The 134,700-nt window shown below is 47.9% G+C and overlaps 3 protein-coding genes and 1 non-coding gene across 12 annotated transcripts; 1 reads left to right on the top strand and 3 right to left on the bottom strand.

Moving 5' to 3' along the window:
* Positions 1-12,943: 12,943 nt before the first annotated feature.
* Positions 12,944-34,989, bottom strand: TMBIM6 (transmembrane BAX inhibitor motif containing 6). The gene is made up of 10 exons (XM_060024737.1): positions 34,897-34,989; positions 22,439-22,526; positions 21,713-21,821; positions 19,207-19,327; positions 17,933-17,981; positions 17,733-17,830; positions 17,451-17,530; positions 16,872-16,972; positions 16,105-16,180; positions 12,944-14,966 (listed from the first exon to the last, which is right to left on the bottom strand). Exons 2-10 carry the CDS (start codon positions 22,492-22,494, stop codon positions 14,943-14,945), a joined length of 714 nt encoding a protein of 237 aa, XP_059880720.1. The 5' UTR covers positions 22,495-22,526; positions 34,897-34,989; the 3' UTR covers positions 12,944-14,942.
* A 23,464-nt stretch (positions 34,990-58,453) lies between these two features.
* On the top strand, positions 58,454-113,619 carry FMNL3 (formin like 3). Of its 3 annotated transcripts, XM_060024734.1 has the most exons (27): positions 58,454-58,792; positions 91,843-91,926; positions 93,916-93,996; positions 94,265-94,341; positions 97,496-97,579; positions 100,337-100,489; positions 101,703-101,811; positions 101,992-102,068; positions 102,421-102,514; positions 103,608-103,682; positions 104,264-104,374; positions 104,674-104,823; positions 105,258-105,359; positions 106,351-106,630; positions 107,085-107,153; positions 107,243-107,367; positions 107,567-107,769; positions 108,785-109,019; positions 109,158-109,226; positions 109,355-109,435; positions 109,540-109,669; positions 110,305-110,465; positions 110,781-110,882; positions 111,244-111,336; positions 111,631-111,754; positions 111,889-112,005; positions 112,701-113,619. In XM_060024734.1, the coding sequence occupies exons 1-26, from the start codon at positions 58,667-58,669 to the stop codon at positions 111,978-111,980; spliced, it is 3,087 nt and encodes a 1,028-aa protein (XP_059880717.1). In that variant the 5' UTR covers positions 58,454-58,666; the 3' UTR covers positions 111,981-112,005; positions 112,701-113,619. The 3 variants fall into 3 exon arrangements, with proteins under 3 accessions (XP_059880717.1, XP_059880718.1, XP_059880719.1); XM_060024735.1 differs by lacking the exon at positions 111,889-112,005; XM_060024736.1 differs by lacking the exons at positions 100,337-100,489; positions 111,889-112,005.
* On the bottom strand, positions 64,879-64,985 carry LOC132434670 (U6 spliceosomal RNA). The gene has a single exon (XR_009521386.1). It is a non-coding gene; the product is annotated as a U6 spliceosomal RNA (small nuclear RNA).
* A 296-nt stretch (positions 113,620-113,915) lies between the features above and the next one.
* PRPF40B (pre-mRNA processing factor 40 homolog B) lies at positions 113,916-134,270 on the bottom strand. Of its 7 annotated transcripts, none has more exons than XM_060024728.1 (26): positions 134,212-134,270; positions 128,147-128,227; positions 127,101-127,244; positions 126,725-126,790; positions 126,007-126,034; positions 125,757-125,782; positions 125,510-125,620; positions 125,101-125,221; positions 124,995-125,019; positions 124,563-124,763; positions 124,205-124,334; positions 124,057-124,121; positions 123,362-123,526; positions 123,156-123,264; positions 122,633-122,783; positions 121,782-121,915; positions 120,998-121,112; positions 120,758-120,849; positions 116,505-116,621; positions 116,140-116,277; positions 115,837-115,932; positions 115,515-115,601; positions 115,121-115,298; positions 114,808-114,869; positions 114,551-114,694; positions 113,916-114,449 (listed from the first exon to the last, which is right to left on the bottom strand). In XM_060024728.1, the coding sequence occupies exons 1-26, from the start codon at positions 134,212-134,214 to the stop codon at positions 114,357-114,359; spliced, it is 2,682 nt and encodes an 893-aa protein (XP_059880711.1). In that variant the 5' UTR covers positions 134,215-134,270; the 3' UTR covers positions 113,916-114,356. The 7 variants fall into 7 exon arrangements, with proteins under 7 accessions (XP_059880711.1, XP_059880710.1, XP_059880716.1 ...); XM_060024727.1 differs by lacking the exon at positions 134,212-134,270 and adding an exon at positions 129,109-129,558; XM_060024733.1 differs by lacking the exon at positions 128,147-128,227 and having other exon boundaries at positions 134,212-134,226.
* Positions 134,271-134,700: the final 430 nt, after the last annotated feature.

Here is a 134,700-nt window from a genome sequence, read left to right as displayed (position 1 = left end):
CTCTGTCCTGCAGTGTTTGCAAATGCAAGGTGGCCTCTTAGGCCCCAGGGCAACGTGGGCCACCTGAGAAGAAGCTCACTGCCAGTCACCAGGGCAGAGTAGCATCAGCCATACTTGGTACCTGGAGCCAGCCCTTCCCTACCAACCATTCCAAGGTGGGCAGCTCTCGTCCCTAGGTCCCCCAGTGTGCTACCAAGGGGTGCTGGGCCCAGACAAGCCACCCCCGGTGCACATGACTGTGTGTGCCCTCCACACAAACAGAATATTCCATCTGAAATAATTCTGTGGCAGGGGACACACAGGTGAGTTCAAGACACTCCCGGGAAACCAATTTCTCTTTGTACTTCAGGGAAGGGTTTGGCTAAAAGACCACTTGATCCTCACTATGGCAGGACACTTCATATCTCAGTTTGCAACATCTGCTTGCACAGTTAAGGTGACCTCACTTTTTTCTCCATGAACAATGGGTGAATGTTTGCCTTACCATTGTGTATGACCCTTTCTGCTGGATTTCCCAGACAAAAGAAGCCCAAACTTTCAGACCCCCCTTCTTTGTCCCCCACAAATGGCATCAAGTCATCAGCAAAAGACTATAAAAAGGTTCCAGATTCCACCTTAATGGGTACCCTGTCTCTTGCAGGAAATGTCCCAAAATGTTAACTGAGGTTTTCTGTGGGTTGCCAGTGGTTTTTATTTTCTTCTTCACCCTCTTCTAGATTTTCTACAAATAGTGTTTTGTTTCCTTTATCAAAAAGTTTTTAAAGGAAACAGTCATTCTCTGCAGCAAATTCTAGGTATGTATCCCCTTCTATAGTCCTGGGTGAGTTAATTCAAGCATATAAGTAATTTTTTTTAAGACATATGTTTGTTTTTTTTTTTTTTTTTGCGGTACGCGGGCCTCTCACTGTTGTGGCCTCTCCCGTTGCGGAGCACAGGCTCCGGACGCGCAGGCCCAGCGGCCATGGCTCACGGACCCAGCCACTCCGCGGCATCTTGCCGGACCGGGGCACGAACCCACGTCCCCCGCATCGGCAGGCAGACCCCCAACCACTGCGCCACCAGGGAAGCCCGACATATGAATTTAAAGTAAGTATAGGTGAGCATTTCTTTGATCTTGGGGTAAGGAAGATCTTTTTTAAAAACCTTCTTTTGTAATTATTAAAGACATAGATTATAAAAGTGCATGTTCATGGTCTAAAAACTAATTGAGATTGAATAGAATATTCATATAAGGAAGAGGAAGTCTCTCATATTCCAACTCCCAGTCTTACTCCCCAGACATAACCCAAGTTGATTGGAATTCCTTTCAAATCACTTTTTTTTTTCCTTTGAGAATTATGTTTTATTCGGTGGACATTCTGAGGACTTCAAGCCCAGGAGACAGTCTCTCAGATAGCTCTAAGGGATAGCTCCCTCAAATTGCTTTTTAAATGCACACACACACAAACACACAGAGTATGTTTATGTTGACCTTTTATTAGACAATGAGATTATTCTATAATTACTGATCTGCTTCTTTCAGCACTTACTAATGTATCTTGGAGATCTTTCCAAAGCCCATGAATATCCATTATCCTACACGGTCTTCCATTGTATGGGTGTGCAATGTTTACGTGTTTTCCCATGACAAACAATGCTGCAGTGAACGTTGCATATGTGTCTTTGGCCACTCTTGTGTATTTCCATAAGGTAAATTCCTATAAATGGAATTGCTGCATTATAGAATATGCTTAATTTAAAAACTTTTATAGGTATTAACAAATTGCGCTTCGTCAACAATGTATAAGTGAGACTATCTTCTATATCATTGAGTAGTATCAAATTTTTTTTTTTAATTTATTTTTGGCTGTGTTGGGTCTTCATTTCTGTGCGAGGGCTTTCTCTAATTGCAGAAAGCGGGGCCACTCTTCATCACGGTGCGCAGGCCTCTCACTATCACAGCCTCTCTTGTTGCAGAGCACAGGTTCCAGACGCGCAGCCTCAGTAGTTCTGGCTCACGGGCCTAGTTGCTCCGCAGCATGTGGGATCTTCCCAGACCAGGGCTCGAACCCATGTCCCCTGCATTGGCAGGCAGATTCTCAACCACTGCGCCACCAGGGAAGCCCAGTATCAAACTTTTTATTCTTAGCCAGTTTGGTAGGATTTAGTGATCATGTCTTGGAGTCTTGGAGCCCAGTGTAGGGACTTTGGCTTTTACTCAGAGTGAAATAGGGAGCAATTAGAGAGTGATAAGAATAAACCATAGAGGGCAAGTATGGAAGCAGACCAGTAAGAAAGCCTCTTGGGCAATTCCAGTGAGAGATGGGGGCCTGTTCCAGGGCAGAGGCACTATAAACAACAAGATTTGCTAATGTAATTGATGTGGGGAAGAGAGGAGAGTCAAGGATAACTCCGACATACAGATGGCCAATAGGCACATGAAAAGATGCTCAACATCCCTAATTATTAGAGAAATGCAAAGCAAAACTACATTGAGGGGGGCTCCCCTGGTGGCGCGGTGGTTAAGAATCTGCCTGCCAATGCAGGGGACACGGGTTCGTGCCCTGGTCCGGGAAAATCCCACATGCTGCAGAACAATGAAGAGTAGCCCCCGGCTCACCGCAACTATAGAAAGCCTGCACGCAGCAATGAAGACACAAAGCAGCCAAAAATAAATGAATAAACAAATAAATTTTTTTAATAAAGGATAACTCTAAGGTTTTTGGAGCAATTGGTAGGAAGAAGTTGCCATTAACTGATATGGAAAAGACTGTGGACAGAGCAGACTTGAGGGAGGGAAGCTCAGGAGTTAAGTACTGGATGTGTTAAGTTTGAGATGTCTGTTGGACAATATCCAATGGAAAATGTGGAGTAAGCAGTGGGTTATAGAAGTCTAGAGTTCAGAAGAGAAGCCCGGGCTGGAGATATAAATTGGTAAGTCATCAGCATATGGATGTTATTTAAAACCAGGGGACTGTATGAGATCACCAAGAGAGTAGAAGAGGAAAGGTCTGAGTCCTAAGCCCTGGGATACTCCATCTCTTTAGAGGTCAGAGGAAATGAAGCAGAAACAGCACAGAACATAGTGGGAAGGTACTTTGAAACTATGTAAATATTTCACTTTCATCAAACTTTCTATTTATGCATTTATTTATATCAGTATGGACTCACGGTGTCCTGTTTTATTCAATGGTTTATAATCCATTACTACCATTATTTACTTTGGTGCTCAAATTGTCCATGATTTGGCCAGTAGGATCCCTTTAAAACTGGCTTTTGTTTTGTTTTGTCTTTTGACAAATCTCCATCATTCTTTTTGAGTGCATACTTTCTGGTGTAACATGTTCAAGATTCATCTTCGCAAACCCAACCCTGAAATCAGCCATTTTTCCAAAGAGCCCTGGTTTCTTTCAGTGGGGAACAATCTCTAGAAACCAAGATCTGGGGGCTGGGTGTGCTCATTATTATGGGGGAGTTGCTGTTCCCAGACTCTAAGAGAGGGTTTCTTAAAGATAGAAGTTAAAGCATTTTCTTATACTTATGGGGATGACAAAATAGAGAAAATTTGATGATGCAGGAGAGAAAAGAGGAAATTGTTGGGCTTCAGTGCACAAGTGTACTTAAGCAGCATCCACAGGTACAGGAAGGCAGGTAGGTGAGTGTATGTGGTGGTGTCTACTTATAGAAAAACTTTATTTATTTATTATTTTTTCGCTGCGTTGGGTCTTCGTTGCTGCGTGCGGACTTTCTCTAGTTGTGGCGAGTGGGGGCTACTCTTTGTTGCAGTGCGCATGCTTCTCATTGCAGTGGTTTCCCTTGTTGCAGAGCACCAGCTCTAGGCGCGCAGGCTTCAGTAGTTGTGGCGCATGGGCTCAGTAGTTGCGGTGCACGGGCTTAGTTGCTCCACGGCAAGTGGGATCTTCCAGGACCAGAGCTCGAACCCATGTCCCCTGCATTGGCAGGTGGATTCTTAACCACTGCGCCACCAGGGAAGTCCCAGAAGAACTTTTCTGATTGCTTTTATTTTCTCAAGGAAATAATCACGGTCATTGGCCAAGAGGAAGGATGGGAGAAAGAGTTGTTGGAGGTTTGAGAAGAGAGGAGATAGAATGAGTAGTCATCTAGGAGCTCAAAAGTTAGTGAATAGGCTAGAGAATATAGCAGGATTACCAGGCAGCGTGAAGGGTCCACTTTAGGTGATTAGGAATTAAAAGTGAGACTTACTAATATGAATGTGCTGGGGGGGGTTTCTCCTGCCATATTAGGTACAGAATAGGGAGCAAGTTGGATTAGCCAGGGCTGCCAATTTGCCAAATAAGTGCAACAAAGAGAGAGAGGCAAGGGAATCGAAGATACATGCATGGAAGCAATTCTATTAACTGGCTGTGGGCTTTACACTGGTTAAAGAGGGAAGAGAGAGCAATAAAGGAGAGAGGCATGAAGGGAGGTAGAATCAGTAGATTGAAGGTCCTGGTGGAATCAAAAGAGTTTTGGAGATAAAGTACTAGGGGGAATGAGTTGGAAAGACGTTGGGAAGAAAAGAGGTGATAGTCAGAGGATGGGATGTGTGAAACTGAGATTATGGGAGAATGGGAGATGTTATGGGTTGAATTGTGTCTCTCCCCTCCTTAAAAAATATTGAAGTCCTAAACCCCAGTACCTTGGGAAATGCCCTTACAGAAGTAATCAAGTTAAAATGAGGTCATCTGAGTGGACCCTAATCCAAAATGACTGATGTCCTTATAAAAAAGGGGAAAATTGGACACAGGGAGAATGCCACGTGAACATGATGGCAGAGATCAGGGTGAGGCATCTGCAAGCCAAGGAATGCCAGCGATTGCCAGCAAACCACCAGAAGCTAGGGGAGAGGGCTGAGAGGAACAGATTCTTCTTTGACAGCCCTCAGAAGGAAGCAGCCCTGCTAACTAACACCTTGATCAGACTTCTAGCCTCCAGAACTGTGAGCAAGTTAATTTCTGGTTTTTGAGCCACCCAATCTGTGACACTTTGTTACGGAAGCCCTGGGACACTAATACAGAAGGGTTGCGGTTATGGGTAATGAGAAGGACCAGGGGATGACCATGGGAGTGAGTGGCTCAGATAGGGTAGAGGGCAAGGTCATTGGAAAAGAGGTCATGGAATGCAGAGGCCAAAGTACTGGGAGGATTACCTCTGTAGATATTGAGAGCTCTCAGAATTAGAACAGAATTAGCATCAGAGGGGGTGACAGTGAGGCAGGAGCCAAAACCTCAAGAAATAAGAGGAAGTAACCCAGAGATTGATAGATAAGTGGAAAAGAGGGGCATGATGGGTGGAATAGTCCGTTGACATGAGATTCAAAGCTGAGGGACTTTAGGGAAGAAAAACGGTCTGAAAGCACTGAGGAGTACAGAGGGTGCCTACACACCCGCTGGCCTTATGGCACAGGGGCTGAGGGAGAGACAGCAGTGCCCACTTGAGAGGTCTGCAGGGAGGGCATCCTCAGGGAGAGCCAGGAGGTCAAAGGGAACATTCGAAGAGGCTGTGTCCATGAGAAGTTTGCTGATGAAGAGCCATGAGCTTGAGAGGACCCAGTGGAAGGGTTTCGGGAGACGGGAACAGAGCAGGGAATGTGCAGGGCTGTGAGGATCAGAGTGTGGGAGACAAAGGGTCATCCCGCGTCAAGAGGATAGACTACAAAATATGGTGGCATGTTTATCAAGTTACCACAGAGGGACTCTTTTTTCACTGTAACCTTTTATACCTTTTGAATTTCATACCATGTGCCTGGGGAAAGTGGTGACGATGTGGAATGGTCACTGCAGACAGAGCAGAGGGACCAGGGTAAGGACAAGTCAAGGATTTTTCAAAGGAGGCTGGAGCCCAACGGAGGCTGAGAAGCAGAAACGTCCAGTGGCACAATCTGCAGGAAAGTGGGATTTCTGTGGTTCCTGTTTCTTCTCTTAGCAGGTGCAGAGGCCTGGTTCTAGGACTAGAAAAGGAAGATGGTGGGCTTAGTGCAAGGACGGGCTTCGTTGAGGTGGCTGGCGATGTCATCCACCATAGGCTCCAGCCTGAGCAATAATAATAACATATAAGAACAAACACACACACAGCATTTACAGTGTGCCAGGCACTGTTCTAAGTGCTCACACATATTAATTCAGTTCATCCTCACCACAACCTTTTTAGGTAGGTATTTATCCCCATTTTAATATGAGAGTGAGGCTCAGAGAGCTTACGTAAGCTGCCCAAGGTCAAAGCTTGTCTGTGGAAGACCTGTGATTCAAACCCAGGCAGTCCAGCTCCAGAGTCTGCATTAAACAAAGACAGAGGTTATGCCTGAGGGGCCTTGAAAGGAGCAGGATAGAGTGGAGGGGTTAAGGGGCAGGACTGGAGTTTCAGTGCACCCAGAATGCAAGGGAGAGAGCATGTGAGAGCTGGGACGTTGTGGGCTGTGGGCTGAGAGTGGAAGAGTAGACTTCTATACTCTGAGGCTAGCTGAAATGAGCCAGAAGTGAAAGCCCTGGGAGGCGTGAAGATCGAGGAACCGGGCAGTGGGTGGCGGAGGGCCACGCACAGGAGCACAGGAGTTGAACACGGGTCTCTGGTAAGCGCCGCGGATGATTCCTGCGGGAGGGTGAGCGGGCAGGGAAGAGTCCGAGCAGAGGGCAGCTGGGGCCTAAGGTGGCGGAAGCCACCAGAAAATCGGGTTTCCGTCGTTAACTCGTAGGGTAGCTAACAGGGTAGCACTGGGGGCCTTCTCTAAGGCAGAAGCGATCCAAGGAGTTATTTAAAAGCCTCAAAGTCAAGTATGCCGCATATGTTCTTTGTTTGAGATTCTTCAACTTGAAAAGAAAAAAATCATTTCCTACGGAACAGTCGGAAAATACATGGCCACCAGGTGGCGCAATAGCGGCAGCGCCCGCCTAAGAGGTTTGCAGGCCTGAAGTGCCACTCTGTGGCGAGAAGACGAGATGCAGGGTCCCCTCCCTTCACCCCTGGTGACCATCACACCGCATCCTGGCTACTCTCTCCCCACACCCAATACACGCGTTGCACAAAGTACAGAGAACATGAATATGTGGACTTGGACGGACATAAACTGTCCCTGTCAGAGTCTGTTTCACCTGGAACCTCCCTCGCCAGTCCAGCCCCAGCGGGACCTCAGGGTGGGCACTTTTCCCACAGCCAGTCCCAAGGCAGGCAGCGTTGGCAAGGGAGCAGAAGGGACTCTGGGCCTGGTTTGCCTCTCTCTTCCTGCCCCTTCTGAAGTCAGGACACTCTGCAGGGGCCCTTGCGCCCCACGCCGGGCCTCCCCTTTCATTCCTTCATTTCCTCATGCACCCACACTGTTGTTCACACAAGGAACATTCACTGGGCACCTAGTAGGTGTGAACACTGAGCTAACTAAACCAGGGACCCAGGGATAAATGCGGCATGTCCCAGCCCTTGGGACTCACAGTTCTAGTGGGTGATGCCAGTCACTGGGTGATGGATCGTAGGAGAGCGCAGGTAGTGCTCTGATGGAGGGTGCCCGGGTGCGGTGGAGACCCCAGAAGGGGCTAAAACCCAGTCTTGGGGGCTCAGAGAAGGCTTCCTAGATGAGGTGGTATCAAAACTAAGAACTGCAGGGTGGGTATGATGAGTGAGGCCAAGTGGGTGTGGGTGAGAGTTCTAGGCAGAAAAATAAAAATACCAAGGCCTAGCAGTGAGGGATCAAATGGAACATTCTAGCATAAATATGAGTGTATTATGGCTGGAGGACTAAAAGATAAGAGGACAGAGGTAAGCAGGAGACTTGAATGTATGATGGGAAGTTTGGACTTTATCCTGACAGCAAAAATAAACCATTGAAAAGTTCAATGCTCGCCATCAGAAAGATTCGTCTAGAAATAGTGTGCAGAGTGCACGGGAGAGACCCAAGGCTGGGTACTCGGAGGCCGGTGAGGAGGCTGGAGCAATATTCCAGGCAAGATTCAGTAGGGCCTGCACCTAGGCAGCAGGAGTTGAGTTTGAGGGTAGTGCACAGATTTAAAAGATTTCCATATGCTCCTTAAATGGTGAGGTTCCTGGAATTCCACTGGGCTCACTCAATCTTCATAAAATAATGCCTTTGAGATGCACCTGAGTTGTCTGTATCTATAGCTTTTCCTTTTTATTGCAGAGTAGCATTCCATCGCTACTCTGCATGTATTTACATGCATGTATTAGTTAGTTTGTACATTCCCCTGTTGAAGGATGTTTGGATCGTTTCCAGTTTTTGGCTATTACAAATAAAGCTTCTCTGAACATTCTGTTCAGATTTTTGCGTGGATACAAATTTTTATTTCTCTAGGATAAATACCCAGTAGTGCAATTGCTACGTTGTATGGTTAATACATGTTTAATTTTAGAAGAAACTGCCAGTTGTTTTCCAGAGGTTGTACCATTTTACCTCACCGCTTGGCAGTGTGAGGGATCCAGCGGCTCCACATTCTCATCAGTACTTGGTTTTATCACAATTAACAAAAAAAATTTTAGCCATCCTCATCAGTGTATAGTGGTATTTCATGGTTGACTTCATTTGCATTTGCCTAACACCTAATGACGTTTAAGAGCTTTTCATGTGCTTATTTGCTATTTGTGTATCTGTTTTGGTGAAGTGTCTGTTCAAGGAGCTGACTCGTTCGTATGGGTTTAAAATGTGCCGAATCATCCACATGTCTGTCCCTGACTTCTCCCCTGAGCTTCAGATTTATATGCAAAGGCCTCCTGGCACCTTTGTGGAAATCCCTGATGGTGGCCTCCCCAGCATGTTCAAAACCAAAAGTGCCATCCCACCCCCAGTCCTGGGCTTCCCCAGGGGAAGAGCTAACGCTTGGAGGATTTACTACGTGCCAGACACCGTACTAAGTGCTTTCTTTACATGTTTTAATTAACTTAATCCTCACAATCATCCTATGAGGTAAGTGTGTTTTTACCTCCATTTTACACATGGGAAAATGAGACACAGAAAGGCTGACTGATTCTCCCAAGTTTGCAGAGCTGGCAAGTGGCTGGTAGGACCGTCCGGACACCTGAGAGTTACCCTAGATTCTTCTCTCTCTCCTCTCTGCATCTATTCATTCACTAAGGCCTGGACATTTCACCTCCTGAATATTTTATTTCATTGTCTACCTTCCTATCCTTATAACAACTGTTCTATTTCAGACCATCTTTTCTCTTGCCTGGACCATTGCTAAGTACCTTTTTTTAAAAAACTATTATAGAAAATTTCAACCGTACAAAAAGGTGAGACAATAATACAGCGAATATGTCCATTGCCCAGCTACGACCAATATAAACTCATGACCATTCACTTCACCTATACCCTCCACTCCCTGCTGCCACCTAACCTCATTATTTATTTATTTTTGGCTGCGTTGGGTCTTCGTTGCTGCATGCAGGCTTTCTCTAGTTGCAGCGAGCAGGGGCTACTCTTTGTTGCGGTGCACGGGCTTCTCATTGCAGCGGCTTCTCTTTTTGCGAAGCCCAGGCTCTAGGTGCGCGGGCTTCAGCAGTTGTGGCACGAGGCCTCAGTAGTTGTGGCGCACGGGCTTAGCTGCTCCACGGCATGTGGGATCTTCCGGGACCAGGGCTCGAACCCGTGTCCCCTGCATTGGCAGGCGGATTCTTAACCACTGCGCCACCAGGGAAGTCCCTAACTGTATTATTTTGAAGCGAATCTCAGCATATTAATACATCTGTAGATATTTCAGTATGCACCTCTAGAAGATAACTTTTAAAGAACATCATCACAATTACATGATTAGCAGTATTTATATTAATTATATTATATACTTAGCATTAGCAATACTTTAAATCCTCAACTATCGAGTCCGTGTTGGTATTAGTTATCTATTGCTGTGTAACTTAGTAGTTTAAAATAACAATAAACATTTATTGTCACTCAGTTTCTGTGGGTCAGGAATTCAGGAGCAGCTTAGCTAGTTCCGGCTCAGTGTCTCCTGAGATTGCAGTCACTTGAAAGCTTGACAGTTCCTGGAGGATCCGCTTCCCAGGTGGCCAATCACACTGGCTGGCAATTCAGTGCTGGCTGTGGCTTGGGTCCCCTCTGCAAGCACTCTCCACGGGGCAGCTTGAACGGCCCTGATCCCATGCCTGGTTTCCCTCAGAGCAAGTGCACCAGAGAGCCAAGGAGGAAGCTGCAATGCCCTTCATGACCAAGCTGCGTAAATCACACAGTTCTGCAGTATTCGTCCCGTTATAAGTACCAGCCTGCTTCCACGTAGAGGGTATGAATACCAGGAGGCCAGGATTCTTGAGGGGTGGTGGGCATCCTGGAGAATGGTTACCACAGGTTCAAGTCGCCCCAGTTCTCCCTCTCTCTCCTTCTCTCTCCTTTACAGTTGGTTTATTTGAATCAGGATCCAATTCAGGTCTACATCATTGCCATTTTCTTGATATGGCTCGTAAGTCTTAACCTCTAGGTTCCTTTCCCTCTATTGTTGTTGTTGTTTTTTAATTGCGTTCTTCCTTCTTCGCCTTTTCTTTTTCTTAAAAAAGAATCTAGGTTTGTCCTTACAGTTTTACTAGATTTTGTGGCTTGCATCCCCATTATGTCATTTAACATGGTCCTCTGACCCGTCTTCCCTGTAAACTGGTACTTGATCTAGAATGTAATATGCCTGAGATTCAACTTTTTGGACGTGTTGCTTACTTCCATCAGGAGGCATATGTCAGCTTGTCTCTTAATATGATGTTGTTGGCTATTGATTATCATCTCCTAGCTTCATTATTTCGTCAGTTAAAATAGTGATACTAATCCTATAATTCCTTCATGTAATAGCTGGAGTACTTCTATAGAGAGAAACATATTTTTTAAAGATGTTGGGGGTAAGAGTTTATTAATTGATTTATTTATTTTTGCTGTGTTGGGTCTTAGTTTCTGTGCGAGGGCTTTCTCTAGCTGTGGCAAGCGGGGGCCACTCTTCATCGCGGTGCGCGGGCCTCTCACCGTCGCAGTCTCTCTTGTTGCGGAGCACAGGCTCCAGACGCGCAGGCTCAGTAGTTGTGGCTCACGGGCCTAGTTGCTCCGCGGCATGTGGGATCCTCCCAGACCAGGGCTCGAACCCGTGTCCCCCGCATTAGCAGGCAGATTCTCAACCACTGCGCCACCAGGGAAGCCCCTATAGAGAGAAACTTTTACTGACTTTTTGATTACCCTGAAGTACAGTTTATACAGAAAAGAAAGGATAAATGCTGCTGTTTATTGACGAAGTGACTGGTTTCTAGCATCCACCAAAGCTGACCAATATTTTAAAAATATCATGAACTTTTGAGTTTACTGATGCTCAAATTATCCCATCTTTGGCCAGGAGGAGCCTCTTTAGATTAGCCCCCGAGTCCTTCTGAATGATACTACAGTAGTCACCTTTGACAGCTCCTTTGCTTTCTGGCAGAACATTATGTTCCAGGTTCATCTTGTACATTTCCTGGGCCATTTCTCCAAGGAGCTCTGCTTCCTTTTCGTGAGACAGGAGAGAGATCACATCTGGGCAGTAGTGTATAATTGCCTTTCAACTAGCCCCTTTCCCCCAGTCTACTCTCTAGTCACCTGAGATGTGAGGACATAAATCTGACCATTCCCTTGCTCAAGAAGCCCTTCAGTGCTCTCTGCTGCCGTCAGGACAAGGCCAGCTCCTTAGCACCAAACAGCAGGCCCTCAGTTATCGTTTACCCCCCTCTTCTCATTTCCTACTGGTCCGCTCCGTAAAATTTACAACCCAGCAATCGCACTCCCAGCACTCCCCATGCTGAATCACACTCCTGTGCCTTTTCTCATACTAATCCCTTGACCTGAAAACACCCACTCCTACCACTGCCTTTCTAACCTCATCCCTTGTCTCACTTGACTCAATCTTCGAGATTTCACCTTAGTTCAGGTTATCATCTCCAACACACTTTTCCCTGAACCAGGAGCAGGGCTCTCTCTGTTATCCATGGCCCTGTGTTTACCTGTAAGAACTTAATGTCTGCATGTAGCTCTCCTGCACTGCTCCGCCATGATGACTGAAAAGCAGTAACTATATCCACCTCTAGCCCCAGCATGGAGCACATTACCTGACACCAAGTGGACGCCCCCATCTGATCCCCTGCTTCACAGAACAGACCGTCTATTCTCCCAGCACAGACATCCTTCCACTTCTGCTGCCCACCGATGCCTTCCCCGCTCTAGCTCAGCCTGCAGGTCTGCTAGGCGTGGAACAAGCGGTGTGTTAACCTCTTCTGTTTAACTTGTGACTGATGGGCTAGTTGGGAGACTAAAAGGGAGCTCACTGCCCTGCTCTGGTTACAAAGATTGAGGGTGCAAAGATAGTACCTGAAACACCTCACATTTCCTGCTCCACCTCAGCTGGGGCCTCAGCCAGGAGTCAGAGTAACAGGAAGCTGTTTACAATGAGGGTGACAACCAGAGGGCAAGTGTGACAAAATGGAGTAACCTGACTGTAATGCAAATTTTGGTTTATAATCACATATATAAACTCTACGAGGACAAGGATTTTTATATTTTCACTGATGATTTCTACCGTCGGGAATAGAGCCAGGCCCAGTGGGTGACCACAGATATTGCAGACCACGGTACTTGCAAAATGAGTGAATTGTCATGCTTTTTCCATTATGCATCCCCAAATGGCAAAGCTTGGCTGTATACTGGAACCAACTACACGTGCTGCTACCGTGAACCCCCTATGATAAAGGCTGGGTAGGAGGAGGACCAGAAAAAGGCCTGGGCTGTGTATGGAACAGAGAATATCCCCAACATCTGTGGCAAGCTGGGGCTACAGACTGAGAGGCCCAAGTGGGGGGTCTCTTTATTTCTATTCATACCTAGAGCAAACTTAATCCTGTCCTACTCCCAGCCCCAAGAACAAGAAGTCAGACAGCACCCCAAACCTCCCATTCAGCTGTGGCCTTGGATTTCACACACACTTACACAAGGAAAGGTTAAGGAATTTTCTTTATTTTTTACAAATTAAGACTATGTAGATTCCATATATTTCTGAATCAAAAACACCTTTGTCTTCACAGTATGAGTTAGAGAATGCAGCCTGAGCTGGAAACCAAAGAACTCGAAAAGAAAGTGATAATTACAGTGCTTACTGTATTAAAAACCTGTTAGGCATTTTCTTTAAAAGTAGTTTTTTATATCTTGTCATTCTTGGCACTGTTTCTAAAGAAAAACTCCTCATCCCAAGCAAAAAAAGCACAAGAGGTGGAGTTTGGCTTCAGGAGATGTAACTCAGATTCTCAGGCCTAGCAGAGAATCAACAAATGTAGGAAGAGTTGCTACTGGGGGCTGAACGGGAAGGAAATCCCTTTTAGTAAAGTCTCAAGCCACAGGCTGGAGACAGCAGTTAAATCAGAGGGCAGCATCCTCTGCAGCAGCGAGCCATTCCGAGTGGCATGCCACTCCAGGAATCACACAGCCTGGGAACAAAACTGTTTCACGGGATGGCACAGTGACGTGGTGCGCTGTGAACCAGTAGCCACTGGGTCAAACTGTGTACTGGTTGTGAACAGGGAAAGCCAAAATGGTGTCCTACTAGCAATGAGTTTTCGATGGCTCAGTTCCCCTTACGTTGAAGCCCTGTGAGTAGCCAGAGCTGCAAATGCTCCCAAGGCTGCCTGACCTTCTGTGCCAGCTGTGGCTGTGGCAGCTCACAGGGAAGGAGCTGGTGACCCCGTTAGTACTGCCCCCCCCCCACACACACTTGCAAACACAGAGCTGTAGGAAAGCAGAAGTCTTGCAGGTTTGGTCGCCCAGCCCCTGCCTAAAGAAGGCTGCAGATTTCCAGAAACAGGTGAACAGACCAAAACCTGAAGTGCATCTGTAAAATGGACATGTATCTACTGCCCCAAATCTCTGGCTGACACTACCTATTAGTGCCCAAGATAAGACAAAAACGCACCTAAGGACTGTTATGAACGCTGCCTCCCAAGCCGTCACGGCCCGTGCCACTGGTGTGAACAAAGACCCACTCAGTTAAGGGGGAGATACTACTCTCCCCTGCCCCAAACAGGCCCTCATCTGGGTCTGGCAGGATTAGTCACAATTACCTCAGAGGCTCAGCCATGCCCCTTCTCTATCCTTCCTCTCCCGGGACCTTTAATCACAGCCACCTGGTAGAGGCCACTCAGTAACCAAGGTAGTGATCAACTAAACAAAAAAAAAGGGCAAGTCTGGGCACTCTACATTATATCTTGCCATACATAATCAGCCACTTCATAGATGCTGACAAGAATTTCCCTTTGTGCTGAAACCCTCCCACCCCACGGATGGAAGGCAGGCAGATTCCAAGGGCCAGACAAGGGAGTGGAAAAGGAACCCACACAAATCCACACTCCTTCCGTGACGGCAAGGCAGGAAGGCACGTCTGCCAGAGCAGCAGTGACTCCGGCAGCTCAGGGGAAGCGAAGCACCCACCAGAAGAGGCTTTTCATGTTCTCTGCAGGGGTCGGCGGCTCAGACATAATAAGCCTGAGTAGCAATGGGACCAGCAAACGTCTTTCCAATGGAAAACACACTGCCTAGTCCCATAGGAAACGCGCATAAAGCAAACAACGCTGCGGGAAGAAGGGCCGAGCAAGGCGTCTCTACCGAACAGTTCAGGTCCACTGGGTGAAGCGCAGTCGCGAGGCGGACTCTGCAGATCCCGCTCATCACGGCGGACTGGCTGCCTGAGCAGAGGAAGAGGCTAGGGGTGGGGGATGACAGAAAAGGGAGCGGGGAAGAACCCCAAAAATATGAAGCCAAACTCCAAACTATAATTTGCTAATCAGTTTTTTGATCAAAAAATTCAAAACAGAGAAAACCACAAAGTACAAAAGCTTTTCTGATGCTTTTCATTATCACAGAACACGCCACCTGTAATGTGTGCAAAGAGGAAATGAGGGGCAGAGGGAGAGGAAGTCAAACTGGGGAAAGCTGGATGGTCATTTCACTTCTTCTCCTTCTTCTTATCCTAGAAATGGAGGAAAATTACCCAATTAACTTCTGGCATTGACATTTAAGCTAAAACTCTTGAGTCAGCCGATACCTCACTGCCTTTGGTTAGTGATTGGAAGGGATCCGGACAGTAAAAAGGGAGGAGAGATGCTCCTTCAGTATAGGAGGAACTAAATCTTAACCATCTTCTGCTGGTGGTCTCCCAAGTTGCTACAGACTTGACAAGAATAAAGGTTAAGCAGCTGTTCCCGTTGCTACCCCATGAGTAGCTAGGTGGGCTGCCTACCCACTCCTGGCTACTCACAACCACGACAGCTCAGATCCCAACCACTGAAGGCTGCAGACCAGCGGTGTACCCTAAAATAACTAAACGAGAGGCCAAGACCAAGCCAAGATCAACTTTCCATTAGGCCTGAGAAGAAAGCATAAATCCTCAGCATAAATCAGCATTCGAAATAATACAGTCCAGTTGAACTCTTCATTGCACTGGGGGAAGCCCAGAGTATCACTACATGGATGAAAAGGATGTTGTTTTGACTGAAACTGGAGGACCTGCTTGGTCCTCAGTCCAATCGCGGTACAGACCAGACAGAGGACCACCAATCCCATCTGGTCAACTGCTTCCATCACCACTGTACCGACTCACATTCCACCTTAAGTTCTGTAAAGAAAGGCCTGTGCTTTCATTTGTTCCCCTACTACTGGAATGGATGATGTCTGCCACTTACTAACCCTATATAGAATGCCTCTCTTGAAAAAAATTAAGACTAACAAATGGGTAAAACTGGCCTATTTCTAAAATATATATACAAAAGCTGGTGGTATTATATAAATCCTCTAGGATATCTTTTTGAGTCACAACTATCTTTACAGCCTTTAAATTCCTCATATAGTAGATTGTTTCTTGTTGCCACTAAAGCTCTTTTCCTTTTGATACTAATCTCAGGGATTCATTTAAAAAAGAAAAAAAAAAAAAAGGATGATTTTTACTTGTTCCTTTTTCTCCGACAGCTAAAGACTTCTAGTTGAACTCTTACTCAGCGGCCTGCCTTACAGTTACCCTGGACCCACACAGTGTGAGCAAGTTCTCAAGCTTTAAGTACACATAGATGCTGAGCTCAGGAGCCAGTCTTTCATCTTTAGGTGGTGCTAACCTTCTCATTCATAGCCAGGATCATCATGAGTTTTCTGAAGAGAGTAACGAAATCTAAGAAGAGGTCAACGCAGTGCCTGAAAGAGAAGAACCAGGTCACAAACTGCACTTCCCACTTTCCTTTATCCACAAGCCCACAAAGGTGCAGAACACAGAAACCCTGCCCCAACCCCAAGAGTCAACTTCACCAGCACTCCACCACCAACTAAGTAAAACTCTAGTGTCTGAGATCCTCTTCAACTCAGCGAAGCCATGGAGCACAGAGAAAAGAAAATTTAGACTCTGCAGAGGCCTAAGTCTGAACCCTGGAACTACCATTAACTAGTTGAGATTCTGAGAGGATTACTACATTAAAAAAATTATATGCATATCTTCTTCTCATTGTTAAAGGTTTAAAGAATACAACAGTATTAAGAGTAAAAGGTGAAAGATTCCTTTCCCTCTCCTCTGCCTAGAGGTAACCACTATTCAAAGTATGGATAATTAAATACATATTATTAGTCCAACTTTTAAAAATCTGATGTCTTTCAGGAATTGAGGGAAACGACGCTTTTTAGTGCACAGTTCCAAAGCCATGGCTATCCGACCACGTATGCCCCTGCGGCCACAGAGGTCAGCCAGTGCCATCTGGGCCACTCTTATTCCTACCGATGTGGAAAGAAAGGGGAGTCAAGCAAAAGATCATCCCAGAGAATGAGAAAAGAGTCGGCAAATGGAAGAGTATGCCTCTCCACTTCATACGCATTAAAGACCAGGTTTCACACTCACCAGATATAATCTTTATCTCCATTTTCAGCCTTTTCAATAATGAGCTGAGTATCAAAAAGGACAAAGCCACACATGACCACCAGTCCCACATACAGGTTTGCCTAACAAAAGAAGAATGAGATGAGGTTACCATGTGGTAGATATTGTAGAGAAAAAACAGCCATACCTCTTTCTGGCCCTTGGCCACCTGAAAGTACATCGAATGCTAACCCTACTGACATTAACATTCGTGGGAACTGAAGCCCACAGTGAAGACCATATTACTTCCCTAGGTACAATTCTGCACTTATTTTTTCAGGTCACTGGAAGAGCTTCCATCATTTTAACAAGGAGCCACTGCTGGACTGGCTTTAGAAAAATGATCTCTGAGCAAACCATCTCCACTGCAATGTCCAACCCCTGTTCAGTTTGTATTTCCACCTGTAGCAGAAGGCTCCGTCCTGGGAGGGTGAGTGGCGGGTCTTCAGGAGCACTGCCCCACAAAGATGAGAATTCTTAGTCTATCTTGGCTATAGGGGGTTAAGCAAGAAAAAGAAATGCAAGGTAAATGGCTGCTGCAAAGGTATATGCAAATCTCACCTGGAAAAGCCAAAAGGATCCGAAGAAAAGATTCCCCAGGGAAGACAAGAGCATCAGGCTCATGGCCGACATCAAGACACCTGTAAGAGAAGACGAAAAGCCATCTTGAGAAAAGCCAAAGCGAAGCAAAGCAATCCCATTAAGGCCATTCTTTACTTGCCCCCCAAAATGAAGGCTTTCAATTTCAACCCAACAGTCACAAGTTGGAGGCGAGGGGAAAGGTCCTAGTGAGAATTCTGGCTAAAGTGGAGACTCTCTCCCTATTTTCCAGTCCACACATACCTCCCAGAAAGAGGTAGCTACGGCGCCTGGCATAGAGTGCACTCAGGGTGAAGCAGGTGAAGATCATTGCTGTGCCCAGGAAGGCGGTGGGAAGGATGCTGTTAAGGGAAAAGACCATTATATCAAGGGCTACAGGTATATAACCTATACTTAGAAGGTATATTTAGAAGGTATATTCATAAGACACTAGTAATAGTTACCTGGGGTTGATGGCAATGCACAAGTCCAGAGCAGGGCCCAGGCCAACTCCTAGAAAACAAAAAGCCGCAGAACACAGCATTAACACCAATTTCTGAAGAGGATTCTCATCCCAAAGCTGATCATCAATAGCATGGGCATGCCTACAGTCCTAGAAAACAACAAAACAAGTGGACTAACGTAATTAAATCTTTCTCTCTTCCATCCTTAACTGTTTTCCAGAGAACAAATACTCGACTGAGTTATTTATGGACAGACCTGCACAACTGTCCCCTTGGCTGAAAATCATAGATGACCCAGTAGGAATAGACATTAGGAAAAATGAAGCAGGCATGTCAAACATTTTCCAGCTAAATTATAAGGCTGCAAAACTCTGAAGAGCAGTGATGTGAGACTGTAATGTAGGCCAGATCAGGAATTAGATGAAAAGGATAAAGAGCAAAGCAGTGCCTTGTGGCCAACAACCTGTAGTCATGAAGGCTGACTCCCTCTGTAGAAGAAAAGGCCAGACCGGTTCTGCATGGACACCTGCCAACAGGAGGGTGCAGCGGCAACCTGTGCCAGCTCCAACATCTCCTCTACTCTGGCTTTTCTCTCCTTCTGATAATCCCACCCCTTTAATACCTTCAAAAACTAGCTTTCCCTGATCTAAAAATCTTAATCTCTAAATCCCTTCCTTTCTACAATTTCTTCAACACTGTATAGATTAGACGCACTCAGAACGAGTTGTACTAACTCAAATGTTGCTTTGCAAATATTTTTACTATGTACTTTGAGACCTGTTTTCCTTAATGACAATTCTAGAAGATCTGCACTTTTAATTCTTTTCTTGAGAATCAGCAAAGTGCCCTGTAGGATGGATCTCAATGTATGACTTTAATTAACTGTCCACAAGATTCAGAACAGATGCTCCTATGATAGTTGCCAGTGTGAGTTCAACTAAGTCAGATCCTTGGCCTAGTTTAGTCCCATGTCCACCATTAACAAGCTATGCTACCTAAGCTCTTAAACCTCATTCATTCAAGCACACAAATGCTTATTTTTGGATACAAAAGTAGAAGTCACAGACACTAGTCACAAAGAGCCCTCTAGATGGGGAAGCAAGATGCACCTATATGAAATAAGAAAGCAATACAAGGCACACTCAAATACAAGACAGGATGGTACAGTGTGCCAGTTGGGGTGCATCTGAATAAATATATATCTTGGGCCTTAATCTAAAGAGATACTAAAAATAGTGTCCCTCCCTCAAAATTCAACCAATCCCTTAACGTACCTGTAAGGAAAGCAAATCCAGCAAGAAGTCCCAGTCTTTTTTGCTCAGTTTCATGGCTATGAGGTGTTGCCATCAGCCAAATCATCAACCCCAGGGAGCCCAAGGCAGAGAGCAGGCCAGCCTGTCAGATCCAGTCAATAATTAAACACTTGAAAGTATCAAATTTATTTTGCAAGAGACCTTATTGGGTTCAAATATTCACCTGGACTTCCTAATATTTGCTTCTAACCTGGAGGCAGCAGAAAAGGCAGTGAGGGCTGAGGAGAAAAACCAGAAGCTTGAAGGACAAGGTCAGGACCATGGTGGATGCTGGAGGCAGTCCATCAACTGTAACTGCCCAAGTCAAATTATGAGTCTGACCCAAGAAACAGAAAAGATGAATCGAAGTGACAAGTGCTTGAAGCATATTCCAATCTGCAGAACAAGTAGGAATGACCTCTCTTTGATCACTTTAAAACACACACACACACACAAATGTATATACACACACACAGAAAAAACTGAATCATTGTGCTCCCCCCTCAAATTCATGTTTAAATCCTAACCCTCAATTTAATGGTATTTGGAGGTGGGGTCTTTGGAAGGTGATTAGATCATAAGGGTGGAGCCTTCACAAAGGGAGATTAGTGACCTTATAAAAGAGATCCCAGAGAGCTCCCCTGCCCCTTCTACCATGTGATGACACGGGAGAAGCTGGCCCTCACCACAGAACAAATCTGCCAGCACCTATCATGATCTTGGACTTCCCAGCCTCCCAAACTCTGAGAAACGTTTGTTGTTTAAGCCACCCAGTTTATGGTATTCTGTTATAGCAGCCAGAATGAACTAAGACAGAGAGTAAGAACCAAAATGTTAAGTTAATTTAGGATAATGGGATTATGGAGTTTTATATTTCCTTCTTATCACTAGTCTGTTTTCTAAATTCTCTACAATGAACATGCATTAGTTTTATAAGAAAAAAAATTTTGTTTTAAAGCAAGTGGGAAAAGTTACAAGCATTAGAAAGAGAGGAAAATCATCAAGGATGTATGTAGACACCAAAGTTTCTTCCTTCTTTTAAAGGTAGAATCAATCCTCAGTTTTCACAGTAGTTCTGCTCTATACAGCCACTGTAAGCAATGAATCAGTGATACTGAACAAATGCTCCTGGAGGAAGTAAAGGTTTAAGCTCTTTCGAGCCTCCTGTCACATTTTTATCAACTGGTCAATACAAAACCTTGTCGTATATGTCTTTTCTGTTTAAAGACACTTGGATATATACTGTCGACTCATCAACATAGAACTCGTGCCCAGCCGCACTGTAATTCATGCCTGAACAAAGCTTATCTAACACACGTATTTTCTCTACAAGGCACATCACAGTCTTGCACTTAGTAATACTACTCAGCACTTTTTAGCACTATGCCTGAGGCCATTTTAAACATCAAAATCACCAAGAAAAATTATAAAAATGCCGAAAATGTGGCACTAAATAGACTATGAAAAAGACACTTGTTTACAGTATGAGAGCTTGAAAGAAGGCAGTGTTGCCACATTCAACCTCAACTAGAACATGGTGCAATGGACAGCTCGAATTTTTTGCCAATCTGTGTATGGCTGCAAAGGTCCATAAAAACACCATTAGAACTGATTTTAGGGTTACAAATGAATTTTGCTGAGTAGGTAGATCACAAATACGGAATCCATGAATAATGAGGATGACTATATTTCACTATATTACTTTAAAAAACAAACAAAACACAACCAGAAACCAAAAGGGCCACTTTTGCCTAAAAGGTAGAATATGTTTTAGTCTGAACTCGAGGGATCAAAGCCCTATCTCTGAGTGTCTAGAGCAATTTTTCACACAGCCTGTGCCAGGAGGTGCCTGAGCGTGGGGATGCCTGATCATGCCACTCCTCAGCAGTGCCAAATGCCAACAAAGCTGCACCCCTGTACTTACACTAAAAAGGCCACTCCAAAAGGGACAGGTCTTGGTTAGTGAGCTTCAAACTTTTCGAGTATTCCTCAACCATCCCTTTTATTGCTTCTAGCCAAACTCAAACTCTCACTCAACAAAGGAAAATGAGTTTCTCAAAGAATAAAATGGGCCAAATCCTTAAAGGTCTCAACCCTGTCTCTCCTGATAATCATACAATCAGTGTTTTGTACCCCAGTACTACACAGTCATTCAGGCAAAAAAAGAGGAAGAAAAGATAAAAAGGTTACTGTGCAAAACCACCCCAGCACGCAGACCTCTCCCCAGTGGGTGGGGGTCTTGTGTGTCAGCAGCATACCATTCAGTGTCAGGGTCAAAACATCCTGTTTTCAGCATCTAGAGAGGGCAGAGTTGGCAGAAAAATTAAATGGTTCTGCATGTCCTGATTTACAACTGGCTCTGGCTGGGTTCAGATCCCAAACTACTGAGAAGTATTAAGGAAGGACATAGGCTTGTACTACCCTGCTGAGCTAGTGTCTTCCTAATGCGATTTGGGCCACAGCAACTAGAGGAGAAAACTGCTCTTACCTGAATGAAATGGGTGACCACATGGACATAGGCCCCGGCAGCCGCCACAAACATACAGAGGGCAAAACTGGCATAGACCTTCTTCAGGTGCTGCTGCGTCGAGGGGGTTCTAGGAAACAATGTTAATAATGGCCATTACTCCAGGACCAATCTCATCTCTAAGCTAAGAATAATTTTCCTTCTTCTTCCCAGGGAATATGTGAAAGTTTTGGTACAATAAAAAAAGAACGCTTTGGGGGCTTCCCTGGTGGCGCAGTGGTTGAGAGTCCACCTGCCGATGCAGGGGACACGGGTTCATGCCCCGGTCCGGGAAGATCCCACATGCCGCAGAGGGGCTGGGCCCATGGGCCATGGCCGCTGAGCCTGCGCTCCGCAACGGGAGAGGCCACAACAGTGAGAGGCCCACGTACCACAAAACAAAACAAAACAAAACAAAAAAAAGAATGCTTTGAAAACTAGGTTAACAAACAGAAAATCTTAAATGCTGAGGAAAGCCCCAATGCCCAAACTATGAACAATCATTACCCAAACTAAAATAACTAAATGGCTTTCCAGCGACCACACCGCAGCCCTTAGACTTTGGGTGCTTTTATCAGATCCTCTGGATTCTAGCAAAGTTAGTATGTTAGTTTACACGTACAAAAGTTAATACACCAGGAAAAGGAAAAGAAACAAGATATAAAGGGAAATGTAATAAGAAAGTACAGTTAAGGTCAAAGCACTTACATGTGGGAAAATTTAAGGAGTGCATCAAAGTTGATCTTCCGATCAAATATGTTCATGATGCTAGATTCTGTGGGACACAGCCTCCACTCTGTGGAATCAAGGAAATAAGAAAAGTAATTTTAAAGATACAAGGACACACAAAATAACAAACAACTTTCTTATGAAAAACAGCAACATACAAGTTTGGAAAAATGAAAGTTATATCTAAAATCTCACTGCCCTAACACCACCATTTGCATTTTTATATATTTCCTTCTAGAATACATTTGCAATCATACACAACCATTTTAAAGGGGACAGAGGAACCCATCTTCTTCTCCCCAAACTGTTTCATTACTAGCATTTGATTTCTATTCTTTCAGAAGATAACCTGCCCCTTTAACATCTTTTTGTTTTTTCCTTCGGTACGCGGGCCTCTCACTGTTGTGGCCTCTCCTGTTGTGGAGCCCAGGCTCTGGACACACAGGCTCAGAGGTCATGGCTCACGGGCCCAGCCGCTCCGTGGCATGTGGGATCTTCCCAGACCGGGGCACGAACCCGTGTCCCCTGCATCGGCAGGCAGACGCTCAACCGCTGCACCACCAGGGAAGCCCCATCCTGCCCCTTTAAAAGACAGTTTGTTTCTTTGAGAAATTCTCTATTAGCAAGCTAGTTAAAGGGACCCAGTCTTACTGGAACATAAGGCAACTTGTCATTTTTTCAAGATGCCAGAGAATTCCCTCAGCAAAGGCACAGAAGTTTAAAGATAAAGAAGAAAAATTATAAAGCTGGATCTGACACTAGGGCTTGCATTTTTTAAATATACATTTAGAAACTTCCCACCCAATGCAATTTAGAACTGAACTGTAAGGGAGCCACAGTTTTAAAAAGAGGAAAGTTCCTCCATGAAAAAGAAATTTGTGCAGAGAGAATTTTTTAAAACACAATCTCAGAACCTTTCTTACAGAAGAGTGGGAATAGTACAAGGAACTTCTGCACACTTCACCCAGATTTCCTAAATGTTAGTGTGTCACCATACCTGCTTTATCCCCCCCCTCTATATAGCAATATATGGAGACCTTTTCCTAACTATGCAAGACAGAATGCCTCTTTACATCTAAACACTTCAGTATGTATATCCTGAAAACAATGATCAAAATCAGTAAATTAACAATACAATACCATTACCTAATCTACAGACCTTATTCAGATCTTGTCAACTGTCCCAAGTGTCAGAAAGGGCATTTTAAAACTGAACTACAACCAGGTTACCATAAAGTCAGGATCTTAAGTTTTGCTCTCTCCCCTATCTCACATGCAATCCTAAATAAACACATTTAACCTACAGAACTAAAAATCTAATCAAGAGCTTTCATCCTTCCTAAATATCAATCCTCCAGATTCTTATTAGACCCATAATACCCATTCATTTCAAATCAGCCAAAAACAGTGGAGAGGAGGGGATTAAAGCTAAGTTGTTTCAAAGACAGGCCTACTACTCACACCCATTCTATCGGCACCTAGCCCAAAACTCAGCAAAATTAATCCAGGCAATAAAAGTAACAATCCCCAAAATGACTTCCCGAGGAATTCTGGGCCAGTGGAAAGATGCCATTCTTAGAGTTCACAAGCATCACTACCGCGTGTTTCCTGAGGCTCTCTCTCATATATGGAACAATTACAATGGCTGGCTTGCTTTCTCTGATTTCGTCTTTCCTTTCTCACCAACATCCCTACTCACCTCAATTGTATTGTTAGTTTTGTTCTTAAGGATAGATACAGTGAGAAGCTGCAGAACCTACTAAAGCTGTTCCTCTCACCTCTAAGTCACGGGGTTCTGGGCCCTCTTGATCTAGATGGTGCAATGGTTGCAGGCTTTTGCACGGCCAACCAAAGCCTTCCATAACCATGATGAATCCATCCTCTAGAGAACACACTTACAGGATGGCAGAATCCAGCACCTGGAAAGTGTCTTTGTTTAAAGCTTCCATTAACCGCCTTAATGACATCCCTAGACAGAACTTGCAACAGCACTGAAGCAACCTTCAGAGCCAAGTTTCTCAGTATTCACAACAAAGCTAGAGTGCCTCTTGCTTCCAATTTCAAGAGTTGAAGTGTGTGTGGGGGGGTGTGTGTGTGTTAAATCCGCAAATACCCTGGGGATTATTAGTCAGAAAGGGGCAACACACTGTAACCAGACCCCAATGAATGGAAACTGTGCGAGGGGAGAATGTCAGTTTGCTCTCTGGCATTTCCAAGGGGGTACTGACTGTCTCTCTTACAACTGCTGATGGAAAAACCAAAACCATCAAAGGTTGTGAGGGTAGGGACAGAGGTATCAAATATGAATTTCTCCATGATTTAGTGCCTTGCAATTTAAAATCATTAAAAAATTAATTAAAACCAGTTTTCCAACATTACTACCAACTCTAAAATTTAAGTGAAATATGTAATCACCAAATTTTCTAGATGCAAAGGTACACAGCAATTTTAGTAGCAGCAGCTTCATGGGGAAAAATGCAATAAAATATACATTTAATAAATATGATATGATGTATATATGACATAATTTCAGAACTGTTAAAATTAGAGGAGAAAAAAGTTAGGTCTTAGAATCAAGGAAATATATGACAGTTTGCTCTCGGTCTGTTCTAGACAGACAAGAACTAACATACAGGTAAGTAATGAGTTAAAACTGTTCTTAGGGCTTCCCTGGTGGCTCAGTGGTTGAGAGTCCGCCTACCGATGCAGGGGACACAGGTTCGTGCCCTGGTCCGGGAAGATCCCACATGCCGCGCAGCGGCTGGGCCCGTGAGCCATGGCCGCTGAGCCTGCGCGTCCGGAGCCTGTGCTCCGCAACGGGAGAGGCCACAACAGTGAGAGGCCCGCGTAACACAAAAAAACCAAACCAAAACAAAAAAAACTGTTCTTATAACTTTTGCCAGATAGACTAAACTTACCAGTTTTCTATCTTAGCCTCAACTACTTGTGCTCAGAAGCTGTAGAGAAAAGGTATCTACGTTTCAATGGTTCATATGCAAACTCAGCTGAACAAGATTAAATTGCATTCATAACTCAAAAATAGCAGCTCCCATACCAAAAGTATTTTCAGTCCCAGGGACAGACAGCTCTCAACAGGGCCTGAAGTATTCAAAACCATTAACCAAGTAACTCGGCTAACATTCCAGAGGGGCCCCCCTAGTTAAGCGAAAATCTCGGTTTTAAAAAAAAGTACAGGGAATTCCCTGGCAGTCCAGTGGTTGGGACTCCGCATTTTCACTGCCAAGTGCCCAGGTTCAGTCCCTGGTCAAGGAACTAGGATCCTGCAAGCCATGCAGCTCGGCCAAAAAAATAAACAAAATAAAAAATAAAAATAAATGTAAAAGTACATTAAAATGATAAATTTTATGTTATATATATTTTACCAAAATAAAGGGAAAACGTATACTACAAGTTACTCAAAAATTATTCATTATAGGACTCCCCCTAACATACACTGAAGCCCATTACGGAACGGATACCAGCAATAGTCTGTCTCACCCTGGACCCCAACTCATACAGAGTTCTATACTCAAATCTAAAAGAGGGAGGTGGACAGTGCCTCAGAGACCCATGGGAAATTTGCCTGCACTGCATTTGTAAATGAGAAGTAAATGTTCAGGTGTTTCATAACCAAATTCCTTTAATTTAGTTTAGAGACTCATTTTATGCCTTCATCCTTTGAAAGGCAGGATACCAAAACTTGTCAAACTTTGTCATGCATATATTGCTCAAGCTTTGTTGGAAGTGTCACCATCCGTGGTTCCCCAGGCCAGCCTCTCTGCCAGAGCCACCCGAAAACAAAACAAAAAACTTATTGCACAATAGGACTTCCCTGGTGGCGAAGTGGATAAGAATCCCCCTGTCAATGCAGGGGCCACAGGTTCGAGCACTGGTCTGGGAAGATCCCACATGCCATGGAGCAACTAAGCCCATGCGCCACAGCCACTGAGCCTGTGCTCTAGAACCCGCGCGCCACAACTACTGGAGCCCATGCACCTAGTGCCCGTGCTCCACAACAAGAGAAGCCACCACAAGAAGCACACACACCGCAACAAGGAGTAGCCCCAGCTAGCCACAACTAGACGCAACGAAGATCCAATGCTGCCAAAAAAAACAAAAACAAAAAAACCCTTACTGCATAGGTTTATCAAGATAGAAAAACTCAAGTAAACACACTGTCCTGAGTTACGTATTCCTGGAGTCTGCTTTTGTTTGAGGAGGGAAGGGCAGCAGGGGCAGGTAGGAGGAGACAGATATTCTTATCAATTAACATCTTTGTCTTCTTACATATTGTTAAATCTCTTGTTGTTTTCTAAGAATCTTCCTTACCCATGTCCTAAAACAAAATATTATCAACAGCCAAGCCTTAAATTAAAAAAAAAAAATTCTTCTCAATCTTATTCCAACAACTACTAAGTACAATGCATATGAAACATGGCCAAGTGGCCAAAAGCTATGCAAAACAATCATGCATTTAGTATTCATTTTTAAAAAATCCTTGCCTTTAACAAAGAAAAGCTTGCTGACTCCTGGCTCCAGCCGAGAAGCTGCCTCAGTGTATACAATTTACCAACATTAAACCAACCAAAGAAACATTGTTCACACATTTAATTAAACATTCAGTGCACGAATTATATGATTCTTCATTCCTGTTGTAGTAATTCAACCATCTTGAATCCTGTTCCCACACCCCCAAAAGGGACCAAATTGATACTTGAGAGAAGAAAAATCTCATGTGGTTAAACAAAAAAAGGTGGTGGTGGTGGGGGGGGAATTGTAATTTTTTTTTAGTAGTTCTTTCTACTGAATAGTTTGTAGACTCTACAACCATGTCCCTAGCATAGTGGTTAAGAGCACAGCCTGCTGTGTTGGAATCTTGGCTACTTCCTTAGCTGTGTGATGGAGCAAGTTTCTGGCACTTAACCTCACTGTGCTTCAGTTTCCTCATTTGTAAAATAGTAACACTTAATATTCCCTACTTCTTACGGATGAGGACTAAGTGAGATAATACAACGTGCTAAGACTAGTGCTTCGTGCTAAGAATAGTGCTTTATGCTAAGAACAGTGCTTCGTACATAAGACCAGCTCAATATATTAACCATTGTTTTTACTAGTGTAATTCATTACTCTCATGTCCTCAGTGCACGATTTTCCCCCTTTTCTTAAATTTTTGTTGTTGTCTATAATCATTTAATGAATGTTCCAAACACACCCTTCACAGGCTACAGGTGATGATTTTCCCTTTTAGAAGTCTAGTTTTAGGGACTTCCCTGGCAGTCCAGTGGTTAAGACTTCACCTTCCACTTCCAATGGAGGGGGTAAGGGTTCAATCCCTAGTCTGGGAGCTAAGATCCCACATGCCTAGTGGCCAAAAAACCAAAACATAAAACAGAAGCAATATTGTAACAAATTCAATAAAGACTTTAAAAATGGTCCACATTTAAAAAAAAATCTAGTTTTAGAAGACATTTATCATAGGCCTAATTTACATATGCTCTGTATTTTAATTTTTTATATGTATTATTCAAGAATTAGAAATGAAAAAGGAGGGGCTTCCCTGGTGGCGCAGTGGTTGAGAGTCCGCCTGCCGATGCAGGGGACACGGGTTCGTGCCCTGGTCCGGGAAGATTCCACATGCCGCGGAGCGGCTAGGCCCGTGAGCCATGGCTGCTGAGCCTGCGCTGCGCAACAGGAGAGGCCGCAACAGTGAGAGGCCCGCCCCCCCCAAAAAAAAGAAAAAGGAGAAGTAACAACTGACACTGCAGAAATACAAAGGATCATGAGAGATTACTACAAGCAGCTATATGTCAATAAAATGGACAACCTGGAAGAAATGGACAAATTCTTAGAAAAGCACAACCTCTGAGACTGAACCAGGAAGAAACAGAAAATATAAACAGACCAATCACAAGCACTGAAACTGATTAAAAATCTTCCAACAAACAAAAGCCCAGGACCAGATGGCTTCACAAGCAAATTCTAACAAACATTTACAGAAGAGCTAACACCTATCCTTCTCAAACTCTTCCAAAATACAGCAGAGTAAGGAACACTCCCAAACTCATCCTACAAGGCCACCGTCACCCTGATACCAAAACCAGAAAAAGATGTCACAAAGAAAAGAAACTACAGGCCAATATCACTGATGAACATAGATGCAAAAATCCTCAACAAAATACTACCAAACAGAATCCAACGGCACATTAAAAGGATCATACACCATGAGCAACTGGGGTTTATCCCAAGAATGCAAGGATTCTTCAGTATACACAAATCAATCAAGGTGATACACCACATTAACAAAGTGAAGGAGAAAAACCATATGATCATCTCAATAGATGCAGAAAAAGCTTTTGACAAAATTCAACACCCACTTATGATAAAAACCCTCCAGAAAGTAGGCATAGAGGGAACTTACCTCTACATAATAAAGGCCATATATGACAAACCTACAGCCAACACCGTTCTCAATGGTGAGAAACGGAAACCATTTCCTCTAAGAGCAGGAACAAGACAAGGTTGGCAACTCTCACCACTATTATTCAACACAGTTTTGGAAGTTTTAGCCACAGCAATCAGAGAAGAAAATGAAATAAAAGGAATCCAAATTGGAAAAGAAGGAGTAACGGTGCCACTGTTTGCAGATGACAAGATACTATACATAGAGAATCCTAAAGATGCTACCAGAAAACTACCAGAGCTAATCAATGAATTTGGTAAAGTAGCAGGATACAAAATTAATGCACAGAGATCTCGTGCATTCCTGTACAATAATGATGAAAAATCTGAAAGAGAAATTAAGGAAACACTCCCATTTACCACTGCAACAAAAAGAATAAAATAACTTGGAATAAACCTACCTAAGGAGACAAAAGACCTGGATGCAGAAAACTGTAAGACACTGATGAAAAAAATTAAAGATGATACAAACAGATGGAGAGACATACCATGTTCTTGGATTGGAAGAATCAACACTGAAAATGACTATACTACCCAAAACAATCTACAGATTCAATGCAATCCCTATCAAACTACCAATGGCATTTTTCACAGAACTAGAACAAAACATTTCACCATTTGTATGGAAACACAAAAGACCCCGAATAGCCAAAGCAATCTTGAGAAAGAAAAACAGAGCTGGAGGAATCAGGCTCCCGGACTTTGGACTATACTACAAAGCTACAGTAATCAAGACAGTATGGTACTGGAACAAAAACAGAAATATAGATCAATGGAACAGGATAGAAAGCCCAGAGATAAACCCATGCACATATGGTCACCTTATTTTTGATAAAGGAGGCAAGAATATACAATGGAGAAAAGACAGCCTCTTCAATAAGTGGTGCTGGGAAAACTGGACAGCTACATTTATGAATGAAATTAGAACACTCCCTAACACCATACACAAAAATAAACTCAAAATGGATTAAAGACCTAAATGTAAGGCCAGACATTATAAAACTCTTAGAGGAAATCATACGCAGAACGCTCTATGACATAAATCACAGCAAGATCCTTTTTGACCCACCTCCTAGAGAAATGGAAATAAAAACAAAGACAAATGGGACCTAATGAAACTTCAAAGCTTTTGCAGAGCAAAGGAAACCATAAACAAGACGAAAAGACAACCCTCAGAATGGGAAAAAATATTTACAAATGAAGCAACTGACAAAGGATTAATCTCCAAAATTTACAAGCAGCTCATGCAGCTCAATATCAAAAAAACAAACAACCCAATCCAAAAATGGGCAGAAGACCTAAATAGACATTTCTCCAAAGAAGATATACAAATTGCCAACAAACACATGAAAGGATGCTCAACATCAGTAATCATTAGAGTAATGCAAATCAAAACTACAGTGAGGTATCACCTCACACCAGCCGGAATGGCCATCAAAAAATCTACAAACAATAAATGCTGGAGAGGGTGTGGAGAAAAGGGAACCTGATTGCACTGTTGGTGGGAATGTAAACTGATACAGCCACTATGGAAAATAGTATGGACGTTCCTTAAAAAACTAAAAATAGAACTACCATATGACCCAGCAACCCCACTACTGGGCATATACCCAGAGAAAACCATAATTCAAAAAGAGTCATGTACCATAATGTTCACTGCAGCACTATTTACAATGGCTGGGACATGGAAGCAACCTAAGTGTCCATCGATGGATGAATGGATAAAGAAGTTGTGGCACATTTATACAATGGAATATTACTCAGCCATAAAAAAGAAACGAAATTGAGTTATTTGTAGTGAGGTGGATAGGCCTAGAGTCTGTCACACAGAGTGAAGTAAGTCAGAAAGAGAAAAACAAATACTGTATGCTAACACATGTAAATGGAACTAAAAAAAAAAACTGGTTCTGAAGAACCTAGGGGCAGGACAGGAATAAAGACGCAGATGTTGAAAATGGACTTGAGGACACAGGGAGGGGGAAGGGTAAGCTGGGACAAAGTGAGAGAGTGGCATGGACATATATACACTACCAAATGTAAAACAGATAGCTACTGCGAAGCAGCCACATAGCAGAGGGAGATCAGCTCAGTGCTCTGTGACCACCTAGAGGGGTGGGATAGGGAGGGTGGGAAGGAGATGCAAGAGGGAGGAGATATGGGGATATATGTGTATGTATAGCTGATTCACTTTGTTATAAAACAGAAACTAACAAACCATTGTAAAGCAATTATACTCCAATAAAGATGTTAAAAAAAAAATATATATATATATATAATTGAATCACTAACTCACAGCTAGCTACATCCTGAAGGCATAATATTTACCCAAATGAGAGAGTAAAATTAAATGGGGGGGGAGGGGGAGTCTAAGAAAATTATAAACCGGAATTTGAAGGAACCTGGTAAATCTTACTACTGATTAAAATGACTTTTGTTTAAATGGCATGCCTCTCCTCTGGCACATTTACACGGTACCTCCTGTCCCCCAGGACCACAAAGGTGTTTTGAGACAGCCTAATGACCACTAAGTGATAATGTGATGTGGTAGAGAATTTGATGAAGTAAATGTTTATTAGCTTGATGCTTTCCTTGCAACCCCTAGGAGGTAGGTCAGTTTGATTTCAGGAAATCCAAGAAATTCTGTCTCGACTAGGGCTGGGCTTTGATTGTCCTAGATTTGGACTCTAGATGTCCCAGCCCATCCCTTAACTTGAACCAAAATCCCTGGATTAGGTAACCCTGAATCTCTAGGAGGCTGCCTCAGAACCAAACCAGTAACTGGAGATGGAATGCCTACTTCCTTCAATAAATTATTATTATTTTTTGCATCAAACTGACACGCTTTGCTGAATCTCCCTCTCTATAAGCACAACTGTTTGACAGACACTGAATCGCAGAACGGTCCCAATGTCCTAAATACATAATCATCCTCCAGTATAAACCAGCAATCCCTGCCCAATAAAACCATATTTAGCCCAAATGAGAGTAGACATAGATTAGGACAAACAGCACACCCACTCAGCCCTCATCCTTGAAGCCCTTTTTTTCCCAAGTGTTCTGGATTCCAGTTAATTGTTCAGGAACTTTTCTCACACTTTTCCCTGTAAGCACCCCCCCACACTTAAGTCTCTAGAGTAAATCTAGACCCCCATCATCTAATCAAGTGTTGCGACCACAAATCAACATTCCCCCGCTGGCTCAGAGAGGAGCCTACCTTAATAGAGGGCCACTGAAGTGGCCCTAAAAACCAGTCTCTACAGTTTTTCTCTCCTTGGTTTGAATACTGGTTTTGAAAACAAAAATGAGTATGTATAATATAAAAGCTACTTCATGAAATTTGGTTAGAAACTCTAGAGGAAAACAAGGTGGAGTAAAAGACACTTCTAGCGGATTCTACAGCCAAGTCAAAGTAGCAAAGGAAAATTTAGCAGGATAGTGCCTCAAGAGAATATTCAGTGTCTTCCCAGAGGAGACTCATACCCTTGGGTAGTTTATGAAATAAAGTGAAACTCTTCAGGCTAGCAATAGTACCTTTTATAACAATACCACTGACTGCATTTATATGAAATTAAACAAATTTCAAAGTGTTTTATTATATACACTATTCCCTTTGACCATCACACACATGAAGAAAGGGCAAGAATGATTAGTCCCACTTTAAAGTTTAAAAAGTAAGTTCAAAAAGGCAGCATAATAGTGGCACGAGCACTCGATTTGGAGTCACAAGTCCTGCCATATTCTACCACATAACTTTGGGGAAATCATTTTACCTAAGGTCATCTAGGCTTCCTCATCTGGAAGGATGATTAGCTAACACCTGCTCTACTAAGCTCAATGAATGCCGATAAGAAAATCTGTGTGAAATTATTGTAAAGTGCTAAACACTTTACAATGGACATTAAATGGACATTAGTACTGACCAACATCAGAAAGTTGAAATAGTAGAGCCACGGACTTCCCTGATGGCGCAGTGGTTAGGAATCCGCCTGCCAATGCAGGGGACACGGATTCGAGCCCTGGTCCGGGAAGATCCAACATGACGCGGAGCAACTACTGAAGCCCGCGCGCCTAGAGCCCGTGCTCCGCAACAAGAGAAGCCACCGCAAGGAGAAGCCCGCACACCGCAACGAAGAATAGCCCCCGCTCGCCGCGACTAGAGAAAGCCCACGCGCAGCAACGAACACCCCTAATGCAGCCAAAAATAAATAAATAAATAATTATTATTTTTTTAAATAGTAGAGCCAGAATCAGGTTAGGGGTCTTCTGACCTCTCAACCCTAGTGCTCTTTCTACTATTACACCCTACAGCTGAAAAGCAAGTTTTCCTATAGTTTCAGCTATAGGTCAAGAGAAATTGTAAAACAACAAACATATGTTGATTCCTATTATACTTTTCTGCATTTTTCAGCATTTCTACAGTAAGTACGAACCATATGCATAAATCAAGAAAAGACGTGGAAATGCTGACCAAATATCTGGATTAATTTTACCTTTCCTATTCTTTAGGAGAGTGAGACTTCACTGGATCAATACTGGGGAAGGGAGAGAAGGGAAGAAAGAGGGTACTAAGCCAGGTTTCCACAACAAAATGAATAATGGAAGAAGGAAACTCTGAATCCAAATTACAGACTGCATTTCTGAAGGATTCAACCATTCTGACCCCACTGGAGGAAAATGGCAGAGAATCTAAATGTCAACATACTCTTGAAGCCAGGCCAAAAAAAAAATTAGACAAGGAGGAATAATAAAACACCAAAGAGGGTAAATCAAATAATTACGGAAATGTGTTTGCAGAAGCTGTAAGAAATGTAGTTATGAAACTTTTATCTTTCTTGAACTTAATTCTTAAACTACACATACAACCAAAAGATAAACTTGAAATAAATAAGTAACTAGAAAAGCCCATTCGCCACTAACCTTTAACCTTGAAATTTTTGTCTATGTTTCAGGCACAGTCAGCTCTTCTACGTGATTACACATTCACAAGTTAACTATTACTGGAACAGAGACTCAAGTTCAGAAAGGTTTTTGTTGTTGTTTGGTCAATGAAAGGCTCATGCGGCAGGCAATGCAACCTGGGCTGGCACCGGGCTGCAATTCCTCACTTAATAAACACACAAAAATACCACAGCTCCAGCAAGTACGTCCAAGAAAAAAAGAAAAACAACCGCCCAACGACGCCTTTCCTGAGCGGACTTTGAGAAAGACGCCCACAAGGCCCAGGACCAAGCAAAGCTAAAGCCACCTCACCTGTCCAAAGGTAACCAATCAGACCAGAGCGGGGCCGCCCTGGGGGCCTGGCAAGCCAGGCCTGGCCCGGGTCTCTCCTCACCTCCCGCCTCTGCTGTTGGCTTCCAAGTAACTAAGGAGCCTCGCGGGTCACAGAGGAGTGTGACATCACCCGCCCCGCCGTGACAGGGCAGCCTGCCGGACCAGGCCCTCCTGAGTCCCAGCCCCCGCCGCTCACCCAAATGGGGCCCGGCCAAGAGGACCCCCAGGAGGCCAGGGATCTGTCGGGTGGGGCGGCGATGACCACAAACCCGTAAGGTTTCGCTTTCATTCTCCTCGGAAGGAAGGTGCGGGGGACGTGCCCTGAATTCAAGGGATCGAGGTTGGGCCTGGGCCGTCTACACCGGGCGGAGGAGGAGGAGGGACGCGCAATGCGGGGGGGGGGGGGGGGGGGGGGAGAAAGAAGGCCAAGAAGGAGCCTTCGCTAGCGCTAGCATGCAGAATCCGCGCCTTGGACTCGTCCCCGCCCCTCCCCCGCTCCGGTACGGTTGCGCAGGCGCGGTAGTAGTTCTCGTTTTCCTCCCCTCCCCGCCTAGCTTTCCGGAGTCCAGTTGTCGACCAGGGCCCACTTTCCCCAGGATGCAGTCAGTCCGAAAACGGAGACTACTCCCACTCTTGCTCAAGCAACAACTGCTAACCCTCTTTCCATTTCTCACTCCCGGCTTGCGCAGTCCTAGCTTCAGACGTACCTTCTGACCCGCCGCTCAGCAGCCCAGACAGCTCTCCTACCACCGGATGTGCTTCTGACTCTCCCAGGGTCCGCTCCGGACTCTTTACCTCGCGTCCGCCCCTCGAGGGAAGCCCCGCCCCCGCGTTCCGCTTAAGGCAAGTCCTCATTGGCCGTTGGTTGCATTTCTGCCTTTCCATTGGCTGTACGTGCATAAACAATGGCTGCTTACTTCCGAGCCATTTGCTTGACGCCCGTGTCGATCAAGACTCTAGCCGCCAACCAGCGTCGTAGCGAAAGATATCCGCCCTCTTCCCTCATAGTAAGAAAGGGTCGCGGTCCAAAGCCGCCTCTAGTGGACAAAAAGAAGAGGGGCAGGCCCCACCCAAGACACAGGGCAAGTAATTCAGCCTCCGATACGCGCGGTGGGATAGCACCGCGAAGTCCCGGGATTCTGGTCATGGACTGTTAAAGGGGGAAAGAGATTCAGAGAACACCTATAAAAGCGCTCTCACAAGGGCCAATTTACCGTGAATCTAGTGAAGCCGGGCTCAGCGCATTCTCCAGGAACTCGAGGAGGAATTAGCAGCCCCATTCTTGCATCGGACGCACGGACCTCACCCTGGAAATCACACTCTAAGCCTAAGTGGTGGCCCTGGGGTCTTGGGCGGGGCCAGCGGGTTGCAAGGACCACCTCCCCATCCACCTTGCTTGGGGGAGGTGGGTATTAGTGCAGTGGGTGGGAGGGGAACGAGTGTGGCTATCTGGCTGAGCTGCTCTGGCAGCCCTGAAGAAACTAAGCCAAGGAAAATCAAAGGACTGGAGCTCCCCGAGGACAAGAAGCAAGAACTTATAGTAAGGAGTTCTGAGACAGATTTAAAAAAAAAAAGTTTCTGCACTATCAATTTTTTTCAAAAACTTTTTTTTTGCTAATTTATCTGTCTAGTATCGCTTAATATCTTATAAAAATAATACAACATGGTCATACGAAGAGGCAAAGAGTATGCAGCCAAAAAAAGTAGAAAAAGATAAAAAAGCGTATAGTGGTTGACAGGCAATTTAGTAATAATAATGTGGGTTTTTTGAATTGTGTTATGTTTGTGGTTTTGTCAGCATTTTAAAATCTGTAATGGTTTCTTATTCTAAATAAATATTGACTTTATTACATAATTTTGTGTTCTTTTTCTTAAATACAGCCTTATAATTGTAGATGTTTGGGACTGCACAAAACATAGATCCACCCCTGCCCCTCATTTTACAAATAAGGAAACAGGCCCATGGACAGAAAATGTTCTGGCAAAATAAGAGAACAAATTTAGATTAAGCATTTGATCAGTGAAGATCAAATCAGAATGCAGGATTTAGGAAACTGCTTTCTAGAAGGATAGAATAGCTTTTTTTTTGGCCGCATCTCCCCGACCAGGGATGGAACCCAGAACCCGGGCCCTCAGCAGTGAAAGCGTGCAGTCCTAACCACTGGACCGCCAGGGAAATCCCTAGAAGGCTAGAATAACTATCTTTTCAGTAAAGAATACAAATAGACAGGGTATGATTCTCAGTACACAAATGCAGATATGCAATAAACATTTTATTTTCTATAGTGCAACCTAATGTTTACTCTGAACCTTATTCCACTGGAGTGGGAGAAAATACATTAAGTCTTCCTTGAGGTTTCTCTCCCTACCCCACCCTAATTTCTGCCACATTTCTGGGGCTAAAGTGCTTGGGAACAGGGCCTATCTGGTTCCTGGTCATCAATTCACACAGGTTGCTGCAGAAGTTTTTACCTTTGTACTGATGTGGCCCTTTCAGGTACAGCAGTAGCTATTTCCTTGCCATACTTAAGCCACAAGAAATCTTTTGTCAAGCTAATATTGAATTCTCCACCTAGAACAAGAGGTTGCTAAGAGTTTGTCCTGTACAGTGTTGACTGACATAGTTTATTCATTCATTGATGACATAGATTATTCCCTCCATTTCTGACTCGGGGTCTCTCATGAGGTTGCAATCAGATGTCAGCCAAGGATGCAGTTATCCAAAGGCTTGACTGGACCTAGAGGAATTACTTCCAAGGTATGGGTGACAAGTTGGTGCTGGCTATTGGTAGGAGACCTTAGATGCTCTCCAAATGGGCTCCTCCACAGGGCTGTTTGAGTGTCCTCACAGCATGAGGGCTGGCTTCTCCCAGAGTGAGCAATCCCAGTGACAGAACTAGGTGGAAGCTCTTTTTACAACTTATCTTTACAAGTTGCAATCACTTATAATAATACACTTATTCCCAGACCCCTGTCCTGGGTCTTGTGCCTCAGAGGGCCTCATGGTTTGGAAGGCCTTCCTGGAAATTTTCTAAGTCTCCCTCATGTGCCTGGGACCAACCTGGGCCAGTAGTGCCATCAAGGCTCAGCCCAGACCAGGTCCTGCTGAGCCCTTTTCCCAATTTCTCCCTTCATGGGGTTCTCCAATTCCAGGATGCCCGAGGAGCTCTGAAACTCATGCCTGTGGCATTATCCCAAGGCCCTGTGATCAGGTCTCAACTCCAAGAGGGCATCCTGGTGAGCTGATCACTCGTGCTAGCCAGCACAGTATTTCTTTTGTGGAATCGCATGAGATTGGGTCTCCAGGATCATGCTGACATGCCTACTTGGGGGTCAGACAGAAGAAGAGCTCAGGCCTCTGGGCTACCAACAGTTTTCTACTAACCTTTGGGCTTGAGTTGTATGTATGGGTCCCTGTATTGATCCTCTCCTGTCAGTGTTCTGACTGTGGAGCTGTGTGTGGTCCACAGCACCAGAGGACAACAGAATGACAGCAGGCATCTTTTATCCTGTACATCACTACACTCAAGCCACTCCCACCCCCACCCCCTGCCCACGCCACCACTGGCACCCAGGGTAGTCACTCCATCTCCTCCAAAGACTCTGGGACGTATGTCAGGCAGTCCTCTGGGAGTAGCCCCCCCTTCCTCCTCCAAGATCACTTCTGGCTGCTTTTGAGACTGTCGCTCCACAGTGCCAACAGGCCCTTCCCAACTAATGTCCTCTTTTTCTTCTGAATGCTGTGGTGATACAATGTTCTTACCCATGTCAGTCTTAAGTCATGCCAAAGGAGACATGTACAAATGATATCATTCCTCTTGCTCTATCCATGATGTGTGGAAGGTAAGGATGTCATTAACATTGAAAGAGATCACAGTCTGGGAATGCTGTGATTATGGTTTAAAGAGTATAAGAGAAGATATGATTAGAAGAGGTGTTTTTCTATGCTTATGGTATAAAATTCTGAATGAAAATTTAACATGACCGTAAAACAAATTGTTGTTCAAATTTTCTTGCATATTCTGGGTAAGACTTGCATTTGTGGTCACCATAAACAAAGCACAGTAATAATTTTTGAGAGAGTCATGGGTGACATGTGGATAACGTGGTGTCATGGGTAATGATATAATCTGGAGAAAACAAATAGTATAAGGGAACTACAGGAACAAGAATATCTATATTGTTTCACTATAAACAGAGTACAAAGACCTTGGCATTGCATTAACAGTGTTACTAAACAACCCAATCAAAAAATGGGCAGAAGATCTAAAGAGACATTTCTCTAAAGACATACAGGTAGCCAAAAAGCACATGAAAAGATGCTCAACAATTTTAATTACTAGAGAAATGCAAATCAAGACTATGATGAGGTATCACCTCATGCTGGTCAAAATGGCCATCATCAAAAAGTCTACAAACAGGGCTTCCCTGGTGGTGCAGTGGTTAAGAATCAGCCTACCAATGCAGAGGATACGAGTTCAATCACTGGTCCGGGAAGATCCCACAGGCCGCGGAGCAACTAAGCCTGTGCTCCACAGCAAGAGAAGCCACCTTAATGAGAAGCCAGTGCACTGCAACGAAGAGTAACCCCTGCTTGCTGCAACTAGAGAAAGCCCGTGTGCAGCAGCGAAGACCCAATGCAGCCAAAAATTAAAAAATAAAAAAAATAAGGTTTAGAAAAAAAATGTCTACAAACAATACATCCTGGAGAGGATGTGGAGAAAAGGGAACCCTCCTATACTGTTGGTGGGAATGTAAATTGGTACAGCCACTATGGAGAACAGTATGGAGGTTCCTTAAACAACTAAAAATAGAATTACCATATGACCCAGCAATCCCACTACTGAGCATATACCCAGAGAAAACCATAATTTAAAAAGACACATGCACCCCAATGTTCATTGCAGCACTATTTACAATAGCCAGGTCATGGAAGCAACCTAAATGTCCACCGACAGTGGAATGGATAAAGAAGATGTGGTACATATATACAGTGGAATATTACTCAGCCATAAAAAAGAATGAAATAATGCCATTTGTAGCAACATGATTGGACCTAGAGATTATCATACCAAGTGAAGTAAGTCAGATAAAGACAAATATCATATGATATCACATATATGTAGAATCTAAAAAATGATACAAATGAACTTATTTACAAAACAGAAACAGACTCACAGACTTAGAAAACAAACTTATGGTTACCAAAGGGGAAAGGGAGGGGGGGATGGATAAATTAGGAGTATGGGATCAACACACTACTATATATAGAATAAATAAGCAATAAGGATTTACTGTATAACACAGGGAACTATATTTAATATCTTGTAATAAACTATAATGTAAAACAATCTGAAAAAATATATATATAATTGAATCACTTTGCTGTACACATGAAACTAACACAATATTATAAATCAACTATACTTCAATTTTTAAAAAAGTGTTACTATTACTTTTCTCCTTGTAGGAGATATGAAATTAGACAGCAATGACACATTTGACAGTAAAGAACATGATTTCTGAACCTGAACAAGAAGAGATGAAAAAAAAAAAAAAAAAAAAGAAGAGATGATACCTGGACACTGAAGAACCATCACCTCCTCTGATGTGTACAATAAACTGATTGCTATCCATTAGTCTAAATCTTCATCAATAAGTCATTATACCTCGTATAGGCTCATAAATTTGGTAATCCATTTTAAACATGAGATATAATTCACATACTATAAAATTCCTCCTTTTGGAGCTTGTACAATTCAGTATTTTTTTTTTTAGTATATTAACAAGGTTGCACAACCATCACCACTACCTAATTCTAGAACATTTTTGTTACCGCCAAAAGAAACCCTGTAGCCGTGAGCAGTCCTCCCCATTCCCCTTTCTCCACAGTGTTGGCGACCATTAACTTCCTTTCTCTATGAATCTGCCTATTCTGGACATTTCATGTATTAGAATCATACAATATGTGGCCTTTTGTGTCTAACTTCTTTAACTTAGCATAATATATTCAAGGTTCATTCAAGTTGTAGCATGTATCAGTAATTCATACCTTTTCATGGCTGAATTACATTTCATTGCATGGCAACACCACATTTTGTTTGTCCATTCATCCATTGACATTTGGGTTGTTTCCACTTTTTGGCTATTATGAATAATGCTGCTGTGAACATTCATGTACAAGCTTTTGTGGGAACACATGTTTTAATTTCTCTTCGGTCTATTCCTAGGAGTGGAATTGCTGGATCTGGAGCCATAATTGGGGTGGTTTTTCTAAAATGGCCTTGAATGCTTGACACTTATCAAGAGATTAAGTGTATTTCCTCTCCCCTGGATCTGGACAAGCTTATAACTGCTTCCCATAATAGACTACAGAAGAAGTAGTGCCGTATAACGGCCAGGACTAGCTCATAAATGCCGTGCAGCTTCTGCCTGTTTCTCTTGGAGCACTTCTACTTGGAATACTCTCTGGAGACTCTCTTAGAACCCAGCTGCTAGCTTGTGAGTCTAAGCTATTTGAAGAGACCACGTAAAGGTTCTCCCACCAACAGTTGCAACTGAATCCAACGTCTGAGTCATCCTAGCCCAGATGTTACACATGTGAGCAACGGAGGCTTCAGACGATTCCAGGCTCCAGACGATTCTAGCAAGTCAAGTCTTCCCAGCTGATACCCTACTGTGCCGTATCCAAATTCCTATCTCATAGACTCCACAGGCCTAATCAAATAATTGTTGGTTTATGCCAAGTTCGGGGTGGCGTGGATAAATGTGTTCTTTCTACAAATCAGTAAGAAAAAGACCAAACCAACAAAAAAATGGGCAAAGGGTATAAACAGGCAGTTCACCCAAGAGAAAACCCAAATGGCCAATAAACACTGAAAGTATATGTTCATTCTCACTAGTAACTAGAAAAACGCAAATTGAAACAATGGTATACCATTTTACACAAGATTGACAAAATCAAAAAGTCTGACAACTCCAGTATTGGTGAAGAAGTGGAAAAACAGGAAATCATACACTATTGGTGTAATGAAAAACTAGCATAAACATTTTGGAGAACAATTTGACAAGATCCAGCAAAGCTGAAATGAACATACCTCATATCTTCTAGGTATATATTTTAAGGCGTATGTATAAAGATACAAAACTAAGGCTATTTATTGCAACATTTCTTGAAAGAAAAAAATTAGAAACACGGTATATTTATACCATGCATTCTCAACTGGGGCAATATCACCCTGAAAGGGGTGAAAATTGGTTCTTAGGGATGCCGAAAATTAGACGTGGTTTGTGGTAGTGACTCTTCAAAGTTCAATCCTATCCAACAAAAATCTTATTCCTTAGTATTTAATTTCTGTTGTTGGGAGAAATTAAAATTAAATGTTATTCATTTAAGAACTCATAATTAATGAAATTTTCCCTTTGGGGGAAAATACAAAAGAAAGGTTGAAAAACAGCTTAATACAGTGAAAAACCGTGCTGCTGCTACAACAAATGTAGTACATTTATATGTATCAACACGGACTCCTCCTGAACACAATGTGAATAAAAACAAATTACATAATGTTACACGCAAAATGGTGCGATTGACTTATGTAAAATAACACCCAGAACAATAATATGTATTGCTTAAATATATACATAGCAAAGGTTTAAAAAAGAAAACGGACTGTATAAACATTAGATTCGTGACCATAGGAGTCTCAGAGGAGAGCGCTTGGTGAATGAAATTAGGGAAAGGAAGTTTCAACATATTTATAATATCCTATCTTTTTTAAAAATAAATTTATTTATTTTATTTATTTATTTTTGGCTGTGTTGGGTCTTCATTGCTGCGTGCGGGCTTTCTCTAGTTGCAGCGATTGGGGGCTACTGTTCATTGCAGTGCGTGGGCTTCTCATTGCGGTGGCTTCTCTTGTTGCAGAGCATGGGCTCTAGGAATACGGGCTCAGTAGTTGCGGCACACAGGCTTAGTTGCTCTGTGGCATGTGCGATCTTCCCGCGCCAGGGCTTGAACCCGTGTCCCCTGCATTGGCAGGCGGATTCTTAACCACTGTGCCACCAGGGAAGCCGTATAATATCCTATCCTTATGAGAAATTATCTGAAGAAAAAGTTATGAAATCTTAACATTCATTAATTCTAACCAATGGGAATGTGGGCATTTATTTTTATTCTCTGCGTTTTTCTGGGGTTTTTTTCTCCCAAACTTTTCAAGTTGAAAGAAAATGAAAATTTAAATATTAAAAAATCCTTTTTGTTTTAGGTGTATGTGCAGTGCATCTGTTTTGAGTGGGTCTGCGTCAATGAAATCCAATTTAGCAAGATAGAATACGAATGGATGAAGCAGACAAGGTTTGCATATAAAACAAATAGTTTTTAAAAACCCTGCCTGCTTCACCCTCTGCTCTCAGGCCCCTACAGACCTCCCCTCCATCCTATCTCTAATCCAAGGGAGGGAAATTCTTCATGGTTTGGTGAAATGAAGATCCTTCTCCTTTCTTATCTGGCCAAGACACTATACCCACACCCTTGAGTATTTTCCAATGAGCGAAACGTTTGGCAGGCATTATTTGTACACCAACCCTGTCCTACTTGCCATATTTTCCCCCAAGGCAATAAGCATAAAGCAAACTAACTGCTTGATAGGGGAAAATAGGGGGAAAATAAAGGGGAACATCTTAAAATGTGATTTAAGGCACTCAGCCATAGCTGCCATGTTTGGAGTACTTACTATCTGATAGGCACTGTACCCTAGATCCTTTTACAACATTGTGAACAAAGTTTTTAATATTTATTTATTTATTTGGTTGCACCGGGTCTTTGTTGTGGCAGTTGGGCTCCTTAGTTGTGGCATGCGAACTCTTAGTTGTGGCATGCATGTGGAAGGAGCACGGAGACTTAACCACTGCACCACCAGGGAAGTCCCACAACATTGTGAAATTTAAACTGACAAGATTCCTAAATTAGACTTTGTTTTTCTCCCCCTTGCTTCTTTATTTGTCCACATCACTGTCTACCCTTTGGTTCCCATTCTACCCACCAACGCCAAGCTCAGTTACATAAAAGGCACCTCCCAGGAGAGCCTGGAACTTGGCTTTTAGAAAGCATAGAAATATTCTTAGGAAATGGCTCAAGGAGACTGTTTCTATATAGGACAGAGGCCCAGGGAAATGGCCATCACCCAGTTCACCTGATGATCCTCAGTGTGTATATGTCCAACCTAAAGTTGAGGGAGCATTTACCTGGGTCTGAGAGGTTTCCCAGGATGCAGGACTTTCAGTGCTAAAAGTAGGACAGGCAAATTGGGATGATTGCCAGCCCTAAACCTGGGACAGAATTGGGGTGTAGGATGGAGGGCTAGGCAGGGAATATGGCAGAAGAGAAAGATAAGTGACCTCCTCCCACAGAAATAAATTTGAAGGAAAATTCTGTTGGGTTTCCAATTATTTCAAAGAGCATATATGCAAATAATAACCAAGAAGCAAAAGACCTCAGGAAGATCTCTTAAACCCTGTAACTTCCTCATATTTGTAACGTTATTGTTTGTCTGTTTTTATTAGTGAGCAGAAGCAAAACGTGTAATTATAGGTTAATTTTTTTCTTTTTACTTTGCTTTCTGTAATAATACTAGTTAATATGTGTTGTGTGCTGCTTTTTGTATGCTAGACAGTGTTTAAGATGCTTTATATTATAAACTAATTTAATCCTTGCAATCACCCTACAAGGCAGGAGCAAGTATTACATTTAGGATGAGGAAACTAAGACTCAGTTCACCCAAGGTCACAGAGCTCAAATTTGAGCTCTGGGTACCTCATTCTGAAGCCCATACTTTTTTTTTTTTTTTAATTTGGCTGTGCTGGGTCTTAGTTTTGGCACTCGGGATCTTTAGTTGCGGCATGCAGGCTCTTAGTCATGGCATACGGGATCTAGTTCCCTGACCAGGGATTGAACTTGGGTCCCCTGCATTGGGAGCACGGAATCTTAACCACTGGACCACCAGGGAAGTCCCTCAATCATTTTTTTCCCATGTGTTTATTTATTTATTATACAGCAGGTTCTTATTAGTTATCTGTTTTATACATATTAGTGTATACATGTCAATCTCAATCTCCCAATTCATCCCACCACCGCCACACCCCTACCCCCACCCCCCTCTTTCCCCCCTTGGTGTCCATACATTTGTTCTCTACATCTGTGTCTCTATTTCTGCCTTGCTAAGCAGTTCATCTGTACCATTTTTCTGGATTCCACATATATGTGTTAATATATGATATTTGTTTTTCTCTTTCTGACTTACTTCACTATGTATGACAATCTCTAAATCCATCCATGTCTCTACAAATGACCCAATTTCATTCCTTTTTATGGCTGAGTAATGTTCCACTGTATATGTGTACCACATTGAAGCCCGTACTTTTAATCATTAAGCTATACTGCCTCTCACTGTAAAATTGGCATGTATTTGCATGTTAATGCAATTTTGTAAAGTTTTGTCTTTTTTTTTTTGAATAAAATCTTTGAAAGAAAATAGCAGTTATACTTGACTTTAAGGGCTGAGGGAGATTAAGAAATGGTGGGGAGGATGTGGGAAGACAGCAACAGATTCTTCATCCCAGAAGTTAGGGAGGAGGTGAAAAGCAGGCTGAATTCCTCAGCCTAGGGCAAGGATGGAGAGGAGCAGAAGCAGGACAACTTGGAACGACTGGAGGCCCTACTCTCAACTTAACTGTAGGGAGGCTGAGTAGTTCCCCAACAAATGGCGATAAACATGGCTTCCCTGAGGTCACGTCTTCTGAATCTTACACCTTTCTTTGTCTACTTTTATAATGCCACTGCCTTCTTCAAACTCACTGACCTTGTTCTGCTCTATGGTTATGAGAACAAGCAGCTAACAAGAAAAAAACACATTAGGGCTTCCCTGGTGGCTCAGTGGTTAAGAATCTGCCTGCCAATGCAGGGGAGATGGGTTCCAGCCCTGGTCCAGGAAGATCCCACATGCCGCGGAGCAACTAAGCCCGTGCGCCGCAACTACTGAGCCTGCGCTCTAGAGCCCATGAGCCACAACTACTGAGCCCACGTGCTGCAACTACTGAAGCCTGTGCGCCTAGAGCCTGTGCTCTGCAACAAGAGAAGCCACCGCAACGAGAAGCCTGCGCATCGCAGCGAAGAGTAGCCCCCGCTCGCCACAACTAGAGAAAGCCTGCGCGCAGCAACAAAAGACCCAATGCAGCCAAAATAAATGAATTAAAAAACAAACAAGCAATCAAAAAACACATTAAAATCCACATCATCACCTATAAATGTGTGAGTATTTAACATTCTGTTTAAGATCCAGGAGGAGCCCTTTCACTTCCAAGATCTCATTTGCATTTCCACTGACATCTGAAGGACAGGAGTGAAGAAAATTGAGCTTTCTTTTTCCAATTACAGTATTGTGGGCTATTACTACTGAAGACTGGCAGGAGAAAAAAACTAAAAAATATAGTTTGCAAGATTTTTTACTATCAGCTCAGTCCCTTTTAACTTTTCAGAGTGCAGTGATTAACAGTAACAAGAGTATTAGAAGAACACTTTACTCTTTTCAGAGTAATTTTCCATCTGTCATTTCACTTTATCTGTATAACAACTCAGTGGAGAAGGTAATGCAGATATTATTAGTCCCATTTTACAGATGAGGAATCTGAAACTCAATTAGATGAAGTTAATTTCTGTAAAGAGCTATGACAGATGCTTCATTCTTAGAAGTAATTAGCTCTCTCCCTTTTACTGTGGAGCTTCAGTCTGAGTTCCAGATCAATTACTTTAGTATCTCCCAGCACTCTAAAGTCTACACTCTTCTATCCCATCACCACTTCCAAGCCCCGAACACTTGGCCAACCTCTTCATCTGCTTTCCCTGGTCCTGCCTCTGTCATGTAGTGCAGGTAGTGAAACAGAGCAAAGGGCTCGTGTGCCCAAGGCGCAGAAAGCCAACCTCTGACAGCGGGAATTTGCAGCAAAGTAAGGATTTATTGCAGGGTGCCAAGTAAGGGAGTGCGAGACAAGCCTCAGATCCTTTCCCACTCGGTCTCTGAGTTAGGGGCTTTTTAAAGGGGAAGAGCAAAGAGGCTGGGATTAATCATCATCTTGTGACAGTTCTGTGACGTTTCTTAATCATAGTTTGGGAAGCCAGGGTATCTCTGGTTTATGAGTCTCTGGCCAGGTGGTCCATGGCTTGGGGGTCTGTTAGCTCATCTTGCCCTGGAGAAACAATCTGAGTTTGTACGGTAGCGATATTATCTACAACAGCAATTTTAGTCATTAACGCTGTTATTGACAACAGCAGTTTTAGCCATCTGACTCTGACTGATTAGCACTCAGTTAGTACAGGATTGAGGTCAGAGGGGCCCGGAAAGGGAATAAAGTTTTGGATAGAGAGGTTAATCATAAACTCCACAGGGAAACTCGGTTTTAGGGGGACTCGGTTTCAGTAGAAAGGCACTACATTTGTATAACCGTTGCTTACTGCACTGACTTCTTGAATCACTATTCACAACTAATCACACAAATCTTTTCTTCCGTAAGGCTTCAACATATCTTTTTTTCTTTGCCTTACTGTGATGGTTTTAAAATAGGTCCACAAGCTCCTTGACACTTCTCCCTTCAAGAGGTGGAGCTTAATTCTCCTCCCTTCAGGCACAAGCTGGACTTAATGAGTTGTTTCTAAGAAATAGAATATAGACCTTCCTCAACTTACAATGGGGCTATATCCCAAGAAACTCATCAAAAATTGAAAATATTTTAAGTAGACAATGCACTTAATATATCTAACCTACCCAGCATCATAGCCTGGCCTACCTTAAATGTGCTCAGAACACTTATATTATTAGCCTACAGTTGGGCAAAATCATCTAACACAAGGTCTATTTTATAATAAAATGTTGAATATCTCATGTAATTTATTGAATGCCATACTGAAAGTGAAAAATATAACAGTTGTATGGGTATAGAATGGTTGTAAGTGTATTAGTTGTTTATCCTCATGATCACATGACTGACAGGCAGCTGCAGCTCCCTGCTTCTGCCCAGCATCAGGAAAGAGTATGGTACTGCATATCAATAGCCTAGGAAAAGATTAAAATTCAAAATTCTAACTGCAGTTTCTAATGAATATGTATCACTTTCACACCCTCATAAAGTTGAAAAATTGTAAGTTTAACAATGGTAAGTTGGGGACTACCTATAAAGTAGAAGTGATGAAGATTAGGAAGACTAAGTCAGAAAAAGCACTGCACCTTCCTCTCTGCTCTCTCTCTGATCACTCATGACCAGCTGCCATGTCAGGAGGACACTCAAACAGCCCTGTGGAAAGGCCCAGGTGGTCAGGAACTGAGGTCTTTTGCCAACAACTAGCAAGGAACTGAGGCATCCTGCCAACAGCCATGTGAGTGAGGCATCTTAAAAGGAGTCCAGGGAATTCCCTGGCGGTCCAGTGGCTAAGAATTGTGCTTTCACTGCCAAGGGCGAGGGTCGGGGAACTAAGATCCCGCAAGCCATGCGGCGTAGCCAAAAAAGAAAAAAATAAAATACACCACTTCCCTGGTGGTGCAGTTAGGTTAAGAATATGCCTGCCAATGCAGGAGACACGGGTTCAAGCCCTGGTCCGGGAAGATCCCACATGCTGTGGAGCAACTAAGCCCGTGCACCACAACTACTGAGCCTGCGCTCTAGAGCCCATGAGCCACAACTACTGGGCCCGTGCAACTAGAGCCCATGCTCTGCAACAAGAGAAGCCACCGCAATGAGAAGCCCGCGCACCACAACCAAGAGCAGCCCCTGCTCACCGCAACTAGAGAAAGCCCGAGCGCAGCAACGAAGACCCAACACAGCCAAAAAAAAAAGGTAGTCAAGCCTTCAGATGACTGGAGCTCTAGTCGATAGCTTTATTGCAACCTCATGAGACACCCTGAGTCAGAAGCACCCAGCAAAGCCTCTCCCAGATTCCTGACTCTCAGAAACTGTAGGATAATAAACGTTGCTTTGGTTTCAAGCCTCAAAGTTTTGGGGTTATTTGTTAGGCAGAAATATATAACTAATACCCTTATTTAATTTCCTTTTTTTTTTTTTTTTTTTTTTGCAGTACGCAGGCCTCTCACTGTTGTGGCCTCTCCCATTGTGGAGTACAGGCTCCGGATGCACAGGCTCAGCGGCCATGGCTCACGGGCCCAGCCGCTCCGCGGCATGTGGGATCCTCCCAGACCGGGGCACGAACCCACGTCCCCTGCATCGGCAGGCGGACTCTCAACCACTGCGCCACCAGGGGAGCCCTAGTTTCCATTCTTGATTCCAGCTGATGATGTGACGTAGCTTGAGAGTTTCATAGCTTGAACACATTTGGGTGCCAGTTCTTGGGGTAAAGAGGGGAACTAAATGACAAGGAGATTCTGTGGAAGAACTAGGCACATGACCTGATTAGGGTTTTAAAACCAACATTCTAACAAAAGAGAACAAGAGTGGCATCCAAGAAAGGAGTTAAGCTATTGGAACAGGAAAAGTGAGAGAGAATGAGGGCCTGGACTAAAATGGCAACTTGTGAAGATGGAGGGAACCAAATGGATATTTTACTGTATAGGGAAGTTTTGTGTTTTGTGGTTGGGGAAGACTGGGGGAAGGAAAAACAACCTGGCTTCTGTCTGAAGTCACTTTCTTCGGGGAAGCCAATGCCTTCTAACTGCTGAATCCAAAAATCCAAAGGCCTTTTCCTAATTCTTCTCCTCCCTGAAACTCCGTGTTCCTTTGGCTTTGCTGGCACAGCGTTACCTGGCTCCCCTTCACCCTCTCAGACTGTACCATCTCTGCCCTTCCTCCTCATTCCTCCACATCTATCAACAACAACGCATTCTCTCTTTCACTCAGGGTTAAAACTTGGAGTTATTCTCAACTGTTCTCTCTCTCTTTTCTTTCTTCAACAAATATCTGTCAAATCCCTAACATGCACCAGATTCTATGTTAAACACTAGAGATGTAAATAGGCACGGCCCCAGTCGTTATGGAGTTTTCACTCTACTGGGGAAGACAGACATCAAACAATCACATAAGTGAGGGAAGTGAGGGAATTCCCTGGCGGTCCAGTGGCTAGGACTCCGCTCTTTCACTGCTGGGGCCGGAGGGAAGGGGTTGGGGGGCGGGAGGGCGGGTGGACTGGGCAGGTGGGCTTGATCCGTGGTTGGGGAACTAAGATCCCGCAAGCCACGTGGTGTGGCAAAAAACAACAACAAATCACGTAAGTGAATATACACAAGGAGTATAGGGTATTTTTCCCTAGTCCAAATGTCTCTGCTTTAATACTTAAATAACTTTATTTAGGTATAAGTGGTATATAATAAACTGCACACATTTAAAGTGTATAATTTTGTGAGTTTTTGACATGAAACCATCATTATAATCAAGATGATGAACATATCCATTATTCCCCCAAACTTCCTCACGCCCCCCCTTTTTTTTTTTTTTTTTTTTTTTTTTGCGGTACGCGGGCCTCTCACTGTTGTGGCCTCTCCCGTTGCGAAGCACAGGCTCCGGACGCGCAGGCTCAGCGGCCATGGCTCACGGGCCCAGCCGCTCCGCAACATGTGGGATCTTCCGGACCGGGGCACGAACCCGTGTCCCCTGCATTGGCAGGCGGACTCTCAACCACTGCGCCACCAGGGAAGCCCCCTCATGCCCCTTTGTAATCTCTCTTGCCTTCACCCTCCCCTATCCCCAGGCAACCACTTCTGCTTTCTATCACTATAGATTAGTTTGAATTTTATGTAAGTGGAATCATACAATATATACTTTATTTCTTTGGCCTCTTTTTTCTCAGCATAAATTCAAGATTCATTCATTGTGTGGTACCATAGTTCATTTCTTTTTATTCCTGAGAAGTATCCCATTGTATGAATTACCATGAATTGTTTATTCATTTACCTGGTGATGAATTCTGGGTTTGTTTCCAGTTTTTTTGTGGGTTTTTTTTTTTTGTCATTATAAATATGGTGCCAAGAATATTTGTGTACAAGTCTTTCTGTGCTCATCTGTTTCTTCTTCCCTGGGGTAAGTATCTGGGAGTAGAATGGTTGAATCATATGGTAGATATATGTTTAATTTTTTAAAAAATTGCCAAATTGTTTCCAAAGTGTTTGCACCATTCATTTTACACTCCCACCAGCAGCGTATGAGAAATCCAGTTTCTCCACACCCTCATCAACACTCAGATCAGACTTTTGAATTTTAGGTGTATGTATAGTGGTTTTATTTGCATTTCCCTAATGACTAATGATGTTGAATATCTTTTCATGTGTTTATTTGTCATCCATATATCTTCTTTGCTGAACAATCCTCTAAATCTTTTGCCCAATTTTTTTATTGGGCTGTTTGTTTTCTTATTATTGATTTTTTAAAAACATTTTTTGTTTTTTTAAAATTAATTAATTAATTTTATTTTGGCTGTGCTGGGTCTTCATTACAGCACGCGGGCTCTCTAGCTGTGGCCTACGGGCTTCTCTAGATGCAGTATGTGGGATCCTAGTTCCCCGACCACGGATCAAACCCAGGCCCCTTGCATTGGGAGTGCAGAGTCTTAACCACTGGACCATCAGGGAAGTCCCATTCTTATTATTGATTTTTGAGAGCTATTTCTATGTTCTGGATACAAGTCCTTTGTCAGATACGTGATTTGCAATAGTTTCTCCTAGTTTGTGCCTTATTTTTAGTTCTCTTAACAATGCCTTTCAAAGAGCATTAGTTTTTAGTTTTGACGAAGTCCAGTATATCCATTTGTCTTTTTAAGGATTGTGCTAAGGATAACTAAGAAATTTTGCCTCACCCAGGTCACAGAAAAGGGCAAACTGTAGCCTGAAGGAGAAGATTGAAGAGACAGGGCCAGAGACAGTCACCAGGGGGGGCCCTGGGCAAGGGGGGTGGGGGAGGAGGAAGAGACCCAGTTGCGGGTGATTAAGACATTGGGTGGATTTTCGCACAAGCAGAGTAGTGGATATAGTTTATTAGCATTCAGCATATATTCCCACATTCCCAGCATGTATTTTCCTTCTAGTGCGCTTTCTTATACTGCAGAGGCTGAAAAGATAAGGATTATATTTCTCAGAATACCCTGTAGCCAGTCAGATGTATGCGGGTGAGATTTAGAAGGCAGAAGTGAGACAAAGGCCATCATGCTGCTGCTTGGGCTGTTTCTCCAGGCAAGCAAGCCCATAGAGATATGATCTATTTCTACTGCGGTAATCCAATGATGTCTCAAGCTTTGCAAATATTGAGAGGTGGTTGCATTAGAGTGTAGCAGCGGCAGTGTCCTGATCATAGATTCCAGATCCTTGGATCACAGTTGGCAACCACTTGTTCTCAAGCCCCATCATCAGTGGAAACCTCTAGGTGCCCCGCCCTCTCTGACTGTGGCAGAGGAGCACTTCTATCATGTTCTGGAGCTCATTGCTAGAGCTATCCTTGTACTACTTGGAGGGCTTTTTTGTTTCCTGCATTGAACCCTCAGTCATACAAGCAGTCAGACTGTATCTGAGAGGAATGATGAAGAGTAAAAGGGCTCAGTGGTGTGGGAAGAATGTCACAATGTATGCAATCATTCATTTGCTCAATGAGCATGTAACAGACACAAAGTGGGCGCTGTTGCTAGATACTAGGAATATCAGCCTGCCCTGAAGGAGCTTACACAATCTGATGATTCATGATCTGATGATAGAGATATATTAGGAAACTATGTGCTCATAGACGTGTTCTCATCAAATTTGGAGAAGTCATGAAAGACGTGACCTGTAAGCCTAGTTTTGATGGATGAATAAGAATTAGCCAGCCAAGAGGAAGGGGAAGATCCTTCTATCAATATCAGTTTATTATCAAAAGTTTTAAATGTCTATTCACATCCCCTCCACACACACACACACACACCTCCCCAGGAGAGAGAAGGAGAGCGCAGATGTGTGTCTCTAAAGACCTTAAAGGAGGCGGCTGGGGATAATGTAGGCGCCTCCTAGATGGGGAGGGAGCAGGCAGAGGTAGGAGTTTGAAAGCGTTTTGAGTAAGGGGGTGGAAGCAGTTGACCTAAGAGAGATTCTGGGCTTCCCTAGAGAATAAGGGTAAGGCAACCTCAAGCTGGCCTCAACTTTTCAGTCCTCTTTACCCCTCACTTCTCACAAGAGAATCAGAATGGCATGGGATTCCGAGTCCACAGCCAGGTTCTGTGCCAGGGTCTCTGCTTATGAGCTATAAGGTCTTGGACATATTATTTAACTTCTTTTAGTCTGTTTACTCATCTATGCAATGAGGATAATGACAGTATCTCCCTCCCACAGTGTTGTGAAGGTCAAACCAGATAGTGGATGTGAAAAAAAACGTTGTAAATTATAAAGCACTATAAAAATATTAGTCACTATTATCAAGTAGGTACCTAAGTCTTGTTGATTCTGTCGCAGGTATATCTCTGTTATAGACTGAATTGTGTCCTCCCCAAATTTGTACGTGGACAATGTGACTGTATTTGGTGACAGGGCCTTTAAAGAGGCAATTAAGGTTAAAGGAGGTCATAAAGGTGGGGTGCTAATCTGACAGGACGGTGTCCCTATTAAGAAGAGGAAGAGACACTAGAGCCCTCTCTCCATATGAGTACAGAGGAAAGCCCAGGTGAGGGCACAGCAAGAAGGCAGACATCTACAAGCCAGGAAGAGAGGTCTCACCAGAAACTAACCCTGAAGGCACCTTGATCTTGGATTTCTAGCCTCCAAGACTGTGAGAAAGTAAATCTCTGTCGTTTAAGACACCCAGTCTCTGGTATTTTACTACAGCAGCCTGAGCAGACTAATGCAATCTCCGCCTCCCCCCCGCCCCCCCAGCCTGTTTTACTTCTCTTCATCCCCCATCCTGATTCTGTTCAGGCCCTTGTCTTCTCCGTATCATCTCTGCAGACCTCTCTGTGTTCTCAAATGCTGCTAAAGGAATCCTTCCAAAGAGTATACTTAAAAACTGACTAGGACACAGGATATCTACAGCATAAAAGACTCAGCTGAGCATGAGACTCCTCTAAACTTGATTCCCATGCCTTTCTAGCTTTGTCTCCTGTCCTCCCACTATATACCCTATGCCCCAGCCTCACTGAAGTTCTTACCATTGCTCAGACATTCTGTGCTCTTTTCACAGTTCTCCACTTTCACCTGTATGGTTCCTCCTTCCTGAAATGCCTTTTCCCCTTCCTGATCACCCTTCCTTCCATCACCTTCTCATTCACACTGTCTCACTTTTTCCACTGGCACCTCTATTTATCCTTCAGCCCTGGATCAAATGTCATCTGCTCCCTGAAGGCTTAGGCAGCACTTTGCACAACCTTCTATTACAAAACTTACCACATTGTTTTGTAAACACTATTTTCAGAGTCTTTCCTACTAGATTCTGAGAACCTGAAAGAAAGACACTTATTCATCACTGAATCTTCTTTTGTACTTGAAACAAAGCAGGTACTGCATACGCATGTCTTACATAAACAAACCAAAAAAACCCACAGCCCAGACAAGACATACACAAAAAAATTAAGCAAAAAAGGCAGTAGAGGAACCACGAGTTATCAGGTATCCTCCATGACACCTAGCCCAGTGTCTTGCATGTAGTAGACTCTCAGTGATATCACTGAATTAAGTTCCAAAGGAAAAGTAGAGAAAATAAGAATTATGATCATTTAAATCTGGGAGAAATCCAGGATGGGATTTAAAAGCTGGTATCCACTAAAATAACACCAATTATCCTATCTGGTGCCTTCAAACTTCATCCATACTCCTCCTCTCTACCTTACCTCCTCTGCTCCAGACTCTGAGCTCTTTTGAAGTGCGGAGGGGCGAGTCTCTCACTCATCTTTGTACCTTGCCTTCTTTATCTACTGGTATTTAGCCAGATGCTTTGCATGTGATAAGCATCCAATAGAGTTTGTTGCATTTTGTTAAATACCAAAGATTATGCTGAACCTGGGGTGGGGGTGGATTTGAATAGGCTGCACAGAAGAAAGCAGAAATACAGATCAGGGACACAGCAGGAGTGTATGTGTTTCCTATTGCTGTTCTAACAAATTACCACAAACTTAGTGGGTTAAAACAATACAGATTTATTATCTTACAGTTCTAGAGGTTAGAAGTCTGAAAACAGATCCTACAGGGCTAAAATTAAAAAGTGTTAGGGCTATGTTCCTTCTAAAAGCTCTAGGGGAGAATCTGCTTCCTTACCTTTTCCAGTTTCTAGGGGCTGCTGCATTCTTTGGCTGGTGACCCTGCATCACTCTAACCTCTGCTTCTGTTGTCACATCTCCTTCTCTCATTCTGACCCTCCTGCCTCCCCCTTTAAGGACCCTTGTGGCTACCTTGAGCCCACCCAGATAATCCAGGATAACCTTCTCATCTCAAGATCCTTAACTTAATCTTATCTGCAAAGTCCCTTTTGCCACATAAAATAACATATTCACAGGTTCTGGGGATTAGGATGTGGTACTTTGGGGAGCCATTATTCCGTCTGAAGACATAAGAATGCACAGCTAATGTTAGGAGATGGACCTTTCCAGCTGAAGCAAAGGGTTTCTGAATAGTAGAGCCAGGTAAGATAGGAAAAGTAGATTGAAGAGGCATTGGGGTTTGGAGATGATACAGATCATTGAATACCAGATTAAGTTTCGGCTTTATCTGTATAAAGTAAGAAAGCTTTGAAGGTGGGTGAGCAGAGAGTTAACAATGAAAGACGTAATCTAGCAGACTCCAGAAGACCCTAGAGTATGTATATTTGGTGATCAAATAAAACCACAAATAAAAGGTTTGGGACCAAGAAACTGCACCAAAGTGAATACATTGCTGTTTACTGTCAAGTCTCTCCTTTCTGCTACATGTTCCTTGAGAATCCATAATAAATGACTGATGAGTTATTTCCTCTCTTGAATTCTAAATTTTTTGTCTAGTGGAAGTCTTCAGCTTTGCTATAACTGATCTGTCCTAGAAGAGTCTGCTACAGCAATTGGGAAAGTGTGTTTGGGGTGGGGGGAGGAGGAGAGGGGATAAGATGTGAGTTAATTGATTTGTCCAACTGACTGGAGGAGGCTGAGCTTTTCGGGAGTTTCAATGGTTTGCAAAGACAGGGACTTCAGTTTTTGGTTGTAAACAATAGAAACCTAACTCAGACTGACTTACAAAAAAGTAGAATCTACCAGCTTTAAATTGCATCAATATGCTGATGATTTTTATTTTTAAGCAATTTTTTTTGGGGGGGGTGGTGTGCTGGGTCTTAGTTGCGGCAGGCAGGCTCAGTTGTGGCATGCAAACTCTCAGTTGCTCCGCGGCATGTGGGATCTAGTTCCCTGACCAGGGATCGAACCCCGGGCCCACTGCATTGGGAACTCAGAGTCTTAACCACTGCGCCACCAAGGAAGTGTCCTGATAATTTTTTTTTTTTTTAGCGGTACGCGGGCCTCTCACTGTTGTGGCCTCTCCCACTGTGGAGCACAGGCTCCGGATGCGCAGGCTCAGCAGCCATGGCTCATGGGCCCAGCCGCTCCGCGGCGTATGGGATCCTCCCAGACCGGGGCACGAACCCATGTCCCCTGCATCGGCAGGCGGACTCCCAACCACTGCACCACCAGGGAAGCCCTCCTGATAGTTTTTATAAGTTTATTTATTTTTGGCTGCGTTGGGTCTTTGTTGCTGCATGCAGGCTTTCTCTAGTTGTGGTGAGCGAGGGCTACTCTTTGTTGTGGTGCGCAGGCTTCTCATTGCGGTGGCTTCTCTTGTTGAGGAGCATGGTCTCTAGGCTCATGGGCTTCAGTAGTTGTGGCTCACGGGCTTAGTTGCTCCGCAGCATGTGGGATCTTCCTGGACCAGGGATCGAACCCGTGCCCCTGCATTGGCAGGCAGATTCTTAACCACTGCGCCACCAGGGAAGTACCCCCTGATGATTTTTAAATTGACATTGCCAGCCTGGATCTCCAGTCTCATACATACCCAAATACCTAGTGGCTAACTCTACTTGGATGTCCAATCAGCAAATCAAGCTCAATATGGCCAAAACACTGTTCCTGATCTTCCCTTTCTGGCTGTCCCTCACCAAATCGACTCCTCCCACAATCTTTCTCAATTTCAGTTAATGAAAACTCCACTCTCCCAGTTGCTCAGGTCAAATGCTTTGGAGTTAACTTTCATTCGCCCGCCACATTCCAAACTGTCAAATAATTCTATTGGCTCTACTTTCAATCCATTGAAAATCTGACCATTTCTCTCTACCTGTACAGCTACTACCTCACTCCAAACCACCATCATCTCTCACCTAACTGGTCTTCCTGCCCATGCCTCTATTCAGTTTATTTTCCATGCAAGAGCCAGAAGATCCTTTAAAACATAAGTTAGATCATGTCACTCCTCTGCTCAAACTCTTCCAATGGCTACTGATCCTACTTAGAGAAAAACCAAAGTCATTGCAACAGCCTACAATGCCCCGCACAATATGGCTTCTAGTTACCTTTCTGACCTCATCTTTTACTACTCTTTCCCTTGCTCAATGCACTCCAGCCACATTGGCCTCCTTTCTGTTCCTCTAACACATCAGGCATAGTATGTACCTGTCATTCCCTCTGTTTGGATCATTCTTCCTCCAGATAGTCACATGGCTTAATTCCTCACTTTCTTCAGATCTTTATCCAAATGTTATCTTAATAGTGAGGTCTGCTCCGATCGTCCTATTTAAAATTGTAATCCCCTTCCACATCTATCCCCTTTCAATTTTATTTTTATTAACATGGATCACTAACATCTGTACGTTTTACTTATTTAGTTTATTGTTTATCTCTTCTCCTACCCAGAATGTAAATTCCAGGAGAGCAAGATGTATGCCTTTTTTTTTTTCTTTTCTTTTCTTTTTCCTTCGGCCGTGCAGCGCTGCTTGCAGGATCCTAGTTCCCCAACCAGGGGTCAACCCAGGCCTCCAGCATTGGAAGCACAGAGTCCCAACCACTGGGCCACCAGGGAATTCCCTCTATGCCTGTTTTTGTTCACAGCTGTATCTTCGATGCCTAAAACAGTATCTGACCTATAATGAACTTTTCGGTAAATATTTGTTGAATAAATGAATGAAAATGGTTGGAGTCAGGTTCTCAGCATGCTATTAGAACTCTCTTAGCTTCGCTTTCCTCTGCATTGACTTCATTCTCAAACAGGCTTGAGGTGTTACGGGTAATGGCATGCTGGCTACCAGCAGCTCCAGATTTACATTCTCACAATTCAGCAGCCTTAATGGGAAAAGAGTGCCTCTTTCCTGATTATTCCAGCGAAAGCCTTAGAAATGAGTTTTATATTCTGGCTTGGGTCAAGTGTCAATCCCTAAAACAGTCTCTAAAGGTAGAGCAAGAAAATGCTGTGACTGGCCAGGCCTGGGTCATGGGGCTTCCTGGGATGGGGGTGAAGTTCAGCTCTACGTAGACTGAGAACAGGGGAATGTAGTTCCCTAAAAGGAAATGGGGTGCTATCACTTGAAGAAGAGGGATGTAGATTTGGCCAGCAGAAACAACAGATGTCCATCACATCATAAATGATGACCCACCCAGCAGACCTAGTCCAGAACAACATTCTTCTCCTGCCCCTCCATTTTCACCTCCAACTAGATCAACCCCTGAACGTTGGTAAAGTCCTCTCCTCCTAAATGCCTTTTCACCTGTCTCTGTCAGTTAAGGTATTCCCCGTCCCTAAATGCCCAGTTCAAATATGATCTCCCTTACCATGACTCTTTAACAGATGTGGTCTCTCTCCCACTTCTGAGCATCCTAGTTGTTTCTACTTCTCTTGTCGTTATCTTTTCACACTGTACCCTATATCTCACTTATTTGTACACATTATGAGCTGTTGTGGAAAAGGGCCGTTTCCCGCGGCAGCAACTGCGGTGATTAGATACGCACCAAGGCCGCCAGGGCGCGCCAAGCGCCAGGCGCGAGGCAGCCGGGGGCTGGAGGCGCTGTGATTGGCAATTGCGGCAGTCAATCGGGCGCAGGCGGGGGCAGGGTGGGGCGGGCCGCCCTAGAGGTCCGTGGGCGAGAGGCGGGGCCTGCATGAATGGGGCGCGAGGCGCGCGGCTGCAGTCGGCGCTCGGGGGGGAAGCGGGAGTCCCGGCCGGGAGTGGGTGGGAGGAAGCGAGGTGGGGAGGGGAGGGAAAGAACGCGGGGGGCGGGGAGGGGCAGCGCCGGGGCGGCGCGCCGAGAGCGGCGAGGCGGCGGGTGTGAGCTAGAGCCGTGGCCGTGGTTCCTGTCGCTTCGGTGCCGCTGTCCTCTGCGCCGCCTCCTGCCGGACCCCGAGGAGCCCCCGACCCGGCGGAGGAGTCGGGACTGGGGTAGCCGGCGCTGAGGGAGGAGTCGGGTCCGAACGGCCGCGCCAAAGACCCACGGGCGTGGAGGTGGGGGGCTGAGGCCCCCGAGGGGGCCCCGCCGCTATGGGCAACCTGGAGAGCGCCGAGGGCGGCCAGGGCGAGCCTCCCTCTGTCTCGCTGCTGCCGCCGCCCGGCAAAATGCCGATGCCTGAGCCCTGTGAGCTGGAAGAGAGGTTCGCCTTGGTGCTGGTGAGAGCTGAGCCTGGTCCCTTCCCCCTCCTACCGCCCCGCAGGTCCCAGCGCCCCGGGTGGGTTCCTTGGTCCGGCCCACCCCTTTAGTCAGGGCCCCCGATGGGTCTCGGCCCCCAGCGCCTTCCCAGGAACCTCTGAGCAGCCCCGTCGGGGACCTCCCAACCGACGCCTCAACCGCTGGACACTTAGGAGGAGGGGTCCCCAACCCGGGACCGCCCCAGGATCCAGACTTCTTCCTCTTCCCTTCCCCTTCTGCCGCCCTTCGCACTTCTCCTCACTTCCCTGACAGTCTCCGCAGGTCCCTAGGATTCTCATTCCTAAACCTTTGGCTGGTGCGGGGGAATTCAGAAGCTCAGGGCCGGCCCACTCCCCAGCCTAAGTCCGGGTTCTCTGACTGAGGAGACCGCCTCTCGTGTTAACATGGAGGCTTTCCAGGGAGTGGGTCCTACTCCCAGCCCAGACCAGATGTTTGGGGGAGAGGAGGGGGAATGGAGGGGGACTGGCAGCTCGTGAAGGGGGTGGAATAAAGAGTGATGCCATTCTACTTATTTTCTGAACGGCCTGCAGGCATCCTGCAAAGTTACAGTGGGTTTGCCTAAAAGAGCTGAACATGTGGATAAGCCATTTCACTAGTGTATTTTTCCAATTGAAACAATACACAAACCATCCTGCCTCCCCCACCCCACCCCTTTTATGTTAAGCCCTAGTGGCTGGTTTGTGTTTTTTGCCTGTGCTTCTTTTTAGTCTTTCTGTAGGTTCCTAAATGATCTGTATGGATGAGTTTTTAGAGCTGACTTTGGGATTCTTCTTTGATGTGGGAACTGGACATTGATGTCGGTGGCTCTGTGGACAGAGAGCGTCTGAGCTGGTATCACTGAGATGGAGGCAGAGAATATGTCGGAGCTAAAAATGAAGTTTTGGAGAAAGAAAGTGAGCTAGGTGAAGGAACGTTTGCTAACAGAGGTAAATCTTAGAGAAACTTGGGGAAATAGTTCCCAGTTCCTCAAAGAACTCTCTAAGAGGCAGTGTTAATGCTGCCGTTATTGTTACTATGGCCTGAAGGGCTGACTTTGCCTTTGCCTGTGAGGAGGGTTAAGTTGTGACTTAGCAGCCTTATTGGATTTCATCTGCTTTGGAATAGGAAGATTAGATCTGTTGGCACCAGTGAAGCTGTCTAGAGATCCTGGCCTCTCCGATGGTGCAGAGCCTGACATCAGCCCACTGGCACCATAGCCAGATCAGAGAGGGTTCACGGGGTTCCGAGGGGAAGCTGGCACCTATCTGCCCATCAGCTCTGTGAAGGGCCAAAGGGATCTGGGCCACATGTCTTGTGGCCCTCTGCATTTCCCCCAGCATCCTCGGGGGATGGGGTGAGTCAGTGATTACTAATGTGCTGTGGCCATCTCAGAGGCTGAGGAGAGCCTGGGACTTGGTGCCCTTGCAAACAAGAGCTCAACTGTTGGGGGAAAAGAGTGGGAGGGAATCTGCCCTCCAGTGGGGGTGTGAAAACCCCCATGGAGTGGCATGAGGTAGCTACAGAAATTGGAGAAAAAGGGATGTAAAGGGATGTTCAGAGGTGGACTGGGTAGGGGGCTGCCTTAGGTAGGTGCTACCAGGCTGTTTGTTGTGAGAGCTCAGAACCAGAGTTGGTCATGTCCTCACTGGAGTTTGGTTGACACATTTGTTTAGTTGGCAGATTAATGGCTTAATATTTACAAAATGCATATGGTATCCTGATTACTAGCCAGAGAGCCTAGGTCAAACTGGGGACCGTACCACCCACTTGTAAGCCTAACTTTCAGCATAAAGTTTTGATTTGTTTCCTCGTGGCTTTTGTTTTCGTCTTGTTACTGTGTGCCTGAGCCGCTGCTAATGGGGAGTTGTAACAGGGCAGGCCAGGGCTAATTAGCTGTCTTAGGAAGGGAGGAGATTTTACCTCAGTTTTCTAACACAGGGAAATCATGCTTTCTTGGGGATTTGAGTTCTTCGCTAGGGACTCTTAAAGATCCCTCTTTCCTCTGTTTCTAAAACATGCCCTTTCCAGTATCCTTTGGGAACAGTACTGACTATTGGATGTTTGACCCTGGAACAGGCTCATGTATATTTCCTGACAGTCAGGAGAAGCATAGTACAGTAGAAAAAGCAGGAGCCGTGTCTTAGCGATCATCTTAACCTCTCTGAGCCTAGATTTGCTCATCTGTACAATGGGGCTAATGATTACCATCCTGGTGGGATTTTGAGAATTGAGGGGTGTATATAAGGTGCTTGGCACCCAGTAGGTACTCAATATAGATCAGTTTCTTTTCTTGATTGTGTAAAAGAGTAAGACAGGTTGCTCCTTTTATACCATTTTCTTCCCCAGATTGATTTGGTTTACGGACAAGCTATTTGTTGGTTTTGCTGAAGTGATGTACTGGTGTCCTGGTTAAGCATATGGATTTTCAAGTCAAAGTGGGCTCAAATACTGGCTCCTCACAGTCTCCAGTTAGAAAAGTGTTTGACCTTAATCAAGTTACTTAATCTTTTTGAGTCCCAGTTTCCTCTTATAAATGAGGATAATAATAGTATTTGCCACATGAGGTTATTGTGTGAATTTAATGAAACTAGAAGTTAAGTACTTAGTTAGCAGAGTCTGGCATCTACTATATGCTTGGTAAATGGTAGTTTTTAAATGTGTAACTCTCAGCAGTGACTCAGATCTGAGATCACTTGTATTCCCAAAACTGTATTTTAAGTTCAGTAATCTGATGAAACCAGTTACCCTGTTCTGTATTAGCCAGACTCAGGATATGCTGCTGCTGTTACATGGAGGGCTTCCCCAGTCCCACTGTATCTATGGAAACCCCCCCTGAAAAACACCCTGGCTGGGGAAGTTGTATCATTGCTGAGTCAAGACCACAGGCTCCCAGCTTTCTGGTGCAGACACATGATCTGACCCACAGCCTGTCAGCCGAGGTTGGGTAACTCGTCTGAAGCCATGAGGTGGTTTGTGCAGGACATAGTCCTACCCCAGCCCAGTGCCCTAATCCAGGGCTTTCCTGCTGGTATGCTGGGATACTGATCCCCTCAGCCCTGGCAGCAGCTCAGGTCCCAGATTGGTCCCGTCTGGCTGGATCAGCTTCCACCATTTACCCTGTGTACTGTGCAAATAGTATTTTCTAGGTGTGTCCTGGTATTAAAAAGGTTGTGAAGCTGCTGTGTTACACTGTTTTCTTGGGATCCTTCCTTACCCCCTGTCTTGGCAGCAGCCCCTATTCTGTTGAGGACTGAGAAGTTTAGGATGGTCAGTTATTGGAGCTCCTCTTTATTAATACCAGGATGAGATCTCTGGTCCGGTAAAGCCCCCTTCTGTGTTTTGGTCCTGACTAGTCTACTACCTTAGTTGCTCAGAAGCTAGTATACTGGCCAGTACTGGCCTTTCCTTAGATAGAGAGGGGAGGCAGAGGGCTTTAATGGCTTTAAAAGGATAGCTGTCTGCTTTTGCTGTGTTTGCACCCTGATTTTTCTGTTTACTGGGTTACTACAGATTTGAAACAAAGTCTAAAGGTTCTAATGCCAGAAAAAGCCCTGGATATCCCTCAAGAGGAGGCTCTCAGGGCATGAGGGTGGGGCTGTGTGACGGGCTGTCCCTGCCGTGGCCCCTCCTTTCACATATCCCTGGTGAAGACTGATGACTTGGGGTTTTGCTATAAGTGTAGCATTGATGTGGGAGCTAAGCTGGCCTGGGTGCTAGTTGTCAAGAGGCTTTGAGAGGCCTCCTTTGACATAGAAAGGGGCTGGGAAAAACTTGGACTAAATATCAAGTTCCAAATCGCCATGGTGGAAATGTTTTTCCCAGCCCTGGGGATTGTGGTGAATTAGTTCAGGCTGGGATAGAACTTGGGGGAGGGTAAGGGCCCTTGACAGCTGTCAGAGCAACCCCCTCGTTTAGAGACCCCACTGAGAAGACCCTAGGGCACAGAGAGAAACCTCATTCCTTGACTTTCCCATATGACCCTGCTTTAGATTGGGGAGGTGTAGGGGTAGGTGGGAGGGAGATGGAACTGATGCAGTGGACTCCTTGTGATTTGGGAATGTTTTCATGGCTCAAAGGGAAGCTCAGCTTTTTTCCTTTTTTCCCTTAAAGTAATACTCATTCTCTAAAAACAAGTTTGGGCAATTTAGAAAGAAGAAAAGATTGATGATTTAGGTTGAAGGAAAAAGTCCATATTTTCTCCATTCCTTTAGCAAATGGAGGCAATGTGTTTTATTTTTTTAATTTTTATTATTTTTTAAAATTTATTGTTTTATTTTTGGCGGTATTGGGTCTTCGTTGCTGCGTGCAGGCTCTTCTCTGGTTGTGGCGAGCAGGGGCTACTCTTCGTTGCAGTGCGTGGGCTTCACATTGTGGTGGCTTTTCTTGTCTCGGAGCACAGGCTCTAGGCGTGCAGGCTTCAGTAGTTGTGGCACACGGTCTCAGTAGTTGTGGCTCGCGGGCTCTATAGCTCAGGCTCAGTAGTTGTGGCTCACAGGCTTAGTTGCTCTGTGGCATGTGGGATCTTCCCGGACCAGGGCTCGAACCCGTGTTCCCTGCATTGACAGGCGGACTCTTAACCACTGAGCCAACAGGGAAGCCCGACAATGTGTGTTAAAACTTTCCATGTTTTTGTCTTTGCATAGGTTTTTTTTTTTTAATTAATTAATTTTATTTATTTATTTTTGACTGTGTTGGGTCTTTGTTGCTGCGTGCGAGCTTTCTCTAGTTGCGGAGAGCAGGGGCTACTCTTTGTTGCAGTGCGTGGGCTTCTCATTATGGTGGCTTCTCTTGTTGCAGAGCACAAGCTCTAGGCGCACGGGCTTCAGTAGTTGTGGCTTGCAGGCTCTAGAGCGCAGGCTCAGTAGTTGTGGTGCACGGGCTTAGCTGCTCCACGGCACGTGGGATCTTCCCAGGCCAGGGCTCGAACCTGTGTCCCCTGCATTGGTAGGCAGATTCTTAACCACTGCGCCATCAGGGAAGCCCTCTGCACAGGGTTTTGTACAATGTTGTGATAGTAATGTATGTGTGCGTGCGTGTGTGTGTACACACACATATATTTATCCAACATGGCTTTTTTTTTTTGCTTTTGTTATTTCGTTAGTTTTCCCAGGATAGTCACTGTAAACATTTTTAAATGCTTGTACAATGGTCCATCAAGTGAATGTACCATTGTTTACTTAACTCTCCTCCTCTTGTTGGACATTTAGGTTGTTTGCCTCTAGTTGCCATCATAAACAATGCTGTGATGAACATCTTGGTGTACCTTTTCAATAGTTAGAGTTTTCCTTGGGATAGAAACCCCAAATTGAACTTCCTAGATTGTAGGATATGTTTTTAAGGTCCTAAATACATATTTCCACATTTTTTTTAAAAAGAGAGTAATTCATGTGAGTGTCCTTAAAGGGAGGTTGCAGGATTGAGGATAGCTTCTTTTCTCCTGATTATGAAAATAAGACATATTTAGTAAGCAAATTTAGAAGTAAAAAGTGTGAAAAGTATAAAACATATGGAAAAGTATAAAGAAGAGCATTAAAATCACCTGTAATCTCTCCATTTACTATTAACATTTTGATATATATATTTTAACAATTAGAGTCATACTGTGCATATTGTTTTGTAAACTGATTTTTAATTTTACTATTTGAAGCATTTTCTCATTTGTCTAAATATTCTTCAGTCTTATGATTTCATGGCTAGTAAAGTATTCCATAATACAGTATTTTATTACTGCCTTATATTTCTCTCTCTCTCCGCTTTTTGCTACTATAATTAACACTGTGATGAATTTTCTGTGCATAAATATTTGGGTGCATGTCTGATTATTTCCTTGGGATAAATTGCTTTTAAAGGCCTTTGAGAAGTATGCCTTCTAAAAAAGTTGTTACCAGTTGTCTTTTCCACTGATAGTGTGTCTCCCTTTCTCCATAAGCTAACCATTACTGCATGGTTTAACTTTAAACACCTTTGCCAGTTTAATTAGTGAGCAATGGTATTTTGTTTTAATTTGTATTTCTTTTAACATTTCATCATAAGTGTTTTGGCCATCTTTTTTTTTTTAAACATCTTTAAAAATATGGAACACATCACGAATTTGCGTATTATCCTTGCGCAGGGGCCATGCTAATGTTCTCTGTATCGTTCCAATTTTAGTATATGTGCTGCCAAAGTGAGCACTTGGCCATCTTTTTTATGTGTTCTTAGCTCTCTGCTGGGGATTTATTATACATACATATTTCTATGTAATAAATGTATATGTTTCCACACTTGTTCATTATAAAATATTTTTCATATATGAAAGAGCATATATAACTATTATGTAAGATTAAAATAATAATGAAATGGTTAACAGTGTATCCACTGGAGAGTTCTTGGAATTGCTTCCTGCCCCTTAATTTCTTCTCTCTGCTATTTTATCTGGGATGAAAAAGCCCTTTAGCTCAGGACTTATTGGGTCTGTTTCTGCAGCTGGGACAGTCCAGGTGGCAGCCACACCAGTGCTTCATAGCTCTGTCTGTGGGGAAACAACCACTGCAGCTGGTGAGAACAGGAACTGGTTGTGGTGGAAATAGCTAATCTTCAATGAAGTGAAAAAAGAAGCCAAGGTGGAGAGGAAATGAGACCACAGATCCTCCCCTGCCCCTGGGGTTGCCTGGGAAGGCTGGTCGGAGCCAGGGCCGCAGTTCCGTGGTCGAGACCAAAGAATCTGCCCCAGAGCTGACTGTAGTCGGCCCAGGGGACAGCAGCGCTGGCGGCCTGAAGTCAGCGTGTTATCTGCTCAGCCAGGCTGGTCACCTCCATTCTGGGGAATGTTTCTCCTAAGTCTGCACTGAGCTGAAGCAGCGCCAGGGAAAGGCCAGGGGTTCATTCCAGTTCGGAAATGCACTTCAGAGAAGAGGAAGGACCTTTTTCTTAAAAGATAAGAGAGGATGCTGTCTCTACACAGCCCCTGCCCCCTGCTCCTTGCTGGGTACTCTAGGGCCCCCTCTTTTTGAATAGCACCACGTGGGAACTGAAGGGTTTCGAGGTTGTCATCCATGAAGAAGAGGTTTCCAGAATAGAGATGAACTAGGCAGCTAGAATCCCTGAGTTCCCATTTCCAGTCTCTCTGCCTCCCTCAGCAGAGCCACATTTTTCTATCTTGTTTTTCTTCCATGGGAGAATGAGTCCCCCAAGAAAGATATAAAGGTATTAGGCTGCCTCTCTGTCCTTAAAATACTCTGGTTGTCTGTGCCTCCCACACTCCTCTCTACTTCTTCTGTTTTCACCTTTCAGAATCCTCTTTCCAGAATCTCTTATGCTTTCTGTCTTCCATCACTTTACAACGAAGTTGTGGGTTGAAAGTTTGTGTGGTGGGTAGGGGAGGACCTGGATAGGGTTTTGGTGGAGCAGTTCCCCCGCCCTTTACTAATATGCATACTCTTCTCAGTTTATAAAGTACTTTGAGGTACTTGAAGGGTGTTCTAAACAATGTTCAGAACCACGAGGGGATATCAGAATTATTTACGTGACAAATTTTGCAAGTAGAGGAAGGATTTAGGCTGTTGTATGCTCGTGATAGTTCAATTCTTGTCCTCATCTCTTTCCTCGTTCCCTCCCCATCTCTTTTACCACCTTCTCACCCTCACCCGGGTTATTGACAGAGCTGGATGGGCTGGTGGTCCTGTCTCTGGGTCCCTAAAAGCATTAACGGGGAAGGAATATACTCTCTTCTTGCCCTGCTTGCTCATTTCTACTTAGATCTGGACTAGAGAGTGTCACAGCCCTCCTCCAATTGCTCATGCCATCTCTAAGTAAGAGCTGGGCATGAGCCTTGTGTTTGGGTACTTTTGGAGATGGTTATCTTGTTTTAAGGACTAGCTACAGTTTAGAGCAGAGTTAGTTTCCGCTCAGTTTTTACCAGCTTCCTTGCAGGGAGCTGGAGAGCCAGTCCCTAGATCTTCCCAGTATTTCCCGTGAAACCTTAAAAAAAATATGTCCTGGAAGGAAGTAGCTGGTTTGAGACTCTTGCAGGCTTAGGGTGTTTTGAAAGAAAAAACATCAGTTTTGGAATCAGAAGACTTGGGTTCTGGTCCAGCTTGATACCCTTTTTGTTTTTCTTTTCCCCCAGCTGATGACCTTAGGCAAAGTCTATAATTTTTCTGAGCCAATTTCATCCTTATGAAATTGGTGATGATCATGCCTACTTTACAGGGTTTTGAAGATGTTTAAAGTAGACAACATAATGAAAATAGTTTATAATCTATAAAGGTTCTACAATTAAATGTTTGTGGCATATACATTACCCAGTATATACCACCCCTATTCCCATCAGTTAAAGTGGTTTTCAGCTGGGGAAGGTACTGTCCCAGAAGGGAGCTTTTTTGGCAAGTGAGGATGTTTTGGTTATCACACTGACTTGGAGTGGGGAGGGGCGAGTTACTTCTGACATTTAGTGCCCGAGGGCTGGGGATGTTAACCATCCTACAGCACTTGGGTCAGTCCCACACAGTAAAGAATGATCTTACCCAAAATGCTGATAGCGCTTCTGCTGAGAATTATCTTCTACTAATCTGTACCTCTGTTGTCTTTTTTTTGGGGGGGGGGGGATAACTCTGTTTTTTTGTTTTTTTTTAAATTTATTTACTTATTTATTTTTGGCTGCATTGGGTCTTCGTTGCTGCGTGCGGGCTTTCTCTAGTTGCGGCGAGCAGGGGCTACTCTTCGTTGCAGTGCGCGGGCTTCTCATTGCAGTGGCTTCTCTTGTTGTGGAGCACAGGCTCTAGGCGTGCGGGCTTCAGTAGTTGTGGCACGTGGGCTCAGTAGTTGTGGCTCACGGGCTCTAGAGTGCAGGCTCAGTAGTTGTGGCGCACGGGCTTAGTTGCTCCGTGGCATGTGGGATCTTCCCAGACCAGGGCTCAAACCCGTGTGCCCTGCATTGGCAGGCGGACTCCTAACCACTGCGCCACCAGGGAAGTCAGGTGTTTCGTTTTTTTTTTTTTAATTTTTATTGGAGTATAGTTGATTTACAATGTTGTGTTAGTTTCTACTGTACAGCAAGGTGAGTCAGCTATACATATACATATATCCCTCTTTTTTGGATTTTCTTTTTTTTGTTTTATAAATGTATTTATTTTATTTATTTATTTTTGGCTGCGTTGGTTCTTTGTTGCTGTGTGCAGGCTTTCTCTAGTAGCGACAAGCGGGGGCTACTCTTTGTCGCGATGCACGGCCTTCTCATTGCAGTGGCTTCTCTTGTTGTGGAGCATGGGCTCTAGGCACGTGGGCTCAGTAGTTGTGGCTTGCAGGCTCTAGAGCACAGGCTCAGTAGTTGTGGTGCACGGGCTTAGCTGCTCCGCGGCATGTGGGATCTTCCCAGACCAGGGCTCGAACCCATGTCCCCTGCATTGGCAGGTGGGTTCTTAACCACTGCGCCACCAGGGAAGTCCCTGGATTTTCTTCTGTACCTCCGTTGTCTTGTGTCCCAGTTGGGGATGAAGCTTTAAGAGCAGTAAAAGTAAAGGCAGAATAACAGTTTTTGGTGCTTTCTTGGTTTTCCCATTTCCTATTACACCTTCAAGCAAGAGGTGGACATCCATCTTTTTATTACCTCTGTCTGTAGGTTTAAGGACTGATTCCCTGGTTCCTTCTGTACTGTGGGCTCTACCCTAAAACTTGTCAAGGAGCAGTTTGGGATATACATACTTCACTGCTGACCTTTACTAACCCCATTAGCTCCTCAAGCCAGGGTAAACGTTCTTTTAGGTTGGGAATATGTTTGAGAGCTTTTTGAACAGTGCTTCTGGATCTTTTGAGTAAAAGACTCTTTTGAAAATCTGATTAAACTTGTGACCCCTAATTCTGTGCACACATACAGTCCTTTGGGGGTTTAAAACCCATTCTTGGATCTGCTAGGGAATCCCTGACTTTGAACCTAGAGGAATGGGAAGGGAGAGCTGGGCGAGGAGAAGCCACTGCAAGAGCTCCTTGACACAAACAGTACTCAATATTTTTGTAAGGGGAATGGAGCCCTTACAAAAGGGCTGTCAGTTCAGATAAAATAATGCCTCTGTTGGTGGTTCCAAAAAAGAGAGCTTGTTGAAACTTGGTTGACTGTCATTCAGAGGGAGATACTCTGGCCCTTGGACATCTTAATTTAACTTAAAAAAATTTTTAATTTAATTTATTTTTTATACAGCAGCTTCTTATTAGTTATCTATTTTATACATATTGGTGTATATATGTTAATCCTAATCTCCCAATTCATCCCCCCCACCCTGCCCCGCTTCCCCCCTTGGTGTCCATACGTTTGTTCTCTACATCTGTGTCTCTATTTCTGCATTGCAAACCGGTTCATCTGTACCATTTTTCTATATTCCCCATATATGCGTTAATATACGATATTTGTTTTTGTTTCTGACTTACTTCACTCTGTATGACAGTCTCTAGATCCATCCACATTTCTACAAATGACCCAATTTCATTCCTTTTTATGGCTGAGTAATGTTCCATTGTATATATGTACCACATCTTCTTTATCCATTCGTCTGTCAACAGGCATTTAGGTTGCTTCCATGACCTGGCTATTGTAAACAGTGCTGCAGTGAACATTGGGGTGCATGTGTCTTTTTGAATTATGGTTTTCTCTGGGTATATGCCCAGTAAGTGGGATTGCTGGGTCATACGGTAATTCCAGTTTTAGTTTTTTAAGGAACCTGCATACTGTTCTCCATAGTGGCTGTATCAATTTACATTCCCACCAACAGTGCAAGAAGGTTCCCTTTTCTCCACACCCTCTCTAGCATTTGTTGTTTGTAGATTTTCTGATGATGCCTTAATTTAACTTTGACTAAGGATACTTTGTGGTGAGGTCTTCCCCTTTGAGCCAGACCCTCAACCTCCAGGAACATCCAGGTAGGGATGACAGGATGTACTTTGACAAGCCAGGGGAACCAGTGGCATCCTTGCAGTGAAGCCCAAAAGTTAGGTCATATCCTATGTTTTGAGGTACTGTCTGCCCGAAGCCACAACTCTCTCCAGCAGGCCTAAGGTCTCTGGGAAAATCCAGGCAGTTGTGGCTTCCCAGGGTGTGCCTTAAAGAGGACTTTGACATCCAGTCTCTAGCAGTTACTTCTATGCTTAAATCCTTTTGCTTTCTACCTTACAAACAAACAAACAGACAAAAATTACCTATACTTTTTTTGACTGCTCAGAATATTTCATACCAAAATTTTTGAAGAAAAATTCAGATCTTTTGGGGGCTTTATTATGAAAAAAAGTTTTTTTCAGAACAACATTAAAAATGTTGTTTTTTTCTGGGTGGAGTCTCCCATCTCATCCTTATAGGAATGGCTCAGTTTCTGGTCTCCACCAAATGCCTAGATTTAACTTGTATAGGTTAAGGAAAGAGAATTCAACATTTGTCGGGCATATGCCACATGCTTTTACATGTATTATCTCATTAAGCTTGACAACAGTACTGTAAGGCAGTTATTTCACTTCTTTTTTTATTAATTTTTATTGGAGTATAGTTGCTTTACAGTGTTGTGTTTCTGCTGTACAGCAAAGTGAATCAGTTATACATATACATATATCCCCTGTCTTTTAGATTTCCTTCCCTTTTTTTTTTTTTTTTTTTTGCAGTACACGGGCCTCTCACCTTTGTGGCCTCTCCCCCTGCGGAGCAGAGGCTCCGGACGCGCAGGCTCAGGGGCCATGGCTCAGGGGCCCAGCCGCTCCACGGCATGTGGGATCCTCCCGGTCTGGGGCACGAACCCATGTCCCCTGCATTGGCAGGCGGACTCTCAACCACTGCGCCACCAGGGAAGCCCTTCCTTCCCATTTTGGTAACCACAGAGCACTGAGTAGAGTTTCTTGTGCTATACAGTAGGTTCTCATTAGTTATCTATTTTATACGTACTAGTGTATATATGTAAATCCCAATCTCCCAATTCATCCCACTCCCCCTTACCCCCTTGGTATGCATAAGTTTGTTTTCTATATCTGTGTCTCTATTTCTGCTTTGCAATTGTTCATATGTACCATTTTTCTAGATTCCACATATAAGCGGTATTATACGATATTTTTCTCTTTCTGACTTATTTCGCTCTGTATGACAGTCTCTAGGTCTATTCACATCTCTTCAAATGGCACTATTTCGTTCCTTTCTATGGCTGAGAAGTATTCCATTGTATATATGTACCACATCTTCTTTATCCATTCCTCCGTTGATGGACATTTAGGGTGTTTCCATGCCTTGGCTATTGTAAATAGTGCTGCAATGAACATTGGGGTGCATATATCTTTTTGAATATGGTTTTTATTTCTGTTTTACAGGTGATGAAAACAGGGCTCAGAGGGGTTAAGTAACCTTGAGAAAGTCTCAGCTTAGATGTCACTTGGAGAGGCCTTAAGTAAAAATTTTTGGTTAGATTTTTTGTTAATGCTGAAAGGACTGCTAGAAATACAACTTTTTTTTTTTAGCTGTGTTGAGTCTTCGTTGCTATGTACAGGCTTTCTCTAGTTGTGGCGAGCGGGGGCTACTCTTAGTTGCAGTGCGTGGGCTTCTCACTGTGGTGGCTTCTTGTTGCGGAGCACGGGCTCTAGGCGTGCGGGCTTCAGTAGTTGCAGCTCGCAGGCTTAGCTGCTCCGCGGCATGTGGGATCTTCCTGGACCAGGGATCGAACCCATGTCCCCTGCATTGGCAGGTGGATTCTTAACCACTGTGCCACCAGGGAAGTCCACAACTTCTAAAAGATGCTTAATCCTTGATTCTATATATATATATTTTAAACTGCCTAGAAAAATTTCTGGAAGAATACAAGTAAATCTAATAACAATGATTACCTCTGAAATGTAGGGAGGGAATCATAATAAGAGGACCAGGAAAGTCAAAGGGAATTTAGCTTTATCTATAATGTTAACATTTCTACAAGGAGAATGTATTTATATGTCAGTTATATAATTAAAAGTTAAATAAAACATTCTTAACCTCCTTAGAAATCAAGGAAATGAACATTCCAATGCTACACTTTTTTTTTTTTTTTTTTTTTGCGGTACGCAGGCCTCTCACCGCCGCGGCCTCTCCCGCTGCGGAGCACAGGCTCCTGACGCGCAGGCTCAGCGGCCATGGCTCACAGGCCCAGCCGCTCCGCGGCACGTGGGATCTTCCCAGAACGGGGCACGAACCCGTGTCCCCTGCATCGGCAGGCGGACTCCCGACCACTGCGCCACCAGGAAAGCCCAATGATACACTTTTATACTAATCATCTGGGCAAAGTTTTAAAGATTGACAATGTCTATGGTTGTCATTAGTGGTACATTAATACACCATTAGTAGTAGTGTAATTTGGTACAGACATTTTAGAAGATGTTTTATAGGGTCTGCCAGTTTCAAATGTGCATACCCTTTAACTTGGTCATCTCACTTCCGGGAAACTGTCCTACAGAACTGTTTATACATGGCATGAAGGTGCATGGAAAGGATCCTCAGGGCTGCATTGTTTAACAGTAAACACCTGGGAGAAACCTGATTGTCCATTTCCTGTCCATATCTGTTTCTTTTCCACTCATCTGGTTACTCCAGGCAAATACTGGGAGTTATCCTTAATTTTTCCTTCTTCCTTCTCCATACTCAGTCTATTACTCTGCCAATTCCATCTTCAAAATATGTCTCAGATCTACCCATTCTCTCTATCTCTACTGCCACTGCCTCAGTCCAAGCCGATGTCAACTCTGGCTTGTATTACATCCAAACAATTGGCCTCCCAATTTCTTCTACTGCTCCTTTCTCCATCCTCCCAGCCATTCTCCACAAAACAGCCAAATTTAAAATATAAGTCAAATAGCATCATTTTCCTACCTAGAAATCTTTAATGGCTTCCTTTTGCACTAAAAAAAAAAAAGCAAACCCCTGGCCTTGGCCCTTAACACTGCATTATTTGGCTCCTGCTGACTTCTGTAACCTTACTGATTGCCGACCTCCACATTAGCCTTCCTTTAGTTCAGGACAAGTTCCTTTCTTGTCTCAGGGCCTTTGCACAAGCTGTTTCCTCTCCTGGAATGCCTTGTCCCTGGATCTTCAAATGGCTCAATCTAGTTTATGCTTCAGGGCTCAGTTTTAGTAATGCCACCTCTCAGAGAGGCCTCTCTTCTTTATTATTCTCTTAGCATCCTATTAACTTCTTTTGTATTATTTTCCATTTTAAAATTATTTGTTTAATTACTTGCTTATTATCTGTCTCCCCAGACTGTTGACTCCATGAGGGTGGAAACTTTCTGTATGCTTATCACTGTCCAGCCAAATACCTGGCACCGGCTAGGCACTCAATAAATGGTTGTGGCTGATGGAATCTCGAAGATATGTGTGTGTGTGTATGTATAAATAGAATCGTCTAAAAAGGGAATTAAAAGAAGAGTATATGTAATGCTTTATAAAGCCACATGTTTGTATGTAAATGTTTAGAGAAAAGGCCTGGAACAGTCAATACCAAGCTGTTAGTCCCTGTGGTGACCTACGGAGGGAAATGGATAGGGTTGGGGGCCGAACAGTGACTCCTTTTTTATTCTATAAGCTTTTGAGTTGATTAATTTTTTTAACAATATGTACCCATGTATTTGTTCCTCCTTTAAGGGAAAAGGAGGAATAAAAATAGGGGAGGATGACTCAACTTTTATTGCAAAAAAGAAAGCTCCTCTCTCTCACTCTCTGCGCTGACCCAAAAGAAGAGAGCAACAGGGAGAAAGGACACCAGTGAGGTCGTTCCCTGCCCTGTACTGAGCTTGGCACTAGTTTTCATAGTAGAAAGAATCCTAAGAGATGCCCTTATGCCCTGAGGCTATATTTTACATTCTTAAATGTAGGCCCAACCTTGGTCTCCCAGACACAGCCAAGTTGTATATTTTTAGCCTGTTTCATTTCTAGGCTAGTGAAAGCTGCACCTCCAGCCTCAGTTTAGCAGGTGAAGTCAGCAAAGAGAATAAACAAGCTCTGGGCTTCACTGCAGCTAAGCTTCTCAAAGTTAAGTCAGTTCAGCAGCCCCAACCCCCAAGGAAACTATGTTCTCTAGATTCTTGTCTCCCAGAAATGTGGATAGCTAATCATTTTCACAGCTAATGTTCATTGCATGCTAATGGTATGCCAAGCATCTGGCAAAGCTCTTTATACGCATTATCTCATTTAATCACCATAACTATGAAGTAGTTATAATTATCTCCATTTTATAGATGAGGAAATGGAGGGCCAGGATGGTTAAATAGCTCATCTGGGATCACGCAGCTAGTAGGTGGTGACGTCAGAATTTGAATCCAAGCAGTTTCACTCCAAAACCCACATCCTTAACCACAATCTCCTTCTCTTTCCAGGGTCACCACCCCGCCCCCGCCTTCAGTACGGCTTTGGTGGGGATTGTGTACATTACGGCAGAACACAGGGAAAGTAGAACAAGTCTTCCTTTGCTGAGAGGTGTGGTGGGAAGATTTGGGCTTTGGAGTCAGCCAGACTTGGGTTTGAATCCCAGCTATCCCACTAGGACTTTCACTATTCAACAAGTATTTCCTTTTTTATTTACTGTGTGCCAGTGATAGCACTGGGTATACAGTGGTGAAAAACAAATATCACCTCTGCCTTCATGGAGTTTATGGGAATGCAGATATTAAACAAATAAATGCTTAACTACAAGTTATATGTCCTCGGGAGACAAAGAACAGGTTGTTACGAGAGAGTATAACCAAAGCTTCCCTCTAAATGAAGGCCAGAGGCAGCCTTGGAATCTCTGAGAGACTTTCTACTTTCATTTCATTTTCCTTCCTTTCTTGATTTATTAAGGAAACAGGTCTTAGGTGCCTACTGCATATACAGCACTTTCTCGAGTGCTTTGGAGAATAACAAAGAAATAGAAGATAATGCAAGTTGGAGAGACAAAATAGAACTGTACTTTGAACAACTAGAGAATTAAAACAAGTGCGTTTCCTCAGATTATCCGTGAGGCTCCCTATGTGCCTCAGTTATTTTATCCATAACATGGGGATATTTGTCTTGCCCAATCACATGTTTTTGTGAAGACCAAGTGAGATCATGAAGTGATGAGGTGCCACACAGCTCCAAGCATAGAAGGACTAGAGGGTTAGGGAAGGATTAGCGTGGCATGGGATTGCTAATCAGGCAGTGCTCTCAGGAAGACATGGACTTTGTCAGGTCTTACAGGGGACAGGTGTGGTTCAGGAGAGAGGAGACTGAAGGCCAGAGCAGTGTGGGAGGGGATTAAAGAGGAAGAATTAGCCAGATATATGAAGGGCAGCCAGGAGCCCCACCTGCTGGGGTAGAGGATCCTCATCTCTTGCCTGGTCCATTGTAGTAGACTCCTTAGTTGTCTCTCTACTGCAGTCTTGCAGACCCAGCTCCACCTTCCTGCCCCCCACCCCCCATTCATCCTTATAGCCATGTGTAAAGATCTGGGTGAGAGGTTTTCTAGGAAGAGAGAGTAAACCTTGGGCTGGGAAAGAACTTTGCACATTTCGAGGAACTGAAGAGATGCCAGATTGGTCAGCAAGGATGCTAAAGAGACATCAGGGAAGGCAGAAGAAAGGTGAGCAGGGCTTAGGTCATGGAACCTTATCAGCCTTGATAAGGAGTTTGGGAAGTGACCGGGCTCCTCAGTCAACTCTGCCCAGCAGAGTGATCGTGCCTTCTGCTCTTTCAGGTTTGACTGGTGTTCAACCCTCCTTCCTACACCCTCCTCAGGCCAGAAAGGGCAGTGCCTCTGCTAGGCTGGCCCCAGTGTTTAGTGTGCCTGTCCATGGTCTGAGCCTATAATTTGGTGGGTTGGCTGGTTACAAAAATAAAAAGTGTGACCTATAACTAAAGCTGAGTGGATTCAGTAAAGAGGGAGCTTTTAATTTGCAGGGGTCCTGGGCTGTATTTAACTGGAGGAGAAATGTGTCTCCTCCCTAAGCGCTGCTGCATTTTCTCCCTTGAGTACCTGCTCTGCAGTGAGTTAGGGTTTTTGGGCCTGGGGGTGAGCTTTAGGGAGATATTTCGAAGGGAATTTAGGGTCCAACAGCAGGTTTGATGGTGCTTCCTGGGAGGTTGGCATTATTCAGTCTTGCCTCTCATATAACCCACTTGGAGGGAAGTAGAGTTTTTAAATGTTTGATTGAGTGATCACTCATTTATTCATTCAACACAAATGTATTGAGTGTTTACTGTGTATTTTAGACATTAGGGATCCCATAGTGAACAAAAGAGACAAAGGGACTTGCCCCACAGAGTTCACGTTTTTGTTGGGGACAACAATAAACACATACTCATGTCTGTCATAGAATGTTGAGCAGGGATAAGTGCCATGAAGAAAAAGAAGGTAAAGGGGTGGCGAGTAAGAGGGGCACTATTTTAATGAAGTGGCAGTTTGAGGGGTTGAAGTACAGGAGAAAAGTGGAATAGTGAAGACAACTTTCTGTGGACTCTGGACCCCAGCTCCCGAGAGCCCCCCAGGACAGGGGCTCCCTGAGCAGGGCAGGGTTAGGTCCGTGCTCAGCGAGGGGCCTGGCTGCTTCCTAGCCCAGGTGGGCCCAGTCGGAGCCTGTGGTTGCCTCTTCCCGGCTCCACTGGTCAGAACTGTCTGCAGGGCTGGGCAGGGTGCTGGTTGACTGTAAATAGATACTTGTCTTTCCAGGGCTCCTCAAGCCTGGTCCTCTCAAGATTTCCTGAAGTCACCGTGTGTTCTTGGCTAGAGGAGGACTAAGAAATCTGGCCTGGGAAGCTGCAAGGAGTGCAGGGCTTCCTTCTGCCTGTGCCTGCTGCTCACCAGGCCTTTTTCAGGGGCTTTGGGGCTCAGTGGATTTGGATTTGAATCCCAGCTCTGCCATTTATTAGCTCTGTGACCTTGGGCCAGTGCTGTAGCTTCCTCAAGCCTTGTTTTCTTTATCTATATAATCAGGATAGGAATATTGACTTCTAGGGATTTGGTGAGCATTGAATAACATATATAAAAGATCCAGGACAGTGTCTGGCATAGTGGGTGCTCAATAAATTTTAAGTTGAAATATTCTAAGACCACTAACCTCTTAAAGTCAGGGGTCTGGTATTAAGGAGCCCAGTGAAAATATTCAAGAAATATGGATTATTATTGATGGGTAAGAGACTGGTTCTGTGTACCTCAAAGTTGTGAAATCACTGAATTGCACACCACATATTAGTCACCTGGCTTTCCTACTCCATGTTGGCCTTGTCATGGCCTCTGCACGGGCCTTAGGATCTCCAGGAACTAACGTGGCCCTTGGCCTATCCTTTAGCACATTTCATCTCTAGTACAGCCATGGAAGGATCGGCCTTTAAGAGTCTTCTGGACTGGGGAACTTACCAAGGCCAGAGTAGCCAGCATAGGGCTACCGAGGTCCAGACCTCTGCCCCTGGGACTGTATTGAACTCTGGGGTGGTGGTGGCCACTGTTATGTGGGTTCATTTGCAGATTGAAGGGATCACAGACTCCCCCTCAAAACCAGCCTCAGAGTGAGACCCAGACAATGTTCTAGAATTGATGGACGAAAGATAGCTAAGTGGGAAGGAGCATCTTAGTTTGAACCTTCTGTGTCCAGAGTATGCTTGGGCCCCTTACTTTGCACAGACTTCTTGCTAATGGTTGTGGTTATTTTGTTTTTACTTGCCGCTCAGCAGAATCAGCATTACACAAACACTCGTTATCCTCAGGCCCTTGGCAGTCAGGGCACTTGGTGAGTCCCTTGTAAAGTGCTCACGTCTACAGATTATTTTCTGATGTATCTGGCATGAGTTCCAGACTGACAGTGCAATAGCAACTATCAATTGCTCCCTTTGGGCTTGACTAATTACTGCTGGCATCGTATGTAAGGAATTAAGAATCTCTTATGCTTTTACAGGGCAGCAGGGCCTGGTGAGCTCCCAAAGCGTTTATCTGTCATTTCCCCAGAATACCCTTGTTAAAAGTTGTGAGCAAAACCTCAGGAATTGAAGGGTAGCCAGCCAGACAGTATTGGGTGGCATTTGGCTTCTCAGTTGATTCCCTCTAAGAATTGTAAAGAAACCATCTAGTACTTGTTGCCTACAGATGCCTGTAGGGAAATGTCAAATGGTGTCATAATGTTGTAAAAAATGGTGTCATAATGTTGTAATGTCAACTAGTTGCTTCTGACTGTCTTGGAGGTGAGAGGGCAGAGAGGTTATTCCAGCCTTATTCTGTGGCTAGGTGAAAATTTACTCAGGACTCTGGAGGGCCTCTGGAGGCTGCGAACTGAGAATGGCGCAGGTGTCATCTTCCTCGCCTGGAGACAAGGAAGGGAGAGGGATGCAGTACTAGCCCTCAGAGACTCCCGAGTGCAGCACGGTGTTCATTCGCTCAGCAAGCACTTACTGAGCACTTAGGATTGTGTGAAGTGCCAGAGAAATAAAGGTGAGTGAGACAGTGTCTGCCCCTAGGAGTTCAGTCTGGAGGGGAAGACAAACACATTAAACATCTAATTGCAGTCTTCAGCTTGGGAAGCACAATGGTATAGACATGCAGGAACATCTGGGGAGCACAGGGAGGGGCTTGGGGAATACTGCCTGTAGGAGGAAGTCTCTGCTGGCTAAAGGGATAATTAGGAGTTGGAGAGAAGTGTGGAAGAGAAAGCAGGTAGAGTGGCGGCATCAGGGTGAGGCAGAGTGATGTATTTCAGAGAATCCTCCCGCTGCTGCGCGGGGCTCTTGGAGTGTAAGGTGTAAGGCAGACAGTGGTGGCAGGGTGGGGATGGCTCGAGTAGTAAGGAGGGCTTTGAATGCCATGCGGATGGACCATACTTCATGCTTTTTGTTGGAGAGTGTCATGGTCAGATTTTGAGGTGTGAGTGGATCATTGTGGCAGCCATGGGAAGGGAATCAGAACTGGAGGTGGGCAGCCGAGTGGGAGGCCTTCTAGTGTGGTGATGATGATGGGAGCCTGAACCAGAGCTGGTTTGCATGGTGGAGATGATAGGACAGACTCAATAAATAGTTTAAAAGATTAAATTTGGGGACTCAGTGATGGATTAGATTTGACATTGGAAAGGTAGAGATAAGGGAAAAGGGAGGAATTCAGGATGATACCCAGATTTCTAGTTTGAGATGGAAATGCATATTTGAGAGTCATTGGTGTCTACTGGTCAAATAAAATTTGGGGTCAAAACATTCTCATGCCTCTCTCTATATTCCCACAGACAGCACAGACCTTCAGGGACTGGGAGGGAAAACTCCTGAGACTTATGCAAGGTCACAAGGAGAGAAACAGTTGTTGAGAAGAGTAGTTAGCTGAGGGGGCCGAAAACAGAGATTTGTGGTAGATCAAACCTCAGGTTTGCAGACGGCAGGTTTAACCTGCAGAAGTTGGGAGACAACGGGGAGGTGAGGGACTTGAGATAAGGCGGAACACGAAAAACAATTTTCTTTGCAAAATCTCATCCCAAAGTTTAGAGGAATTGTCCCAGATCACTCAGCAGAGCACCTTAGTTAGTCGGTGCCTCAATTCTGTCCCCCCAAATTCTGGTCCCAGCTTTCCTGTGAATCCTCTGGGTGGCTGTTGGTGTTTTCAGTCTTACCTTTCGGAGGGGCGTGTGTGCAACTGCTCTAACCTAGAGAATTAATAAGCGTATAAATATATTTAACCTATACTCTTCAGCTACATGTATATACTCTCTCTTTTATGCATTTTAAAGTACTGTGAAATTATATTTTATGTATGTGCTTAGAAGCTATCTTTGAGTCACCTGCAACTCTTTGGAGTAGCTCATCCAAGTTACCATTTATAGAGCCCTTCTCCTGGGCTAGGCACTATTCAAACTCCTTTTCATTCTTTCGTCCCTTCACTTAATTCTTCTAGGAGGTAGAGATTGTGATTCACATTTTATAGATGAAGAAACTGAGATTCAGAGAAGGCTAGTAACTTTCCCACTGTCTCATGAAAAGTACCAGGATTCAAATCTAGGTCCTCTCTGTTCCAAAGCCCATGCTGTTATTTATAGCTCTCTGAATGTTTAAAATGCCATTCAGGTATGAGGGAATTGTCACCTTGTGGTGTCCAAGAGGGGAGTTCCCTTGTCTTTTTGCTCTGCATGGTGTCCTTCTTACTCTGAGACAGAAACCTTGAACTTCAGGTGTTTGGCACACATACCTCGTTCAGCTAGTTTCACCCAGTCTTGCTGGACAGGGAGGCACCATTTAATGATCAACCAAAGCCGGTCAGACCAATACAGATGGACCTTCCCAAGTTAGAAATGGAGATTTGATTTCTTTGTAAGGAGATGGCAGGGTATGGTGGAAAAAGCCATGTCCTGGCAAAAGTTCTGTTGGAGGCCACATATCTGGGTTTGAATCTGGGTTCTGCCACTTTCTGTATGACTTTGAGCCAGTTGGTCTCAGATTCTTAATTCTCTCACCAGTTAAGCAGGCATAATACCACTTACCTCCACTGGTTATTAGGAACAGTAAGTGAGATTTTGTGAGAAAAGTGCCTGGCATATAAGAGACGCTCAGTAATGTTTTCCTCCCCATCTGTGGCCCCAAGTGAATATGGCACCTAGGACACCAGACATTGAGAGAAGCAGACAAGATTCAGGGTCTCTCTGGGGTGGGAACTCCCAGAAGGCTACTTCCAAAGAGGTGTTTTTCTAGCTGGACAATCAAATGAGATGTAAAAAAGCTGGGGCACTCAAAGATGGGGTAGGGTGTGGGCAGTCATAACCTCTGTGTCAAGCTCTGGCCTTTAAAGTCATGAGGAGGGACAATGTTGGGAGGGTGGCTTGTGGATCAAGAGCAGACTGGGGTCTTTACGATTCCTCCCCAAAGAGCAGAGGAGCACTGAGGCACTGAGATGCACCTCCATTTGAGAGCAATTGAAAAAGCAAGGAGAGACAAAGGACTTGTAGTGCCTCTCCCCAGCTGATATGACTGGTGACAGATGTGAGCTCATGCTGGGGCATAAAGCAGGAGTCGTGCCCCTCCCACGTGTAGTCTGGATGTAGGAAGGGATTCATTAAGTTTTATGTTTTGATAATAAGCTCCTGGATTTATGAGACGCCTAGAAAGCCCAAGCCAGGCCCCCAGCTGGTACACTGGGTGAGATGGAGTGCTGCCCCCAGCTGGCCTCTGCCATCCACACAGGCAGCTCACAGCACCTATTAAGCTTTTTCTGTGTGTCAGACATCCTTGTCTAGGAACAGGTGTGGTCAAGGAAAGTCCATGCCCTCACAAAGCTTACAGTCTAGTTCAGGAAGTAATACAGAATGTGAGTAGTAATATGAGAGTGCAGTAATTTTTTGTGTGAAATCTTATAATTAAAAGATCTAGCATAGTGCTTGGCCCAGAGTAGACGTTTATAGGCCATAGTTTTCCCTTTTTTGGTAAATATACAAGAGTTATCGCAAGGCAAAATAGGACTTCCAGTTGGCACAGTGTATGATGCCTAGAAGACACCAGTATTTGGTATTGAAGGAATGATTGAATATAATTGTGGATGGGAAGCAAGGGCAGGAAGCCCCACAGAAGTTCAGGGGAAGGAGTGTGCAGAGGTCTGGGTTGTTTGGAGGGGGCTTCATGAGGAACGTTGATCGTATTGATCCTGAAGGATGCATGCAATTTGAAAAGGTTCAGAGAAGGGCTAAAACAATTGGTTGTCTCAGAAGAGGCATTGTATGGGAATACAAACTCAGGGTCAGACCTGGATTCACATCTCAGCTCTATTGCGTACTGGCTGTGTGACCCTGGGCAAGTTCCACGGCCTGCCTTTCGAAGCCTTTGTTTCCTCACCTGTAAAATAGGAATGATGTTAGTCCCAACTTCATAGGGTTCTTGTGAGAATTAAATGAGATAATCGTATAAAGTTCTTCTTTTTTTAAAATATTTATTTATTTTGGGGCTGCATCAGGTCTTAGTTGTGGCATGTCGGATCTTTTGTTACGACGCGTGGGCTCTTGATGGCAGTTCAAGGGCTTCTCTCTAGTTGTGACACGCAGCCTCATTAGTTGTGGTGTGAGGGCTCTCTAGTTGTGGCACGAGGGCTCAGTAGCCCCGCAGCATGTGGGATCTTAGTTCCCTGACCAGCGTCCCCTGCATTGCAAGATGGATTCTTAACCACTGGACCACCAGGGATGTCCCTCATACAGAGTTCTTATCAAAGTTTTGTCAATAAATGTTAGCTTTTGTCATTATTTTATCATTTTAATAGTAGTATCATTATTATCCTACTCATGCCTACCTACTTACCTTAGTTCCCTAGACCTTGTGTCATCTGGCTGTTCCCTGCCTGCTGTAATATCCTCATATATACTTTTATTCCATTATTGTAAATCAGGGACTCCCAGACCTTTTATGGCGTTTTGTGTGTCTGTGTACTTTCAATTGCTGTGTCCTTGCCTAGCATATCACCATCTTCCCCTGCTTCATTGCTTTTCCTGCCTTCCTCCTGCTTGATGTTTTAAGACTAAATCCTATAGCATTTCTTCCAGGAAGCCTTACTCGACTCCTCTATTAGATTTTGCATCCTCGGGATCCTACGGTGCCACGTGCACCTGTTTCACAGCTGTGCTGTGTGCACTCATCCCTGGTTTGCTTGTCTACCTTGCCCTCTGGATATAAACTTCCTGAATGTAAGGATCCTGTCCTATTTATTTTTATATCCCCAGCTCCTAGCTTAGTGATTGGCATGTTATTTTCCAGCTAATTGTTGAATAAGAAATCCAAACCCCACCCCCCTCAAAAAGCATAGCTAGCTTTATGTGTAACGTTTACTACCTACTTCTGACTTAAATGCTTTACATATATTAACTTTAATCATCATAGCAACCCTATGAAGTAAGTATTATTTCTACCTCCATTTTATAGATGAGGAAACTGGGGCTCATAGAGATTAAATAAGTCTCCCAAGGCCACACTAGTAAGTGGTGGAACCGAGATTCGTACCAGGGCAGTGTGGCTCCTCATTCTGTGCTTTAACCACTCTGAGATTTGTGATAGGATATTTATTGAACACCCAAGAAAAGGTGAAGAGACATTAGCTATAAATTACAACTCCATGAACACATTTTAAAGGCGTTAGTAAATGTGTGGAGACGCTGTTAGGGGGCGAGTGTAGACCTTACCAGTCTCGCTTATGAAAGATTTGCTAGAGAAGGTGGGATTTCACCCGTTGTGAATTGGATGAGGCGCATGGCTGGCAATTGGGAAGGAGATGATCTCTGAGGACAATGTAGAATAGAAATCTTAGGGTCAGGAAAAAGAGGAGTATATGTATGGGGAAATTCAATTTGCCCAAACTTTATTGAGCACCTACTACAGTGATAAACAAGCTGGTGATGATGGTGCCTGTGCTCAGGAGCTTGTGGGCTAGCGGGCTTTAAGATGAGTCTGGTTAGAAGATGAGTCAGGGGAGTGTCTTAGATTTATGGCGTGAACTGAAGGACAGAGTTGAAACTCAGAATGAGAAGTGGGAGTTTGCTGAGGGAGAAGCAGCATTAAGGAAAGTGACTTGGGCTGTAGCACATTAGGCAGATTATAGGAGAGGGACCAGAAATAGCAAGGACAATTGTAAGAATTTGGATAATCCCCTCCAGAAATAACCAGGGACTGAACCAGAGACTTGGTGATGGGAGAGGTAGTAGCAGGATCAATCAGTTATTTATTAAGCACCTGCTCATGATTCACAGAAGGATAAGGCATGACCCCTACCCTCCAGGAGTTCATGTTCTAATTGTAAATAAAGGAAATACACACATGAAAAGACACTATATGACTTAATTCAGTTTGTGTTAAGATCCATGGTATCAGTGAACAGCTATTTTTTTCCTCTTTGCTTCACTCATCTGGACTTCATTTCCAAGGTCACCTCATGGTCCAGAATAGCTGCTGAAGTTCTAGCCATTACCTCTGCATTCCAACCAGCTGGACAGAGGAAGGAGAAAAGAAGGGTATACTCCCTCCCTTTAATGATACTTCTCAGAAGTTGTACACACTACTTCTACTTGCATCCCACATGGTCACATAGCCACACCTGAATGCTAGGGAAGATGAGAAATATATTAATTCTTTTAATTTTTTAAATTTATTTTTTAAGTTCAAGTATAGTTGATTTACAATGTTGTGTTAATTTCTGCTGTACAGCGAAGTGACTCAGTTATACACATATATACATTCTTTTTTATATTATTTTCCATTATGGTTTATCCCAGGATATTGAATATAGTTCCCTGTGCTATACAGTAGGACCTTGTTGTTTATAGAAATATATTAATTCTGGTTGCTAAGTGCTCAGCTGAACATTGGAGGTTCATTCATAAGGAAGGTGAGAAGAGGTTGGGGATAACAAGCAGGTCTCTGCCGTATCATTCTTCACATGTGATTATGCTTTGGAGCTCAGAAGAGGGATTGAGCTGTGTTGGGTAGTCACAGAGTTGGATTTTGAGTCAGGTAGTAATAGGTAGGGATTCAGAAGATTGGGGAAACGTCAGTTATAAGCAAAATCCTATGGCAAGAGTGGCTGTTCTGAGAGAGAGTCCAGGAGAGAATGAGCTGGTCAGAGATGCTGGGGCCAACCCAGGGAGAATCTTACCTGTGAAGCTCTTTCTTATTTAAGATGCTAAGAACAGTAGGCCAAGGAGTTTAGGTTTTCTTGTGTAAATGGTAAGGAGTCAGAGAAGATTTCTGAACTGAAAAGAAACATGATTTATCTTATGTGCTAGGAAGTTTAGAAATTTCATCCACATGCAGGTTGGAAGTAGGGATGCCAGCTAGAAGGTTATCCCAGAAGGTCAGGAGTGAACAAGGGCCTATCCGATTGTGGCAGTGGGAATGGAAGGGAAGGGAAGGTATGGATGAGAGACCCTGGGAAGGACACGCCCTGGGTCCTAGTGGTAATGGGCTGTGGTCTGAGGAGAGAGAAGAAGATGCCTTTTGTAGGATGTTACCCCAGAAACGTTGTGTCCTCTGTGAGGTAGCGCTGCCTATTAGGTCTCCCCTGGCGGGAGGGCAGAATGTCATGAAGAGAAGGGTTGACCTTGGTTGGCTACCGGGATAATGTGAGGCTCTGCCCCAAGACTCCTTAGCTTTGGAAAGCCAGCTGCCCCCAGCAGAATAGTTTCCATTCTGCGTAACTGGGGACTGTGTGGGTCTGGCTAACCGCGAGGAGGGGCTGAGGAGCCAGCAGATAGATCAAGTTGCTGTGGCAGTGACTTTTCAAGCTGGGGCTTGGGGCCCCTAGCTAACAAAAGTCCTTCTATCCGAGGCTGTGTGCTTCTTGACTGAGTAGGCCAGAAAGGTGTCCTTAGCCAGGGCCAGGTTACCTGCCAAGGTTACCTGATGTCAGGTATGAGGCCGACAGTGTGGCAGAGGGTAGAGCTGGGGGGCTTTGCCGGCACTGGGGTCATGGCCAACTTCCCGTGCCGGCTCAGGATCCAACGCGGGAGTGTTCCAGGGTGAAGAAGAGGCCTCGGGGGGTATAGTTGTATTTGGATAAAGCCACCTCTTTGTTTGATTGTTGCTGGCCTTCTAGGACCTCTCCTTTACCCGACTTCCCTGGTGTGAGTTGCAGAGCTCAGCCTGAGACATCTGGCGAATCCATCTCTTTTTCCTCCAGGCTGCTCAGGGACTTGGCCCGTAACTGCTCAACAAGTCATTTCTGGTTATAGAGTCATCAGTGACCACAGAAGCACGTTCTCCAGACAGGGCTCTGAAAGCTGGCTTTTCCCTGGCAGCTTGTCCCCAAAGTGATAGCTTCAAGTAAACAAAACCAGAAAGCCAGACCTAAGCCATTACAGAGACTTAAGTCAAGGAGCACCCACCCATAAGTCTAGTAGGGTAGCTTAGGCCTTGAGGAAACCGTGTGTGTGGCTAGAGCTGTGTCACACCCATGAGCCCCTGTGCATGGGGCTGCAGATGGAGGGAGGTGAGGAGGGAGGGGCAGCTGTACCATTGAGGCTATGGGGTTTGGTAGCACCAGGGCAGGAAGCCTCGAGTCCAGGGAGGTGACTGCTGCTGTCCACCCCTTCCTATTCTTGAAGTGTTCATCCCACTCCATCACGGGCAGGGCTACCTCTTCCTCCAGCCAAGTGTCATGAACTGTTCTTGTGATTTCCTTTCTGCTGCAGGATATAGTTCTTCTCCCAGAGCCTTTCCCAGTTGGCTCAGGCTCATTCCAGACTCTGTCTCAAGTTATCTTCTCCAAACCTGAGCTCTGAAAAGAAGGATGGGAGGGAGGCAGGCAAGGAGAGCCATCCTGAGCTTCGTCTCCCAGGTTGGCAGCAAAGCCAGGCTTGGGCTCGGTCTGTGGGAGCTGCAGTGAGACCTGGCCACCGACCTGGTCTGCTTCCTACCCTGCATTACTCCCGCCAGTCACGGGGCTGGGGGAAGGTGTGGGTGTTTGCAGGGACTGCTGTGCTTCCCATGTCTGGACCTTCTTAATTTTCGCTCTTGGACCTTTGACCAAATTCTCTGATTTTTTTGGTTTCCTTTTGCCAGGATTGTACTTCTGGGGGGCAGTTAGGAGGAGCTGTGCTGAAACAACGAGATAAACAAACAGTGACGCAGAGGCGGCAGCAGCGTAAGCAACAGGCTGGGCCTGCCGTCTGGGCCGGCTGGGTGGAGGAGGACTCCCGCCCTGCACACTGGCCAGCTGGCTTGTGTTAAAGCGTTGGCTGAAAATAACTCTCATTGTCTGGGAGCTGCTACTGCGCAGGGCTGGCAGGTCTGGCTGTGGCCGCCAAGGGGGCCGAGGCAGCAGGGGCCGGTACCTCCCACCTCCTTGGGCTCTTGCCCTTTGGGAGCAGTGCCCAGCTGGCCACAGCTGCGTCTACTGCCCACCAGGAGAGACACGTGGAGAGTAGGCTGGGCCACTCCTAACACTCTGTCCTTTTGGTGGCTGGGCATGGCCCTTTGTGCCCAGTGTTGCCTGTTTCGCCATTGACTTGGGGGCATGAGATGTGAGGGGATCCTGGCAGGAACACAGGGCGGGAACGCAGGGCTCCAGCTGCTCCTACAGCAGTCTCCTGGACTCCCAAACCTGGGACCTCACTGCATTCTCCTCTGCCATCTGTATAACGGGCTGATCTGTGGATGCCCGAGAGGCTTTGCTGGCTGCTGTGACCCGGAGCTGGGGCTCAGCAGCATGTAGTGCCCAGGACAGTGCCTCATTTCATCTCTGGGGAAGTTCTAGACTCAGCTTCTCAGGGCTCCCCACCCCTGTGGGCTGAGCCTGGCGGCTGGGGCTGCCACACTGGGGAGAAGTGGCCAGCCGTAGGGGACTTGGTGGGGAGGAGGTTCTGAGAGGGAAGACATCAAGAAAACCACCAGCTCGCATTCTGTATTTGCTCAAAATAGACAGCCCTCGCCTGCCTTCCCTCAAGCCTCCAGAATCCCCTTCACAGGAAAGTTTCAGACATCTCTCTCCCTCTCCTCAGAGGACCTGTGCCATTTTTGTCTCTGTTCCTGAGATTTATCGTGATTGACTGGGACCAATAGAAGCAGCTGGGAATTTTGGGTGGTTCCTATTTCTGTTTGTTGGGTTTTCCCCAGGCCTGGCCCAAGGAGACTGACAGAGGCAGGGGTGAGTCGCAGCACAGGAGACACAGCTTTGAAGGAAACTCCAACCCTACCGGCATTTCCCTTCCCCTGCAGTGGGAAGGAAACGAGGAGGGGCTAACTGACCTGGGGTGCAGAGCAGGAAAGGGAAAGGAACCTCTGCGACTAGAGCCACCTCCCTCCTCCTCTGCTTCTCTGGGGCCAACAGGGGTCCGGTGGGGAGTAAGGAAGCCTCGCTTGGGGGGACTGGGCCCTTTTGCTCCCGCAGAGCCCAGGAAGGGGTTGGCCCCTGAGCAGGGCACTCTGCCTGGCCGCAAACTGGCAGTAAACCAGAGCGGCCTTGCCGGAGAAGCGTCAGATCCACCCCTTTCTGCTTCTTCCTGTTGTAGGTTTTTATTATTAGACTTCTGGCTGGTTCCCTCTGATTTAGGAATTAGTCCCAGAGTTGCTTTCAGTCTGAGTTCCTCTTCCCCCTCTCTTCCCATCTCCCTGGGGTCTCCCTTTCCCTCCCCAAGGATGGTGGTATTTCATTTCCTCCTAGGCTTCGAGGAAACCAGAGAGGGATCAAAGGAGGGGTAAGGGATTGCTCTGTCCCCAGAGTGTGGAGAAGCAGTGCTGAAGGAGGAGGGACAGAGGCAGAGATAGAGGGACAATCCAGGAGCCAGAGGGCAGGTCCTTGGGATGTCAGAACATTACTCAGTGTTTCTAGGAAGAGCGGGCAGGGAACTGTGTGTTCCAGACACATACGGGCCCAAAATATTTATCATTTAATCCTCATAAAACCCTGTGAAGTCGTGAGATTATCTCCATTTTATGGGTGAGCTCACTGAGGTTCTGTGACTCTGAAGAGCCTGAAGTTGGTCTTGGGCTGTCTGATTCCACCTTCAGTGCCCCCTGCTCCGAGACAGCTGAACCTCCTTTCTGTTCAGCAAGGATCTCAGTGAGGAGTTAGCAAGAACTCAGCCCAACTTCTGCCTCAAGAGAGCCTGAGGTCTCTGCGGAACCATGGCAGGAAAATGTCAAGGAAACAAACCTCTGACCGAGACCAGAAGGAACCATGTCAGATTTGCTCCCTGGCTGTCCCCGGAACTCAGGAAGCTGCCCTTCCTCAGGACGTTGAGCCCTGCTGGCCTCACGCACGTTTTCTGGTGGAGGCAGAAGCCCCGATTCCCTAGTCTGGCAGGGGGAGAACTGCCAGGCCCTCGTCCTGCCCCCTAGCCAGTGGCTCCCACCCCCCAATCAGTGATGGGCTTCTTGTGAGTGTTGCAGGCTGGGGAATTCCCCCACCCACCTCCTTCCCCATCACACTTTAGCCCCAAAGGAGCAGAGAAGACCGCCGCCATCACTGTCCAGAAAGTGCCACCCAGAACTCTGGACTGGAGGATGTGGGCCTGTGGTTGGAGCTGATTCATGCGTCTGCCACCCATTTCCATACACTGATGTCCCTCTCTCCTGGGCATCTAAATTTTGGCCAGGTCCCTGGGGTTCCTCCTCCATGCTCTTAGGCTAGGGTTCCCAAAGGTGGTGACTCTGCTTCGTCTTTGAAGCCCTGGGGGGACGTTTTCTCACCAGTTCACCTGGTGGGGAAGTCTGAGGCCACAGCAGCTGACAGTGGGTGGCTGAGGGAGGAGGTTGGTGTAGACGGGATGTGATGTCTGTCACAGTAGCGACAAGCTCCCACCCCCGGCCCGGTCGTGTTCTTCCAAGGGAGACAACTGTTTTCTACCTTCACGGCACAGACTTGGGAGAAAGGAGCAGATGACAGCGAAGTCATCTCAGGACGCACACAGAGCCAGAACCAGGCCTGGTCTCACTTGGGCTCAGCTGGCAGAAGCCTGGCCCTGGTTAGGTGGGAGAACTTGCTCTGGGCCACCTTTGATCTTTGGGTCCCTGTTCTGTTATGGCCTCCTGCTCCTGTCCTGTTATCGACAGAGACATGCTGAGATTGGCCCTTAGCAAAGTAATTCCAGAGAGAAACATCTGGGGTTGTATTTGCCTGTCCGGCCATCCCTGCTACATCGGCAGTGGGGAGGATTCGGTTAGCCCCTCTTGCCTGCGGAAGCTCAGGCAGGTTAATAGGGCAGCAGAAACCATGGGGAGAGGTGTGAAGTGGTGGTCTCTTCCCCTTCTTTTCTTCTCTTGACCTCTTTTGTATTCCTGAGTTCTTCTACTTCTAAACACTGAGCAGAGATCCCAACGCTACTTCTTTTTTGAACCATAGTGACCCTGTTTCCAGCAAGGAGCTGGGCCCAGAGCTCAGAACCGGGACATCTTAACCATAGGTTTACCATCAACTTACTCTCCACTCAGTGCCTGTCACAGGGTTAGACATTATTGGGGGTTGGAGATCGTATGAATAGATACAGTCCTTTAGGAGCTAGATGAGCATACAACTGGCTTAATCGTATGTATGTAAATAAATGCATAATAAATAGATACATGTAACAGAAATAAATGGTGTTTAAGGATTTTCTTTTAGTTTCTTAGAAAATGGAGGCCCCACTCCCAGGATACTCCTGATGCTTTTGGAATAATGCAGGGCCTGTGTGACTCCTTGGGATCCGGGGCACACACGATTCACGTTCCCAGGGATGAGGATGTCAAGGAGTGGGTAGCGGTAAACCAAGTGGTCATGCTTCGTTTACCCGGGAGTTAAGAGCTCAACTTGGAGCAGTAGGTAAAGGAGAGAAAGATGAGAGGAAGGCCTTCCAGGTGGCCTGAGTATGCTAGGGGAAGAGGCCAGATTTGTGGGTAGTCACGTGGGTCATCCGACAGCTCTGATACTTCAGGTAGGAGATCATATCTGATTCAGGAGTTGGGGGTGGGGTGCAGGTGAGTGATCTGCCTTTGGAGGCAAGGGCTGTGACTGCCACCAAGGCAGCCGCCGGACTGGCTAGAGGAGGGCCTTGGCTGGACAGGGGTAAAAGGGAGGGAAAGGTAGGGCTGCTGGCCTGGGTGGAGCTCACCCATGGATGCCTTGGCTTTTACTCATTTACACTTGTATTCGTTTATTCACTCAGCAAACAGTAGTGAACAAAATAAAATGACTCCTGGTCTGTCCTGTACTCTAGGTTAGAGTGTCTCAACGAGGGGTTGGGACACTTTACTGTGTCTTAAGTAATTGGGAGCTGTGTCATAAGTAATTGATACTAATAATTAAAGTCCTGAAATTCTGTAAATTATTTCCTTAAAAATTTGAGCAGTTACCTTTATGTTAATGTTATGCTCATTCACTTGTATCCTGATAGGAGGGAAAGGGGTAGACTTGTGACATCTGCACAGGCTGTGGGTGGCTCAGGATTCACCCATGGGCACACGTGGTGCAGGAAGCCCGCTCAGCTCTCAGACCGTGGGGGGAAATCGATTGAAGCTTGCCACTTTAGATTGGTAGCTTTCAAACTTTTTTGCCCGGTCCCATGTTAAGAAACACATTTTACAGCGTGATCTGTGTGTGTGTGTGTGTGTGTGTGTGTGTGTGTGTGTGTACATAACATAAAAAGAAACAAAACTTCATGAAACTTTTATTTATCTATTTTTGGCTGTGTTGGGTCTTCGTTGCTGCACGTGGGACTTTTCTCTAGTTGCGGTGAGCGGGGGCTACTCTTTGTTGCAGTGCGTGGGCTTCTCATTGTGGTGGCTTCTCTTGGAGCATGGCACACGAGCTTCAGTAGTTGCAGCACTCGGGCTCAGTAGTTGCAGTACGCAGGCCCTAGAGCACGCAGGCTTCAGTAGTTGTGGCTCGCAGGCTCAGTAGTTGTGGCTCACAGGCTCTACAGCACAGGCTCAGTAGTTGTGGTGCATGAGCTTAGTTGCTCTGTGGCATGTGGGATCTTTCTGGACTGGGGATCGAACCTGCGTCCCCTCCACTGGCAGGTGGATTCTTAACCACTGCGCCACCAGGGAAGTCTGTGAAACATTATTTATACTTCCTACTTGCAATGAATTCTGGTATCTTCAATCCTATTCTATTTTAATCTGTTCATTTTCTTTTTTCAAATTTAATTTTATTTAGAAAAAATTTTTATTGGAGTATAGTTGATTTACAATCTCGTGTTAGTTTCAGGTGTACAGCAAAGTGAATCAGTTATAAATACACATATATCCACTCTTTTTTTTTTTAATTCTTTTCCCATATAGGCCATTACAGAGTATTGAGTAGAGTTCCCTGTGCTATACAGCCATTTCTTACTAGTTATCTATGTTATGTATAGTAGTGTGTCTATGTCAGTCCCAATCTCCCAGTTTATCCCTCTACCCCCACCCCCTGATAACCAATCTGTTCATTTTCATTTAAAATAAAGTTACCCTTGACTGACTAAATTGATTCCACAACCTGTGGTTTGGAAAACATTGTTCAACCAAGCTTAAGCAAATATGAAGGGGAAGCAGGAGGATGGTCATGCCTCTCTGAGCCTTCCTTATGAGCCACAGAGTGTCAGGGTGAAGCCTGAGGGACCAGGCCTAAGGGAAGCCTATCAGCCCTGTTGACTCAGGTTCTCTCCTCAGAGCTCCATGAACCTGCCTCCTGACAAAGCCCGGCTCCTGCGGCAGTATGACAACGAGAAGAAGTGGGATCTGATCTGTGACCAGGTACGGGGTTTGCAGTGGGCCCAGAAGTGGGGGGTGTGTCTTGAGCTGGACGAGGCAGCAGGACCGTGGGCATTGACTGCAGCTCTGGGGTTCCTTGAGGAACCCTGGCCTGGGCGTGGCATCAGTCCATGCTTACTTCCTGATCCAAAACGCCTCTCCTAACAGAGACAGGGCTGGTAGGCCAAGTTCCCCTCTAGCTGCCACAAAGAACTGTCTTGATTTCTTCCCAGTGAGCAGCAGCCTCAAGGAGGTTTGTGTAGGTCTGAGGTATAGGGTCTGCTGTGGAGGAGTTTGGTGTTTTTCCCAGCAGAGCTTGTTTCTGCCTTTCCCCAGGGTGAGGGCTGTCCCTGGCTGGGAAATTCAAAGCACCATTTTTCTCTCACTCTGCTCCAGACCTGGCAAATAGCAGGATTTTCCCCATTATTTACAGGCCTCTAGGAATGAGAAGCCCCAGTCCTCTAGTCTCCTGTTCCCAAATCTCAGAACATGAGGACTGGAAGCTCTCCCTACACGAAAGTGTTTATAGACAGAAGAGAAAATAGAGATTATCACTTAGCTCAGAATCAAGAAGTAATGCCTGCGGCCTTGCTCTTTCCCCTGCCCACCTTTGAAGATGACAAGTCATGAGTTTCTGAACTCAGACAGGCCTGTCTGCACTGCTGGGAGAGTTGACTTTTAGTTCCTTACCTCTTGGGAGGTATGGGAGCACCTGGCCCAGAGTGTAGGCATTCTGTTTACCCAGCACTTTCTGATGGAGTTTTGTCATAAACATAATTTTTTTCAAGCCCTGAACAAAATCACAAAAATCACAATAGCTAACATTTACTGAGTACTTATTATGGACCAAGCACTTATATATATATTTAATCCTCACAAAAACCCTCTGAGGAAGGCACTGTTACATTTTATAGAAGCAGAACCTGAGGCTCAGTAACTTGCCTTTCACTGGTAGGTGATAGAGCCAGGGCTCAGGCTGCCAACTCCGTCTGTGCTAACTATTGTGCTCCTCTGCTTCCCAAGTCATGCTGCTTGACCTAAGGTAGAATCATGCTTCAGAGAACCTAGTCCAGGTCGCTTCTTATCCAGGGAAGGCCAATTTCCTTGAATTCTGCATTAAGAGGAGTTGAGCACCTACCTGGGGTTTGGAGAACAGTAGCCCTTTGGTACTGAGTGTCTTTAATTGATAATCTCTCAGTCTTTTCTAGGTCACATAATGTCAGCTCTTTCTTAAACCTTTCCTTTTTTTCTTTCATTTGTTTTTAGGTTCTGTTTCCTAACATTATATCATTCTCCTGGACCCTCTCCATCCCCTAACTCTTCAGATATCTCCGTTGTGGAGGCCCTTACAGGACCAGAATGCTTAAAAGTTTTCCCTTGGGTCAGATGAGGGGGTTGGGCCACAATGGGGAGCCTGTGCCCTGTGTGGAAGGGGACGGAGCAGTGATCTTGCTGAAAGCAGCCTGCAGCATTTGGGGTTGCTTGGATTGTGGGGGCCTGGGACCTGGGCAAGGAGCAGAAAGTGTGTTTGCACTCCTAACACAGCAAAACCAGTCCAGTCCCAAGTCTGGGCTCAGGGCTCAGAAAATTGGCTTCTACAAGGCCTAGCTTCCCTCCCTTTCGCCTTCCTAACCACTGTCCATTAGCTGGCTAGGAAGTGAACAACATTTCCCAATCACGTCTTTATTTTGGATGCTGTTTAGAGCTATGTAATCCCCGCATCTTCTTAGGAAGCAGCAGGCTCTTAAAATAATTTTTAGTGTAGAAAAATATTTGAGGCTCAGGGAGTACTAACTGAAGGAGGAGAAGATGGCAACAGATGAGAAGTAGCTGAGGATAAGTCAAGAAGGGGAACCTATGGTTTGGATGATGTTAAGGGCCAGGTGATAACTTTAGGAGTCCCCTCACATCAAACACTGTGAGTGCCCTACTTCCTCAGCACTCCCCTCAGAACCTTGGGTGGCTGTGTACACACACGTGTTTCCCTTACAGGAACGATTCCAGGTGAAGAATCCTCCCCACACTTACATCCAGAAACTCCAGAGCTTCTTGGACCCCAGCGTAACTCGGAAGGTGAAGTGCGAGGCAGGGAGTCCCCGTTTTGCTGCCCTTTACAGTCCTGTGGGGCAAACCGTTTGACTTGGGTTGGGACTGCTTCTGAGCAATGGGAGTTGGGTTTCTGTGTTCTGAGGCCATGGCCCTGGAGTGGCTGGCTAGTAACAGAGGGAAAGACTATAACTGCCTTCTTGTATGCCTTCCCTTTCCTTTTCTACCCCTTTTGCTTGTATTGTAAAGTTGGCTTGGGGACCTCCATCAGTGACAGAAAATTCCATGTTTACAGAAGTTCAGGAGAAGAGTGCAGGAGTCAACCAAAGTACTGAGAGAGCTGGAGATCTCACTTCGTACCAACCACATTGGGTGAGTCCGATGTGACCATCAGAGCCTTTTCACCTGGCCTCTTAGGACCTGGTTTCATCTCCCTGCCACAGGGCAGATTTGCCTCTTGAATGGCTTTTATTTCCCCAGAGAGCTTCAGACGGTTCCTTTTCTGGCTTTTCTCCCCCTCAGCTCTGCCAGCTGCTGACTGGATGCTGCTGGCAAGCCTGGGGCCTCTCCTGGGGTCCTCAGCCTGTGGCTTTGAGTGGAAGACATTCCCACAGCAGCTGAGACTGGAGTCTGCCTGTGGCCTGGGGCTGGGCCAAGGGAGGCCCAGAGAAGGCTGGGGATGGAGGAGTGTGTTGCACTGGGTAGCTGAGACCTACCTAGTTCATGGACTGTTTGGTGCCCAGAAGATTATTTGCTTGATTATAAGACAATTTTAGTTCATGAGCAGAAGCAGCTTCCTGAAGTACCAGGAAAGATCTAAGGCAGTGGGGGCCAGGAGCTGAACATCTTCCGTATTCACTGACCAGGGTACTGCCAACCCATTGACGGGGCCCCTAGAAACTACATGCGTCTTTTTTGCCAGAGAAGTGGGGAACCAGGACCTGCTGAACAGACAGAGGGCTAATGCGTGAGATACAGTGAAAGACGGCTATGGTCTCAGTTTTATAAAACCGTAACCAGCCAGAGTAAATATAGTGAAAGTGAGAGAGAGAGAGAGAGAGAGAGAGAGAGAGAGAGAGTGTGTGTGTGTGTGTGTGTGTGTGTGCATGTATGTATATGTATACACAAAGGACAGTGAGGGACACCTGATGGAGAACTGCAGGCAGGGCTACAGGCCTGACCGAGGGGCCTGGCATGAACATTGAGAGCTTACACAAGTGAGAAGTCGAGCCTGGGTTCGGGGTGGAGGTTTCTGGGCAGGTTCCAGCCCCGGGGTCCTGGGCTTCCTGAGAGCAGGGGTAGAAAGAGCCAAATGACATCATATGCCTTCCCCTCCTGTCCCCTCCCCAGGCTGAGGCTGCCTGGGGTTCTTATGGAGGCTACCTGTGTGCAGCCAGCTGCCTCAGCAACAGTGGTAGGGGAAATGGCACAGGAAAGAACAGGAAAGGGACAGTTCCTGGCCTCAGTAGCTGTGCTGGATGGCCAGAGTTGGCTTTCACACCTCTTCTGTGAACCAGACATTGAGAACTGACCTGCTTGGAAATGTGTAACTAGCCTTCACCTTTATATGGTGACGCTCACAGCAGGAAAAACTGCAGAGCCTCATCAGCTACCCCACGTGAGAGAGCAAGAGTGACACGGATGGCAGCTCCAGACGCCATCTCCCACCCTGCCTTGCTCCACAGGGCCTTTACCCCTCCCTGCTCCCTTCTCTCTCAGGCCCTCCTGTCTTGCTTATTAAGTCCTACTACGTGAGGATGGGGGTCCGCTTTTCTCAGGAGAGGGCCACAGAGCAGTGCAGGGCAGTCCCCTCTGCCTGCCCCTTCTACCTGGCGCCAACCCCCCTGGCCACTGGCCAGGAGCTGGGGCCAGAGCAGCATGGTTCCCAGGCCCGGGCCTCTTGGCGGTTGGCACAGAAGCTAGAGGTCTGGACCTGGTCGTTGGTTCCCAGGAGCAGCTTAGTGTCTGGCATTTTAGGAGCTCCTGTCATCCGGACTGTGGCTTCTCTGGGAGAGTTATGTGGGAGGGCCCGGATCCGTCCCGGATTTTGGGGCAGGAGGAGTTTGTCAGGCTGTCAGGCTGGGGTGTGGGTGCTTCAGGGCAGTGGGAGCCCAGGGCAAGGTAGGGAGAGGAGGATCTTGCTTCGGCAGCAGCCCGATCAGCCCCAGGCCTGCAAAGATGGGAACTCGGGCCTGGAGTGGGCGGGCTGGGAAGTAGGATTCCAGAGCCTCTCCTGCTCCTCCTCTCCCTGGTTTGTATTGGTTTGCGGCCTTGCCTAAGTGCCCTTTAACCTCTCCTCAAAGTGTCAAGATCCCGAAAATAGCAGTGTAGACTCAGACAGGAAATGAGAAGGGGGTGGGGAGCTGGAGCGCAGACAGACAGGAAACGGGAGGCCTGTCGGCCCCCAGAGAGGAAGCTAACTTCAGGCAGCTCCGGTGTCAGTCAGCCGCAGCCAGAGCCTGCTGCCGGATCTTAGCCGGGCCTGGTGCTCTGGCCCGGCCTCTCTCTGTAGCCCGGGGTGTGGCCATCAAACATGGCGCTGGTGTTCCAGCTGTGGGGGAGAAGCGGCCTTGCAGGGCTGTTTGGCGCAGCTGGCCTAGAAGGACACCTGGACGCTCGGAGGGAACAGAGCACAGCAGAGTCAGGGTTCATCCTGAGAGTTTTATGTCTCTCTGGGTCCTGTATGTCTATAGGACAGGAATGAGCCTGTCCTGTAACAGTCCTGGGACTCGCTCCTGACTTTCCTTCCAGGGATGTCTGAGTTCAAAAGGCCTGAAGGCAGGAGGGTGAACATGCCCCGGTCCACTGTCTTTAGGGTGCCTAGTTGTCTTCCCTGCTGCCTCCCTGGTTCACCCTCTTAGTGGCCAGAGCCATTCTGGGGTTACTTGAGTTCCTGACTGTCCCCGCATCCTTTTCCTATTCTGCCAGACTCACCCTGACAAAACGCTGAAGTCCCACGTATTCCTCTGCTCACTACTTCCCAAAATACCTTTCCTTGAACTTGGTGGAGAGCCTTTTGGCCCAGTATGCCTCTGTTCCGGACTCTCTTTGACGCTCCCTGCCTGTCTTTTAACTGAGACTTCGGTCAAGTCAGGGACCTGCTGGCTTCTGTCAGGAACAGCTCTGCACGAGGGCTACAGTAAATGCTCTGTCTAACCCTCAATTCCTCCCAGGAACGTGGCATCAGGACAGTGCGCCCAGCCACGTGCTAGACACCAGAGACCTAGAAAATGATTGAGTGGGGCCCTGGCCCTTGAGGAGGGGGCTTCTGAAAGCTGGTTTGGCTAACATGGTGTTGGAAGGCCTGTACCTTTCCTTATCCCTGGCTCTGCCGCCTAGGGGCGGTCCAGGCCGGTGACGTGACCATGGCTGGGTCTGCCACAGGCTTTGATCTTCAGAATTCTCCCAGCCTGGTGCTGAGTTCCAGAGGATCCAGGAGGGGGTGTCGTTCTGTCAGAGACACCTTTTCCTCCTCCCCCTCAATCCACTTTAGCAGACCCCTCCACTGTGTTTCCTTTATCTGCAGGTGGGTGCGGGAGTTTCTGAATGATGAAAACAAAGGCCTGGACGTGCTGGTGGATTACCTGTCATTTGCCCAATGTTCCGTCATGTGAGTACCACCTGGGATGAGGGTTGGGGAACCATGAGGAAGGACATGGTCCCATTCTACTTTGACGAGGAAGGGTGAGCTTGCAGTAGTGAAGATGGGAATGGGAACCCCAGGCAGGAGGGGAGGGCCTGGGCAGCAGCGTGGGGGTGGACAGGTGGCCAAGGGGCTGTCTGAGATCAGTGAAGAATGCCAGGTGGCTGGAGTAGAAGGTGCATTTTGGGGAGCAGGAGGAGAGATGTGGAAAGGGAGCTCAGAATCGAGCCTGAAGGATCCGACTCCATGCTGGGAGCCGTCCAAGGAAATGTCCTGGCTTCTGGGAGGGAGGCCCTGTGGGATTCGTTTGCTTTGGGAGAGCTCAGTCTTCAAGAAGCAACTTTGGGTCTCCAGTTGTGAGAGGGTTGCTCCAGGTCACCCCAGGAGCAGTGAGCATGACCTTTGACGCAGACTGAAAGTGAAGCATTCAGGAGCCTTTTGCAAGCAGATGGGGGGTTTGGAGGCAGCTGGAAGTGAATCAGCGCAGAGGAGAAGGCAGTGTGGGGTAGTGGAAGGAACGAGGGCTTTCGAGTTAAGACAAAACCCAAAGCCGGGTGTGGGTCTCTTCTGTCCTTTACTGTCTGCGTGACCTCAGGCAAGTTTGCTGAGGGCCTCCTATGTAAGAGGAGATCCATATTCCAGGGTTGCCGTAAGGATTAGATGATAACGTGTGTAAAGCAGTTGTAGTATTTGGAACATAGTCTATACTGTGGTGGCCGCTTTTTATTTGTTAGTTGTTATTATTTAAGGGGTTGCTCCCTACCATAATTACCTAAATATATGGAAAGAGGGATTATATTGACCGTTCATGGCATGGCCAGCACATGCAGACTCAGACCCAAGACTTACGTTGGCCCTCGGGTGACTGATCACCCCGGTTTGCCCGTGACTTTCCCGAGTGTTTGCGCTGAAAGTCCCGTGTCCTGGGGAACTCCTCAGTTCTGGGACTCAGCCCCAACCTCGACTTCCACTTTCCTTGCTACTGTCCTTGCCCCTGGGCTGTTCTCCTTCCTCAGCAGGTTTTCACCCTCATCTCCTTAGGGTTTCAAACTAATGCCTCTCCTAGGTTTGGCCTTTGTCATTTTTTGCAGGTCATCGCCTGTTAAAACCAAGAGTGGCCCACTCCCCATTCCCGTCCCTACAGAAGTCAAGGCTCATGATCCTCCTATCCCTTAAAAGAAACTCACTCTTTTTATAGAAAGAAATGAAAAACATTTGCTGAAGCGATTTTTTTTAAATTCAGAGCTTTTATAGAAAAAGATGTAGATTATTTTTCCAAATAAGCATATCTTGCTTCAAAAGCAAACAAATTCCAGCTGCTTGAAACCAAAATACACTGGAACCTCAGTATTGTAGTGTCCACAGCAGTACCTTTGACTGTGTTTTTAAAAGAAAGACTCGGAGCAGGTGAGGTAAGAGTGTGTGTTTTGGGAAGGGTTGAGGGGAAAAGAGCGAAGCCAAATAGAGTTTGAGTGAAGGCACTTATTTGTAAACTGCACATCCCAGCTCTGGGGAATACTATTATTCACGGAGGGAAACCACTGGCAAGTGGCTTCCCTGTCCGGGAGACTCCTCTGATGTCTGCTTGAGAGCCCCGTTAAGCATCTGATGGTCAGGGTCCTGAAGTCTGCTCCTGCTTCCTTGGGAACACTCAGGCATCTGCAGATACCGCTTCCTATTTCAGAGAGCCTCGGCCTCTGTGCCTTTGACCCTGGGGCTGTGCGTGTCTGAGCAGAAGGCCTTGCGGGAAGAGCCTGTAGGAAATGCTTGCTGAGTCCTGGGTGACCTACTGGGGGAAGAGGACAGGAAAGAGGAGTGGGGCTTGTTTCTCAGAGGGGGTAGATCCCGATGTGGGGATATGTAAAGGAGAAGGCCTTGTGGGTTTGTGATCTTGAGCTGTCCTTCTTGCCCTGGCTACGCTCCCAAACTGCTGGTGGTGGGAGATGCCTGGTCCCAGAAGCAGGAAGTGACGTAGAAACCATCCCAACTCCTGTGGGGACTAAGGACCCCGGTTCACACCCTCGACCTGTGATTTCTTCCCCGAGGGAAGCTGAAGCCCAAGGAGCCTCTAAACCAGAAAAACCCAGAAGCCTCAAGTAGAGGCTGGAAAGAAAACCCGGTCATTAAAACCCAGTGCTAGGATGAGACCATGGTGCTTTTCCTGAACACAGAGGCCTGTCCCAGTCTGGGTTTCTCGGGACCCCCATTCCCTTCCACTCAGACCTGGCCTCGTGAACCTAGTCCAGAGCCCCCTGGGCCCCACCCTCAGGGCACTGAGAGGCCCCTTTGGCTGCTGCCGTTTGCCCCCTAGTAATCCCTTCAGTTGGCCTGTTCCCCACCACTGCTCTGCAGGGCAGATTCTCCGAGGGGAGCGGCAGCTTCTCTGAGATGTCCCCTCTATGGCTGGGAGTGCAGAAAGTCTGCCAGCTCCCCGCGTCTCTTCGGGCCCATGGGGAGGTGACTCCTGGAGGCCAGTGGGGGGCAGCGGCTGGCCTCAGTCAGCACCCGCATCTCCTCAGATCCCCCTCCTGGTTGCTGCCGGTGACTACTCTGCCCTCCTCGGCCCTCCTGACCAGGGTTGGGTCTCTGCTGCCCAATTCCGCTTTCTCTTCTGCTGCCCTTGCTTCTTGTTGCCCTAGACGTCTAAAGGGCGGGGGTGGGCTCGCCAGGCGGCTTGGCACTGAATTTCTCCTGTGTGTGCGCTTGTGTCCTTTCCTGCTCCAGGTTTGACTTTGAGGCTCTGGAGAGTGGTGACGATGGTGCATTTGACAAGCTCCGGTCCTGGAGCAGGTCCATCGAGGACCTGCAGCCACCCAGCGCCCTGTCAGCCCCCTTCACCAACAGCCTCGCTCGCTCTGCGCGCCAGTCTGTGCTCCGGTATGTGTGCTCTCGCTCTGCCCGCCTGCCTCCCACCCTCGTCCCCGTCCAGGTCTTGGGTGACAGCGGTGAGTGCTCATGCTCCTCCCTTCACTCTTGCTTCCAGGCTCAGCTCTCTTGTCCTCTGCCTGCCAGTCTGTCTCTGGTCTGTCCTCTCTGTCTCCTTGACTCTGCCCAGCGATCTGTCCTGGGTAAGTACGTCACCCTCGGCTGTGCCCACCCCATCTGGGGTTCCAGCCCTCCCCTCTCCTCTCCCCGTCTCTGGGGGCCCCTCCGTTCATCATTCTCACTCTGCCGTTCCTCCAGGCCTCTGGGCAGGGCTGGTCCTCACCCAGCTCCTTAGTCTTCACCAGCTGGTCCAGCACCTGCCCTCATGTCTGTTTCCCTCTGCTCTGCACGCAGCCCCATCGGCTGCCCGAAGACCAGCTCCCACCCAACCTGCTGCGCTCACCTTCCCTTCACTTCTTCCTTTAGGCCTTTTTTTTCCCTCCAAGGCTGCAGCGTGTTCATTTGTCTGTAGTATCTGAAGAGCCATCCTGCCCGGAGGCAGGTGGACGGACCGGATGATTTCTGAGAGCCCTCCTACAGAGGGAGGCTTTCCTTTGGGTCCTATGGCCCTTTCCATGGCCTCTGTCTCTCAGCCATGCTTTTCTCCCAGTCTTCTTTGGGTTTTGCCCATTCTAGTCATGCACGAGCAGATACCACTTGTGTTTCCTGTTTTTTCCATGAAACATCACTAGGGGCAAAGTCAGATATAGTCCCTAGCCCTTCTATAGCCTTTGGGGTCTGCTCTGTCTTTTCTAGGACATAGATGTGGGATGGGAGCTAAGATGCCCCTGCCCCAGGGAATGTGTTGAAGATGCAGTGACTAGAAGGAAGAGGAAGGATGCCTCAAATGAATGTCTCCTGGACCCATCTTGAGGTCTAGGAAGGCCTACACACCTCGTGTTGTATTTTGGAGGACGTCTGGGCTTAGGATGGTTTGGGCACTGGTTGTAATGCTGGGATCCTGGATAGTTAACTGACAAAGACCTGTTCCAGGGAGGTGAAAACAGTGGAGTGCCCTGCCCCCTGCACCTGCACCCCCTGCATCTCTCTGGGCTGCTGGTGCAAAGTCCTCCATCCCCCTTTTCTTCTGCTGCTGAGGGGCAGCCTGCTGTCTGGGTGATGGCAAGTGCTTCTAGACCCTTCACCAGCAGCCCCTCTCCCCCAGGTATAGCACTCTCCCTGGGCGCAGGGCGCTGAAGAACTCCCGCCTGGTGAGCCAGAAGGATGACGTCCACGTCTGTATCCTTTGTCTCAGAGCCATCATGAACTATCAGGTAAGGCGACAGCACTAGCCACGGGTGCTCTGCCTCATCTCCCGCACCAGGAGAGCTAGGAAGGCACTAGCTTGTAAAAGACAGGTTTGCTGTTGGGCCTGCAGTCAGGGAGCTCCGGCTGGGATCTGTCTTCCCCACCGTCATGGTCTCCCCTCCTCCTGTCCTTTCCCTTTGCTACAGTATGGATTCAACCTGGTCATGTCCCACCCTCACGCTGTCAATGAGATTGCGCTCAGCCTCAACAACAAGAATCCAAGGTGAGTTCCTTCCCTCCCCTTTCCTCCCCGCTCTGCCCAGGACTCTGGAGAACTGGGCTGCACTTGTCCCTGCCAAGAAGTCCCGCCTGGCCTCGGATCCTGCGGCTTAGGTCAGCGCCTTGGTTTGGCCCCTCACCTCTGCTGGAGGAGGAGTGTTCTGCTCTCCTCTGGTCTACACAGCTTAGGGAGGGAGAAAGCCTGCCTTCCCCTGCCTTCTTTCCCAAACCCACCCTCTCCCTCACCACCGAGGCTGTCTCTACTCTCTTGAAAGGACTCACCCAGTTGTGGAAGCGAGCTGTGTGGTGGCCAGGGTCAGGGGCTAGGGTGTTAATCTTCATTCTCCACCCCTTAGGACCAAAGCACTTGTCTTAGAGCTCCTGGCAGCCGTGTGTTTGGTACGGGGAGGTCACGAAATCATTCTTGCTGCCTTTGACAATTTCAAAGAGGTCAGTTTCCTATACCCATGTGTGTGCGTGCGTGCGTGTGTGTGTATGTGTGTGTGTGTGTTTTTGGCGGGGAGGAGGTGTGAGCCAGGTAGGTAAGCGCCCTTTCCTGTGATCTCACACATCCTAGGGATTTTAACAGCCTAGTGCTTTTAGCTAGGTATTCTGCCCCCTGCTTTTTTAAACCAAAACCAAAACTTCATTCTTACTAGATCTTGTGCCGGGAAAGCTCCTGACTGGCCAGCGAAGGATGCCCTCACTTGAGGGCTATAGTCCAGCAGTTCTAACCTGCTGTGCAGCAGAATACCTGAAGAGCGTGTGTTAAAGGCACAGGCCCCTGGGAGGCCTGGCCATCTGTGCATTAACAGGCTCCCCAGGCCGTTCTGAGGCAGTGAACCCACTGGTAGAACCCGAGGCAGTGATATTTGTAGTGGGAGGAGAAGGCAAGCAGGGATCCTCCTGGGGTGTTGGCTGTCATTGGTGAGGGGAGAGGGAGCTCCTACTTGGAATTCCCCAGACTTGGCCTGGCTTTGAAACCCCCATCTGCTTGAACATAGGATTCCTCGGCATACAGCTGCAGCTGCTGGTCCCACCTCTTCCTCCTTTTTGGACCTCTTCCCTAGCATCCATTGTTCAAGCCAGGAAATGGCTTTTCCTCCTTGAAGCCAGAGGCTCAGAGGAGTCTCTGGACCCCTCTCAGCACAGAGGCTTTCCTGCACCCAGGCCTCTCTCCTGCGTCCCCACTAGGACTTCAGCCTCCTGCCTCAGCCATGGCCTCCAACCTTCCTCCACCCTCCCTCTTTCCTTCAATAGCTCGGCAACACCAGGCCCCTGTGTTTCTTCTTGGCCTACACTCAGAGGCACCCAGAGCCCAGACTAAGGGCACACGCTTTACTGAGCTCCCTCAGGGACCCAGAGCAGATGCCATGTCCCAGGCTTTCTTCTATCATGTCCCAAGTGACCCGTTACATAGAAAGAATTGTGGTTACACTTGGTCTGTACCAGTCCCTTTGCTGGATGTTCCTGGGAACCAGGGCTCAGGGGCTTGGGTTCTGCATGGGACAGATCCTGTTACTGAGAAAGTTTGCTTGTTCAGGTATGCAAGGAGTTGCACCGCTTTGAGAAGCTGATGGAGTATTTCCGGAATGAGGACAGCAACATCGACTTCATGGTGAGGAGCTGGTCCTGGGTCAGGTGCATGCCCAGCAGGGCCGCCCACTCCTTGAGAACGGGGCTGAGCCGACAGCGTACTCTGACGTTCTGTGTAGGACCCAGAGTGGTTCTCTTCTCAGCAAATGCTCCTCATCCACTCACTCACTCACCCCAGAAAGCTTTTAGAAACTCCAGGACAATTTCTGTCTTGGGTCTCCTCCTTTCCCGCTTTGTGTGGCCGCACTGTCCCTGATTTGGACCCTTTGTGAGCTGCTTTCCTCTTCCCCAGCTTCTCCTCAGTTCTCCTCACTTCCCTTCAGTCTAGGGTATACAGCTAGTAGGGTTGTCTCAAGGAATACCTGCTGGTGTGCAAAGGAAATCCGCCAAATCTTCATGTACACCTATTTCTCATGTAATTTACTTGTCTTCGTAAAATGAATATTAAGTTCGACGTTTTCTAAGTTAAAATTCTCTTATTGCTCCCTGAAAGACGTACCTTTTTTACTCCTTTTGATGATCCGCCTGATGATGCTGGCTCTAACAGCCGCCTCCCCTCCGTGTCTCGGCTCTCTCTGCCCCTCTGGGCTGCTCCTTCCCCAGGTGGCCTGCATGCAGTTTATCAACATCGTGGTGCACTCGGTGGAGGACATGAACTTCCGGGTCCACCTGCAGTATGAGTTTACAAAGCTGGGGCTGGAGGAGTTCCTGCAGGTGAGCTGGGCTGGAGTCCTCACGGGATGAGGCGCTTCGGGGAAGAGGACCAGCTTAGCTGTATCACGAGGAGTTTTTCTTTTACAAGAGCCTAGTCACGGATGCTCCTGGCACCCTGCCTGTCTTCTGTGACCTGGGACTCTGGCCTTTGCGCAGAGGGCTCCTCAGTCAGTCAGCTCCGCAGGGCGAGAATCTGACACGGCTACAGTAGGAGCTCCCTGGGTCCTAGGCTCTAGGAAGGGGTCATGGAGGCTGATGAGGAGGCTCCCCCAACAGCTACTCTCTCTGCTTTCCCCCAGAAGTCAAGGCACACAGAGAGCGAGAAGCTGCAGGTGCAGATCCAGGCATACCTGGACAACGTGTTTGATGTGGGGGGTTTGCTGGAGGATGCTGAGACCAAGAATGTGGCCCTGGAGAAGGTGGAAGAGCTGGAGGAGCATGTGTCCCATGTAGGTGGTCCTCCTTTGCTGCCAGAACCACTGTTGAGGGTGGGGAGAGAGTGGGGACATCTGAGTCCCAGGAATCCTGAGCTGACCTGCTTACCTCCCGATTGAGCCTCAGGGAAGCCTCAGAATCCACTGGGGCTCTCTAGCGCACGCTCTGGCTGAGACACTAGTTCATCCACGGTGGAACACACATTGACCTCAGGACTGGGTGTGAGGTGGCCTCAGGCTCGAGAGAGGCAGATGTGGCCATTTGTCTTGCACTATTTCATGTGGTCTCAGACCCTGGGCTCACAGGAGTGACCTAGGGAAGCCACTGGGCCAAGCTGCCTTTGGGGCCCTGGGTGGAGGGGTCGGGCCTGGGTCCTGACTGGGGTTCAGACTGTGCTGAGTGCCCAGACTTTAGGGCCATCCCCAAACCTGCCCTTTTCATCCTGCAGCTCACAGAGAAGCTTCTGGACCTAGAGAATGAGAACATGATGCGTGTGGCAGAGCTAGAGAAGCAGCTGCTGCAGCGGGAGAAGGAACTCGAGAGCATCAAGGTACCAGGTTATGTGGGGAAGGGAGCCCCTGACTGGTACTGGGTGCTGGGGCCTGGGGAGCTTGCTTTTCGTTCCATGTCAGTCATGTCAAGTCCTCGAGCATCCAGATATTAATTCACTCCTGAGGCACTCGAATGAGGGTGGGCTGATGATTTCACCCCATGTTTTAGCTGGAGAGGGAAGCTGGAGCCAGAGTGGGCCAGACACACACACAGGAGGGTGGGAGCAGGTGGGGCACCTCTGGAGCCCCTGTCTCCTCCTGCCAGCCCACCCCCCTTGCTTCTCCCTCACCTGCACCTCCACGTGCTTCCCCAGCCCAGCACAATGAACAGGCTCAGAATAGCCCAGGTACTTGGGGCTGTTTATCAGGATATCTACCAGGTATTCCAGATTGGAGAGCAGGGCCTCCTCACATTTCGGTGTCTTCTCTGTCCCTCACCTAACTTTTTGTTAGTTATAAAATCATGCCCCAACCCATCTCTTCTTCCACAGGAATACAATTACGCTGGCTCTGTTGAGCTCAGTACATACCTGCCAAGCCCCTGCTAAGAGTCTGAAGCGCTGAGTCGGGAGTATGGAGGATACAGAGGTGGCTAAGGCAGGGTCTTGTCTGTAGGGGGCTTCCAATTGAGCGACTGTACAAACCAAATGGAATGAGAGCAGGACTGAGGCACAGAGGGCTGAGACTGCCATAGCAGGCTGCTGGTGGGTTAAGGAGAGTTTCACAAGGGCAGCCTTCTACCTGGGCCTTGAGGGACCAGTGAGACTGGGCTGGAGCAGTGAGGAAGGACACTGCAGGGCGCCAGCCAAGCAGGCTTGCTCTTCCGCCCCCCTCTTTTGTTCTGCTGCATTCCAGTTTTCCGTGGGTTTCTGCCGCTCTCTGCCTCTGAGTACCCTCCTGGAGACCCTTGGGTAGGAAGTCTCACTCCCAGGAGCATCGCCTGCTGCGCTTTCAGGTGCTCTTTTCTTAATGGTGCTGTCTGCCCAATAGGAGACTTACGAGAACACGAGCCACCAGGTACACACCCTGCGGCGGCTCATTAAAGAGAAGGAGGAGGCCTTCCAGCGCCGATGCCACTTGGAGCCCACCGCCCGGGACCTAGAGTCAGTGGGCAGCGAGGCCCTGGCCCGGGTAGGCCCTGAGGAACTGAATGAGGGCATGCCCCCCTCCGACCTGGACCTCCTGGTTCCGGCCCCGCCCCCCGAGGAGGCCCTACCTCTGCCTCCGCCGCCGGCTCCTCCCTTGCCCCCTCCACCTCCCCCGTTACCAGGTAAGCAGGACCCTTACCTGGTAAAAGGCAAGAGGTGCAGCCTTATTGTGGGGCCAGACCAAAGGCCCAGTCAGCAGCATCTCCACAGGGAGAAACTGGGGATGTGGCTGGAAGGATGTAAAGTCAGGTGGGAGAGGCTGAGGGAGGGTTAGAATCTGAGGGAGGCTCAGATTACTAGGGAAGGGATGTCTATGAGCAGACGTGGATCTGTTTTAAGGAGCGTAAAGATGCTGCTCCCGATTCTTCTGAAGACCTCCAAGGAGAGGGCTTAGACCAAAGCAGGGGAGAGTGGGTCAGAGACCGCACGACCTGCCCCGTCAGTTAGGACCCCTGGGAGCCACTTGGGCAGGGAGTTCATGCAGCCTCCTTCCCTGGTAGTCTTTAAGGACAGGTAGGGCGGACAGAGGGGAGTCTCTTGGCCCCTGGGTCACTGTGCTATTTCTTCTTTTCCCAGACAAGTGTCCCCCAGCCCCACCTCTCCCCGGCGCTGCTCCCTCTGTGGTATTGACAGTAGGCCTGTCAGGTGAGTGTCCCGAGGGCTCTGGGCAGGGCTAGTGGGACCGAGGGAGTGTGTCCCTGGCTCCTGCCTCACTGATCCTCCTTCCAAATTAGCCATTCGCATTAAGAAACCCATCAAGACCAAGTTCCGGCTGCCTGTCTTCAACTGGACAGCACTGAAACCCAACCAGATCAGCGGCACTGTCTTTAGCGAACTTGATGATGAGAAGATCTTGGAGGTAGCAGGGCCTGGGGCCCTCAGGGCTGGGGTTGGGAGCTGGGGCCCAGGTTGCCCTTTAAGGTAGATCTCTTGGCTTTGGAAGAGCCCTCAGACTCAGCCCTCCATGTACCAGAGCTGAGCTGATGCTGGTGTGCTGCCAGCGGGTCCTCTTGTAGGATGAGGCCACAGCATTTTCCCTTCTCATCAACTCCTGCCAGGACCTGGATCTGGACAAGTTTGAAGAACTGTTCAAGACAAAAGCCCAGGGCCCTGCCCTTGACCTCATCTGCTCCAAGAACAAGACAGCACAAAAGGCTGCCAGCAAGGTGACCCTGCTGGAAGCCAATCGTGCCAAGAACCTGGCCATCACCCTCCGCAAGGCTGGCCGCTCAGCTGAGGAGATCTGCAGGGCCATCCACACGTGAGGCTCCCACTGACCTTGCCCTGGTCCCCAGCTAGTTGGTAACCCACCTAGGATCTCCACCTAGGATCCTAGCCTTCCCTGGATTCCAGGGCATTGACAGAACTCCCTCAGTCATCCAGTGGCTTGGCCAGAATTTACTGCATCTGTGCTGTGTGCCAGGCACTGTGTGAGGTGCTGGGGAGTCAGCCCGGACCTTCATTCAAGGAGCTCCTAGCCTAGGGCTTCCCTGGTGGCGCAGTGGTTGAGAGTCCGCCTGCCGATGCAGGGGACACGGGTTCGTGCCCTGGTCCGGGAAGATCCCACATGCCGCGGAGCAGCTGGGCCCGTGAGCCATGGCCGCTGAGCCTGCGCGTCCAGAGCCTGTGCGCCGCAACGGGAGAGGCCACAACAGTGACAGGCCCGCGTACCGCAAAAAAAAAAAAAAAGAAAAAAAAAGGAGCTCCCAGTCTAATGGGAACAGTCCAGTAACACTGGGTGACAACACCAAGGTAGTGGAGGTACAGGCAGCTTTGGGAGAACAGGGAGGGCTAGGTAGCTGAGCTTGGTGATCAGGGAAGGCTTCCTGGAGGAGGTGATGTCTCACTTGCAACCTGAAGGATGTATATGAACTCCAGGTCAGGGCCTGGAGGGAGAGGCATGGTGCCCTGAGTACTGAAAATTGACTCTGGCTTTAGTGTAAGGAGGGGAGTAGGAGAGACAGAGTAGAGAGGCGAGCAGAAGTCTTGCAGGCTGGGCCTCGTAAGCCACGTCCGGGTGTTAAGACTTCTCCCTAGTTGCAGAGGGAAGACGTTGAAGGGTTCTTAAACAGGGCATGGAATGTGACCCTAGGATTGCTACTGGTGCTGAGTAACACCAGCCCTGGAGTTACTGGAGGTGAGACAGTGAGTCCTCTGCCTCTGGCTGTGTGGTGCTCAAGACCCCACCCTCCGTCCTTGTAGGAGCTGGAAAATGAAGGGATGACAGATAATGTGGGCAAAGGCAAGACCTGAGGTGGTCCCTCCCTCCTACACAGGTTTGACCTCCAGACACTACCCGTGGACTTCGTGGAGTGCCTGATGCGCTTCCTGCCCACAGAGGCTGAGGTGAAGCTGCTGCGGCAATACGAGCGGGAGCGGCAGCCCCTGGAGGAGCTGGCGGCCGAGGACCGCTTCATGCTGCTCTTCAGCAAGGTGGAGCGGCTGACCCAGCGAATGGCTGGCATGGCCTTCCTGGGCAACTTCCAGGACAACCTGCAGATGCTCACGCCGGTAAGGCCCCCACCTGTATCATGGTTGTCTGCGGCCGCCCCTCCGCCCTTTACCTGCTAGTCCCCTCCCCTGCCAGCCCCTCCCTGACTTTGCCGCATCCCGGCATGGGGTCACTCAGCTATTCATCTTGCCTTCCAGCAACTCAACGCCATCATTGCAGCCTCTGCCTCCGTCAAGTCCTCGCAGAAGCTGAAGCAGATGTTGGAGGTGGGGAGAGGTTGGGGATGGAGGTGCCGGGGCTTCCCGGGTCCTGGGTGGGGGCCTGGCGCTATAGAGAGAGGAGGAAGGAGCCCTCGGGTCTTGCCCTGAGTTCTTCCCGTGCCTCCTTTGGACAGATCATACTTGCCCTGGGGAACTACATGAACAGCAGCAAGCGGGGAGCTGTGTATGGCTTCAAGCTCCAGAGCCTGGATCTGGTGAGATGGTGGGGACAGCAAGCGGCCAGGAAGCTGGATGGGGCAGCGGCTGGGGCGCCAGGGTGTTCAGCCCTCTTGCACTGACCGCTGTCCCCCTCTACCAGCTGCTGGACACCAAGTCCACTGACAGGAAGATGACACTGCTGCATTTCATCGCCCTGACAGTAAAGGAGAAATACCCAGACCTGGCTAACTTCTGGCATGAGCTGCACTTTGTGGAGAAAGCTGCGGCAGGTGAGGGGAGCCTGGCCCAGGGAGCCTGCCTCGCGTCCAGCTCAGGACAATCCCTGGAAGCTATGAGGAGGGGGAGCACTTGGGTGCCTTTCTTTCTTGCTTTTGTTTTCTTTTTTCTGACCACTTCAAAGTTTTCCGCTGGGGCCATGGGCAGGGGCCACCCCAGAGGGAGCCTTCCTACAGGCACCAGGCCCCACCCAGCCCTTTCCACTTGGGTGCTGTGGGAGCTGGAAGGGAAGGGCAGCGGTGGCTCTTCACTGCCAACTCCCCCAAGCTGGCCCCAGAGCCTGTGTCTCTGTGATGTATGGGAAGTGCTTAGAAAACCCATAAAGCCCCCCACAGACATAGGGTGGCTGTTATTTTTGCCCCCCTCGTGAAACTGGGGCAGGCCTGGGGCAGCTCTGTTTTGGAGCCCAGCAGTCTGCGGCTCACCTTCCCTTGCTACCTTCGGGGGTCATGAGCCCACGGCCTCTTTTCCTTTTCCTTGCCCCTGTGAGAGCTTGGCTAGCTTGGTTTGCCCCTCTCCGTCCACGCTGGTAGCTCTGGAAGGGGGGCGTGAGGAACCGAGTGAGCCCATGCTGAGCGGGAGGGCTGGAGCTGGCTGTAGTCCTCAGCCCGGGCTCTGGTGACAACAGTGTCCCTGGAGAACGTGCTGCTAGACGTGAAGGAGCTGGGCCGGGGCATGGAGCTGATTCGGCGGGAGTGCAGCATACATGACAACAGCGTCCTGCGCAGCTTCCTTAGCACCAACGAAGGCAAACTGGACAAGCTCCAGCGCGATGCCAAGACAGCCGAGGTGAGCACAGGGTGGAGGTGGGTGGGAGAGGCTGGGGCCAAGGTGCCGAGAGCCTCTGGCGGGCTTAGTTCTGGTTCTTGGGTCAGAGAACTTTTGTCAAGCAGCTGGCTGGCTGATCGTGGGGAGAGGGGGCGCTGGGGATGGCAGGCAGCTGCCTCTGGAGACGCACTCTAGGGGGCTTGGCGAGCCCCTAGTTCTTTGCCCTCCCACAGGAGCTGTGGGGGGCTGCGGCTTCCTGTGGGCCTCCTGCCCCTGCTGGGAGCCGGGCTTCTCCTTCCCCGCCAGGCTGACCCCTTCTGCCCACCCCCTCCCCAGGAGGCCTACAATGCTGTTGTGCGCTACTTTGGTGAGAGTCCCAAGACCACGCCTCCTTCTGTATTCTTCCCAGTATTTGTCCGATTCATTCGTTCTTACAAGGTGAGCAGAAGAGAGACTTTTAAAGAGGAGTTTGGCTGAGAGAAAACTGGTAGGGGGAGAGAGGGCTGGGCTTCAGGCTTGGGCCTTTTCCGTCTCCTCCTCTGAGTCCTGCGAGGGAGCGATGGAAGCTGGCCACAGGCCTCTTAGCTGTGAACTGGTGGGCAGGGTGGGGGCCCAGGCCCTTCCTGTCATTGTTTGGGGCAGGAAGTGCCCCTCCAGAGAGTGGCCACCTGGGGTTGCTGGTCCCACTGACACCCACTCTCCACCCTCAGTGTCAGCCCCTCCCCTCACAGCTCACAGCCCCTGTGACTGACACACACACACACACACACACACACACACCATCTTTCATGGTTCTTAGGAAGCAGAACAAGAGAATGAAGCCCGCAAGAAGCAGGAGGAGGTAATGCGGGAGAAGCAGCTGGCTCAGGAAGCCAAGAAACTGGATGCCAAGGTGGGTGGGACCAAGAACTGCGGCCTGGAAAACACGGCAAAGGATTAGGAGGGGGTGGAGCAGAGAGCTGGAGAGGAGATGGAGAACTGCAGCCCACAGACCACCCAGAGGGCCTGATGATGGAGTCCAGAGGGATGGAGAGGGGGGCTATGGGAGGGGATTCCTAGGCAATGATGGGGGCTGGGCTGGCGGGCGAGCACAATCAAGGGCATCCTCAGACTGCATCTCGGGGCAGGAACCAGCCCCGTGGTACGTTAGCGGTGACTCCCTTTCTCTTCAAATGCTCGGCTCTAGACCCCATCCCAGCGGAACAAGTGGCAACAGCAGGAGCTAATTGCAGAGTTGAGGCGGCGCCAGGCCAAGGAGCACCGGCCTGTTTACGAGGGGAAGGATGGTACCATTGAGGACATCATCACAGGTGGGGCCCTTTTCCATCCCTGGTTCCTGGCCACTGGGCCCAGCTCCCAAACCCCAACCATAGCCCTTTGGGCCCTCCTCCTCCTACCCCACCCCCATGGGGCCTGACCACTGTGTCTCTCTCCTGGGCCACAGTGCTGAAGAGTGTCCCTTTCACGGCCCGTACTGCCAAGCGGGGCTCACGCTTCTTCTGCGATGCAGCCCATCATGATGAGTCAAACTGTTAACCCCCAAGGCTGGGGCCCTTGACAGGTACTGGGCACCACAGTTGCCCTCTCTGCATGCCCACCTCCCAGGACTCCTGCTGGGTCCCACAGGCGCCTCCTCTCCTGCATGACTTGGAACCATCCTCTGGCAGCCCCGTGGTGATGGGGACACATACTCCTTCCCTTGCATGCCCCATGCTCTGAGAAGCATGGCTTATCCCCTGCATGTGCCCTCAGGGAAGTGGTTATCTCTCCCACTAATGCTGTCTGGCTTCTACTAAGACCTAAGGGGTAGGGAGTTGCCAAAACAGGCAGGACCAGGCGCGCCACCGCCGCTGATCACAGAGGCTGAGAGTCTCTGGTCCTGGGCCCAGGTATCATTTGTCCTTGTCTCCTGTAAGAGCTCTGGCAGTGGCTTCTGCCCAGGGGCATCAGATGACCCTTGACCTCTGTTTCCTGATATCCAATCTGCCTGGGGTCTCTTCCCAGCTTCTAGATCTTGCTGAGTCCACCTTGTTTCTGTCACTCCCCAGTGGCCTCTAGTACCCCCACCTGTTCTTCTGAATGTGCAGAGCCCGCCCCAGAAATCTCCCTGACCATCCCCTCCAGTCTGTCTTTAATCTTCTCCCTCATCGACCTCACGGCTGGCTCTTGGCTGGCCCTGCCTGTGCGGCTGGGCCCTCAGAAGGTGGGCCTGGTCCAGCCTCCCTGCCTGTTCACAGGCCTCTGTTTCCCCTACAGGCCTCTACCACCAGCCCCTTGTCGTTCGCCACCAAGCCAGGAGTGCCGCACCGCCTGCTGGCCCCCCTCGGGCTCCAGGCCCCCACTGAGACCTTCTTGGAGGCAGAAGCACTTCAACCCTGAGTCCTTCAAGTCCAACCAGTAGACCTGAAGCCCTGGAATTGGCCAAGGGCCCAGCAGAGGGCTATGCTGCTCTCAACCCAGTGTCCACCCTAGCTCTCAAAGCTGCATCTTGCCTGCCGCCACTGTGGGCACTAGGTCTTTCAGGGCCTGGCACTTCCCTGGTGCCTCCAGTACTGCACTTTGCTCCCAAGGTCTTCAACATCGTTTCCTCAAGGGTCAGCTCAGGGCTGGAGAAAACCATTTCCAGCTTTAGGCTATGAACGGGCACCTAGGCCCACCACAACTAGAGCCAGAGGGACGAGAGGAGAAAACAATTTTTTCCTTCTTTTTTCCCCCTTACTTTTTGCAACCCAATGGTCAGCTGCGATCTAGAAGTGTCCAAGCTTAGGGAGCCCTGGGGCGGGGCCCTGCCAGTCTCAGATCGTCTTTTACCAGGAGCAAGTCTCTCCTAAGCCTGGGCAGTGTGCCCTAGTGATAAGGGGAGAGGAGAGATGCCATGCTCCCTGACCTTGGCCCTTTGCGTTCTAGGCTGACTATCCTTGCCGAGGTGGGCAGAGGACTAGTTTTCTCTGCCTAGAGAAAGGGTGTGCCAAGAACGTCCTCACCTTCTTCCCCCAGCTAGGTTTTGTTGGCAGGGGCGGGGTCATGTCGGTCTTAGCTATTTTCTCCGTCCCCTGCCGGTTTCTTCTCGGCCCCTGGGAGGGAATACAGGGGCCCACTCCTTTTTGTACATGTACCACTTCCTGCTCTCTTGTACATAAACTCCAGACTTTCCTTCTCTCAACAAAGGCTTGAAATACCAGGCCTGACTCTGTCTCCTCTTTCTGAGTGTGGCGGCAGGGCTAAGCTGCCCCTTTAGGCTGACCCGAACCACGGGGATAGAAAGGAGGCTGGGCAGAGCTGCCACGCTCGGGGGAGGTGAGTGCGGAAGCCTGGAGAAGGAGAACCTGGCTAGATGGGCTCCAGCCACACAAAGGGAGGCAGGCCTGCCGTGAGGCACCAGTGCCCCCTGCTGGCCATGCGGGCACCTGTCCAGCCCCAGCCAGCCCCAGTGCAAGCACACGGAGAAGACAAAAGAGCCACTGGGCACGTTATAAATATTGTTATTTAAAAAACAAAACCAAAACCAAAACGAAACACACATACACTGGGCCCCGGGGCCCGGGCAGGCAGGAGCAGGTACTGATGCTAGAGGGTAAGGACCCCGCCCTCTGCCACCCAGGCTGTGTCCACCAGCCTGTCACTCTTCCTGGGGGCCCCTTCTCACATTACTGGCACCACCCACCCACATGGCATTCACCACCAATCGCTGGTCTGGGGCTGAGGGCAGGGACCGCACTAGCTGTCCGGGAAGCTGGGAGGACCCGTGAACACCGCGAGCAACCTTGGGAGGTGCTGGCGATGATGTGTTGGGGTTGGGGCTACTTGAGGAAAAGCGGACACAGACCCAACTAAGGAAGAAGTCTGGGGTAGACAGCGAGGGTAAACTAGGCCACAGCCTCACACAGACCCGAGGCACGGTGCCTCATCAGGTCACTGGTGGTCATCCAGCTGCTGCAGGAGCGTCCGCCGCCGTCTTTCCAGCTCACCCTCGCTCAGCTCGCTTTCCGACGTGTCCCAGCCCGTCTGGTGGAGCAAAGGCACAGCTCACCCACAGCTTCCCCCCGAGGGCTGCCGAGGCCTGGGCACAGCGCTGACTGGGCTGGGGCCGGGTGCCTGCCTCTCACCTTCTCCTTCTTGATTCCAAAGCCTGCGGAGCGGTTAGGGAGCTCTGCCCGCCGGAGGTCCCTGTCCTTGTCCTGCTCTGGTTCTTTCTCATCACTCTCCTTGCCCGCTTTCTCCTCAGGGTCTGTCTCACTCTCAGGACTGTTCTGTAAGAGCCCAGAGCCCGCCTCCTCAGTTCCTGTGGAGAACAGCCCAGGAGGCGGGTGAAGACATCTCATAAAACAGCAGGGCCTTGGATGGAAGTTCCTTCTCTACGCACCGACTTGTGTCTTCTCTTCTTAGTTCTCTTTTTTGGTTTCTTGACCTTCCGAAGGCCATGATCTGGAGACAGAAAAATCCCCACTAAGTCCCTTGGGAGAAGGGAGGCCTCATCCTTTTCTCTGCTCATTCTTCACAGACAGGGACCTGTCTGAGGAAGTCTCAGTCCAGTTTTCCTTCCTTCTCTCCGTTTCCTGCCTGGGCAGGGACGGGAAGTTCTCCTTACTCTCCGACAGGTGCAGCCGTCCCAATCCACTCTACCCTCAGAGGGTGGGGCTCCCCGAAGGCCTCCTCTCCAGCTCCCAACTGCTTACCTGATCCAAGGAGAAGGCGGGAGGATGGGGAACCCCGTCCTCCAAGGGCAGCACCCCCACTTTCAACAGAATCAAGTGAGGAAGAGGGCTCAGAGCCTGACTCCGAGGGGTTCCGCCGCCTCCGCCTGGGGGGCCGGAGAGATGGTGGGGGCAGCTCTTCATCTTCTGACTCAGAGCCCTGGGGAGATGGGCAGACACGTGTCAGCACAGAGGTTACCTGGGCTCCAGAGGCCCTCAAGTATGGGAACTGGGGACAAAGAGGAGAATCCAGGACCAAAGGAATCCTCACATCTTCCTCCAGGGGAGGTGATGTAGGAGAAAAGCAAGAAAAGTGGCTCTTATTTCCCCCAGACAATCCAGCCTCACCCCACATCCTTCCTACCCGCCAACTCACTGAGGGCGAGTGGGAACGCTTGCGATGGTGCTTCTTGCCCTTTCTGCCGTGTTTCCGGCCTTTGCTGTGGAGGTGCTGGCATTCAGTCTGGTGGAGGCAAAGGGAGGGGAGAGGAAGGTTAGCCCCAGGAAGGACCCTGCATTCTACAATCCAGTTTTGCCTCCTCTTCTGAGGCTAGGGCCTTAGGTCTATCCAGGGTACCCTAAGACCTCCCCTTCCTTAGTTGTCCGGGAAAGGAGAGCCCTGGTGAGGCTTCCGTTAAGCTAGCCGCAGGTGTTCAAGAGCCTGGGGCAGATGCAGAGGAAGAGAAGCTCTGCCTCACCTCCAGTACCTGCAGGAACTCCCGGAAGAGCCGGATCCGCTCCGACTCCAGGGTGATCTGCTCAAAGGCTGAGTCGCACACAAAGCGCTCACGGACCTTGAACAGGAGAGCACTGCTGATCAGACCAGCCCCAGCACAGCATGATGCCGCCATGAGCACAGGGCAGGGCTGGGGCAGAGGAAGGAAGGGAGCCGAAGCTGGCCCCGAGCTGTGCTATGACTGGGGTGGGCCCCCGGTGGTGGAGAAGCACCGCTGCCCTCAGGACTGAGGGGGTGGTGTTTGGTGCCAGGCTGCAGTCCTGACCTCTTCCCAGGCAGTGCCCAGCTCCACAGCAGGCACAGCCTGCCTCAGCATGCTTCGAAAGGCAGCTTCTCTGCGCCGCAGCCTTCGTGCCTCCTCCTTCTCCCGCTCTCTCTCCCGCGCCTCTGCTTTCTCCAGCAGCTGAGGGCAGACGGGACACAGAACAGAGTCACCCAGAAGGGTGGGCGCCCCGACTCACCCAGACATACCTTAAAAGGTGGGAAGTTGGAGCCTGGGCTCCTACTATCATTCCCTGAACTGGGGGAAGAGTCACACTGGGGCAGTGAGTGAGAAGGCACGGAACAAGAGTGAGGGACGAGTCTGAGAACGGAGCCCTGGCTACAGCCCCACCCCACGTGGCCCCTCACACTATTGAAAGTCAGCTTGATGTTGCCTGCATCCAGCGCAGCAGCCCTCTTGTCAAAGCTTATGACGTGGGCGAAGTCCTCAAAGGCTGTGTTCACCTCCACGCAGAAGCCCCGGTCCTGTGGGCACAGCAGCGCATGAAGCAGGGGGCACCACAGGCCCGAACCTGAAGCTGGCTGGCCTCCAGGGCAGGCAAGAGTCAGACTACAGGATGCTCAAGGAGCCCCCTCCCCCGGAAGGGATCCACAGGACTGGGATGTACTTGGAGACCAAGTCGTCCAAGTCCTCACCATCTGACAATTAAGACTCCCATGCCCACCCTTGGCTTGGCTGTCACAGGGAACTGGGGGCGGGGGTTGGATCACAGGGGCAGGTGTGCAGGGTGTGTGTGTGTGTTTCTCACAATTAATTCTTTGTCCCTTTGGCTTAAAGCTTGAGCCCCTGCTGGGTCATCCTGCTGCTCAGTAAGTTCCTTGCATTCCAGCATCTGCAGGTCCCACCCTCTGGCTATATTTATTGAGTGCTTACTATGTACCAGGTACCATGCTGAGTGTTTCACACACATTACCTCATTTAATCCTCACGTATCTGAATTTAAGCACAAGTCCTAGTATCCTAATTTTATGCAGAAGAAGAAACCAAGGTTTGGAGGAACTAGCGCCAATTGCCCAAGGTCTTCAGGGCTAATATACGGCTGAAGGAGAATTCTGCCCGAGGTCTTTTTAACAACAAAGCCCCTACTTTTAAGCACTACACCCACACAGATCACCTCATCCATGGGACAAATAGAGGCCATCTGGTGTACAACTCCCGAAACACTATTAAAAACACCACACACAGACCTGGCGCTGTGCTTCTCACCTAAGCCTCAAAACATCCCAGTAAAGCAGAGGCTTAGGAGAGTTCTCTCACTTGGCCCAAGATGACTCAGTGGAAAGTGGAGCCACTGGCGTGCGAGGTCAGGGGCACGGGCCCAGGTTCCCTCCCTCTCCCTCCACTCAGCTCGAACTTGCCCCGGCCTTCCTGCTGATGGCAGAGGCGCACTCTTCTTGCTTCTTCCAAGAGGACTTCCTCAACCCATGCTCTCCAGCCCTTCTCCTCAAACATACCAATCTCTCTCGCTTAGGGAACTGCAAGCTTCAGTCTCACCTCTTCACTGGCTCCTTCCGTCAAGCACACAGCTCACTTAACCTGGAACACCCCTTCCACTCTGCTCTCCACCTTCCTCAAGCTAACAACCTCTGCTTCTTTCCCTTTGTTTCAAAATCTTTAAATGCAGCGCAAAGGAAAACAAACATTTATTAAGCCTACTATAAGCAAGATACTACAAATGTTATTTAATTTCACGACCTTGCACGTGTTATCATCCCCATTTTACAGATTAGGAAACTGAGGCTCAGAGACATTAACTTGCAGAGGTCTCAACCAATAAACAGCCAGGAGTTACCCAACTCTAAAGCCTGTGCTGCACTCACTCTGCCCTCTTCACGGACACTGCTCTCCTAGAGGTTGCTCATGTCCCAAGAGTCAACTCCAAGGACGCCTTGTCCCCACTCTTCTCGTCCTCTGTTCACTTCTTCAGTGCTCCCCTCTCCAGGGTCCCCTCCTGTCTCTGACCTCTTTCACCACCTCTCTTGCATGTGCTTGTTCCCCTGAGACCTGCAGTTAGTCTTTTCAATCTACACTGTCCTTCACAATCTCATTCCCCACCTCTCTCCTGATTTTCAGACCCATGCTAGACTGGATATTTCGCAGACACTTCAAATTCAGCAGATCCCAAGAGAATTCATTTCCTGGGAGACCCCCACCCCACTCCCATGGATCTCTCAGGCCCAGATCGTCTGTCTTTCAGCTATTCCAAGTCCAGGACTCTGCACTACCCTACGGGATGCGAGGTACCATCACAGTCTGCCTGGCTGGTAGATGGTCTCAGGCAGCCCTGGGTTCATCTGCCTTCCATAGGCAGGAGCCCAAAAGGGGGAAGAAGAAGGAGGAACTATCTAAAGAAGATTCTTTCTCAGGAGGTGTGGAGACACAGGACTCAGCAAGGATAGGACTCCCACAGGCCTGTCAGCAGTACCGGCCGCTCTGTGGCTAAAAGTTAAGAGTCCAATAAAATTTAGCTCTTCTTGCATTAGATATTTCTACTTTATATAATTATCCTATTTAAAATTTGGTATGTGCTTTATTCCTCCCTGCCCCTGGATGCTTTTGAGAATAATTCCAGAAGTGGAATTCCTATTTTCTCCAGCCCTGTTCTTCCTGCTTAATCCTTACCAATGGTGCCATCGATCCACTCCTGACATCTCCAACTCCTTCCTTCCCTCAGTTTCACAAAAAAATGCGTCAATTCTACTTCTGCGTGACTCTAGCCTACTGGTTTTAAACTTTCTATTTTCACAGCAGAAACATTTTTTTCCATAAAAATCTTATGCAGAACCTCGATGTGTAAAAGAGAAACAAGCTGTTACACTTGAAAATACAGGAAGGAGCATAAAGTCCCCCCCACTCCCCCACCCCCTCCGGCTTGTCCCAAGGCCCCTCTGAGGAGACCTAGGGAGTTTCAGAAACTACTGGAACATTACAGCTCTGCTCACTGGCCATCCCCACTGCCCTTGCCGAGCTCACTCCCACCTAGATCACTGCAGCAGCTCCTGCCTGGTCTCCCTATTCACCCCCCATGCTTCGAACCCTGCCTTGAGTCCATGCTGCCCAGATTTTTCTAGCAAATGGCCCCAGCAGCAGGAAAGCGGTCTGGGAGTGAGTAAGAAGAGGAAGACTCAAGCTCAGAATTTATCTTAATCACTGGCCCCTACCACTTCTAGTATCCTGAGGCTTCAAGTCCTGTCCTCCTACCACGCCTATCCCTAAGCATACAAGCACTCTGGCTGCAAGCGCTGCTCTACACAACCACCTGGGCTTTTCCAAGACATCAGCTAATCACATCATTCCCAGCTCCCCATTACTTACAAGATAAAAATCCAAATTCCTTATTTTACCATTCAAGGAATTTTACAGGCAGGGCTCTCCTTCCCAACTGGGGCATGTGGTTCCAGAGAAACAGAGGAAGCCACAGGACATTATGATACATCTTACCTAATGGTAAGTAATTTTAAAATATTAAGTTTATATTAACAGAGAAGTATTATGGTATTAAAATGCAACACCTGCATGAATTCTTAAGGCAAAACACAGGACTTTAAAGAAATGTGTGTGCAGTGGGACATTCCCCACTTTGTTCTCAGACCCTCTCCACCTCAGGTACCAAGTTACTCCCCTTGGTAATCAGGTGAAGTCTGAAGGAATACTCCCCATTTTTCAGACGAGAAAACATGCTCAGAAAGATTAAGTAATCTGCTCAAGGTCACACAATTTGTAAGTGGTTAAGCTGGACTTCTACCCCTGCAGTCCACCTTCACAGTCCTGCTCCTAACCACTATCCACACTGCCCTCTCAAACCCATGAGAATGGTCTTCACTTCCACAAAGAAACATGCTTCTCTTTGTTATCTTTTTCTGAAACATGGGGCTCTCTTAGTCCATCACTCACTTTTCCCCCTTTGATAGACATGGATATTGAGAATTCTCCAACGTGCACGTGCGATCAGAAATGGCAGGTGAATTCGCTCCCACATCACGGAGGTGACAGGGAGGAGTGAGGATAGATAAGGAGGACAGGCCCCTTCTAAAAGGCAGTGGCATCTCAGCTCAAGTCCACTGAATGCCTCACAAAACGAGCCTAGTGCTGCTAGATAATCCAAATTTCCAAGAGACGCTGAAGATCCAGATTTTAATTGTAATCTCTTGATTTTAACATGTTAGCATCAAATTCCAAATTTTTCTAAAACTCTGTACAGGCAGAAGGAACATATCTATGGGCTACCAGTTTATGATTAGCTGTGCTGCTCGCTCCTCTTTGCTCCTGTGGTACCCTACGCCCAGGACCTCCACCCTCCTCCACCTACTCGTTCTTAGAGGTGCAGTTCAAATGGCAATTCTTTCGATTCTCTGTCTTAACACTTGCCCCTCTGTATAGCCACTGTCATGTCATCTTCCTACTAGACCGTGAGCTCCTTATGGGCAGAAATTGTATCTTATTCATTTGTGTGTCCCCAGCGCACAGTAAAGGATCACAGTAGCTATCTCCTGAACCGAGCTGCAATGCTCCCACAAAGCAGGCCTTACTGGGGAGTTCTGTCCTGGGAGCTTGCCCTGCACCCAGCCTGCCTCCATCCACAGACCCAGGCTTCCCTCACCTTAAGGATGTCCTTAATGATCTTCTTCTCATCATGGAATCGTGCCTTCAACTCCTCCACATAGAACTTGAATAAGTCCAGAGGGGTGGAGCCTGCGGGGAAGGGAGGGAGGGGGGCCTGGCGGGCGGCAGCTTCCCAAGGTTTGAGGGTGGGGTTGAGGACAGGACCAGGGAGTGGGAGTGCAGAGAGGCTGGCAGGGCAGAAAGCCAGGCTAGAGGAGGGGGAGCCCAGCTGCCTTACCCGGCTGGCCCAGCATGTTGGCAAAGCGGACATCAGTGCTGACTGCTGGGTACAGCTCCATCCAGGTGGACATAGAGTGCAGCTGCCCTGTCTCGTGCAGCTCATCCAGGAAGGTCTAAGCAGGGAGAGGCCAGTTACAGGGAGAGTGAGCAAGGGAGGGAGGCAGAGCCAAAGACTGGGGAAGAAGACAAAAGCTGGCAGAGAGAGGCAGGGACAACCCAGACTGAGGAAATGCAGGCAAGAGGCAGAGATGAAGAGATACAGATGGGGAGGCAGAGAGCAATGTGAAAGCAGAGAGTGTAAAACAGAAGGGGACAGACTTAAAAGGAAAATGAGCCGGACCAGGAAGCAAAGCAGCGGAAACTTGCCTGCAGCATTATCTTCCCATGACTTGGTTTCAGCTTCCCAAATGTGTTACAGCCAAGTAACCCCCGCCACTACCAATACCAATGCCACCTCCAAGCTGGGGGACAAGCTAGCTATGCCTGTCTGGCTCCCCAGCGAAGGGAAATAAACTTGGCCTAGCTGGCGAGCCACGCTTGTAGAGCGCTCTCTGCTGGCAGTTTCTGGGTGGTGCATATGTCTAGTCTCCCTAGAGGAGCACAGCCCAAGGTTGAGGGGACACAGTGGGAGCAAAAGTGCAGGCACAGAGAGGCCTTGTGGAGCTGGGACAGGGCTGGGCATAGAGAAAGCAGTGGGACTGGCCGAGAAGAGGCAGGGCATGGGTGAAGAGGTGACGGTCTGGGGCAGAGCTGAGCTCTGATCCAGAGGGCAGCAAAGCTACCTGAAAGGCCTCCCGGTTCTTGCGCTGCTGGCGCCGCTCCCGAAGCCGGGCCCTCTCTCGCTCCTCCTCCTCCTCCCTCTCCAAAGCACGGATGTGCTCCTCAAAGCAGATCAGCGCATCTTCCTTGTCCATGTCTAACCGCAGGGAGGAGGCTCAGTGGGCACCACACCAGCAGGACACCCTCTCAGACCCAGAACCCCCAGTGCTTCAAAGATGCTGCCCCTGTAGGTGTTGGGGACACCCAGGGTGGTGGGGTTGGGGGAGCAGGGGACTCTGCAGGAGAAGCTATTGGAATGATGGTTCTTGAGGAGGGTTCCTTGATTATATGAGAAAAAATTAGAAGTATTCAGCTCTTGTGAATTTGGTTACTAGAAGTCATCATACGAAATCAGTTATCTCAGGAACTGAGATTTCATTTTTTATGGGACTGGGAATCAACCAGGCTTTGATATAACTTCAGAAGGTGAATATCTGAAGATACTGCCTGTGATGACAGGCCAACGGCAGCTTATTGCAACATGTGTGACCACTTAAGGCCCACCCTACCAAGCAATTTAAGACCATATTCACATGAGCTATAAAAATCATCTCCAAGTCTTCTGATTCCTACACCAGTGCTCTTCCCCCAAGGACACACATTGTCCAGGTCAACAGTGGACCCTGGAGGGAGAAAGGAGGTGTCCCGAAGCACTCTGGGATCTCCAGAGTCCAGAAAGGTTCTGGGCTGAGTAAGTGCTGGGGACTCCTAGACATCCAAGAGGGCAAGAGGTGTAGGGGAGTGGTTTGAGGCTGGTGCTAGGGGTCAGTGAGGAAAAGGGAAGGGACAGGAAGGAGTGGAGACCCAGGCTTACTCTGTAGCTGATGGTCCTGAGCAAAGCTGGGGTTATCCATGAGGTACTGCTGGGCCTGGGACCATGTGGTTTGGAAGTTGACGCTACTCATCCCATCCAGGATGCTCTTCAGGGCCTGGATGTTGCGGCGCCGGAGCTGCTTGGCCTGTTCCTAGGGAGCCACACGGTCAGGGTGAGGCAGGGCAGGCTGGAGCTACTCAAGTGGGCCTGGGTAGAGGAATACCTGGGGAAAGGCAGGCAGCCTGGGGACTCTGGGATGGCCAGACTCAAGGCCTTCATGTCCCCGGAAAGGGGAAGAAAACAGGTTACAGACCAAGCCCTCAGAGACCTTCCTGTTCTCCCACACCCAGAGCTGTAGGCCCAAAGCATAAATGGGGGATGTGTAGGTGCCACACCAGCTTCTGAGTAAGGAGCTGGGACCCTGGGGGCAGCAAGAAGTGAATGGCTGGGTCCACAAGGAAGCAAAGACATGGAAGGTCTTAGATGAGACTGTGACTGATGGATCCAGCCCAGTGACTGTTACCTTCTCCTTCTTGGCCAGGAAGAAAAGGACATCATCATAAACCTCTTTTCGATCCCTCTCGGGGACCACAGCCCAGACCTCCAGCTCCCCAAAGGTCTGTTCTGCCCGCCTGTGGAGCATATGGGCCGTGAGTAGGCAGGCAGAGAACAGAGACGGCCCACAGGCTCTCAGGGTTCCCAGGCCCCACCCCAGCCCGGCCCCCTGACCGGTAGCGGGTGGTGGAGGTCATGCGCTCATGCTGCTCCAAGAAATGCTGCAAGGTCTGCTTGGCCTCCTTGGCTTTTAGCCGGGCCTCTTCCTTCTCCTCCTTCTCCCGCTGCGCCTTGTAGGCATTGAATGCCTGCTTTTTCTCACTCAGTTTGGGCAAGGCACTGGGGTGGACAGGGTGGGAGTGGGATGGGGACAGAGGAGTCAGCCTGAACCACAGCCCACAAAGCAGGGTCATGGCACACTGGGGACAGGTCTCATAGAACTAACAGGTGTCCATGCATGGGCACAGCAGGCTGCAGGGGCTCCAAGGGCACAGGGAGGCAAGACAGGTAGGTCTCTGGGATGTGGGGAGGGTTAAGAGGCAGTGAGGTGACAAGACGGGGCTCTAAGACACTGCTAACACTGGGCCCTTTCGCTTTGGGGTTCTCAAGTTGCCGTCAGGCCCCTGCCCTATCCAGCCCCCTGTTTCCCCAATTAATTCAATTCAAATCAATTCAATTCAACAAGCATTTATTGAATGTCTCATGTCAGATCCCTTTCCCCTCCTTCTCCTGGAGGCTCTCCAGCTTCTCTTTCCCAGCACACTCACCCATCTATCACTCTCCTCACTCTGGCCCCCTTGGGGTTTCCTGGGGAATCCCTGGCTCAGCTGCCCCCATGAACAAGGTCTGGAGGGCCTGCCCAGACCTACCTGTAACGGGGGTCGGTGACCACCATCTTCATGGCCTGTTCCCACGAAGCATTGGAGGGGACAGCCTGGAATGGAGCAGGCGGGGGTCATGGGGCCTGCCCATCTCTTGCCCCCTCCAGGCCTACCCTGGGAGCCCCACTCTCAGCACCTTATCCCTCAGCAGCTCCTTGAAGGCCTGCTTTGCCTTCTCCCGATTGCTCCAACTGAGGCCAGACCTCTCCGGTTCTGGCTTTGATTCCTCTTCCTCCTGCTGTGGTGGCTGATGCTGTCCAGCAGAACTGGGGGGCAAAGGGGACTCTGCCACAGTGTCCCCCAGTCCCTATAGCTTTCAGTGCCCTGCGTGATCAGGACACTCCCCCTTGCTCCCCAGGGAAGCCATTTTCTGTTCCTCAGAGGTCATGCCCAGATCTTCACACCCTTCCCGAGAAACCTGGCAGAGGTCAAGGGTTGAACCCAGCTGGGAGCCTGAGGCCAGTGTCTGGAATGCCATGGGGGGCAGCCCTCACCTGCTGGGGCCCTCCTCTGGCTGCTGCAGGAACCCCTGCTCCAGAGGCTGGGCAGCCTCTGACACATCGCAATCTTCACTCCCACCTGGCTCAGGTTCTAGGAGGCCCGTGGGCACCAAGGTGGGGCCAGGCGGCACAGGTGGGGGGTCAGGCTGTGGCTGAGAAGGCTGAGGCTGTAGTGTCCGTGGCTGCTGCCGTTTCCTGCAGGTGAGCCGGAAGGGCAGTGTCCAGTAGAGCAGGGATAGAGGTGGTCAGGGGCTGGCTGGTCTTTCTATCCTGTGAAGGACTGGGGCCAGAGCAGACCACTCCACAAGGAGACTGAGAGCTGGCTCTTCCTCCCACAGAGTAGGGATCATGGGGAGAGGCCACTCCCACCCCTTAGGTGGCCCCAGGTACAGGTGGATAGGTAGGCAAGGTGGGCAAGTCACTCACCCTGCAGCCTCTTGTTTGACTAGAGCTGCAACAGGAAAGGATAACATGGTTATAGGGTAGCAAGGGCCACACCCAGAGCCCCTGCCTGGGCCCACCCCCTCCTCACCCTCCAGGTCATCCAGGTCCTTGGGCCGGGTCCAGCGGGACTCCTTACTCTGGTTGTTATAGTAGTAAGGTTTGCCTGTGTCCGACTTGTACTCTTTCCAGGGACACTGGGATAGCAGGAGCTGTAAGAGGATGGGCCAGGGAACATCAGTGGGCTGGGCATACCTTCCAGCCACAGTTGGGGGAGCTAAGGGGACCCAGTGAGTAGGGGACACAGGAGTATTTAGCGACCACCTGGCCTGGCTCAACGTGGGGGAAGGTGGACTTCCTGAGATCCTAGGGAGGTCGGGGAATGGTCAGGGATCTTGGGATCAGAGGAACCACGTGTATGGTTAGAGACTCAGGGGAAGCCAAGGACGTGGAAGGGTCAGGGCAGCTGAAAGGAAGGGACAGAAAGCCCCACTCAGGACCTCTGCCTTGGACTTGAGCACGCTGGGCTTCTCCCACACGGACTGCTTGTCGTCAGCATTGTAGTAGTAGATGCGCCCATCAGGGGCCACATGCTCACTCCACAGGGCCCTCTGGGGGAGGGGAGGGTGCACAGAATGGTGGTCAAGGCCCCTTTCCCAAAGCTTCTTCTCCTCACCCCCAAAATTTAATGATTAGCACCCCTTTTCAGCCTTTCTACCCAGAGACCCCTGAGCTGAAAGAACTCACCGGAGGGCCCGTCCCAGCCACAGCAGCTAGAAAAGAAGCCAAAGGAAACATATTAAGTCCTTGCTCCAACCCCTGTCTGATCCCCATCTATTCCTCCCTTATTCCATCCCCAATAAATATCCCCTGGTCCCATCAACATCCCAGGATCCCTGGCATCCCAACAGGCATGATCCGGGGTGGGCTCTAGTCCATGGTCCCCTCTCCCCCCCAACCTCCGAGCCTGGGGGGAACAGACCCCCAGAAGACTCACAGCTGGCGGTGTCCGCACCTGGAGCCGTCTGCCGAAGAAAGAGGAGGGGGAAGGGTTGGGGCCAAGCCCAGTGGCCCCCAAGACCCAGGCCATGGGGGATGAAGAAGCAGGCCAGGCCAGGATCCAAGTATCCTGCTCCCAGGGATCTCTGCTCCCTAACAGGCTTCCCCTGCCCTCTGGGGCCATGGCTCTAAGACCCCAGAGGGAAATTGCACAGTAGCTCCTTTCTTCGTTTTCAAGTGAGAGTATTTTGTTGAGTAAACCTCCATGGCACATCTTTTCCACAGTGAATACCAAATGCCACATCGTACCCAGACTCTACTACACTGAACAACAGCACAAGAAGGTACAGAGAGATCCCCAGGTACTGCTGCTTCCTCCAGAGACACAGAAGATGAAGAGGAAATTGTATTCAAGTGTCCACAGTGCTAACTCTGTGAGGGTAAGCAGTGTCTGGCATGAGTGTGTTTCCTTAAGGGAGCTGGGCATAGCAGGGGGAGTAAAAAGAGAGAATGTATGTGCCTTTGGGGAAGAGTGAGAAACCAGAAGAGCTGAGTACATGGCTGGACTGGAGAGGAGGACTCAGTGTGGGGAGTGCAGCTGGGCCAACGGTGGATGCAATAAGAAGAGGGAAAGAATGGAAGCCATGTCCCTGTGCTCCAAGTCAGGCCCACTGGGCTGCAGGGCAGAACCTACTTCCTGTCCCCTCAGTGCTTACCGCTGCGGTGACGGGCACCGCTGGCATCAGCATCCCTGGCATCATGGGTGGTACCATTCCTGGTATCTATGGATACAAAGAAGACAAAAACCAGCTACCGAGGTGAAGGTAAGCACAGGCTGTGAAGGGTCCTGAGAGATCCTGTCGGGGCTGTGACCCTCACATGGGCGCCTCCGCAGGCAATCCCCAGGCTCTGGGCTCTTAGCCAAGCCTCAGACTGTCCTCCAGCCATTCAGCAGACAAATCCACCTGGGACTGGCCCCACGTTCCCTCCCTCCCCACCCCAGCTTCTCAAGTCCAGATATCCACTCTCACCTCTACCCGCAGCTAAAATGACAAGGGTTTTCTGAGGCCCTGGTACAGGGGAGAGGATTACCTGTGTGAGTGGTGGTGGTGCCCCTATTGGTGGAAGCATTGGGGGCATGATGCCAGGTGGCATGGGGGGGATGGCCGGTGGTCTCTGACTCATCGGGGGGAGCCCCATTGGAGGAAAAGGTGGGGGGATTCCTGGAGGAGGCATCTGGAAATGAGGAAAGGAAGAAATCCTGAGCAGAGAAGACACTGCTTTGCACCTGTCAGGAAAGAGCCACTCGGCTCCCACCCCACCCCTCCACCCTGGCTCTGAGACAATTCCAAGGTTTCGGTTTGAGAGGCATGAAACCGCCTCCCTCCTCACCACTGAGACTGATAACAGGGGGTCCCTCTGGGTATAACAGGCAAGCACGAAGCTTCTTGAGGCAGGGAAGGGAGAGGGAAAAGGGAGGTGGAACTGCCACCAGACTGCAACTGGAAGGCTCCACGGCTTCAATGCCTGTCCCCAAAGAGGCCTTTCAGATGCAGGGCCAGAGGCAGGTGTCCAGTCCCAAATCCCCCAGTCCCCTGCCTCCTACCTCTTTTTCCCCAGTTTGATGACCACCAGTTGCTATTCCAGCCTGACTTTTTTGTATAAAGAATACAGACAAGGGGAATTCCCTGACAATCCAGTGGTCAGGACTCGGCACTTTCACTGCTGAGGGTGCGGGTTCAATCCCTGGTCAGGAAACTGAGATCCCGCAAGCCATGAGGAACGGCCAAAAAAAAAAAAAAAAAAAAGAATATAGACAAGGAGCAGTGAAAGAGAAAGACAGCCCCACCCTGCCCTCACACTAAGGGGGTCTTTTCCCATCCACTTCTCCTTTCCCTTTCCCCAGCCCCTGTGTGTCCCAAGGACAAAAAGACAAAGGGAGAACTGTCAACTTTATGGACTGAGAGCTTTAAAGCAGCTCCTCCCACCCCGATGCCCAAACAAAACCATCCCTCATCCAAGGGCAACAGACGGGGGCATTACACAAAAACCATACTGGCGATGCAGCAGTGCTAGGGACTAAGAAGTTGGGGGTGCAGGCTGGAAAAGCCAAGCCCAGGGAAAGACATAAAACTTACGAAGGGTGGTGGCATCATGGGGGGCCCCGGTGGGAAGGGGGCAGGCGCTGCTGGGGGCCGGGGACCAGAATCGGGAACCGACTGTTGAGGGAGAGAAAAGTCATAGGACCCAGGATGGGCAAAGAGATGGGCTTTTGCAGAAGGGAAGCAGAGGGGTGAGGATGAAAAAGGAACAAAAGTTCAGAGGAAGGGTCTCCAAGCCCATTTTCCTGCCCGCCCCCAGCTCTGAGCCCTGGGTAGCTCTGCTCTCTCTTCTGCTAGCTCAGAGCCAGCTGGCTGAGCTCCTTCAATGTCATCTTTATTTTGGAAGTTTCCACTTTGCCAAAGCCAAGAAAAGATGGAGGAGGCTCTACTACAGGCACAGATGGGCTCTTCCCAAGGCTTTTCACCCACCCTCCTGCCTGTGGGCAAGGCTGTGCTTCCCTTAAACCAGGCAAACAGCGGTCTCTCATCCCCAAAGTACTCAGGGAGGAAGTGGCCTCTTTTCCTGTTCGCCTGCCTGAATTCACCCAGTACAGAGACTCAACCCAAAGGTCTCTAAACATAGTCACTAGTCCTTCCTAAGTACTAGTTTCCCTAACTCTCCTCTCTTTACTACCAGCCCCCTCCCCTAATTGGCCTCATCTTTAGTCACTCACTCACTCTGACATCTTCCATTCCCATTCCCTCCCTCTTCTCTTTAGCTTTATTCCCCAGTCCCCGCACCCAGTGACCATCACCTCCCCTACAGATTCTGAATTCATGTCCCAGTGCATGAGGCTTTGAACAGCCTAGGTCTCCCTATCCTACACCTAATGGCTAGCCACATCACTCCACTTAGTTCTCAGAGTAATTATCACTTGCTCTAAAAAGCCTTCCTGACTCTAGTTAAAGCACTTCCAATTTATTGTGATCCCCTTTTTAGTTTCCTTACATATACAGTTTCGTAATTATTATGTTTGCTTGGATATGTTTCCCCTTACCAGAGAATAATAACATTCCATGAGGGCAGAGATCGTATCTGACTTGTTGAAAGCTGGATTCCTGGTATCTGCCGCAGTGTCTGGCACATAATGGGTACTCAACAAATATTAAGTGAATGAACGAACAAATGAAGGAACAAATCCTCTTTATATAGAACCTTCCGATTCTAAAAATTCATCCTATAGATATAGCCCTACATGTGTGTACAAGGTTTTCATATCAGCATTATTTATAAAACCAAAAGACTATAATAGTCTAAATATCAGCAAGGAACTATGGACTTTTACACAAACATAAAATGGAATACTATGCAGTCATAAAAAAGAATGAAGAGGCTCATTGTCTTGATAGGGAATAATCTCTAAGATACATAAACAAGTGGGGGGGGGAAGCAAAGTGCAGCGAAGTTTTATTACTTGTATAAAAATTGGAGACAAAAGATGACACACAAGAAATGAGAATGGGGACAGGTAGAAAGGAGAATTCTGTTTGCCCTTTTGTAACTTTGAATATGACTATATTTACCCTTTCAAAAAAATTTTTAAAGTAAACTAGGGCACAGAGATGCAGCTAAAAGGCTCTGCCCTTCCTCCTCTTTGCTTGGAAGGTGGGGGGTGGTAGGGAGGAGTTCCACAGAAAGGTGGGAGCTGGCTCACTGCTGCCCAATTTCCCTACTTTCCCAATTATCCCTATGGTATGAAGGCTCAGCATTTAAAAATGCTCTAATCTCTACTTTTAGCAATATCTGTACTTCCTCTCTTCCCACCCATCTTGTCCTAAGAAGAGAAGGAAGGGTAAGTCAAACTACTCCAACATGGATCACCTTTTCTCAGGGATCACACATTCTAAGCCCTGTATTCAGACCTGCTCCTGCCCCCTGAAACTTTCTTCCGCGTGGAAGTCAGAAACCAATCAACATGGGAGGAAATCCAATTCTCTGTGCCACACTTTCCCACCCAAGCTGCCTCAGGATCCTCTCTAACCTCCCAGACGCTACGTAACCATCTTTGGGTCCTCCCAGGCTCCAGGGTCGCCCATCTCAGAGACTGGTGCCACCATTCACACAGTTGTCCAAGATAGAAATCTGTGAGTCACTCACCACACCTCCTTCTTTTTTGTCAATACATCAATGAGTCCTGTTAATTTTACCTCCTAAAGATTTCTTGAATCCATCTATTTCTCTCCGTTTCCTCCTCCACCCCTACCACCCCTCTTTTTTCATCTGACCTACCTCAGTGGCCTCTTGACTGGTCTCCCGACACCCACTCCAACCTCAGGCCACGCATGTTACTCCCCTGCTTAAAACTCTTTAATGGGTCTGGGAGGCTGTGGCACGTTTGCTTCCCAACTGCCTTGCCTACTTCACCCATGCTAAGCTCCTTCTCTCAATCCTCCCACCTCAGACATCCACCTCTGCCTGGGGCAATCTTCCTTCCAAGCCCACACAACTCGCCTACATATCCTTCACATCTGGCAGTCATCATTTCTTCAGGAATGCCTTTCTCCAACCCAGCGGACTAGTCAGAGCCCTCTTTTACACACTCAGACACCATGTTACCTCCCCCTTCAGCAATTATCCACTGGAATTTTACAGTTATTTGTACAATTCTGATTGTATTCTTATTTTACGTGGCACTAATAAAAAACAAATGCTGCCAATTAAATTATGATACTCCACTGATTTTAAGATGCATCTTGACTTCAAAAATGTTAAAATGTGAGTCTTAGAATCAATGAAATATCTGGCACCTCCACTAGGCTGAAAACTCTAAGGGGCAGGGACTGTTTTTGCTTACTCCAATATCCTATGCCCATTGTATTTTCCTCACCACCCCCTATTGGCACACAGTATGTGCTATTATTTCTTGACTTACTGACTGAATGGTCTTGGCAAATCCCACAAAACAAAGCCATCTTAAGGTCTAGCAGTTATTCAGGGAACACAGAATGTCAGAGCTGGAGAGGATGCTGGCAACCACCCTAGGCAGTGCTCATTTTTCAGATAAAAAACTAAGGGGGACTAATTGGTCCCAGGGCTGGATCCAATCTGCCCTCTAGCCCTACTCCCTTAAAAGCACAGTCCTTACCACAGGAAGCAGTTCTGTTTTCCTCACTCTAGCATATCCCCTGAGACCCATGTGGTTAAACTGGGAAGGTTCCAACATTTTCTTGCTTGAAAACCAGTGGTGGGTCCCTATTGCCCACCCTACAGAATCTCTCATCTCATCTCATTCAAAGCCTTTAAACAAGACCCATCCCACACTCCTCTTGGCTCACCCTGACTCAATGGCTCCCCTCCTCCTCTTTGCACAAACTGTTAGATTACTCCATGTGTTTCTTTTATTCTTTGTCTCTTATTTGTTCAAGATGATCCAATAGTCACCTCCTTCAGGTTACCTTTATGACTATCCTCCACACATACACACACTCCTACCTCAGGATAAATGCTGCACTACTTTGCACAGAGTGACATGCTACTCTGTGGATGCTTGCTGAGTGTTTCACATGGGACTGCCTGTCTCCCTACTCAGGTGGGGATTTCCCTACATTTAGGGATTGCGTTTTCTCCTTTTAAGCCTCCTCTGAAGTGTCTAGTCAGGGCCCTGCACACAAAGTGCTGTGATAAGATGCAGACTCACCCCTTAACTTATTTTTGCATACTGGAATATCCTAAAACAGACAAATGTGTATGTGTGTGCACATGTACCCAGGTACATTTGTATAAATTCTCTGGGTAAAAGCTGACCGTGATGTGAGAGACAGGCAGTTTGGCAGAGGTCTGTGTGGCTGGGGAAAGTGAACTAGAACCAAATACTGGCACGGGAAAACCTAAACAATTTTAAAAACTTACTGTATATGACCATCTTTAACTTGGAATGGAGACCCCTGGCCAGAATCCAGACACTAGCCTGTTTTGGACAGTTCCCCAGAGAGGACACAGCAATGGAATGAACATAAATTACTATGGAACTTCCAAAGCCCTCCCTTCCCTGAGCCTCCCCTGTGTGACGTGTAGCCTTTCTTTCCTGAAACACCCCTGCCCCTATCTCACTTGCTGCAGTGCCTATGCAACTTCAGGTCTTATTATACTTCTGTGTGAGAATCTGAAGACGTAACTTGTATGAGAGAGGGATATAGGAAAGGGGGCTGAAAGAGAAGCAGATCATGTGTCTTCCCTGGAACAAAAACACATTTGTAGGCTGGGGACAGACAGTGAAGAGATAACTGATCATCTGATCATCATGTGTTCACCTGGGCCAGTTGGAGGATTTCCCCCAACACCCCACCACCCTTGGCCCCGACAGATACAATCAGTTTTTCTCAGCCCCCACATCTGAGGGGCATCTCAGAACTGAAGATTCAGAAGAACAAAACGAGAAAAGGAGAAGACTGGAGAGACAGAAGGAAGAGAATGGAAAGAGGGAAAAATAACATTTACTGAGCGCTTATTATGAGCCAGATACCATGCCAAACACTCGTTTAATCCTTGCAATTATATTAGAGGTTATTATCCCCATTTTACAGATAAAGAAACTGAGGTTCGGAGAGATCAAGTGACTTGACCAAGGTTCCAAGAGATTAAATGGCAGAGGCAAGTTTGGAATCCAAGCAGTCTGACCCCAAAGCGGCCTCCCAGCAAAGACAATAGTGCCACAGGTATTTCTCACATTCAAATTCATTCCCCTCTTTTCTTTTTTACCCCAATCCTCACACAATCCTGAAATCCTCAGACAGCCAGGGGATCCCAAGGTTGGCCAGGTCTAGCTCACTCCCTGAAGGGATTTGTGCTGGAAAATGAAGGCTGGGAGGCACACCTCTCAGAAGGAGGTAGCCATCATCAAAAAGAAAAGTATCATGGAGACTGAGAGACCAGCTGATTACCCTGTGCTCTTATTATCTACCTGCTGCCCTTCTTCAGCTGCCCCAAACAGCACCAGCCTCTCCCTCCCTGTTTTCGAAACCATTCTAGTCCCCACTCCCCTGTACCAGCCTCATTATTCCTCCTGCTCCCCAAAGATACTAGAAAATACCTTCCGTTGCTTCTCTCTGATCCTGCCATCTCATCACTCTCCTTCTGATGAACAGAATGTTACTTCTGGTCTTCATCTTTCTTGGGTTAGGTCTCAACCCCTCCTCTACTTAGAGTTCTCCCATCCCTCCAACAGGATTCCAGAGGCGCTGGCTAGCCTGCCCCATCCTTGCTTTGTGCCTACCATCCCCCCACATCCCTGGGGATTTTCTGCAGCCCCAGCTGAAGGCCTAGCCTCTATCTTCGTCTTTCTTTTGCTTCCCGACGTCCTAGAACCCATTCTCCTGAACTCTCTCAAGAACCGCCCCCCCCCCGTTTTGGAGCAGAAAGAGATCTAGGATGTCATTCCCATGCATCTTCCTTTTTTTTTTTTTTTAATCGATAGGAAATCTGAGGCCCAAAGCAAGGTAGTGACTTGCCCAAGGTCACACAGAGTTGTTACAGAGTTTGTTGACGGCAGAGCCAGGATTGGGACCAAGGAGCCTCTGCTCTCCCATTTCTTGGACTGTCCAGCACTGCGTGGGGGCCGGAAGCCTCTCTTTCCTCAGGAAACAATGCCCCCTCCTCACCTCAGGAGACAATGCGGGGAAATGAAGGAGGGGGTCTCCAAGAGGTCTTATGGGGCACCCAGGGCTTCCAAAGGGTTCAAGCACTGAGTCTGGGTAAGGGGCATGTCGCACGCCAAATATCCCAGGGGGGAAACTGTGGCCCCCAGCTTTCCCCTAGTCCACCGGTTCCCACATCTCTCGCCCCCTCTTCTTTCTCGACCTTTCTCCACGAACGCACTCTTCGCTTCATCCCTTGCTCCTCCTCACCCAGTCCCGCAACCCTAGTTCCCCTCAACACCCCCACCCTCCGCCATCCTCCATCATGGCCTCCCCCGCCCCTTCTCCCCCAAATCCCCGCCCCCTCCCCCCTCCCTGGCTTCTCTCCCTAACCCCTCATTCCCCTAGCTCTGCCCCGGGGTCCCGGGTACCCCCGGCGGCCTCCCCGCCCCCCCGGCCCAGGCCCGGGCCGCCGGGGGCGCTGTGGGACCGACCCAGGACCCTCCACACCCGCGCGGGGACGTTACCATGCCAGAGCCTCCGAGCAGCTGGGCCGGCTCGGCCCACCCACCAGTAAAAGCCGCTCTGATTGGCCGGCCGCAGCCGGGAAGGCGGGGCCAGTGGGGGGTCGCACGCCCTGGTGGCCGGGGCTCCGGTCGCTCCCGCCGACCAGCCGGGTCCTCCACCGGCCCAGAGAGCCCCGGCCCGGCCCCACCCCCGGCGCGGAGAGCAAGGCCCCGCCCCTGCGCCTCCTGGTCCGGGGTCCGCCTACCGGGGGGCGGGACGCGGGGCACGCCCGCTCCGCGCTCTGAGTGACGGCCGGAGGGCCGACGCCAGGCTGCGGTTCGCGGCCTGAGTTTGGGTGCCGACCCTTCAGCGCGCGCCCGCGACTCTCCTGCCTTCCCGCCCTTCCCACCCTTCCCGCCGGCCGCCTCCAGACCTCGGCCCGCCGCTTCTCCGCCTTCGCGGCTCGACTGCAAGGGCGCGCGGAGCGGCTGGATCCCACGCGCTCGCTC

Source organism: Delphinus delphis, chromosome 11, assembly GCF_949987515.2.
Source record: "Delphinus delphis chromosome 11, mDelDel1.2, whole genome shotgun sequence".
Lineage (NCBI taxonomy): Eukaryota > Metazoa > Chordata > Mammalia > Artiodactyla > Delphinidae > Delphinus > Delphinus delphis.
Note: the sequence above shows the minus strand (reverse complement) of the source record. Positions and strands in the feature narration are given on the sequence as shown.

Excerpts from the sequence above, each read along its gene's own strand:
- TMBIM6 (XM_060024737.1), bottom strand. The coding sequence starts at position 22,494 with ATGAACATATTTGATCGGAAGATCAACTTTGATGCACTCCTTAAATTT. Across the intron at positions 17,982-19,206 it reads TGGATTTGCTTTCCTTACAG|GAGTTGGCCTGGGCCCTGCT; the intron begins GTACGTTAAGGG and ends TTTGTTTTCTAG. Across the intron at positions 16,181-16,871 it reads GGAGATAAAGATTATATCTG|GCACTGCGTTGACCTCTTCT; the intron begins GTGAGTGTGAAA and ends CTTCTCTTTCAG.
- FMNL3 (XM_060024734.1), top strand. The coding sequence starts at position 58,667 with ATGGGCAACCTGGAGAGCGCCGAGGGCGGCCAGGGCGAGCCTCCCTCT. Across the intron at positions 107,368-107,566 it reads ATGATGAGAAGATCTTGGAG|GACCTGGATCTGGACAAGTT; the intron begins GTAGCAGGGCCT and ends AACTCCTGCCAG. Across the intron at positions 110,466-110,780 it reads GCGATGCCAAGACAGCCGAG|GAGGCCTACAATGCTGTTGT; the intron begins GTGAGCACAGGG and ends CCCCCTCCCCAG.
- PRPF40B (XM_060024726.1), bottom strand. The coding sequence starts at position 133,216 with ATGAAGACCAGAAGTAACATTCTGTTCATCAGAAGGAGAGTGATGAGA. Across the intron at positions 128,228-133,140 it reads TCAGAGAGAAGCAACGGAAG|TCGGTTCCCGATTCTGGTCC; the intron begins GTATTTTCTAGT and ends CTCCCTCAACAG. Across the intron at positions 124,335-124,562 it reads CCAGAGGAGGGCCCCAGCAG|TTCTGCTGGACAGCATCAGC; the intron begins GTGAGGGCTGCC and ends TTTGCCCCCCAG.